Source organism: Cheilinus undulatus, linkage group 21 (assembly GCF_018320785.1).
Source record: "Cheilinus undulatus linkage group 21, ASM1832078v1, whole genome shotgun sequence".
In the NCBI taxonomy this organism is placed as follows: domain Eukaryota; kingdom Metazoa; phylum Chordata; class Actinopteri; order Labriformes; family Labridae; genus Cheilinus; species Cheilinus undulatus.
This window is the reverse complement of record NC_054885.1, coordinates 29,698,744-29,842,922: the sequence shown is the minus strand read 5'-3', so window position 1 is coordinate 29,842,922 and position 144,179 is coordinate 29,698,744. Positions and strand designations below refer to the sequence as shown.

At 39.6% G+C, this 144,179-nt stretch overlaps 2 protein-coding genes across 3 annotated transcripts; one reads left to right on the top strand and one right to left on the bottom strand.

Annotated features, from left to right (window-relative positions):
- Nucleotides 1-56,794: 56,794 nt before the first annotated feature.
- On the top strand, nucleotides 56,795-65,118 carry LOC121503520 (somatostatin receptor type 2-like). The gene is made up of 2 exons (XM_041777978.1): nucleotides 56,795-56,961; nucleotides 61,579-65,118. The coding sequence occupies exon 2, from the start codon at nucleotides 61,618-61,620 to the stop codon at nucleotides 62,728-62,730; it is 1,113 nt and encodes a 370-aa protein (XP_041633912.1). The 5' UTR covers nucleotides 56,795-56,961; nucleotides 61,579-61,617; the 3' UTR covers nucleotides 62,731-65,118.
- A 5,448-nt stretch (nucleotides 65,119-70,566) lies between these two features.
- On the bottom strand, nucleotides 70,567-122,296 carry usp22 (ubiquitin specific peptidase 22). Of its 2 annotated transcripts, XM_041777966.1 has the most exons (14): nucleotides 121,838-122,296; nucleotides 120,933-120,965; nucleotides 95,538-95,670; nucleotides 92,399-92,512; nucleotides 92,196-92,297; nucleotides 89,580-89,746; nucleotides 84,229-84,388; nucleotides 81,914-82,019; nucleotides 80,649-80,807; nucleotides 76,055-76,181; nucleotides 73,947-74,038; nucleotides 73,395-73,457; nucleotides 71,307-71,456; nucleotides 70,567-71,223 (listed from the first exon to the last, which is right to left on the bottom strand). In XM_041777966.1, exons 1-14 carry the CDS (start codon nucleotides 121,955-121,957, stop codon nucleotides 71,181-71,183), a joined length of 1,569 nt encoding a protein of 522 aa, XP_041633900.1. In that variant the 5' UTR covers nucleotides 121,958-122,296; the 3' UTR covers nucleotides 70,567-71,180. The 2 variants fall into 2 exon arrangements, with proteins under 2 accessions (XP_041633900.1, XP_041633901.1); XM_041777967.1 differs by lacking the exon at nucleotides 120,933-120,965.
- Between the last annotated feature and the right edge of the window lie 21,883 nt (nucleotides 122,297-144,179).

Here is a 144,179-nt window from a genome sequence, read left to right as displayed (position 1 = left end):
TCTTCAGATTGGTGTTTTAGGATGCCTGCTCTTGGGCTAAGGGGGCTTGAATGACCATATTGAGATATAATAACCTGACAAGCCAGAGAGAGTGTTTTATATATTCATTGCATGGTATAACACCTATCAGATTACATACACAAAACTTGAATCTTCCAAAACTACCCTGAGACAAAATGGCAATTAATGCAGTGGAAAACACCGTCATCACCAAGCACGACAGAGCAAGTCCAAATTCAAGGCCATATTGGTTGTTTTCTTTGAAATTAAGGGTATAATTATGGAGAAGTGGGTTCCAGAAGGGTCAACGGTGAATCAACACTAAGCTGAGAAAGAGTCAGAAGAAAGGGACCACAATTATGGAAAAATTGTTTAAGTCTTCTTTAAGACAAGGTGCCAGCTCACACTGTGCTCTTGGTAAAGCAGCTTCTGGCCCAAAAACAAATCACAATGCTTGATCACCCTCTCTGTTCACCTGATCTAGCAATGTGTGACTTTTTCCTTTTTCTTAAGATCAACTCTGTGCTCAAAGATTTTGAGTCTGTGACAAAAGTTAAGAAAAGAATGATAGAGGTTCTGAGACAGAAGAAGACCTACTGCACTGCTTTGATAATTGGATGACCTGAATGCAGCGGTGTGTTGAAGCAGAAGGGATGCGATTGAAGGAGAAAGACACTGAAAATTGTATGTAGTCTCATTCTTTTATAGCCATACCTCATATAGCTTCATTGAAGCAAATCAGCAGCAGTCATTTTTTACTGACTTGCAGAACAAGTAAAACACAAATGTAGCTACTGCCTAGTTCTCCTCAAAGGTTGCTGATTATTCCATTAATCTTTCCATTAAGCACATAGGTTTCAGATTAGAGCTATGCAAGATGGATTTGCCTGATGACAGACATGGAACTTGGTTAATCCATCAGATTTGCAAGATTAGGGATGAAAGAGTGGAAGCATCTGCAGCTGCTGTTGGCAGTTTTGTTGCTCTCTGCTGCTACTTTCTGCTGCTACCTGCAGCTGCTGCACCTGCAGTTAATCCCTCCTAACCCACCTGTAATCCTACAGAGATAGAACGAGATGTTTCAAATGAAGGTGGGGACAAACTACAGGCAAGTTAGAGTCAAACCACTCCTAAAGGGAGGAGTGAATCTGTAATCTATGACCCTCTTTTTACAGCATATCAGCAGAAACCTCAAAGATGTTATGTAGTTGCAGTATTGCAGTTTGCCATTCTACAGACACAATTCTTATCACAGTACAAAAATATTTTCAATGACGATATTTAAAAGACTTTTTCAACTATCAAGCAAATATATGAACAGATATTCTGTGTCAAACTGTGCTTTCAGTGATAAGTAGGGGTGTATTAAGCAGGGTAATGTACACGTCTTCATGAAAAGCCAAATCCCTGCATCCCTACTCTGGGTTTATGGTGCTTCTGAGACCTGCCTGTGTACATGATCTCCTGCATACAATCATCTGCTGTCAGTAAAACCTGTAGAAATCTGTTTGATGTAACACCCACGTGTGATGAAGTCATACGCTGTTCCTCCCATTACACAGGACAACTTCACAAAGGGATTTCTAGATAGAGGGGCACTTTACAAAGTTTCCTATTAAATAGAGGACAGGAAAATAATATCAAAAAAGGCAAAACCAAGTTTCATGTCTCAGTTGCAAAAATAGACATTATTCAATCCATAATCTAGGCTTTAATGTGTCTGTGTGTGCTAGTGTGTGTTTCCTGAGACCCAAGGCAGTGGCATTTAAGCAGGATAAATATGCACATCCATGGCGCCTGAGATAATCCCTGTAGGGCCACAGGGTACACAGGGAAATCATAAATAAAGAGCTGAGAACGTTTCATCCTACACAACCAAACACACAGACAGAGGTGGACTGACAGAGGCTCTCGTGTGTTTTTAATCAAAACTATACATTCAGGTGTTCATGTTCGAATTATAACTTTTTCACCGCCATGTTGTTTATGAAACTATGATAAAAAAAATAGCAATGCTAAGAAAATATTTCCCTTTTCATTCATGATGGCACTGCTGAAAGCATCAGTTTCAACCACAAAATGTACACAAAAGGCTTTACAAGAAAAAAATGCAACAAAAAGGAAAAAAGCCTTTAGCAGCTGCAAACACAGTTACTTTTAATCTGTGAAATAATTTATAGAGATGCTCTGATTGAAATTCATGGCCAATTTCGATTCCTTTAAAGTCTGACCTGCTGATTCTGATTTTCTGTCTTGAAGAAATACACATGGCAGCAAAGGTTGTCAAATATTAAATGACTAACTGACCTGGAGTTGTGTTAACCTTGCTCCAGCCGCACGCACACTGAAACGCATACACTTTTCCTTCCTTCCTTCCCTCATACAGGCAGGCTGCTCTGCCTCTACCTCCTTGTAACTCAGTTCATCAGCAGTTTATCACCATTAAACATAACTTATTAACTCACAGCCACAATCTACAATCACTGCATTGCAAAAGCTCAAGCTTTAATTATAGGGATAGTCATTCCAAACAAAGTTATGAATCAAAAGCTACCAGTAAATTTTCAGAGGAAGTCACCTGAGAAAGCCTAAATCACCACAATAGCCTTAAAACATTAAATAATAACACACCATACGTGCAACCCAAGTCTCTTCAGTCGAGTCCATGCATCTCTCACTTGAGATTTTTTTTTCTTGTGCCTTTTGCTGACCTTAAACCAGAGGACTTTCAAAATAAAATAATTTAAAAGACTAACATTTGACACTCTTTCTTATCTAAAGACAATTTTTCATCAAGTGGCTGAGTTTTAAGTCACAGACTTGGATTTTTCAAAGACTAGGGGTCACAAACTACAAGACAGGAATAGTACTCCTTTTGAGATTATTTCCCATGATGCATCTGGTAGAAATTCACAACAGCTACTTTAGGACAGAGAAAAATGGAGCTGAAACACACAGAATATCAAGTGTTTATTTCTTTTAATTTTGATAAAGCTAATGAAAACCCAAAATTCAGTATCTCAAAACCAGAATATTACTTAAAGCCATTTAAGAAAAAATATTTTTTGACAGAAATGTTGGACTACTGCAAAGTATGAACATGTACAGCACTGACTTTGTCGGGGCTCCTTTTGCATGATTTACTGTAGCAATGTGGAGTGGCAAGGAGGCGATCAGTCCGTGGGACTGTTAAGGGGTCATACAAACCCAAGTTGCTCTGATAGCGGCCTTCAGCTCCTCTGTGTTGATGGTTCTGGTGTCTCTCATTCCTCTTCACACTACCCCATAGATTTTCTCTGGGGTTTGGGTGAGGCCAGTTTATTGGCCAATCAAGCTCAGGGATACCATGGTCCTTAAACCAAGTATTGATACTTTAGGCTGTGTAGGCAGGTACAAAGTCAAATCAGCATCTCCTTAAAGCTGGTTAGCATAAGAAAGCATGAAGTGCTCTAAAATATCCTGGCAGATGGCTGTGTTGACCTTGGCCCTGATAAAACACCGTGGACCAAAACCAGCAGATGACAAGGTTCCCCAAATATGACTGTGGAAACTTTACACTGAATCTTAAGCAACTTGGACTCTGCATCCCCTCTCTAAATCCAGACTCTGGGACCTTGAATTCCAAATGAAATGCAAAATTTACTTCCATCTGAAACAAGGACTTTGGAGCACTGAGTGACAGTCCAGTCCTTTTTGTCCTCAGCTCAGGTAAGATGCCTCTGGATCACGAGTGGCTTGATGCAAGGAGTGCAGTAGTTGTAGTCCACGTCCTGGATAGGTCTGTGCATGGTGGCTCTTGAAGAACTGACTCCTGCTGCAGCCCACTCCTTGTGAAGCTCCCCCAAATTCTTGAATGGGCTTCGTTTCACAGTCCTCCCAAGGCCATGGTTATCCCTGTGGCTTGTGCATCATAACAACACTGGATAAATATTTTATTAAACAGACTACATATTTTTCATGAAAATTGGCTGATAGTGATCAGTTGCCAATCAATCAATCAGGACATCTCTCATGATGACATCATTAAACTATATTTTTTACATACAGCTGCACCTCCTGAACAACAGCACAAGTTAACATTTAACACCAGAGGTCAAAAAAGAACTAGCACATTTACAGGCGGGAGGTAATAAAGCACCATGTGTGTCTCTGTCACAGTGAACCGGAGCGAGAAGGGCAGAGCGAGCAGGGACTGTGCACCTGTGTAGCTGTAGATTTATTGTTTGAGTTTCTGTGAGCATGACATGAACTCTCAGCTCGTGTGAGCGGGTCTGAGTCCAGCTCAGAACACGCTAGTATTTGACAGGAAATGCCAGTCACGCTCTCGGCTGAACATGCTGAAAATCAGACAGCTCTGGTCCAACCAATCAAAACTATAATATCCAAAAGATTATTTTCTTTAATCCTCCTTGGTTTCCTAACAGTTTAATGCATGTCTGAAAGGTTGTTCATAATCACTGATATGAATCAATGTGTTTATGGAGGAAACTACAGATTTTTCCTGCACTCCACCTGTTTACCGCACTAGTTCTGACCCTGTTTTTCACACCTGCATCACATGATAAAGTGTCGTAATAAAAAATTCCTAGCCTACAGATTTTTTCCTGAAACAAACGTGACCTTTTTTTTTAAAATGATTCAAGTGCCAGCAGGCAGGTTGTGTAAGAAGATGAAAAAGGCCCGGTGAAGAGAAGAGGCATAGGTTGAAATGTATCCAGGTGCTTCAGACACTCTTGACCTCTGGCAGAACTTCGTATAGCTCCTCACATAAATTAACTTGTTTCATAGCAGTCTTCAAGATTTCAGAGGACCACTTCAGGAACGGTGGCACAAGACCTGTGACGGCTGCTGTTATGAAGGACTGAGAGAAGTGCATGATGGAGAACGGTAAAATATCTTTTCAAACAGAGAATGTCAGTTTAATGTTACTTAGGAGTCATGTTTCCTGAAGCCTTGACTTTTATGTTGTTTTCTACAAACATTTCGTTTTGAGCATTTGTGTATCTGACTTGTTCAAAGTGTAGGAAAAGGAGTCTTGATTTAATTATATTTTGAATTAACATTATTTCTATAAGTCCAAAGGGGCTTTTAGATGAAAAATATGTCATGCAGCTCTTCACCGATAGGGACGCTTGGATTAATTAGATCCCAAAAGGTTTGCCCTTTCCAATCCCATCAAAATCACAAACTGTCTGGAATGTCCTGTGGCTACAACATCACACACTTTTCATTATTCAAAGAGGACCAATTACTCTCACTTTGAGCTCTCCACAAAAATTATTAAACTGTTTTTTTTTTTTTTTTGGAAGAGGTTGCGTTGGTGGCCTTCAACCTAGGACGCGCCCTGTGTACGATGGCTGCAGTCTTCCAGGTGGACGGCGCATCTTCAAGTCTAACGTGTAAAAGTAGGAATGCAAGATTGGGCATTTTTGCATTTTTGCTGGTATCTGATATGCATACATTACTAGACTCATATGAGCCGATCGGTGTACATGAAGTGTGTCTTGTGCAAAGAGAGGCTGAGTTTAGTGGGTAAGTAGACAGTCTGATTGTTTTTTTTTTCCTTTAGGGCTTTTTTTAAATGCACAGTGCTTACAGTGGGCCCCTTGAGTGTGTAGCACCCTATAGGCAACCATATCTGATGGTACAGTTCTACATTTTGCAGGAATGTTCAGTTGATATATCTGCTGAACATACAGGCAGACATTTTCACGAGATTTAACTCTTCAAAATCTGCCAATAATAATGCAATGATGATATATTGTGCATCCCCAAGACTCATTTCTTTCATGTCTGATTGTCGTAGAAGAGCACTAACATCTTTATCCGTTTCATTGCTCCTGTTAAGCAACAGACAGCGCGCTGTCTCACTCCACTCGCACAGTGATGGGTTGAAACACAAATGTACCATGAATCTAATGTATAATCTGCACTTTTAATACCTATTATTTTATATAATAGTAGCTTGTATACTGGGATGACGTATATATGCCAGTCAGGGCCATAGCCAGGGTTTATAAAATAGTAGGGTCCATTTTTTTTTTACTTTACATATTGTGTTGAAAACATTTTGGAGCAAACTGCTTCCCCTATCACAAGCAGGATCTAGGGCAGGATATGACCTTGTGACATTTCTGAATGAGTCTTTTCAATGTAAAATGCATCAAACTACACATACATTAATTTGGTACCAACACTAACTGTCTCATTTTGGAAAACAAGACTGAGGTCCAGACGTCAGTGACCTCTTAGCTGGCTTCTGCCTTGATGCCAATATAAAGTGATGAAACACCAAACATCATGACCGCAAGTGCAGGTAGCTACCACGGTCACACACAAGAGAAAACTGAAAATTCATCCCCATTGATCCCCATGCAAGCTGTTACTTCAGTTTCAATGCTCAGAATGTGCTGGAACATGCAACACAGACTACAGTGACAGGGGCTGGCAACACTTTTTAACTGCTTTTCCCCCTTGTTAGCTCATAACTGTACATTTAAAGAAAACAGCAGTTTCTGTACCGAGGGGTTATACTCCAGATTTTAAGATATATGTGTTTTTTTCTTCAAAATTTCAGAATTTTTAGAGCTTTCAGTGTAGAAATAACAGATATTGTATCATTTATAGCATTTAACAGACTTTGTATTTATTCTTATAAAGGGCATGGGTGCCAGTAGCTCAGTTGGCCCATATGCTAGGGCTTTTGTCCTCATTGCACTAATTGGAAGAGCCACTCCTGCTCTCTGTGTGTCTTTCCCCACTCTCTTTCCCCATATTTCCTGTCTCTTTTCAGCCATCCAATCCAATAAAGGCAAAAAGCCCCCAAAATAATCTTAACCAAAAAAAAAGGGATTGTTATAAAGGGCTTCTACAAAATTCTGCACAGGGCTTCTCTTTATCCGAAGGCAGTCCTGGGTAGAAGTTTTAGATTTAATTGTAAAATAGATTATTTTAAGCAATACCTTCCCGTCTAGCACTGTTCTGGTTGTACTGCTGTTGTTATACAAGTCATAAATATTGAAAGAAACGTAGATAGTGTATAAACTATGCATTCACTGCTCTAATTATTTATTTTATTATTGTTCCAGGGGGATGTCACTCTACAAGCCTCTAGTGGGTATTTAGGCATGTTCTCATGTTGCTGTTCTCCTTATTTGTTTATGTGTAAATAAAATTAATAAAAAGGTCACACATGTGGCTCCTTCAACTGTCCTCTGTAATAAAGACCCAAGTAAAAGCTGAAATCTAATCCTAAAAATGATTTTTTTTAAAAAGAAAATTACCAATTTGCAGCCATCCCTTTATTCTCAGTCAAAACAAGCACTTTCACTCTCTGTCTCTTCTTGACCCATCCCAAAAATCCCATATTTCTTCTGAGGGACAGAGGAAATTAAATACATACTCTTTTTAGGTAAAATAATCTGGTGCCAAAGTGGAACATCTACTCTCTGGGTTGCATATAATACCTTTAACCAAACTGGTCAAAACTTAGGCCAGGTTTGATGTGAGTATCTGACACTGAAACTCTCTGACAGGAAAATGGGGCAGAACATTAAGGGTCCTTTTGGAAAATAAGGCAAAAGGGCTAAAGTCCATAATGTGTGTTTCTTAGATAATAATAATAAAAGACAGAAAATCTAACTTTGGTAGGCCCTCTTCAATCAATTTTGAAATATTCAAGGTATTATCATCACATGTCCTGGTCAAGATTGCATATACTTTTATCTCTGAATAGTGGTGGCTTTTTTAATTGTAGCTGGAAGTTGAGAGGTCCTTGCTGTACAGATGTGCTCTGAATTTTATGTACACTGCTCCTCTTGAGTGAAGCTCTGCAGCCAGATCTGCCTCTTCTTCCTCAGTCTGAATGCTAATACATGAAGTCAGCAAAGTCTCCAACATGCACAAGGACACACCAATACAGATGGCCTTTTGAAAATAATGAGTTCAGGACTTCACTTTTTTCATTTTAAGGGTCTTTTACCAAAGCAGTAAGGTCGTCCCTGAGTAAAGATATTTGTTATCCAGAGGGAAATTCAGTGACGACATTTTTCTGATTTTCCTTATAAGCTTGGCCAGGAGTTTGATTGTTATCATACAAGTAGCACTATGTTTGTGTACGACCAGTAGATGTCACACCTTCTGTCCCTCAGTATTTCCACATATATGCAGCTCAAAGTTGTTTCAGTTCTTAGTTCTTTTAGTTTTTACCTCAACAGTCTTTTCTTTTACTTGGTTCTCTTCGGGTTGTACTCTGGTGAGGAAACTCCACCACTCTGCCTCTATAAACAGCATCCTTCAGTGGGCTTTGCCATCGATCTTCTCCCATGTGGTGGCAGGGCTACTGGTCGGAGAGGACAAGGTTCAAGTAAAAAAAAAAAAAAAAAGTATGTAACATGTTCCAGCCACTAAGCATAACATAAAAAAAACCTTAAAGGAGTGCCTCTTAACAGTGTGAACACAGAGCTGAGAACAACAAATCCAGACTTGACTTTCTTTGGAGAAAGTCTTTATCAATAGGTTTTTGGGAGTCATGAAATCCTGATGACAGAAAAAGTCAGATGGGAGGTAATAAGGGAAGTAGAGCAGTTAGGAACTAATGGGAATGGAGGAAAGTTAGTATATTACAGATTTAGGTGGACTTGTATGCTGCAGCTAGCATTAGAGCATTTCTAAATACGTTGAGTAGGACCCCTACACTTGATGTTTGCCTGGCATGGAGACGACCAGTATCATAAATGACTTAGTCCTGCAGACCAACGACACGTCGATCCAGATAAAGGGAGACAAGAGTCTTAGGGAGACATACAGAGCTAAGAGGAGAGCTGCGCCTCTTTAACAGCTTTTCAACCTCGTTCAACCTAGCTCCTATTTGAGAGCAAGTTTTCTTTTTTGCCAATAGACCTGCCCTTATCCCTGAGTGGAGCTAAATCATTCAGATCTTTAAAAGAAAAGAAATAAAGCACGATCAGGGCTTACCATGGCATACCATGACAAACTGTACTGAACCAAATTGGACTACACGGTTCAAACGGGTCACACATTAGCGCGATCTGAAACTGTTTTCCCAGGCTTTTGACAGAAGCTTTAAACTTTGTCCATTACAGTTTCTCTAGGATCTTTTTAAACGTTTTTTGCCTGAATGTGTCACTACCCTCAGAACATAAAAGGGGTACTTTCTTTCTAACAATGTGAAAGGTTGGCAAAGTCATAAACAGCACAAAACTTTGACATTTTTATAGCACTTTTCCATGCAGAAAATCACTTCCTGTAACGTGATGTCATCTGCAAACAACCATATTAGGTTTGGACAATCCTGAATTTTGATATGCCACCAAAAGCTGATTTGGTTAGTTTAATTATTTTAGACCAGTGGTTATCAAACTGAAAAAAAAATTAATCTAGGCCTTAGTAATAGTTAAGCTTTATTTTGGGGTAAAGTTTAAGTAAATTATATCTAATTACATGTTATTTTATCCTTATAGTTAACCAATATGTAAACTCAAATTTAAAAAAATGAGTAAACTTAACACAGATTTTTGAGTAAAGTGTAACTAAATTACATCAAATTAAATGTTATTCAACAATTATAATTAAACCCAATGTAAATATACTTTGCATAAACTCAATTAAAGCAATTTGGGTAAACTATGTGATCAGATGTGTTTGCTCTAACTTTCTCTGAAAGGGGCGGGCACATGTGTGATAGCACAGGTAACACCATGACTGAGCTGATGCAATTCAGTGGAGTGAAACCACTCTTATATTAAGTTTTGAAGTCGGTGTTCACGTTTGATTGGAAAGGACGAAGTTCCCTTGCACAGCCCAGGTCATCAGGTGCCGGTCAGCAGCAGGTCCTTAAAAGTCAAATGCATTTATTTTATTTTACCTTTTTTTTTCAACCTTTATTTAACCAGGAGAAAAAAAATATTGCAATTAAAATCTCTTTTTCAGGAGTGTCTTGGCCAAGATAGGCAGCAGCACAGTGACAAACAGTTACAGATGTCTATTACCTTATGAGTCTCATGGTGGTGTAATGGTTCGTGCTGTTGCCTTCTACTAAGGCTCGCTTCCTGCTCTGGGCAGATAATTCTTTCTTAATGTGAATTTAGATTAACAAATAAAGTTTATGTGAAAGATCACCTGAAGTTTACATTTAGTAACTAAATTAACACTTAAACTTTATGCTCAAGTTTGCATAACACTAATTCAATGAAATATGACCCAGTTGCTTAATTATTTCGAGTTCTCTCAACAAAGTTGGAAGCATTATTTTAATGTCGTATTTTACCTTGAACTAATTTAATAAAATACATGGAAAATTTACATGTAATTTGATCACTTTAAGTCCAGGATTTTGGTATAATTATTTTTTTCAGTGTATTGGTGGGTCGGGACCCAAAAGTGGGTTGCAAACTGTTTTCAGTGGGTCGCAAATGTTTCGAAAAACACAGTGGCATAAAGTCTATGATGTCCTGCAACCCATTAAAGATATACATTTGTACATAGTTCATATTTACTGTGATAATGGTTAAATTTCAAGGTTTTCAATTCATTCACCTCATTTTCCTGAGGTAACAAAGCTGCTTTTCCCATGATAACCAGGTAATTCCTCAACATCTCTGGAAATTGCCAAAAATGTTTAACAGCAAAATGAAATAAAGTGTGCTTGTTTTGTCCCGTATCTTTGTTCATTTAAATGTTTGGTTCCTTATATGCTCTAAACTTTATAGAATAAATATGATTGGTTTATAATTTACCAACACTTGGGTACTGATACATCACTGAAGAAATTGTAGTGGGTCCTGAAGCTACACCTGTTGAGAACCACTGTTTATGACCAACTAAGCTTTGTCTTTGGTTTAAAAAGTCTGTGGGTTTTTCTGGAGTTGTACTTTACCATTGTGCCATCTAAACAATGTAAACACAGAACTGAGAGTTCCTGAACTCTAGCTACTCTTAAATAAGACTATCAAAGTTTCTCTTCTAATAGTCTGGAGTTGTAGATTGCCAAGCACAGCAAGATTTGACTGGTACTTTATTGATTAAATGCTGTCAATAATGATAAATTCCTTAGGGCAAAGTTTTATTTTATCACACAGAACTGCTGTTAAGAGAGTTGTGTTGTAGGCATTGCCACCATTACGTTGCCAGTTGGTTCCCTTGCAGCTTTTATGACGCATTAAATTCGGCATTTAGCCCATCACCATGTTGGTTTTCTGGAAACAGGAGTGAATATATACAGACAAGAGGATGGAGCAAGAGATGTGTGAGTTATGAATGCACAACAGCCCATGCCTGAGGCTTATTCATTCACTGGCTAGTTGACCAGGTACCCATTGTGTTTTTCAAAGAATGAGATTCAATTAGTGGTGGCAGCTGATTGAGCTGTTTATTTATTAGACTCCCGGTAGGGGACTAGTGTGGATTAGTTGCTTTCTTTCTAACATCTAAATAGGCAGAACTGGCCTTTTTTTATTGTGGTCCAGTGTCCTTTCTGCAGGAATCTGCAGAGTGGTATTGTCTCTTATATAAGACATTTTTTCCTTAAATCACATCTGAAAAAGTCTTACATAAAGGGTCTAGAAGATCAGTGTATGTTTGTCATCCAAGATTGGTAAACCAGTGAACAATTTGCACCCACTTTCTACTGTTAATGCATGGAATATGGAGCAACAGAATCACGAGTGAAACTTTGAAAAAGTTGGATTGCATTGTGGTGATACATACAGAGAAGAGAGTGGGTTGGGACATGCTGCTATGACTATTAGGAGAAGAGAGGTGCATGTTTGTGGATATGGCAGGCTGTAAAATACAATAAACTGAGCTACTAGTTCCTCTTTAAAAACTTAAGTTTCATTACCCCAGAAGAAATGTTGTCATTTAATCTTCTGCATTACTTTAGGGATAGCCAAAACAATGTTTTCTAATTGTTTTTTTACAATAAAAACAGTCTTTATACTTGTTCTTTTTCACGGTTGTCTGCAGACAGGAAGTGTCTTTCTTCCCTAATCAAACATCCAACTTCTCTACTGCTTCCTTATGTTCTGTTGTTAGCTGATGACAAGTTACTAGCAGGTGTTTGCAAATATTTACCTTGATAGGTGTTTATGTTAGTTTGTTGGGGAAATGCCTGCATGTTTGTTCCCCTGAATGTGAAGTCATGCTTGTCTGTTTACACAACTGTCAACAGCTGGGATGTCAAAGACATCAAGGATACTCCAGTAATGTCACAGAAGCACATCACCAGCTAAAATGCACATCCAAATAGAACTGGCATCTTTTACTCTTCAAAATGTTGATTTTTTGACCATGAAAGAGCGCTACAAGGTGCTTCATTTTTGTTGTGGGTAAAATATATCGTAGCTTGTTTGGAGGCCACTGCACTACTTGCTCAATAATACAGCTAAGCTACTGAAAATTTATTTGATTCAGAAAACAGCAATACTACTACCATAGCTACTGGAACATCAAGTTAGATTACTAGACCACCCGTTTCACCATTGGAGCCTAATACTGGGTGTACCTTCAATTGTGGAAACGGAGACTATTGACCAGTTAAACATGGAAAATACGATTTAATTTGAGGATGCCTTGATATTGTTTCACATTTTTGTGTACTATTATGTCCTAATATAAAAACTCACCTATCTTTTCTTTGCTCACGTTGTACTAACTCTCAGATGTATGTCGCTTTAAAAGCTAAATTACATTGTCACATTGTAAGGACATACACTATATGGATAAAAGTATTTGGCCACACCTGTTAACCATTGAATTCAGGTGTTTCAATCAGACCTATTGCCACAGGTGTATAAAATGTAGCACCCAGCCATGCAGTCTCAATTGCAAACATTTGTGATACAAAAATGGTCATTCTGAAGACCTCAGTGACTTCAAGCATGGTACTGTGACAGGATGCCATTTTTGCACTAAGAAATTAATGTCTGTGAAATTTCTTGGGATGAAGTGTAAGAAGCTCCATTTTAAAGTACATGTATTTGAATACAATGTCATTACAGTCTCTGTTGGTGTGATAGTCAGGTGTCCGAATACTTTCGTCTATATAGTGTATATTAATAATCTACTGATCAACTGGGGCTACTGTAATAGTACAGGAGCATAAAGGTTTAACTCCCTGAAACACTGGAGAAAGCTAGTGCATTTATTTAACATTTGCATTCAAAAAGTCCCAAAAAGAAGCCAATTAGCCAGGATGGCAGACAGCAAGCAGCAGCCATCTGTCACTCAAAGCAGCCATAAGCCTTCCTCTGTGTACCTTTAAGGTAAGGTTGGTTGTTAATACAGTATCCCAGGGCATTTAAATGATATCCATGGCTTTGCTTTAATAACATCATGTAAAAGGGTGCTGTGTAATGTTTATGGCTAAACAATGTGTGTCTGTTTCCAGCAGCAGCACCACTGCCTGTGTGTGAAGATGCTCTTAAGGTGATTAAGGACACCTGCAAATGATGTTGCCTGATTTGTTAAAGAGCGCTCACCATGTTTGGTGCAGGATATACGCGGGTATACTCATTTATTTTTTGTCACCACAGAGCAGTGTTACTCAACCCTGCTCAACCGAAGAGCCAAATAGTTGAAATATACATTTGCAAGAGCCACAGTCCAAACCGGATTATTAAATACTAAAGCACGAGTACGTCAGAAGTGTGCATGTGCTCCAACATCTTCCCTCCCACTCATAAACACACCTTTTCGAACACTTCTCCAGCTGCATTCAAGGAAAAATTAAGTTCACGTCACTTAAAGGAATAATCAGTGAATCTCTAACAGCAGGGAATAAAAAGATGATGACCTTGGAGAGTCGCGGGCTAATAAAAGTCACCAAAGACTGGGATAAACCAATTATCTTTTAAAAAAATCTATCAAAAGGAAGATGTCTAGCTTTAGAGTAAAACAGCTTTAGGAGAGGAATCTTGTCCCATTCTTGTCTAACCTTCTATTCTAGCTACCCAACAGTCCTGGGTCTTCTTTGTCAGACTTTTTGTTTGACGATGCACCAAATGTTTAACAATGGCAAAAGTTCTAGGCCATAGGCAGGCTCTATAAACTGTAAAACCATGCAATTTTGATGGATGTGGTTTAGCGTTGTCTTGCTTAAGTATGCATATATAACATGCCTTCTCTGAGAGACACATCTGGATGAGAGCATATGTTGCTCTAAAACCTCTAGGCAATATAATTTTCAGCACTAATAGTGTCTTTCCAGATGTGTAAGCAGCCCATGCCATAGGCACTAATTCAGGGGGCGGCAACCTTTTCTGTTAAAAGAGCCATTTTGCTCATACCCCCTTCCAGAAAATCTTTGAAGGGCTACAAAACAAATTAGAACCTTACAGTGAAGGTGATGCAGTCAGTTAAGTATCTGCCTATCAATATTACTGATTGAGCAAAAGTATGTGGGAATCCATTGGTATATTTTATCACACTGATAACTCTCCACTTTGTCGTGTTATTTTATTCTTACTTGGCATTTTAATCATAATTTTCATTTTGATGCATTTAGGGATTTAGAACTACAATAGAAACAACTGTGCACATATTTCATTATTTTTATCTAAAATTGCTATTATAGGCCAGCAACTTTTCATCATTTTTACCCCTAACAATACTGATATAATCTCTATTTCTTTACTCACACATACGCACTCATTATACTTACTGTGCGACAGAGTTGGTGTAGGATATTGTAGCAGCCTATTGATCACCTGCAGATGAAACCTTCTCTACGTGGACTCCTCTCTGGTTGGGTCACTGAATTCTTCAACAATACAATCTGAAGGACAAACCACAGCAATGACAATAAGCACTCAAAATATCCATGAGAGAGTAGAAAGAGCTGTTTACAGCCTTTCTCCCTCCTCCACTCTCTAGAAGCCATAGATGTCATTCAGCACAGTGGACAGCGCCACTATAACACAAACATCAACAATCTTATCTTTTCAACACAAATGCTCACTCGTACACTGTAACTTACATGCATTACACATTGAAATATTTAAATAACCAGCAAATTGTCCAATCTTGTCAATAATCATGAAGACAGCAGCAGAGAGGAGAATAAAAAAGTGAGCCTTCCTGTTTAGTTGGCTCAAACAGCCCACATTTGATCCCTTCTCCTCCTTTCTCTCTTCACCTGACTGATGCTGAAAAGTGTGGATTTGTCTTAGTTTTTCATGCTGTGGTCAGTGTTATCACCACTATTCTCTCCTGACTCTACTTTAGTCCTCTTAGGTTTTAATGGATGCACCAGTTTCATATGAAACTCATCAAAGTTTATCGTCTTTTTCACACATGTCTGTTGCTCTTGCTGTGCTAAACCAGACTGCATAATTTCAAAAGTCACCTGGGATATACGTACACAAAACTCCTGCTTCATGAGTCACTGTGACATGACCTGTTCTGATCTTTGTTTCTGAGAGAGGAAGGCACCAATATGTGCTGCACTGTAGATGCACGACATGACGCAAATCTATGTGTTATATTAAAAAAGTCATTTTATTTCATTTTTTTGCAACTGTATGTTGAGGAACTTTTGTGAAATTGTTCCACAATTGTCAGACGCAGGTTTTCATGGATCGCTTGTTGGGATGAGAAATCTGTCTCTTTTGAGAAATTCAGATCATTTGGCTCAGTTAGTTGTTTGGCTCCCAAACAGCTCTTCATGAGGTACCAGTTTGACTTTTTAAATGTGGATTAAATAACCACAAAGGATAGAGGAAAAGATGCTGGAACTCAAATGGTGGCAGTAAAGAGCCATGGAACAGCTTTCCACCTAAATGGCAGATCTTAAAATGGTCGCTCATCTGACAAGGACTATTCAGTTAACAGTATATGACTGTTTTAAATGAAAATATGTTTTTGACAAAATTAGGTACTTTTTAATATATCAAAGGGGCTCGGCTGGCCTCTTGTCTCCCTTCATCCGGCTAGATGATGCAGGAAGGTCTGCAGGACTGAGGGATTTGTGATACTGATCACCTCCATGCCAGCTAAATCAGTTAAATGTTTGTAAAGTGTACTCAATGTATGTAGAAATTTTCTAAAAAGGCATAGAGGTCCACTTCCTGGCATCATGTGATTGCAAACAACCTATGGGGGAAGGGGTGGGGGTGGGGGGCATTTAACTAGCTGATAACTCAGGAAAGTCAAGCAATCCCAAATATATACCAGAGACACAGACCTTTTAAAAAAGTACAACCACCTTGAGTGGTACAGATATTGGAAATTTTGGGGTCCAAATCAAAGATGGAGATTTTGAATGTAAACATGCAGGAAATTAAAGAGTAGAAGAAGAAATAGAATTTAGAACTTCAGAGTAGAATGGAATGAGCATTCCATTCTATTTCTTTGATGTTGTCATCAATGGACATAGAATGGAATGAACATTCCATTCTATTTCTTTGATGTTGTCATCAATGGACATAGAATGGAATGAACATTGATGATGTCATCAATGGACATAGTCTATATATAAGACTGATTCCTTGTTATCAGTGTCTTGAGTCACTGGTCCCAGAATTGTTCGACGAGTTCGACAGCACTGTGAGACAACGTAGCGATTTTTGAGACAAACCTCCAATTCAGTGTTTATTGTTCAGAAACATTCTGTACAATTTTGGAAAAATGCCAGCCAACGCAAGAAGGAACAACGGCAAACAGATGGAGGTCGAAAGACTCCGTCAGGAGGTTGTGCAGCTCCGCCAACAGCTACAGCAAGAGAGGACTGAAAAAGTCCAGATGAGCCAGGAGCTAGAGCTGACCAAGCAGCAGCTTGCAAAACAGAAAGCTCTGAAGGAAATGCATATTAACCAGGGAAAGGAGACAAAACGAGAGCTTGAGAGGCTGCAAAAATACAGCAGTGAGGAAACTCTCTCGGCTTTCGGCATTTCTCAGAAAGTCAATGATTCCAAGCGGCAAAAAAAGAAGAAAGAGCTGCACGCGGACTACGAGGAGCTGAAGGTGGTACACTTGGTGAACAGTGAAAAGTTCACCAAGGATCTCCAGGATGAGAAGGAGAAAAGCCAGGCCCTCGAAGAGCAGCTAAACAACATGAAGGCTTCATACCAGGAGCTGCAATCCAGGTATGAAGCTGACATGGCTGCTGCAAAAGAGATGTTGGAAAATCTCAAGATCAACATGGAGGAGCAAAGCCAGGCTCATTCAGAGAGAGAGTCCAGAGACCAGCAGAGGGTAAGGTCTCTGAAAGCTCAAATCAAGGCTCTCAAAGAGAAGACCACGGAGGAGTTTTCTACCCTGCAGCAGGCTGCCACAGAGAAGGAGCAGATTCTGAAGACTGAGCTGGAGAACTTAAAAAGCCAGTTCACTCATCAGAATGCACTTCAGGAGGCTGATAAAACTCTCAGAGAGCAGCTGACAGCCGAGCTACAGGAGGAGAAAAACAGAGTGGAGCGTCTCCTTGAAGAAGTGGAGAAGATGAGAGCTTCCAACGATGAACTCAGCCAGAAAAAGCAAAATAATGTTCTGGATGAGAAGCAGGAGAGCCTCATAAATGATCTCAGATTTGAGATCAAGTTTCTCTACGGGAAGGCGGCAGAGAACCTGGAAGTGATCCAGAATCTGAAGGCAGAAAAGATCAGCCTTCAAGAAACAATGAAGCATGAGATCGACTCCCTGAGGGACATCATGGCTGAGAGGGAGAGAATCCATGCTACAGACGCAGAGGAGCTAAAGTCAAAGATCCCTTTAAGCTCCAGAACCAACACCCATGGAGATGTCAAGATCTAAAAGATGGAGACACTCCGTGGGACTGCAGAAGCCTCAGTGGATGAAGAGAAGAAGAGACGCTCCATCCACTCCTGCCCCTCCCTCTCTGCTCTAAAAAACCCTTTAAACCACTTCATGGCAGACATTTTGATTCACCACAATGAGTTAAAGTGAATGCTGTGATTGGGTTTACTTAAGAAATAAAAATTTAAAAAAAAAAAATTGATGTTTTCCTCGTGCCTCTGTGGATAGAAGGAAAGTTTGGTTTTGGCTTGTTGTAAAGTTTCCAAAATGGAGCTCAAAATATGTGAAATAAAAATATATTTTAATCAAATAGATGCTGGTGATTCAATGAATAAAAGCATGAATTATGAAAACAGGGATTTGATTTCTTTATTAATTTTTAGGCCTGTTGTGCTACACTGGTCTAGCATCAGGACCCACAACCACCTCCTTAATGAGAAATCTAGACCCAAGTTTAGAAAAAAATGTAACCACTCAAATCTGTGCAAGGAAAACACACTAGGACCTTGGATGAAACAATCCAGTATGGATAAAAGCAGTGTTACTTAACACTGCTAAACTCAAGAGCCAACTGTTGAAAAATTCCCTTTGCTAGAGCCACAACCCACACCTGGGGGTGTGAATCAGATAATTACTAAATTAAGAAAAAGATATCAGTCAGAACATGCAGAGAGTTTGGTTCAGCTTTCATTTTCATCATTTTCTTCAACAATAGTCATTTAGGATAAATATTTGGGTTAAAAAGCTGGTTTAAGCCATCACTTTTTTATCCCCACTGTCAACTCAGATACTCATCAACTCCTTCAGATGATGGTTTTGGTTGGTTAAAACAAAATACATTATCCTCTCTCTATTTTATTCTGCTTTTCTGTTCAAATACCAGATAATCTCTATGCAATCATGACTAATTCATTTAATGATTATTTTAACTATGTTAATATCAAAGATAAAGTTAGAAAGTTATAACATTCAGAGATAAGACTATTCAGAGGAGTAAAAAAAAGAAAAACTAGCATTTTATTTCAAAATATAATTCATTACTGAATACCCGTATTAGACAACTGAAAATTTGACGTTCATTTTAATTTAGCAAGAAAATTGTGTTTCAGAAAAGTGTTGGATTCAAAATTTGATCCTTCATACAACCGCTAGTTCAGACCTCAACCTGCACAGACTGAAGCTGCACACAGAGGGAGACAGAAAAGAGACAAAACATCATTTGACCATCTGTCTAAATGTAAATCAGTTTACCAGTTAACTTTAATAATAATGCTGTACTTCCAGCACCCTGTATTAAACACTTCTTTAAAGTGGGGGTATTATGCCTTTTTTCAAGGCTTTACACCATCTCTCTGATACCCACGTAGTAGCTTCACATGGTTTACAGCTCAAAAAACATCTCATGTTTCTCACACTGGCGTCCTGAAAAACCTACGTCTGAAACGCTTCGTTTTCACTGCTGTCTCTTTAACACCCCCCCGCTCCACGGACCTGCTTTCCTCTGATTGGCCGATTTTCCGGAGGCCGGCAGGACTCAATGTTTTGTGCCCGTCCCCTCTAATGTGGCTGATGTTGTTATGCTAGTACTTGTAAACTTTGAATGAACCGGTCCGACTGAGTAAAATATGGCGAATTATGATATACGTCCGTACGTGTTAGACCCAGAGTCTGACGTTGATAGTTTGGAGAGAGAGAGGGAAGAGACGACGTATCTGTTTGGTCAGTGTTTGATTACTGTGTTAAAATGGCTAAAAGGCCTTGTGGGGGCGGTCTGTTCCGCTTTGCCGGCAGCACCGAAAAACCACACACCAGTCAGGAGACCCTTTTCAAGATGACCTCATCAGTTTGCTCCATCGAAATCTCGTCTCGGGAGAATCTCAGAGAGATTTTCAACAAACCGTTTTCATCAGTTTACACGCTAATTCCAAGATTACTGCCACATACGTTTATCTTGCGGTTTGAAAATTTGCATACCTGGAGTATGGACACCCAACATTGTGACTTCATATTTATGTTTTTAAAATCAGAAAAGTATAATACCCCCTCTCTATCTTCTCTAAATGGATTGCATGATGCACGTGCAGAGGGGTGGGCTCTACCTTTCAGTGGTATGGGTGCATGGTGGTAAATGCGAGAAAACGTGTGTTGTATGTGATTCTTATATAACTGACAGTTATAGTATATATCACATGAACATTTTGGAAAGGTTTACAAATATCAAAAATTGTATACGGCCCAGAACCATTTTAACTGTTAACTATTTTTTGACCTACAGTAACCAAGTCATCATAAAAGAGATCTTGTATTAAGCAAAACCATTATCTGTACCTGGGTGTTTTTATCTGCTTTAACATTTGGAATTTTAATAAAAGGCCTAAATAAATTAACTTACTTACCTGAAGGACAAACCACAGCAATCACAACAATCACTCAAAATATCCATGAGAGAGTAGAAAGAGCTGTTTACAGCCTTTCTCCCTCCTCCACTCTCTAGAAGCCACAGATGTCATTCAGCACAGTGGACAGCGCCACTACAACACAAACATCAACAATCTCATCTTTTCAACACAAATGCTCACTCGTACACTGTAACTTACATGCATTACACATTGAAATATTTAAATAACCAGCAAATTGTCCAATCTTGTCAATAATCATGAAGACAGCAGCAGAGAGGAGAATAAAAAAGTGAGCCTTCCTGTTTAGTTGGCTCAAACAGCCCACTTTTGATCCCTTCTCCTCCTTTCTCTCTTCACCTGACTGATGCTGAAAAGTGTGGATTTGTCTTAGTTTTTCATGCTGTGGTCAGTGTTATCACCACTATTCTCTCCTGACTCTACTTTAGTCCTCTTAGGTTTTAATGGATGCACCAGTTTCATATGAAACTCATCAAAGTTTATCGTCTTTTTCACACATGTCTGTTGCTCTTGCTGTGCTAAACCAGACTGCATAATTTCAAAAGTCACTTGGGATATACGTACACAAAACTCCTGCTTCATGAGTCACTGTGACATGACCTGTTCTGATCTTTGTTTCTGAGAGAGGAAGGCACCAATATGTGCTGCACTGTAGATGCACGACATGACGCAAATCTATGTGTTATATTTAAAAGTCATTTTATTTCATTTTTGCAACTGTATGTTGAGGAACTTTTTATGTGAAATTGTTCCACAATTGTCAGACGCAGGTTTTCATGGATCGCTTGTTGGGATGAGAAATCTGTCTCTTTTGAGAAATTCAGATCATTTGGCTCAGTTAGTTGTTTGGCTCCCAAACAGCTCTTCATGAGGTACCAGTTTGACTTTTTAAATGTGGATTAAATAACCACAAAGGATAGAGGAAAAGATGCTGGAACTCAAATGGTGGCAGTAAAGAGCCATGGAACAGCTTTCCACCTAAATGGCATATCTTAAAATGGTCGCTCATCTGACAAGGACTATTCAGTTAACAGTATATGACTGTTTTAAATGAAAATATGTTTTGACAAAATTAGGTACTTTTTAATATATCAAAGGGGCTCGGCTGGCCTCTTGTCTCCCTTCATCCGGCTAGATGATACAGGAAGGTCTGCAGGACTGAGGGATTAGTGATACTGATCACCTCCATGCCAGCTAAATCAGTTAAACGTTTGTAAAGTGTACTCAATGTATGTAGAAATTTTCTAAAAAGGCATAGAGGTCCACTTCCTGGCATCATGTGATTGCAAACAACCTATGGGGGAAGGGGTGGGGGTGGGGGGCATTTAACTAGCTGATAACTCGGGAAAGTCAAGCAATCCCAAATATATACTAGAGACACAGACCTTTTAAAAAAGTACAACCACCTTGAGTGGTACAGATATTGGAAATTTTGGGGTCCAAATCAAAGATGGAGATTTTGAATGTAAACATGCAGGAAATTAAAGAGTAGAAGAAGAAATAGAATTTAGAACTTCAGAGTAGAATGGAATGAGCATTCCATTCTATTTCTTTGATGTTGTCATCAATGGACATAGAATGGAATGAACATTGATGATGTCATCAATGGACATAGTCTATATATAAGACTGATTCCTTGTTATCAGTGTCTTGAGTCACTGGTCCCAGAATTGTTCGACGAGTTCGACAGCACTGTGAGACAACGTAGCGATTTTTGAGACAAACCTCCAATTCAGTGTTTATTGTTCAGAAACATTCTGTACAATTTTGGAAAAATGCCAGCCAACGCAAGAAGGAACAACGGCAAACAGATGGAGGTCGAAAGACTCCGTCAGGAGGTTGTGCAGCTCCGCCAACAGCTACAGCAAGAGAGGACTGAAAAAGTCCAGATGAGCCAGGAGCTAGAGCTGACCAAGCAGCAGCTTGCAAAACAGAAAGCTCTGAAGGAAATGCATATTAACCAGGGAAAGGAGACAAAACGAGAGCTTGAGAGGCTGCAAAAATACAGCAGTGAGGAAACTCTCTCGGCTTTCGGCATTTCTCAGAAAGTCAATGATTCCAAGCGGCAAAAAAAGAAGAAAGAGCTGCACGCGGACTACGAGGAGCTGAAGGTGGCACACTTGGTGAACAGTGAAAAGTTCACCAAGGATCTCAGGATGAGAAGGAGAAAAGCCAGGCCTCAAAGAGCAGCTAAACAACATGAAGGCTTCATACCAGGAGCTGCAATCCAGGTATGAAGCTGACATGATTGCTGCACAAGAGATGTTGGAAAATCTCAAAATCAACATGGAGGAGCAAAGCCAGGCTCATTCAGAGAGAGAGTCCAGAGACCAGCAGAGGTAAGGTCTCTGAAAGCTCAAATCAAGGCTCTCAAAGAGAAGACCACGGAGGAGTTTTCTACCCTGCAGCAGGCTGCCACAGAGAAGGAGCAGATTCTGAAGACTGAGCTGGAGAACTTAAAAAGCCAGTTCACTCATCAGAATGCACTTCAGGAGGCTGATAAAACTCTCAGAGAGCAGCTGACAGCCGAGCTACAGGAGGAGAAATACAGAGTGGAGCGTCTCCTTGAAGAAGTGGAGAAGATGAGAGCTTCCAACGACGAACTCAGCCAGAAAAAGCAAAATAATGTTCTGGATGAGAAGCAGGAAAGCCTCATAAATGATCTCAGATTTGAGATCAAGTTTCTCTACGGAAGGCGCAGAGAACCTGGAAGTGATCCAGAATCTGAAGGCAGAAAAGATCAGCCTTCAAGAAACAATGAAGCATGAGATCGACTCCCTGAGGGACATCATGGCTGAGAGGGAGAGAATCCATGCTTCAGAGGCAGAGGAGCTAAAGTCAAAGATCCCTCCAGCTCCAGAGCCGGCACCCATGGAGATGTCAACATTTAAAAGATGGAGACACTCCGTGGGACTGCAGAAGCCTCAGTGGATGAAGAGAAGAAGAGACGCTCCATCCACTCCTGCCCCTCCCTCTCTGCTCTGAAAACCCCTTTAAACCACTTCATGGCAGACATTTTGATTCCCCACAATGAGTTAAAGTGAATGTTGTGATTGGGTTTACTTAAGAAATAAAAATTAAAAAAAAAAAAAATGGATGTTTTCCTCGTGCCTCTGTGGGTAGAAGGAAAGTTTGGTTTTGGCTTGTTGTAAAGTTTCCAAAATGGAGCTCAAAATATGTGAAATAAAAATATATTTTAATCAAATAGATGCTGGTGATTCAATGAATAAAAGCATAAATTATGAAAACAGGGATTTGATTTCTTTATTAATTTTTAGGCCTGTTGTGCTACACTGGTCTAGCATCAGGACCCACAACCACCTCCTTAACGAGAAATCTAGACCCAAGTTTAGAAAAAAATGTAACCACTCAAATCTGTGCAAGGAAAACACACTAGGACCTTGGATGAAACAATCCAGTATGGTTAAAAGCAGTGTTACTTAACACTGCTAAACTCAAGAGCCAAACTGTTGAAAAATTCCCTTTGCTAGAGCCACAACCCACACCTGGGGTGTGAATCAGATAATTACTAAATTAAGAAAAGATATCAGTCAGAACATGCAGAGAGTTTGGTTCAGCTTTCATTTTCATCATTTTCTTCAACAATAGTCATCTAGGATAAATATTTGGGTTAAAAAGCTGGTTTAAGCCATCACTTTTTTATCCCCACTGTCAACTCAGATACTCATCAACTCCTTCAGATGATGGTTTTGGTTGGTTAAAACAAAATACATTATCCTCTCTCTATTTTATTCTGCTTTTCTGTTCAAATACCAGATAATCTCTATGCAATCATGACTAATTCATTTAATGATTATTTTAACTATGTTAATATCAAAGATAAAGTTAGAAAGTTATAACATTCAGAGATAAGACTATTCAGAGGAGTAAAAAAAAGAAAAACTAGCATTTTATTTCAAAATATAATTCATTACTGAATACCCGTATTAGACAACTGAAAATTTGACGTTCATTTTAATTTAGCAAGAAAATTGTGTTTCAGAAAAGTGTTGGATTCAAAATTTGATCCTTCATACAACCGCTAGTTCAGACCTCAACCTGCACAGACTGAAGCTGCACACAGAGGGAGACAGAAAAGAGACAAAACATCATTTGACCATCTGTCTAAATGTAAATCAGTTTACCAGTTAACTTTAATAATAATGCTGTACTTCCAGCACCCTGTATTAAACACTTCTTTAAAGTGGGGGTATTATGCTTTTTTTCAAGGCTTTACACCTTCTCTCTGATACCACGTAGTAGCTTCACATGGTTTACAGCTCAAAAAACATCTCATGTTTCTCACACTGGCGTCCTGAAAAACCTACGTCTGAAACGCTTCGTTTTCACTGCTGTCTCTTTAACACCCCCCCGCTCCACGGACCTGCTTTCCTCTGATTGGCAGATTTTCCGGAGGCCGGCAGGACTCAATGTTTTGTGCCCGTCCCCTCTAATGTGGCTGATGTTGTTATGCTAGTACTTGTAAACTTTGAATGAACCGGTCCGACTGAGTAAAATATGGCGAATTATGATATACGTCCGTACGTGTTAGACCCAGAGTCTGACGTTGATAGTTTGGAGAGAGAGGGGGATGAGACGAAGTATCTGTTTGGTCAGTGTTTGATTACTGTGTTAAAATGGCTAAAAGGCCTTGTGGGGGCGGTCTGTTCCGCTTTGCCGGCAGCACCGAAAAACCACACACCAGTCAGGAGACCCTTTTCAAGATGACCTCATCAGTTTGCTCCATCGAAATCTCGTCTCGGGAGAATCTCAGAGAGATTTTCAACAAACCGTTTTCATCAGTTTACACGCTAATTCCAAGATTACTGCCACATACGTTTATCTTGCGGTTTGAAAATTTGCATACCTGGAGTATGGACACCCAACATTGTGACTTCATATTTATGTTTTTAAAATCAGAAAAGTATAATACCCCCTCTCTATCTTCTCTAAATGGATTGCATGATGCACGTGCAGAGGGGTGGGCTCTACCTTTCAGTGGTATGGGTGCATGGTGGTAAATGCGAGAAAACGTGTGTTGTATGTGATTCTTATATAACTGACAGTTATAGTATATATCACATGAACATTTTGGAAAGGTTTACAAATATCAAAAATTGTATACGGCCCAGAACCATTTTAACTGTTAACTATTTTTTTCACCTACAGTAACCAAGTCATCATAAAAGAGATCTTGTATTAAGCAAAACCATTATCTGTACCTGGGTGTTTTTATCTGCTTTAACATTTGGAATTTTAATAAAAGGCCTAAATAAATTAACTTACTTACCTGAAGGACAAACCACAGCAATCACAACAATCACTCAAAATATCCATGAGAGAGTAGAAAGAGCTGTTTACAGCCTTTCTCCCTCCTCCACTCTCTAGAAGCCACAGATGTCATTCAGCACAGTGGACAGCGCCACTACAACACAAACATCAACAATCTCATCTTTTCAACACAAATGCTCACTCGTACACTGTAACTTACATGTATTACACATTGAAATATTTAAATAACCAGCAAATTGTCCAATCTTGTCAATAATCATGAAGACAGCAGCAGAGAGGAGAATAAAAAAGTGAGCCTTCCTGTTTAGTTGGCTCAAACAGCCCACTTTTGATCCCTTCTCCTCCTTTCTCTCTTCACCTGACTGATGCTGAAAAGTGTGGATTTGTCTTAGTTTTTCATGCTGTGGTCAGTGTTATCACCACTATTCTCTCCTGACTCTACTTTAGTCCTCTTAGGTTTTAATGGATGCACCAGTTTCATATGAAACTCATCAAAGTTTATCGTCTTTTTCACACATGTCTGTTGCTCTTGCTGTGCTAAACCAGACTGCATAATTTCAAAAGTCACCTGGGATATACGTACACAAAACTCCTGCTTCATGAGTCACTGTGACATGACCTGTTCTGATCTTTGTTTCTGAGAGAGGAAGGCACCAATATGTGCTGCACTGTAGATGCACGACATGACGCAAATCTATGTGTTATATTTAAAAAGTCATTTTATTTCATTTTTTTGCAACTGTATGTTGAGGAACTTTTTATGTGAAATTGTTCCACAATTGTCAGACGCAGGTTTTCATGGATCGCTTGTTGGGATGAGAAATCTGTCTCTTTTGAGAAATTCAGATCATTTGGCTCAGTTAGTTGTTTGGCTCCCAAACAGCTCTTCATGAGGTACCAGTTTGACTTTTTAAATGTGGATTAAATAACCACAAAGGATAGAGGAAAAGATGCTGGAACTCAAATGGTGGCAGTAAAGAGCCATGGAACAGCTTTCCACCTAAATGGCAGATCTTAAAATGGTCGCTCATCTGACAAGGACTATTCAGTTAACAGTATATGACTGTTTTAAATGAAAATATGTTTTTGACAAAATTAGGTACTTTTTAATATATCAAAGGGGCTCGGCTGGCCTCTTGTCTCCCTTCATCCGGCTAGATGATGCAGGAAGGTCTGCAGGACTGAGGGATTTGTGATACTGATCACCTCCATGCCAGCTAAATCAGTTAAACGTTTGTAAAGTGTACTCAATGTATGTAGAAATTTTCTAAAAAGGCATAGAGGTCCACTTCCTGGCATCATGTGATTGCAAACAACCTATGGGGGAAGGGGTGGGGGGGGCCATTTAACTAGCTGATAACTCGGGAAAGTCAAGCAATCCCAAATATATACTAGAGACACAGACCTTTTAAAAAAGTACAACCACCTTGAGTGGTACAGATATTGGAAATTTTGGGGTCCAAATCAAAGATGGAGATTTTGAATGTAAACATGCAGGAAATTAAAGAGTAGAAGAAGAAATAGAATTTAGAACTTCAGAGTAGAATGGAATGAGCATTCCATTCTATTTCTTTGATGTTGTCATCAATGGACATAGAATGGAATGAACATTCCATTCTATTTCTTTGATGTTGTCATCAATGGACATAGAATGGAATGAACATTGATGATGTCATCAATGGACATAGTCTATATATAAGACTGATTCCTTGTTATCAGTGTCTTGAGTCACTGGTCCCAGAATTGTTCGACGAGTACGACAGCACTGTGAGACAACGTAGCGATTTTTGAGACAAACCTCCAATTCAGTGTTTATTGTTCAGAAACATTCTGTACAATTTTGGAAAAATGCCAGCCAACGCAAGAAGGAACAACGGCAAACAGATGGAGGTCGAAAGACTCCGTCAGGAGGTTGTGCAGCTCCGCCAACAGCTACAGCAAGAGAGGACTGAAAAAGTCCAGATGAGCCAGGAGCTAGAGCTGACCAAGCAGCAGCTTACAAAACAGAAAGCTCTGAAGGAAATGCATATTAACCAGGGAAAGGAGACAAAACGAGAGCTTGAGAGGCTGCAAAAATACAGCAGTGAGGAAACTCTCTCGGCTTTCGGCATTTCTCAGAAAGTCAATGATTCCAAGCGGCAAAAAAAGAAGAAAGAGCTGCACGCGGACTACGAGGAGCTGAAGGTGGCACACTTGGTGAACAGTGAAAAGTTCACCAAGGATCTCCAGGATGAGAAGGAGAAAAGCCAGGCCCTCGAAGAGCAGCTAAACAACATGAAGGCTTCATACCAGGAGCTGCAATCCAGGTATGAAGCTGACATGGCTGCTGCAAAAGAGATGTTGGAAAATCTCAAGATCAACATGGAGGAGCAAAGCCAGGCTCATTCAGAGAGAGAGTCCAGAGACCAGCAGAGGGTAAGGTCTCTGAAAGCTCAAATCAAGGCTCTCAAAGAGAAGACCACGGAGGAGTTTTCTACCCTGCAGCAGGCTGCCACAGAGAAGGAGCAGATTCTGAAGACTGAGCTGGAGAACTTAAAAAGCCAGTTCACTCATCAGAATGCACTTCAGGAGGCTGATAAAACTCTCAGAGAGCAGCTGACAGCCGAGCTACAGGAGGAGAAAAACAGAGTGGAGCGTCTCCTTGAAGAAGTGGAGAAGATGAGAGCTTCCAACGATGAACTCAGCCAGAAAAAGCAAAATAATGTTCTGGATGAGAAGCAGGAGAGCCTCATAAATGATCTCAGATTTGAGATCAAGTTTCTCTACGGGAAGGCGGCAGAGAACCTGGAAGTGATCCAGAATCTGAAGGCAGAAAAGATCAGCCTTCAAGAAACAATGAAGCATGAGATCGACTCCCTGAGGGACATCATGGCAGAGAGGGAGAGAATCCATGCTTCAGAGGCAGAGGAGCTGAAGTCAAAGATCCCTCCAGCTCCAGAGCCGGCACCCATGGAGATGTCAACATTTAAAAGATGGAGACACTCCGTGGGACTGCGGAAGCCTCAGTGGATGAAGAGAAGAAGAGACGCTCCATCCACTCCTGCCCCTCTCTCTCTGCTCTGAAAACCCCTTTAAACCACTTCATGGCAGACATTTTGATTCACCACAATGAGTTAAAATGAATGCTGTGATTGGGTTTACTTAGGAAATAAAAATGAAAAAGATGAGCCTCATAACTGATCTCAGATTTGAGATCAAGTTTCTCTACGGGAAGATGGCAGAGAACCGGGGATTGATCCAGAATCTGAAGGCAGAAAAGATCAGCCTTCAGGAAACAACAGAGCATCAGATCGACTCCCTGATGGACATCATGGCAGAGAGGGAGAGAATCCATGCTACAGACGCAGAGGAGCTAAAGTCAAAGATCCCTTTCAGCTCCAGAGCCGGCACCCATGGAAATGTCAAGATCTAAAAGATGGAGACACTCCGTGGGACTGCAGAAGCCTCAGTGGATGAAGAGAAGAAGAGACGCTCCATCCACTCCTGCCCCTCCCTCTCTGCTCTGAAAACCCCTTTAAACCACTTCATGGCAGACATTTTGATTCCCCACAATGAGTTAAAGTGAATGTTGTGATTGGGTTTACTTAAGAAATAAAAATTAAAAAAAAAAAAAATGGATGTTTTCCTCGTGCCTCTGTGGGTAGAAGGAAAGTTTGGTTTTGGCTTGTTGTAAAGTTTCCAAAATGGAGCTCAAAATATGTGAAATAAAAATATATTTTAATCAAATAGATGCTGGTGATTCAATGAATAAAAGCATAAATTATGAAAACAGGGATTTGATTTCTTTATTAATTTTTAGGCCTGTTGTGCTACACTGGTCTAGCATCAGGACCCACAACCACCTCCTTAACGAGAAATCTAGACCCAAGTTTAGAAAAAAATGTAACCACTCAAATCTGTGCAAGGAAAACACACTAGGACCTTGGATGAAACAATCCAGTATGGTTAAAAGCAGTGTTACTTAACACTGCTAAACTCAAGAGCCAAACTGTTGAAAAATTCCCTTTGCTAGAGCCACAACCCACACCTGGGGGTGTGAATCAGATAATTACTAAATTAAGAAAAAGATATCAGTCAGAACATGCAGAGAGTTTGGTTCAGCTTTCATTTTCATCATTTTCTTCAACAATAGTCATCTAGGATAAATAATTGGGTTAAAAGCTGGTTTAAGCCATCACTTTTTATCCCCACTGTCAACTCAGATACTCATCAACTCCTTCAGATGATGGTTTTGGTTGGTTAAAACAAAATACATTATCCTCTCTCTATTTTATTCTGCTTCTGTTCAAATACCAGATAATCTCTATGCAATCATGACTAATTCATTTAATGATTATTTTAACTATGTTAATATCAAAGATAAAGTTAGAAAGTTATAACATTCAGAGATAAGACTATTCAGAGGAGTAAAAAAAAGAAAAACTAGCATTTTATTTCAAAATATAATTCATTACTGAATACCCGTATTAGACAACTGAAAATTTGACGTTCATTTTAATTTAGCAAGAAAATTGTGTTTCAGAAAAGTGTTGGATTCAAAATTTGATCCTTCATACAACCGCTAGTTCAGACCTCAACCTGCACAGACTGAAGCTGCACACAGAGGGAGACAGAAAAGAGACAAAACATCATTTGACCATCTGTCTAAATGTAAATCAGTTTACCAGTTAACTTTAATAATAATGCTGTACTTCCAGCACCCTGTATTAAACACTTCTTTAAAGTGGGGGTATTATGCTTTTTTTCAAGGCTTTACACCTTCTCTCTGATACCACGTAGTAGCTTCACATGGTTTACAGCTCAAAAAACATCTCATGTTTCTCACACTGGCGTCCTGAAAAACCTACGTCTGAAACGCTTCGTTTTCACTGCTGTCTCTTTAACACCCCCCCGCTCCACGGACCTGCTTTCCTCTGATTGGCCGATTTTCCGGAGGCCGGCAGGACTCAATGTTTTGTGCCCGTCCCCTCTAATGTGGCTGATGTTGTTATGCTAGTACTTGTAAACTTTGAATGAACCGGTCCGACTGAGTAAAATATGGCGAATTATGATATACGTCCGTACGTGTTAGACCCAGAGTCTGACGTTGATAGTTTGGAGAGAGAGGGGGATGAGACGAAGTATCTGTTTGGTCAGTGTTTGATTACTGTGTTAAAATGGCTAAAAGGCCTTGTGGGGGCGGTCTGTTCCGCTTTGCCGGCAGCACCGAAAAACCACACACCAGTCAGGAGACCCTTTTCACGATGGCCTCATCAGTTTGCTCCATCGAAATCTCGTCTCAGGAGAATCTCAGAGAGATTTTCAACAAACCGTTTCCATCAGTTTACACGCTAATTCCAAGATTTCTGCCACATACGTTTATCTTGCGGTTTGAAAATTTGCATACCTGGAGTATGGACACCCAACATTGTGAATTCATATTTATGTTTTTAAAATCAGAAAAGTATAATACCCCCTCTCTATCTTCTCTAAATGGATTGCATGATGCACGTGCAGAGGGGTGGACTCTACCTTTCAGTGGTATGGGTGCATGGTGGTAAATGCGAGAAAACGTGTGTTGTATGTGATTCTTATATAACTGACGGTTATAGTATATATCACATGAACATTTTGGAAAGGTTTACAAATATCAAAAATTGTATTGGGCCCAGAACCATTTTAACTGTTAACTACTTTTTGACCTACAGTAACCAAGTCATCATAAAAGAGATCTTGTATTAAGCAAAACCATTATCTGTACCTGGGTGTTTTTATCTGCTTTAACATTTGGAATTTTAATAAAAGGCCTAAATAAATTAACATACTTACCTGAAGGACAAACCACAGCAATCACAACAATCACTCAAAATATCCATGAGAGAGTAGAAAGAGCTGTTTACAGCCTTTCTCCCTCCTCCACTCTCTAGAAGCCACAGATGTCATTCAGCACAGTGGACAGCGCCACTATAACACAAACATCAACAATCTCATCTTTTCAACACAAATGCTCACTCGTACACTGTAACTTACATGCATTACACATTGAAATATTTAAATAACCAGCAAATTGTCCAATCTTGTCAATAATCATGAAGACAGCAGCAGAGAGGAGAATAAAAAAGTGAGCCTTCCTGTTTAGTTGGCTCAAACAGCCCACTTTTGATCCCTTCTCCTCCTTTCTCTCTTCACCTGACTGATGCTGAAAAGTGTGGATTTGTCTTAGTTTTTCATGCTGTGGTCAGTGTTATCACCACTATTCTCTCCTGACTCTACTTTAGTCCTCTTAGGTTTTAATGGATGCACCAGTTTCATATGAAACTCATCAAAGTTTATCGTCTTTTTCACACATGTCTGTTGCTCTTGCTGTGCTAAACCAGACTGCATAATTTCAAAAGTCACTTGGGATATACGTACACAAAACTCCTGCTTCATGAGTCACTGTGACATGACCTGTTCTGATCTTTGTTTCTGAGAGAGGAAGGCACCAATATGTGCTGCACTGTAGATGCACGACATGACGCAAATCTATGTGTTATATTTAAAAAGTCATTTTATTTCATTTTTTTGCAACTGTATGTTGAGGAACTTTTTATGTGAAATTGTTCCACAATTGTCAGACGCAGGTTTTCATGGATCGCTTGTTGGGATGAGAAATCTGTCTCTTTTGAGAAATTCAGATCATTTGGCTCAGTTAGTTGTTTGGCTCCCAAACAGCTCTTCATGAGGTACCAGTTTGACTTTTTAAATGTGGATTAAATAACCACAAAGGATAGAGGAAAAGATGCTGGAACTCAAATGGTGGCAGTAAAGAGCCATGGAACAGCTTTCCACCTAAATGGCAGATCTTAAAATGGTCGCTCATCTGACAAGGACTATTCAGTTAACAGTATATGACTGTTTTAAATGAAAATATGTTTTTGACAAAATTAGGTACTTTTTAATATATCAAAGGGGCTCGGCTGGCCTCTTGTCTCCCTTCATCCGGCTAGATGATACAGGAAGGTCTGCAGGACTGAGGGATTAGTGATACTGATCACCTCCATGCCAGCTAAATCAGTTAAACGTTTGTAAAGTGTACTCAATGTATGTAGAAATTTTCTAAAAAGGCATAGAGGTCCACTTCCTGGCATCATGTGATTGCAAACAACCTATGGGGGAAGGGGTGGGGGTGGGGGGCATTTAACTAGCTGATAACTCGGGAAAGTCAAGCAATCCCAAATATATACTAGAGACACAGACCTTTTAAAAAAGTACAACCACCTTGAGTGGTACAGATATTGGAAATTTTGGGGTCCAAATCAAAGATGGAGATTTTGAATGTAAACATGCAGGAAATTAAAGAGTAGAAGAAGAAATAGAATTTAGAACTTCAGAGTAGAATGGAATGAGCATTCCATTCTATTTCTTTGATGTTGTCATCAATGGACATAGAATGGAATGAACATTCCATTCTATTTCTTTGATGTTGTCATCAATGGACATAGAATGGAATGAACATTGATGATGTCATCAATGGACATAGTCTATATATAAGACTGATTCCTTGTTATCAGTGTCTTGAGTCACTGGTCCCAGAATTGTTCGACGAGTTCGACAGCACTGTGAGACAACGTAGCGATTTTTGAGACAAACCTCCAATTCAGTGTTTATTGTTCAGAAACATTCTGTACAATTTTGGAAAAATGCCAGCCAACGCAAGAAGGAACAACGGCAAACAGATGGAGGTCGAAAGACTCCGTCAGGAGGTTGTGCAGCTCCGCCAACAGCTACAGCAAGAGAGGACTGAAAAAGTCCAGATGAGCCAGGAGCTAGAGCTGACCAAGCAGCAGCTTGCAAAACAGAAAGCTCTGAAGGAAATGCATATTAACCAGGGAAAGGAGACAAAACGAGAGCTTGAGAGGCTGCAAAAATACAGCAGTGAGGAAACTCTCTCGGCTTTTGGCATTTCTCAGAAAGTCAATGATTCCAAGCGGCAAAAAAAGAAGAAAGAGCTGCACGCGGACTACGAGGAGCTGAAGGTGGCACACTTGGTGAACAGTGAAAAGTTCACCAAGGATCTCCAGGATGAGAAGGAGAAAAGCCAGGCCCTCGAAGAGCAGCTAAACAACATGAAGGCTTCATACCAGGAGCTGCAATCCAGGTATGAAGCTGACATGATTGCTGCACAAGAGATGTTGGAAAATCTCAAAATCAACATGGAGGAGCAAAGCCAGGCTCATTCAGAGAGAGAGTCCAGAGACCAGCAGAGGGTAAGGTCTCTGAAAGCTCAAATCAAGGCTCTCAAAGAGAAGACCACGGAGGAGTTTTCTACCCTGCAGCAGGCTGCCACAGAGAAGGAGCAGATTCTGAAGACTGAGCTGGAGAACTTAAAAAGCCAGTTCACTCATCAGAATGCACTTCAGGAGGCTGATAAAACTCTCAGAGAGCAGCTGACAGCCGAGCTACAGGAGGAGAAATACAGAGTGGAGCGTCTCCTTGAAGAAGTGGAGAAGATGAGAGCTTCCAACGACGAACTCAGCCAGAAAAAGCAAAATAATGTTCTGGATGAGAAGCAGGAAAGCCTCATAAATGATCTCAGATTTGAGATCAAGTTTCTCTACGGGAAGGCGGCAGAGAACCTGGAAGTGATCCAGAATCTGAAGGCAGAAAAGATCAGCCTTCAAGAAACAATGAAGCATGAGATCGACTCCCTGAGGGACATCATGGCTGAGAGGGAGAGAATCCATGCTTCAGAGGCAGAGGAGCTAAAGTCAAAGATCCCTCCAGCTCCAGAGCCGGCACCCATGGAGATGTCAACATTTAAAAGATGGAGACACTCCGTGGGACTGCAGAAGCCTCAGTGGATGAAGAGAAGAAGAGACGCTCCATCCACTCCTGCCCCTCCCTCTCTGCTCTGAAAACCCCTTTAAACCACTTCATGGCAGACATTTTGATTCCCCACAATGAGTTAAAGTGAATGTTGTGATTGGGTTTACTTAAGAAATAAAAATTAAAAAAAAAAAAAATGGATGTTTTCCTCGTGCCTCTGTGGGTAGAAGGAAAGTTTGGTTTTGGCTTGTTGTAAAGTTTCCAAAATGGAGCTCAAAATATGTGAAATAAAAATATATTTTAATCAAATAGATGCTGGTGATTCAATGAATAAAAGCATAAATTATGAAAACAGGGATTTGATTTCTTTATTAATTTTTAGGCCTGTTGTGCTACACTGGTCTAGCATCAGGACCCACAACCACCTCCTTAACGAGAAATCTAGACCCAAGTTTAGAAAAAAATGTAACCACTCAAATCTGTGCAAGGAAAACACACTAGGACCTTGGATGAAACAATCCAGTATGGTTAAAAGCAGTGTTACTTAACACTGCTAAACTCAAGAGCCAAACTGTTGAAAAATTCCCTTTGCTAGAGCCACAACCCACACCTGGGGGTGTGAATCAGATAATTACTAAATTAAGAAAAAGATATCAGTCAGAACATGCAGAGAGTTTGGTTCAGCTTTCATTTTCATCATTTTCTTCAACAATAGTCATCTAGGATAAATATTTGGGTTAAAAAGCTGGTTTAAGCCATCACTTTTTTATCCCCACTGTCAACTCAGATACTCATCAACTCCTTCAGATGATGGTTTTGGTTGGTTAAAACAAAATACATTATCCTCTCTCTATTTTATTCTGCTTTTCTGTTCAAATACCAGATAATCTCTATGCAATCATGACTAATTCATTTAATGATTATTTTAACTATGTTAATATCAAAGATAAAGTTAGAAAGTTATAACATTCAGAGATAAGACTATTCAGAGGAGTAAAAAAAAGAAAAACTAGCATTTTATTTCAAAATATAATTCATTACTGAATACCCGTATTAGACAACTGAAAATTTGACGTTCATTTTAATTTAGCAAGAAAATTGTGTTTCAGAAAAGTGTTGGATTCAAAATTTGATCCTTCATACAACCGCTAGTTCAGACCTCAACCTGCACAGACTGAAGCTGCACACAGAGGGAGACAGAAAAGAGACAGAACATCATTTGATCATCTGTCTAAATGTAAATCAGTTTACCAGTTAACTTTAATAATAATGCTGTACTTCCAGCACCCTGTATTAAACACTTCTTTAAAGTGGGGGTATTATGCTTTTTTTCAAGGCTTTACACCATCTCTCTGATACCCACGTAGTAGCTTCACATGGTTTACAGCTCAAAAAACTCCTCATGTTTCTCACACTGGCGTCCTGAAAAACCTACGTCTGAAACGCTTCGTTTTCACTGCTGTCTCTTTAACACCCCCCTGCTCCACGGACCTGCTTTCCTCCGATTGGCCCATTTTCCGGAGGCCGGCAGGACTCAATGTTTTGTGCCCATCCCCTCTAATGTGGCTGATGTTGTTATGCTAGTACTTGTAAACTTTGAATGAACCGGTCCGACTGAGTAAAATATGGCGAATTATGATATACGTCCGTACGTGTTAGACCCAGAGTCTGACGTTGATAATTTGGAGAGAGAGAGGGGGATGAGACGAAGTAACTGACCAGTATCTGGTCAGTGTTTGATTACTGTGTTAAAATGGCTAAAAGGCCTTGTGGGGGCGGTCTGTTCCGCTTTGCCGGCAGCACAGAAAAACCACACACCAGTCAGGAGACCCTTTTCACGATGACCTCATCAGTTTGCTCCATCGAAATCTCGTCTCGGGAGAATCTCAGAGAGATTTTCAACAAACCGTTTCCATCAGTTTACACACTAATTCCAAGATTACTGCCGCATACGTTTATCTTGCGGTTTGAAAATTTGCATACATGGAGTATGGACACCCAACATTGTGACTTCATATTTATGTTTTTAAAATCAGAAAAGTATAATACCCCCTCTCTATCTTTTCTATATGGACTGCATGATGCACGAGCAGAGGGGTGGGCTCTACTTTTCAGTGGTATGGGTGCATGGTGGTAAATGTGAGAAAACGTGTGTTGTATATGATTCTTATATAACTGACAGTTATAGTATATATCACATGAACATTTTGGAAAGGTTTACAAATATCAAAAATTGTATACGGCCCAGAACCATTTTAACTGTTAACTATTTTTTTCACCTACAGTAACCAAGTCATCATAAAAGAGATCTTGTATTAAGCAAAACCATTATCTGTACCTGGGTGTTTTTATTTACTTTAACATTTGGAATTTTAATAAAAGGCCTAAATAAATAAACATACTTACCAAGTACTACAGTTTTCGGCCCTTATGCATTGACTTAATCCCTTAGCTTTTGAAGATGTCCCTTGGATATTAAAAGAATAAAAATTCCCTAGCAAATAAAGAATACAATGTACTCTCTAATTAAACTCTTTCCTTTAGCCCAGTCACAGGCTTACTGTGCAATGTCACATTCTAGATTTTTTTTTTAAGTTAGACTCTTGGAAATGGAAACAAAGGAGTCCTGCAGGTATCAGGAGAAAGATGGTTTAATCAGGGAAGCAATTAGCAGTTTGAGTCAGTCGGAAGAGGATTTCCTGCTGATGTATCGGAAGGATAGACAACATAAATTAGCATCATTTGAGGTGACAAAGTTTACCGGAGTCGACGGTCATAAAAGAATAGGTGTTATATTGTCTGTTTGGGTTTGGAAGGATGGTCAGTGTCAGGTGTAGGGGGCAGCTTTTCATGGTATGATTGGAGGTCTGCACCTCACAAAATGAAATGTTTAGTCTCAGTGGAACTGGAAATCTACAATGACAGGAGAAATAAAAAAAGTGCCACCATAAAAACGAGGAGGCTTTGTTTATACCTGCAATGAGTGTTGTTGCTAAGATTATAACTCCTGAGGGGGGGATGTTGCCAGACACTGCGTGGTGAGTCACAGATGGCCAAACGAGGTGGTCCGTGCCACTGACAGCTCATTCAAGCAGAGCCCACCTGAGAGATTGGTGCCGACCCCTGCCTCCCTCCATGAGCTGTATTATCTATCATCTACAAGCTCTGAAAAGAAGAGTGAAAACCAATTTTGCTTTCGTGGGATTATGGAGCATTGTGCACAATGCAGCCATGAGCTTTATTAATCAGCTGTACTCACTGCAACTAGGAGGGAAGAAAGTATTCTCCTGAGAAAAATAAGGCTCACCTATTGGTTGTGAATAATGGATGCATGAATTTGTATTATTGTTCACAAAGCATGTCTTGTTCACAAGTCATTGGTATATGAGTATTTGCATGAGAAGGTGTCTCAAGAGAAAGTGACAATAGGTAGTTTAAATGCATTTGCAAGTCAAAGAAGTCTCTAGTGCTATCCTGAACATTACCCAGGGGTTACCAGTTTTTAAGAGGATTTTTTTCTTTAAATGGCAAGTAAGGCTGCCCCTTGTCTCCAATGCTGTTTGTGATTTGCATGAACAGGATCTTGAGGCATAGCTGGGGAAGGGAGGGTTTCCAGGTCGGGGACCTCAGAATTAGATCTCTGCTTTTTCAGATGATGTGGTTCTGCTAGCTTCTTCAGCTGAGGACCTCCAGCAGGCACTGGGACGGTTTTCAGCTGAGTGCGAATCGGTTGGAATGAGAGTCAGCACCTCCAAGTCCGAGGTCATGGTTCTTTGCCAGAAAACAGTGGATTGCTCACTCTGGGTGGAGAGTGAGTCCCTGCCTCAGGTGAGGGAGTTCAAGGATCTTGGGGTCTTGTTTATGAGTGAGGGTAAAAGGGAGCGTGAGATTGACAGGCGGATCGGTGCAGCGTCCGCAGTACTGTGGGCATTGTGCCAGGTCGTTGTGGTAAAGAAGGAGCTGAGCCAGAAGGCGAAGTTTTCAATTTACTGGTCAATCTTCCTCCCAGCCCTCACATATGATCATGAACTCTGGGTAATAACCGAAAGAATGAGATCGCAGATACAAGTGGCAGAAATGAAGTTTCCCGCTACCTACTGCAACCTGGCCATGGATAAGAGGAAGAAGACGGATGAAGATTTTTCATCACAACAGGTAAATATAAAAGAGAAAAATGTTAAGAATATAAAAAATTGCATCCTGCACTAAGTGTCCAGGCATAGGTGCAGGCTTATGGGGGCCCAGCTGCCATTTAGGGGCCTGTGAAAGTTAGCAAAGCATGTGTCATTATCAATGGCTTGTGAGTGGTGATGTTCCTCGGCAGAATTAACTTCCCCATTAAATGCAAATTATAATTGCGTTTAGCTGACTAGTTTACAGTCGAGTATACATTAAATAAACCAACTTCTCAATGCAATGATGAAACAAACTTCACACCAAATAAGTGATAGCACTACTGCCACCACAGGCTGTCAATCCTTTTTTTCTTGTTTTGAGTATGACTTGGTATGAAAATAGTATCAGAGTAATGTGACAGCTTTATTAACAAAGGATAAGAGCTGAGCAATATGGCCTAAATTTAATATCACGATACATGTATATATCGCAGTATTTTGAAATCTCCTCTAAATTACTGTGATTCAGCCCTTTGATGCATAAATGGCACAAGCATGATTATTGACATAGACCCCTATATATCTTCCATACAGTCTGTGATTTTGAATGGAAAGTTATAGAATGTTTTCTGTTATGTTGTTGATTATAAATAATGAATATGTTCCTCATTAAGGGTGAAGCAAACCTACACAAAAACTCATCAATCACAAAATGCAGCCGATGGCCAAAACACTGCAGTCTAGTCCACCCAGTCAGGCTCAAAGACAGCTTTGATTACTTTAGTCCCGTTATCTGTGATGATGCACACTGACCGGTTTCTGACAAGTTCCATAAGAGCGTCTTTCAGACCTTTATCAGGGAGCTCTCCTGTGTAATCATTGGGAAAATAGCTTGTTTGGAGGAGCAAACTTTCTAACTCCCAGTTGTCGATGTAATGCACTGTTAGGCTGAGAGAAGGCTGACAGGTTCTGTACCACAGATCCAAAGTGGGTCACATTTGTTAGCTGCTGGGCCAGCTTTCCTCTTACTGACTCTGGCAGGAAGTGTTAGCAAATGTTGCATATTTTACAGAATAATGCATTTTGTTTGACATCTTACTTTTAAAATCCAATCACTGCCATATAACAAGTTGCTTTGTTTCCTCTAAACCAAATCATCTGTCTCTTACTGTCTCACCTTGGCAGTTTATTTTCTACTCCCTCATGCTTTCTTCCCTCTCCTCCTGAAACCAAAACATGCATGTGCAGAGGTTTTTAGGATGTGTGCATGCCCTCTGAGAGGAGAGAATCACATGCTGACAGCTAAAAACCTCTACATAATTTATACTCAGTGGTCGAGATATAGTCATTTTATACATCTCCCATAGCAACAGCCACAATATATACCGAGTATATTCGATATACAATCCCCGGCCACTTTATTAGGTACACCATAGTACCGGGTTGAACCCCCTGTTTCCTTAAGAACTGTCTTCACTCTTGGTGGCATAGTTTCAACAAGGTGTTGGAAGCATTCCTCGGAGATTTCGGTCCATTTTGACATGATAGCATCACACAGTTACTGCAGATTTGTCGGATGTACATTTTTTATGTGAATCTACCGTTTCACCACATCCAAAAGGTGCTCTATTGGATTGAGATCTGGTAACTGGAGGCCACTAAAGTAAAATGAACTCATAGTCATGTTCAAGAAACCAGCCTGAGATGATGTGAGCTTTGTGACATGGTCTATTAACCTGCTGGGAGTAGCCATCAGAAGATCACTGTGAAATTGGGTAAATTTAACTAAATGTTTGATCAATTTTCAACAAATTTATCTCCTTGTCTTGCATTAAATGGCTACTTTTCCCATGATAATGAAGTAATTTTTCAAGATCTCTGGAAAACTGGCAAAAATTGACACATAGTGATGGGGAAAGAAGGTATGAAGTTTGTCAGTTTTCTCCCTTTTCTTTTTATATCAGGTGTTTTGGTCTAATCAGGCTCCAAACTGCAACATACCTTATCATATGTTGTCGAAAATTTTTTAGAAACTTGGGTCACGATCCGTCATAAGACAGACTGGTGGGTCCTGCGGCCGGACCAGTTGAGAACCACTGAACTAAAAGAAACTCCAATGTGTTTCAAAGGCAGGCCTTTTAATGTTTTGCTTTTATCGGCTATAGAGAGGCATCAGTATTCATCACAGTCTGTTTCATTTCCAGCTAAACATTCCTGACACAAGCTTTAAAAGAGATTACAAATCTTCATTTTCATCATTAATTTCACTGGTTACAATTTTCCACAGTGTGAGCTTTGTTTTCTCAGGGCCAAATCTAAAGCACATCCGTAGAAATTTAAAAAGTTAATGCTGCTGGGTGTTATCTTCAACCAGCCATTAATCCTTTAAACTGAATGTGAGCCGGACAGTGTCGCAGCTATGAGTAACAAGTTCACAGCAGCCTCAATGTAGGCTGACAAGAAAAGTAGCTGAAAGACATTTCAAGGCTCTTAAATGTACCAAGTCGCAAAGAAAATGTTGAATATTTGCAGAAAACTGTTGTATGGAGTAACATTCAAAGCTCTGAGCTGTCGCTAACCCTGAAGACAAACTGCAGTGAAGACTTTGAGATGCCAACCCCACATAGATCTAAAGGTTGTGAGAGGGCTGCCAAGAACAGACAGGGACTGATCTTACAGCCTGAAAATAAAGAATTCGCAGGCCTAATTTACATCTTAATTAGTATGTTCCACTGGAAATTAAACATGTGTACGCATAGCCAAAGGAAAAGGAAATTAACATGAGACTCAAAGGAAAATTGAACATGCCGTCTGAAATAGAAATATGAAGTCTACAGGGCTCCAAACAGCACATATAAACATTGATTTCCAGTCTCTTTCGATGTTCTGCTCCCGTATGTTTTCTTACTCATAAAATACATGTCTGGATGCTTTAAGACAGAACGTGACTGCAGAAATTTACTGTCAGAGATTGTTTACAACTAAAAGGAATAAAAGAGAGTTTTAGATTGGAGCGGAGTGCCTTAAAAAGTGTTGTGAAGGGACCTGCAGCAGCACAATCAATCTCACTTAAAAGCTTTGAAATGAGCAGTTCTTTAGCTCTGCTGCAACACAAACAACAAAGAAAGGAAGCACACTGCCTTATTTGCATGCCAGAGAACTGGCTGCAGCACACCTCAGAGAGTTACAACCACATCAGGAACTGACCAACCATCACGATCAAACAGCAAAATTCAGCTCTCATCTCTGTTGGCTGTTATTAGGGAGTTCTACACTAGAGCTAGAAATGTGTCTGAAACGCCAAGTGGATGTTTTGGCATTGTGGTAACATTGTCAGGATATAATATATAGTTCCTCAGCTGTCATTAATTATCTGGAAAGCAATGTAAACCACCCCTCCCTGGTTATGTCTCATTGAATTCATGACACAGAAGGCAATGCTCATTTTGCTAATTAGCTATTGAGCAGCTTTCACAGCACAGAAAACACAAGGGTATCATTTTGCTTTTCCTCCAGCACTTCAACTGCTGCAGTATCATCTCAGATTTACCTTCAAGTTTAATTATAAACTCATCTTTAATTGAACTGTAGATGAAGCAGTGCAATCAGAGACATTAACTAATCAAATCTTCCACTGCTGGGTGGTCCTGTTTCAACATCCTGTTTGCACTGAGTTGAAGTAAAAACTAATGATTGATTGAGGAAAACTAGCAAACTACAAGTAAACAACTACCTAAATGCTCTTACGAGGTATAGCAACCACATTCAGTTGTTAGCCCCGGGGCCACATGCAGCCCAGAACCAAACCCCAAATGGCCCTGCCTGTGGTCATGCCAGAGATGCAGAGGGCAACCTGTTTCGCAAGCTTTCATACATTTCTACAGTATTTTAGATCGTGAATGCAACACTCTGCGTAGCCTAGCAACAGTCTACCTACAATGCACTGCCTTGTTTTGAAGCGTGGCTAACGATGCTAACAGAAGTAGCCCCAAGATACAGAGTATAAAACATGTCCTTTTCAACTTTAGCTACAGCTGTGCAAATTTAGTTTTTATGCACTTTAAGATATGCCTAGGTAAGATGTGACTAAAATTATTATTTACAGAATTCAATTTTTTTTTTATTCTATTTATTTTATTTTTATTCAAGGGAAAAACATTTCTACTTCCTCAGGTTATGTTTAAATACGGCTCTGTTGTTGTGTTTTTATGCACTTTTTCATGTGCTTTTGTCATGTTGCCACATTTAAAAGGGAGACTATGAATAAAAAGTGCATATTTTTCATCAAATTGACCTGTATTGGTTCCAAATTTTACATTACCAGCTGCTTACTGGCCGCCAAACATGTCTGGCCTGGCTACATTTCTTGAATTTAAAATTTTGCCCAGTTGAATTTATAATTGAAAAGCCCTGGGGTCTAGCATTGCCAGTCAAAGTGCACTTGAGGGTCAAGCTATAATCACTGTGACCTTAAAATATATAAGGTTACCTTTGACCTCCAAAATAGAATCACTTCCCACTCAAGCCAAAGCAGAGGTTGAGCTAGACTTCCTTTCTCTCTGTCATTTTGACTTGCAGTAAACATAACTTGACGCTTCATCACAGTTAAAGTGATTCTTGGAGCAGGGACATAAAGAACCGTTCAGTCTCAGTCTGATTATCACCTGCAGATTCACTCATAAAGCTGTCAGAAAGGTGAACAGCCCTGTATCTCACCTGATGTCCATGAGAGTTTTACAGACGTGTTACAAATAGACAGTTACCTTTTAATCAAAAGTCTGTGTCTCTCAAGAAAAAGCCCTGGACACATGACAAACACATCACTTCTACAGGGATGTGCACAAAAACAGCAACAGAGAGCATCTCTCGCTGCAAAAGTCATACAAACATGGATGGTATGTAACAGTCTGTTATAGGGAAAGTCACAACATATACTTTTTATTGTAATGTAACCATCTTGCAAGAAATAGCATCCAAAAAAACAGGAAATAGGGAGCCCAATTTTAAGGCAACATTATGAAGGGTTTAGGTTGGGCACTCACCAAAGGTCTCTGACTACAACTGTGCTGTTGTATTAAAATACTTTGTGCTGATATCCAGGTGCTCTTTCATGCTAGTTAAAGGGATTTTTTTCTGTGTTTTTCAAGTCAATTTGTAAAAAGTACCTCACAATACTCATGGTATTCGCCTCTAGTGATTTCAGCGAGTGTTACTCTGTCAAACAGCACACACTGGAGAAAGCTAGGCTATAGAGCATAGCAAATGGATATGCTATTTCTGTGTAATTTAGCAAGTTTTATGTAAAAATGGGCAAAAAAAACCAATGTAGGCTCAATTGCTGTATCCAAAATTTTTGAAGCATTTAATTTTTAACCCAGAAAGCCGCCTCAGCTAATCTGGTCAGCTGTTTGGGTCTGCATGCTTCAACAGAGACAAACACAAGTTACCCATCCAGTTTTTAGGGGCATCACTCCCCAAAATCATTGGAGGCTAATGCCATTAGTTTTGCATAGTACCAAACACAACTCAACTTCAAACATACTGAAATATCCCTTTGAGATGGGTTTGCAAGGTTCAAAAAAATAACCTAAGATTGACAAGGAAAGAGAGATCTTTTTTAATGAGTTGGATTTTGTTATTTGTATGCAAGCCTCAGATATACACTATATTGCCAAAAGTATTCGCTCACCTGCCTTGACTCGCATATGAACTTCAGTGACATCTCATTCCTAATCCATAGGGTTTAATATGACATCAGTCCATCCTTTGCAGCTATAACAGCTTCAACTCTTCTGGGAAGGCTTTCCACAAGGTTTAAGAGTGTGCTTATGGGAGTTTTTGACCATTCCTCCAGAAGCGCATTTGTGAGGTCACATTAATTCATCCCAAAGGTGTTCTATTGGGTTGAGGTCAGGACTCTGTGCAGGCCAGTCAAGTTCATCCACACCAAACTCTCTCATCCATGTCTATATGGACCTTGCTTTGTGCACTGGTGCACAGTCATGTTGGAACAGGAAGGGGCCATCCCCAAACTGTTCCCACAAACTTGGGAGCATGGAATTGTCCAAAATCTCTTGGTATGCTGAAGCATTCAGAGTTCCTTTCACCTGAACTAAGGGGCCAAAGCCCAGCTCCTGAAAAACAACCCCACACCATAATCTCCTCCACCAAACTTTACACTTGGCAAAATGCAGTTAGACAAGTTTGGATTGCCAGATGGAGAAGCGTGATTCGTCACTCCAGAGAACGTGTCTCCATTGCTCTAGAGTCCAGTGGTGGCATGCTTTACACCATCCGGTGCTTTGCATTGCACTTGGTTATGGAAACCATGGAAACCCATTCCATGAAACTCTCTACACACTGTTCTTAAGCTAATATGAAGGCCACATGAAGTTTAGAGGTTTGTAGTGATTGACTCTGCAGAAAGTTAGCAACCTCAGTGCACTGTGCACCTCAGCATCCGCTGACCCTGCTCCGTCATTTTACATGGCCTACCACTTCCTGGCTGAGTTGCTGTCATTCCCAATCGCTTCCACTTTGTTATAATACCACTGACAGTTGACTGTGGAATACTTAGGGACAAGGAAATTTCACAACTGGACTTGTTGCACAAGTGGCGTCCTATCACAGTACCAAGCTGGAATTCACTGAGAGCGACCCATTCTTTCACAAATGTTTGTAGAAACAGTCTGCATGCCCAGGTGCTTGAATTTATACACCTGTGGCCATGGAAGTGATTGGAACACCTGATTTTAATTATTTTGATGGGTGAGTGAATACTTTTGGCAATATAGTGTAACTTGGGTTAGATGAAGTTCTGCAATGAGTAGAGCTACAAAACATGGGACAATAAACGGTTCAATTTAATGCTAATGGAAGCAAAAGAAATTTTGTTCAACTTATTAAACACAATCAGGTTAACAGTGGGCTTTCAATGACATACATATGCTGAATCACTTTAACAGTCATAAAATGGCACTGGAACCATCTTCCCATGTGCTCAATATAATAAAATAAAACATTAATTAACTAGAGGCAAGGGAAAATCTTTGCATCCTGAGTTTGTATTTGTAGTGGTTTAATAAAAATGTGATGAATAACCACAAGACAGAAAAAGAATGAAGAGCAAAGCTGAATACTCTCTAATCAGAGGTTTACAGGGAATATTTTAAGAGCAGGTCTTAAGATTATGGGGATAAAAATAATGTAACTTTTAAGGCAAATTTCTTTCTACTCCCCTTTTAACAGTGCTATTAGAAAAGCATGAGCAGTAATGGACAGGTCAACATCCACCAGAATCAAAACAACACTGTCTCCTAGGAGCGAGTGTTAGCTTCAGCAGTCTTTATCACAGCAGCCAGACTCATTTTATGTAAATAAACAGCAATGTGTAAAGAGAACACAGAGCAGACTGTGCCAGTGGGCCGAGGCGTTAAGACGGAGACTGCGTCTCTTGATAAGAGTCACAATGACAGAGAGGGAGAACTGTTGGTTCAGTCAGACAACTCACGTTTGTAATGATTTAAAAGGTTTATTGCTAAAGCAGAACGTAGTTTGTGTTTGGCATCAAGGTCCTGACTTCATCACAAAGATTTATTTAGCATGCAGAATTTGAAGAGTGATGAAATTATCCTAAAACCCCAGTCAGAGGCAGCAGGTGGATGCTGTGGTTGAGTGTGAAAGCAAGAGTGCAGTTCTGATGCAGGGAAGATCTGGCAATAGCAGAGCAGAGGGAGAGATCAGAAATCTTGCAGCATAAAACGACCTCTAATTAGGAGGATGTTTGTCAGGTGATTAGATAATGATGCATGTCAAGTGTGAAATCTGTGTAGCTGGAGTTGTCTGAAACTAGCTAACAGGCATCGCTCCACATGTGGTTTTATACTGACGCCACAGAAGTAAAAATAAAGTTTAGTTGTGTAACACCTGGAAACTGTTTCAATTAAGGGGTTTAACTGACAAACTTGTAAAGTTATAGTTCTCTGAATTAGTGTGAAATTCACCTAGCGTTCAGTTTGGAATGAGATCAATCTTTGACACAGTTCTTGTGAAAATCAAGCATTTCTGGTTCTTGTTTCAACACAACAGCAGCAAGATATGAGATCTATGGACCAATATTGGTTCATTTCTTGTTTTAAACCACCAAATTAAGAGGAATACTCATGCACTCTGTCTAAAACTGCACAAATACATTTGCAATGTTTACGCACCAGAACACTGTCAAGGTTTTTTTTTTTCTTTATACAGTGTTCACTCTTCAGCTTGGAGAATAAGGCTGGGCCATATGGACCAAAATTCATCCATCCATCCATCCATCCCCCCATCATGCTATCAGTTCATTCATCCATTCATCCCTCTACCCATCTATCCCCCCCCCATCCATGCATCCATCCTTCCTGTTATCCATCCATTCATGAATCTATCCAACCATCCCACCATCAATCCATCCTGTTATCCATCTATCCCAGCCACCATCCATCCATACCAAAATCCGTCCTTTCCACCACACATCCTGCCATCTATCTTTCCTTCCATCATTTACACCACTTATCCTGTTTGGGTCATCGGTTGCTGGAGCCAATCCCCACTGTCACTGAGCAAGAGTTTGCCATTGAGCACAAGCCTGGCATATAGAGACCAACAAGCAGGTTTCAGGTCTCTAGGAACCAAAAACTAGATATTAGAGTCAAGCTCAATGGCATCGCTTTTGACACATGCTTATACATCCAGAGAGCTAGCCACAACCCACCCCTTACTCTGGTTTACTATGTTTTGTTTTGTTTTGTTTTGTTTTGTTTTGTTTTGTCTAACAGATTATTCTTCCATGCCCCTGGTAATATGCAGAACATCCAGAGCACTACCTAGATTGTATCAATCCTCCTTTGCCCAATGGCGCCCTCAGGCAGCTTATGCCCCACATCTACGCCTTACTGTAGTCTAAATTTTTGGCTCAAACATGCCTGAAAGTGATCCACAGTTCTGTATATCAACATGGTGCACTTCTGCTATAACTGATATATTTAAAGACAGATTTATAAAGATGCATTTTGATATCTGATAACCAAAGAATATGAAACAGCCCTGTATAAAAAGTCTAATTAATGTATTATTCACTGCAATCTGATGCCAATTTCACAGACCCAGTGTGCAAAGGCATCAAGGCTATGCAGCTAATTGAAATTTAGATTAAATTGCGTCAATGTGTCATTCATTCAGACTTGTAGCTGCGTAGATCATGATATCACTACATTTCTACAGAGCTTATGTGAGCACACATAATAATGTGATTTAATGGATGGAAAAACACTTTGAATTTAATGCGTAACAACCTCTCAAACTGTGAAGTATCACTATGTCAGTAGGTCAGTGACGTTACACCCAAATAAAAAAAAAAGATGAGCTGTTGGGCGAGACAATGACGCAGCTGATTAGCATTTTGATTAACAAAGAGGGAGGGTGTCATTACTTTGAATTGAACAGAAAGATTATACAAAGTGATTCACCCATCAGAAATATAGCGTGAAGTAGATGGAAAAGGCACAGACTATCAAGCTCTTGAATCAATAGCATCCTAAAGAATGGACAACCTCTACATCAGTGGCAGAGCACAACAGATATCAAATGTACGGAGCCGACATATCAAACACTCAGGATGATGTAAAAAGACATTTGGCTTTGATATATCAAAGTCTCATTCATCTCACATTGAATTTGTAATGTGGAACAAATTACCTGGAGGCCACAGAAGAGCAGGATACCTTTGCTCTGGTATAATATATTGCAGCAATACCTTTTAGCACACCTGGTTAATGTGTTTCTGTCACAGTGGAATCATTACAAAAAATGCTAAAAGCATCAGCAATACTCATCTGAATATTTCGCCCCTGCCTCCAGCTACTAATTGTTTGTCAATTTACCCCGGCAGGATGTATAATCAATGCTTTCAATTCCAGGCCCGGACCGGTGAGGTGCTCGCTCCTGCCTCAGTAATTAGAAAGTAAATAAAGACCTGAGCTCAAGTGCTGCTGCTGCATTCTATCACCACCATCAGATGAATTAACACAAAACTAATCAACCCAGGGAGCCATCAAGACTTCACTCCAGACATCATTCAATGCCAATTTGTATTGGCATGCTTGTTTGGCACTGGCAGGAAACTAATATTAAATGCTAGCATCCGAAGTGTCCTCTGGTTTGTGTTATAAAAAGCTCAGCATCCCATGAAGTTAAAAAGGAACACATTTCTAGTTAAAATGTCAACGTCCAAATGCCACAGCAACATTTTAGATTAGTTTAGATTAGCCATTTTGTATTTCACACAGAATCACCTTAATGGTTCATTGATTCTACCCTCTAGTGAGATAACTTCTGATATATGGCTGCTTCCCCTCTAAATGTGTTTAATCTTCCTCGTGACCTTTTCACATGATCTCGACACCGTCCACAGAGACACTATCCCTGATTGACAACCTTTCACACAACTGGCAGTCAGGGCATTTCAACTTTTAGACTTTTGACCTATTTTAGAGAGAGAGAGAGAGTAAGATTGGCATGACACAGGTCGGACCCACCGTCTGCCTGAAGCAGGGGTTCTCAACCTTTTCAGCCCATGACCCCCGAAATAAAGGGGGCAGAGACCCCTAAAAGGGATTTTAACACTGCTTTTCCAAAAATCTTAGTCCTATTTCTGATACATTATTTTACTTTGGACACAGAAACAAAATTGAAAGGACTGCTCAGAGCACTTTGACACCGTAGGTCACACCTACCCATTCACACACATTCATTCCCTGATGGCAGAATTTGCTGAAATTGCTAAATTTGACTATCAGTATTCACTAATCCCATTCATACATTTCCATAGTCATTTACACACCACTGACAAACCAGTGGGAGCAAATTGGAGTTAAGTATCTTGCACAAAGACACATCGACATGTGGCTGCAGGAGCTGGGGATCAAACCCACAACCTTCTGGATGTGAGATGACTCTACCTACTAAGTCACAGTTGCCCTAAGTCGCGCAGTGGATGGTCCACTATATCCTAAAAGACTAAAGGAAATATGAAGGAAGCAATGAAGCTCCTTTCCTTGTCTTAATAAGAACAGCTGTATTCATGGCCAACACGCCAATATTTCCAGGTCATTCTACACAGTAAGGAAACATCTGTACCAGAGAGGTCTACTTGAATGAAGCCCAGAGCTCTTTAAGAACATGTATTACTGTACACAAGTACCTCAGTTATCTTTTGCCACTACTGAAATAACTAGAAATATCTTTACTATAGAATAAAGGTTTGCTTTGATGCATCTAACCTTTTCACACAGCCCCTATAACAAATGCAGTGTACGTGCCCTTTTTTACTCTGCTTATCTACATATCAATCATGCAGGAGAGATAATGACTTATCCAGCATATTCTATCACCTGATCAATTTAAAAAGGATCTACAGGTCAGACATTTATAGAAGCTGCTTGTTAAAATACTCCACACACTTCAAATGAAGCCTGACCTTCTGTCTGGATTTACATAAAGGCATTTCTCATCACTCCTCACCATTCCTCATCTTTGCTAACAGAAGCAACAGAGGCTCCTCAGAGGGATTGAAAACTTTGCTGCTAAACTTGGAAACATCAGCACTCCTGCTGAGGCGATGACTTGCGTGAGGGACCTTTTGTCTATTGCCAAGAAGTCTGCAGTGACAGCAAAGTAGCTGACTGCACAGCTAGATCTTATCTTAATTTTTTTGACGTTTAGACATCAGATATCATGTAAGACAACTTTGACGAACTGACACACTGCAGATCAATAAAAAAACATACACAACAAGCATGCCTGCTCTGCTTGATTTAACAATATTAACTAATTTTAAAAACATGCAGCCTCTACATTAAGAAGCTGGTAAAAAAAAAGTCAAACCTGAAACTGGGGTTTTATTTTAGAGTCAAATTCTGCCTTTTTCTTTTGAGTCCAAAGAGAGGTTGGTTGCAGCCACTTTCATGTCTGTGCTGGAGGATGTTTTATACATGCACACCATGTCTTTGGGTGCACATGTGCTAGGCACTGTGTCTCATGGAGCTCTGAGGTTCATCACTACCTTTAAATCCCTCAACCATCACTCTTTGTTGTATGAACAAGTGGGATGGTCTTCTTTGTCTGTATGTAGACTAAAACACTGGCATGTGCTCCTCTACAAGGCTCCTCTCAGGCTACTTCCTTCATATCTACTGACCTAAATCAGTCAGAAGAGCACAGGATCTTATAACCTTTGATCTCAGGATCTTTTCTTGCTTTCTGTCCCAAAGGTCAGAACCGAGCTTGGAAAAGGTGTTTAAGTGTGCTGCTCCCTTTACTTGAAATACAGAAAGACTTGAAACATAATAATCTGCTCTCTTTGGGCACGTTTAGAGGCAGACACATCTGGCTGCAGATGCTTTCTCTGATTAATTTACAGATGTGGTTGATTTTGGCAAACATCAGCTATTAGAGTTATCCTGTGTCAATGCATTTGGTTTATCTTGAAATACTGTTTCTGTGTATGGCTGCACATTGCCTGAAACTCTGTTTACTAGGGCTGCACAGATGCATCAGTTTAACACTGGTTTCAGCAAATATCTGCCCTTCTGACAAACATCGGCAATAATGAGGGCATGAACAGATGTCAGTAGCAGAGGTAAATAAATCAAATGCTGGCACACCTAATGGCTGATTCAGAGAAAGGTTCATTATTGGACAGAAGATGTGACCAGTGAGAGTATTTGACCTGTTTTGTTGTGGAAAAAAATGAGAGAAAAAAATTGGCATTGTGTCACGGTACACCAACAGAAATATCATTATCGTCCACCTGCTGAACGGATATTCTAAACATCGACCCTGAATATTACAACAATGCCATCTCTGCTGTTAACCGTTGCTACATGTCTTGGTCAGGACCCCCTTGAAAAGGAGATTTTTAATCTCAACAAAGTTTTTTCCTGGTTTAATAAAATAAAAATAAAATGACAAATGTGTATCACACAGTGGCTACATGGTTGCCATTTTGCTCCATAAGCATAGGGTGGTATCTCAATTTGAATACCATTAAACCTCCCAAAATGTATATTACCACTTTGGCTGAAAAATGCACGAGTATAATCTGATTGTGATTTTATCTCCCAATATTGCAATTGCAATTTAATATGCACTTATTTTTAGATTCCTCATCTTGTATTTTTTTAACAAATAAAATCAATAAATCCTGATATATATTATAACCTAAATAATATTAGATATAATTAGGGCAGAACAATTTTAACAAGTGTCTGATTGTGATTATTTTAGCTCATATTGCCAATTTGATATCAATTGCTACATTGAAGAGGATAATCATTTTTGTCTTTAGCTTATATTAGGAAAACAATCATAACACAAGAAATGCATTTTTTTTTTTATGTTTGCATAATCTGCATAAAATCTCTGCTGCTGCTGCTGCTGCAAAAAAAAAAAAACATGTTGAACTGGTATAATAATACATTTCAGGTCAAAGAAACATTGCAACTTCAGTGATTTGTAAACTACAGCAGGCCATACTGCTATTTAATCTAATATATTAAATGCCCAGCTATAATTACCACCGTATGACCCTGCACATGGGTGCACACTTCTACACTCATTTCATTCAATCCTTTTAGCAAATGCCTCTAATGAGGAGTCTAAAAATAATAAGAATATTTAGCATTTATACAGGTTCACTGGAAATTATAATAGTTGGGGTGTTTTTTTGGAAACTTAGAAAGTTATGAACGATAAAATGAAGCTTTGTTTCATTTTTCTTCTATGTGTGCACTGATGCACATGCACTCTCCTTTGCTCTCTCTTGCTCAGATGTTTTTAAGAATTATACTGAAATATCAGTTAAGGAATAGGGAGGATATATCCTGAATCAGTTAAAAATCAATACAGATAAAAGAGGATTTAAATCAGTGCAGCACAATTTGTGTTGTGATAATCCAAACAGTAGGGGGTGCTGCCTGGATTTAACTATGCTTTTTCAATGTCATAAACTCTCTTCAGCTAACCTGAGAGCGGCAGCTAAAGACATCAGTCATAGCAGGAGTGAATGAAAACTTTGTGGTAGTAGACAAACTGTCTTCTTTCAGTCACAGATCCAAACTCTCAGAGATGCACAGAGCATTTTAACAGATGGCTGGACCACTGATGCTCAGGATTTGTCTCATAGCTAGTGAGTGGCTCGCTTGAAACATGCTTCAGAAAACGATGCTGATGTTGTGGAGCCCTCTATTACAGAATGGGAGATTAAAGGGCAAGTCTGCTGTTTTCATTGATACTGCACAGAAACTGTTGCTACACATTAAGTACTCTGACCACACGCTTTAATTGGCCACCCAAGACGGTCCTCGCGTCAGTCGTTTCTGGGACGAGTGAGGCAGGTTGCCGCTTTCTGCCCCATGAGCTCAGCAGCCATCGCTGTGCTTTCATCCAAAAGGCAACTACTGGCGCTGCTCCCGCTCAAGCTAATCAGCTATGTAGCAACACATTATGTAGTGAAGCTGTCCACTCCAGTGGTGGAAAGAAAACTCCGCTGTGCCTACTAGGGCTGAACGATTTGTGAAAATAACCTAATTGCAATTGTTTTCTGCAATATTGCCATTGCAATTTAATATGCAATTATTAAGGTTCCTCATTTTATGTTTTGTTCAACAAACATAAGCAAGAAATCATTATGACGAGCAAAATATTATATAAGTTAAACTACAGATTAACAATTTAGAAAAAAATATCTTATTGTGATTTTGGTTTGTATAGCCAATTTGATATCAATTGCTATATTGAAGGGAAGATTATTTCTCATATCGTTCTCATTTTGATGAAGAAAAATAAACACATGAGCAAGAAAAGCAGGATTTTTGTCAAAAAATAAAAAAAATAAAGACACTTGAATGTTTGAATAATATGTAAAGCATAAATAAAGAAACAGGTTGTGTTAAACTGGTTATTTTGACACTTTTCAGGTTAAAGAAATATTGCACTGTCTGCGATTTGAAAACTGAAGCATGCCAAATTGCGATTTAATCTAATTTGCGGTTAAATGCCCAGCCCTAGTACCCACTGCCTCCTTCTTTAGCAAAAACATGTCCCTCTATAGCAGCCACTCCTGTTCTAAGTGAAAGAGTTTTTAATAGAGGACATTATGAAGGCTCATCATGATATTCATTGAGAAAAACATGTACATTTTAATCCAGGAACGTAAGCTTTACTGTTGCTGCTTAATGGGAATTCAAAAAAATAATTATCTTTCTATATTTTGCTTTATTTTTGGGAGGTAATTTTCAACAATTGCTTTTTCATACGTCATACTTCCAAAAAGATATTCGCCGTTTAACTTTTTTCAAGGTAATGAATATGAAAAATGACCAGTTTTTTTGGTTTGTGAGTCAGAAAGTAACTTTGAAACTACTTTGTTATAAAAAAAAAATAATAGAAAAATATTGAAGGTGAAATAAAGAAAATTAATCTACACTTTGATTTTTTCTTTTTCAGGATTTGAATTAAATTGTGGCTGGAGTGTATCTTTACATCCCTACTATCAGGAAACAGAAAGCTAAAGCAACAGTGGCTACAAGCCAAAATGCCATAAAGTCATAAAGTTGTTCCCTGAACTACAATTGTTTCTGGGGCTTTCTGTTTCCTTCAAGGCTTTATTCATCCTGCATGCACATTGGCAGTCGGTGAACTGTTGCATCGGTTTTACCAATGTTAAATCAATGCATTTGTGCATTTCTAACAGTGCCATCATGTAACACACAAGTATAAGCAAGTCTAAATAATGAGTCCTTTTTGACCATGTTCAACAATAAGGGCTACATCACTGACAGAATTCTGACATCACTTTAATAGCATCTTTAACCTGGGATATGGTCTTACTGCCCAACCGCCATACGACAGACAACACTTCACATTAAAACTGATCTCTTTACTTTGTAGATGAGCTCATCACATCTATTGACCAAGCTATTTCCACAAAGCTAATGCAGGCTAACAAATAACACCAATTTGCTTAAAATCTAAATTAACCATGAAAATCTATCGAGCATCTTGGACTGTAGCTAAATATTTCAAACAACAATGAAGCCCCTCCAGCTGGCACATCTTTTACTTGCACTGACACAGAAAACATGTCTTACAAAGCTATGAAAAAAGTAAAATCTGTTTCTTGAATGGACTGTATTTTTTGCATCAAGTTTTATATAGCAAACCAAAAGTAACACTGCGGGCATCCAAAGGCAGCCCTATCCATCCCACACATCCATCTGAGAGAGGCTTTGCAGAAACTTCAGCAACAGCCTGCACAAGTGTCATCATACTGACTGATCCCTTGAACATTGTCTTAGCGCAACTAGTGAGGAGCAAGAAAAAATATTAATACAGCTTGCAGTTTAATTCCTGTGTTTTTAACCTTTGCAGATGCCACCAGATATAAATGACAGATGCAGCAAATGGTTTAGGAATAGCCTACAGTAATAAAACTCATTAAACTTTAAAACTGAAAGGTCTGGATACACTAACCCGCTGAGTAACTCTGTCAAAAAAGGAACCTGCACAAATACACAGAAAACACTGCATACAACTTAACACTAATGCAACTTTTTAACAGAATATAATTCCTCTATGAAGTTAGGCGCGTTGTCCCATATGTCCTATGTGTAAAGCTCTGAACACTAAAAGCAATGTGACAAGATAATGACACCAACAGGCAGTTCCAACCATTAAAGTGATCTTATCATAGATCTTACCTGTTAAATAGAATAGCTAGATAATGTTACACCAGGAAACAACAATAGGTCTCTATCATAGGACTTCCTGTTAAAAAAAAACATATATATATATATATATAAGCGGGGCAAGGAAAATGTGATAGGGAGATATTGGGGGGATATATTTACAGCAAGTGATATAGCCTATGATAAATAGGACTTGGCACCTGCCCACAGTGAAGCCAAAACTACCTGAAACTGGTTTGCTGACCATGGTTTTACTGAGATTGATTGGCCAGTAAACTGTCTGACCTGAACCCCATAGAGAATCTCTGGAGAATTGCCAGGAGGAAGATGTCAGACACAAAACTCAACAACTCAGACGAGCTGAAGTCTGCTATTAAAGCACCCTGGGCTTCATAACACCCATGCAGTGCCATAGACTGATTGGCTCCATGCCACATTGCATAGATGTAGTAATTTGTGCAAAGAGAGCTCCAACTAATCACTGAGTGTATAAACGAGCAAACATTTCCATGTAAACATTTCTTTACTATAATTCCTGTTTCAAGTTGGTGCTAACATCCGTTACAGGAAGACAACTAAAGACACACCTGGCAGGAAGTCTCCAAAATAACATGGTCACTTGTTACACCGGAACACCGGCACAAAGCTGTCAACAATAAGTTTTCGTAGTTTAAAACATTAACGTGCAATAAATTATTGGACTCACCCTCATTTTTTTCGGCACGTGTCGATAATACAAGCCAAAAATCATGTATACGTTTATCTTGTCAGGCTCAGAAAGTACTCTCAAAGATAGCGTCAAAGGTCAAGGGTCATCAGCAGACGTGACGTTAGGAAAAAAGAGATACCAGCAGATTCGGCTTTAAAACAAATATTCAGTGGACAGATACGGATAAAACTCAAATTTTGCCCATTTTAACTGTTTTTTTTAATCAGATTTTGTGTTTCATCAAAAAATAACAATGTAGGGGATTATTTGGGGCAATGGGCTCCGTTTTAATCGAGGCAGTAGTTAGCTTATTTTGCAATGCCATAAGGTTAACGATCACAGCATAAGACAATGAAAAAGAACCAATGTTTTTCTAATTGGGACTTTAAAGGGGATAAGAAGTTGAATTTATTTTTAAATTTGGCTTATTTTGTGAGTTCCTATCTCATTATAGCGTTTTGATAATAATTTAGCTCGTGCCATTTGTGAGAATCCCCATGTGAGAATGAATTTTATAACTGTAGGAAAAGTTATACTGAATCCAATCACTGACCTGCCCAGTGGGTTTACCGTGTTTCCATACTCTCATCTGGCTCCCACTTTAAATTGACTTCTCTAAATGCTTGAGCCCTCTCATTTCCACTTCACCAATATATGCAACTTGCGCAGTACAGCATTACCTCCGTGCGTCAGTGACTTTAGTCGTGATTAAATCGATGCCGAGCTCCATCTGTATGCAGGGTTGGATATCTGCATCAGAGGACAGAGAGACAGGGACAGCCTCTGTCGTTCAGAGGTGAGTCTCCTCGATCCTGTTCATGCGCGCCCTTTAACATCTCTGCTTTCCTCTGCTGGGTCAGTCGCTGCGCGCATCGCACCAGGGGCGCAGCGTGCAGAGCCGGAGAGTTTGATTAAATCGCTAGATCTTTTCGGTCCTTTTCTTCTTCCTTTATTTGCAGACTGCATGATGGGTTTTCTAGACAGAGGATTCAGATTGCGCAGAGGGTTTCCACTCCGATGCTTGTGAGAAAACTTGAGGAATATCCGAAGATGAAGAGGATAAATCTGCTATGGGCAAATGCTTTCATCAGGTAAGGAATGCTTTGATTTTCGAGTAGTTTGATTAAACGAAGCTGCAGGTATCGGATGATTTACTGTAGAGGAATGGTGCACATCTTCAAAGATACTGTGATTTCTCCATTCAGACGAAGTTAAACAAGATTTACCTAAATGAACATGTGCGAGAATCGCAGCTTTCAAATGAACGGTGATGTCCCAGCATGCAATTTTGTTTTCTTTGGGAAAAATACCACATCTAGGATGTGCATTTTTTGCAGTTATACAATTCCTTGCCTGAGTTTTCTCTTTTATTCTCCTTTTGACATCAATGACCTTATTCTTGTTTTCCTTCTCTTGACTTAGATTGACATGATTTACTATCAGCATGAGCTCTTTTATTCACTTAAAAACCATCATTTCATCATCTTGGAGCAAAAATCAGGAAAAAAAAATGATGGTCTTGAGCATTAAAGACAAAAATATACCTGAAAAAAACTTGCATTTAATTGAAACATTATTTCTTCCTTTGCTCTTATATTACACCAGATTTTGACACTTGCCCTCATATGGGTTGTTGTCATAAAGGAACAATACCTGTTGCACAGTATGCCACCTAACACCAGAATTTCAAAGTACACAAAGAATATCTCCTAATATTACCTAAAAGTGATGCAGCAGAGCCTGTGGATGCTTTATGAGAGCTTCGTGTGGCTTCTGTTGGAATAATTAAACATTGTGCTTACTTATTTATGCAGCTTTCTCCCAACAGGTTGCCAACTATTACATTATAAAGTGTTCTGTCCATTGGTCTGACTCATTGGATGCTTATTAATGAGCAGAAAGGCTATGTTTTCATTGATTTGTCACCTTTTCTCCCACTAAAAGAAAAAAAATGACTCGAGGCAGTGTCCACCCCAACCTGCTGCCATGGTGAGAAAAATACAGTGGCATCATAAAACCTCATATATTATTGGCCCCATACAGAGTTGTCAGACCATGTTTGCCCATGTATTGGCAGTGACAGGCACTCCAATCGGACTGTCTGTGGCACAGCTATTGGCAGTACAATGATTCCCTCTCATTCAATTACTTAGGCTGGGACTAATTTACATCCATGCCCTCCCACCTAATAAATTGAAAAAAATCTGTCAGCAGAGAATGCAGAGAGGCTGATCATTTAGCAACATGTGAAGGGCAAGCTTTGCCCCTCGGGAGAGCTTATGACTGGAGGATGTGCGGAGTGATTTCCCTTGGTAGCTGAGCCGGACCAAATAAACACACAAGGAAAAAAACCCGGCCTCAAGTAGAGAGCACTGCCTGGGGTGCTCTTCTGTACACACGCCATCAATCAATCCTGGTCTCAAGACGGAGGATTCAGATAGAAATCTATAAAATCCCCTCAGGAAGGACTTAGCCTCAGGGGTGACTAGAAAAAGAATGTTTTCTTTTTTCCAAAAAGACTCTAAAAAGCAGTTCTTACTATCTTTTATCCGAAGTGTGAAAAGATCAGCTTTTGTAGCGACCGATAACATGGGTTTAAGACTTGGTAGGGATTGTTGGGTTGTGTCTCATCAGTCATAGCAGAGTAGTGCCACTCATCACATTCAGATCAATGGCTTCAACAGACGAACATCCCTCAGCTAAAGGTCTTTATAGAGGAAGGAAGAGCAATCAAGATCAATAAGTGATGAAGATGATGATAATAGATCACCTTAATCCTCTTCTGGAAGCATAGAATCAATATGAAAATCCATATTAAGTGACTTTTTTTCTTTGTAACTGTCGGGGTTGTAGAAATAATTGATAGATTAGACTTTACAATAAGGTACATAAAATAGTTTCTAGGCAAAAAATGAGTAACTAACTGCTTGTTTACAAGTGAGTTACTCATGATTAAATTCTAAGTAGCTAATGAATATTATTCCCTGCACTCATTCCTTCCTACTGCTGTACCAAAATTGTGTTTTCTTATCCAACAGTCATTACCTGTCTATTCAATCATGAGTGACTTACCATCATGCAACTAAAGGTTAACTAGCAGTTAACTCCTGATTCATTCCCTTTAACTACGTGTCACTTAAGCCAAGCTTTCACTGTGTGATTTTAAGCTGACTCTGTACCAGTCATTGTGGATTGTCAGCTTACTCTGTGCAGATAAATCATTTACAATGCATGACCATCATGCACAATTTATGTCCTCACACTGTACAAGTGAAGTCATCGCTAACCGTGACGAATGCCAAAGAAGTTTCCTTTTCCAAGTCTTACTCACAGAAGCTGAAGTCATATCTCTTCATATCCACAAACAGTGACAAAACCGCTCTTATCATCTTCCTCACACATACACATAAACAGCATCGTCAGCAAACACAACTAGCAGCTTAATAATAACAAATACTAGGATGGAGGCTCACAGATAGACCTATTTCCTGCTTGTTTATTTTCTTTATTATAGGGAAGGAACATCAAACAGGCATGCCAGCTGTTCTCATGATGATTTAAGATAATGTCTGACAGTTTACAACAGAAAAATGCTCCTAAGTTGAGGATTCTGCTCTCGGCTCAGCCCTCACTGCAGGAGTCTGTGCAGTTGTACGACGAAATGATCAGATATGGCATAAATCCATCCAACCAATCAGGAGCAGCCGTTCAGGCTGTGGTGGGCTGTCATGCACACTGCACAACAGACTAGGGGTAGGCAATTACTGGCCTGGCTGATTAATGATGCAGATGGTTGGCATTTAGCCGAGTATAGCTGAGTCATTTTATCTGACCGATAATAGGCTAAAATTTATTCAAAGGTGCACATTTGGCTCCACTCCAAGATTTCACCCCCTTCTGGTTTTGTTTTCTCTCTGCAGTTTCATTTAATGTCCCGCACACAACACTATCTGACTGGCTTGATGTCACCGCCAATCAACATTGAGACATGGGTGGCACTTACTCAGGGAGTGTGCAGCATCACTTCCTGTTTCCTACTGCTACTGTGATGCTCTTATGTTGACAGAGCTAGTGCTAAATAGTTTCTTTTTTCTTAAATTTTGAAAATGCAGATTAAATTTTGCAACGTTAAGTACATTTTGTATGTCAAAACAAATTAATTTTGGTACCAAATTTCAGTTATTGCTTGCAGGCATTACTTGCACAATCATACTAGGATGACAGAGTGTTTTGCAACTCAAAATTCTATCTGAAACAGCCAATCCCACAGTGTATGCCTACATTATTCATTTGTTACTTAGTAAATATGAAAATTTTCATTCATAGCTTGGTACCTATGTCACGTTTAATAGCTTTTGTCTCTTTCACCTAGTAACTTTGATAATTTTGTGTAGAATAACAAGAAATTAGTTGCTCATTTGTTACTGTATAATTGCCAGTTACAGTCAGGGTTAACTAGCAGTAAATTACTCATTTGATTTCCTGGTTTTACCTGCATTAGTTGCTAATTTGTCACCTTGTGGCTATGCCAATTTGGTGTAGTTTACTTCCTCTTCTTTGCCCATCTTAATTAACAGTTTGTTTGTTATACCTACTAACTATGCCAGTTTTAGTGTAGGTTACATGAGTTAAAATGGAAGTAGTTTAATTAACAGTCATTTACTCTCCCGTTCCTGTCTTAACTAGTAGTAAATTATACCTACTAACTTTGCCAGTTCAAGTGAAGGTTAATCATTTATTACTAAGTAAATATTCCTTTTCTAGTGTGGGTTAACAATCAATTAAAATTGATTTGATTACCTTGAAACCATCATCTTGGATTCACACAAAGTTTCAGCATATGTTGTCATACTTTGGCCATAAAAATATTATTTTAGTAGATTAATTGTCATTTTATATCAATATTTTTATATATTTGTATTTTTTCAGTAATTTATTTTCACATTTTGCTTTTGCAAAACATTCAGGATTTTTGAGTTTTTTTAAAAAATTATAATTATAAATTATAAATTAAATTAAATAAAATTATATTGTATAGAATCAGCCCTAGTTAACAGGCAATAAAATACTCATTCATTACCTAGTAAATGACCTTTTTTAGTGTATTTAAACAAGCTACTAGTTACTGATTGTCTTCTTACAAGCCAAGCCGTGTAAATTTTCTTTCCCATCACTAGTTTGTCTGCACCAGGCTACGCCACACCATGCCCAGAATGGTCCTGCTCTGGAGCAGGGCCCAAGTGCACCCATTCCGCCTCCAAGTGCACCGCAGTGACAACATAACGTTTTGCTTGTTGGCCAGGACACCTTGCAAACATGTTTAAGTAGCAATCACTGCACCAGACTTTGACCTCAGGACAACAGCATGGACAGGCATGATGTGAGTGGACAGCTAAACCAAACAGTGCTTCCTCTTTTTCTTCTTCTGGCAGAACAAAACAATGCTTAGTGAAGTGTAGCTATAACTTCATTCACTCTAAACACTGCGTCATCAGCTCTAGACATGCCCTCAGATTGGTATCTAGGTTGTGGTGGAAAAGCAAATCCTCTGCCGAGCTGGGCTGCCATTCTTGGTCAGACCAAGTAGAGCCAAGCCACTCAATGAAATGGAAAAGCAGTTACTTATTTATTTGTTCTAAAGTGTTGTCTTTTGATAATAAAAGTGTTTTTCAAGTGTTTGACAGTTATTAATTTGTCTCTTTGTACAGGTGAGATGTCATAATCCATAACAGACAGACAGAGGCACCATGGACACCTGGATCTTCCCATCATCCCCTCCGAACCTGTCGGAGCACCTCATGTATGACAGCTTCATGCAGGGCAACGAGTCCGACCTTAATGGGAACTTCACAGACCACACCTTCAACAGAACCAGTACAGTGGTCATCACCTGCATGTACTTCCTGGTGTGCGCTGTAGGGCTCTGTGGAAATGCCCTGGTCATATACGTCATCCTGCGCTACGCCAAGATGAAGACAGTCACCAACATCTACATACTCAATCTGGCCGTGGCAGACGTGCTCTTCATGCTGGGCCTGCCGTTCATCGCCATCCAATTGGCGCTGGTCCACTGGCCGTTCGGCCCGGTGCTCTGCAGGGTGGTGATGACCGTCGACTCCCTGAACCAGTTCACATCCATCTTCTGTCTGATGGTGATGAGCATTGACCGCTATCTGGCGGTTGTGCATCCCATTAAGTCCACCAAATGGCGCAAGCCTCGCATGGCAAAGACGATTAACTTAGCAGTGTGGGGCGTTTCACTGATGGTCAATCTTCCCATTGTGATCTACAGCGGCCTCATCACGAAGCACGATGGCTGCTTCTGCACCATCGTGTGGCCTGAGCCTCAAGAGGCTTACTACACAGCATTCATGTTCTACACCTTCATCCTGGGCTTCTTCCTCCCTCTCATGGTCATCTGCCTCTGCTACCTGTTCATCATCATCAAGGTGAAGTCCTCAGGCATCCGTGTGGGCTCTTCAAAGAGGAAGCGCTCTGAGAGGAAGGTGACCCGCATGGTGTCCATCGTGGTGGCGGTGTTCGTCTTCTGCTGGCTGCCTTTCTACGTCTTCAACGTGACCTCGGTGACGGGAACCATCAGCACCACGCCTATCCTGAGGAGCACCTTTGCATTCGTGGTGGTCCTAGGGTATGCCAACAGCTGCGCCAACCCCATCCTGTACGCCTTCCTGTCAGAAAACTTCAAGAAGAGTTTCCAGAATGTGCTCTGTCTTAAGAAGGTGGGAGGCCTGGATGAGGTGGAGCGCAGTGATAGCCGGCAGGATAAATCGCGCATGATAAATGACCCTACGGAAACCCAGAGTACTCTGCTAAATGGAGACCTGCAGACCAGCATTTAAGAGGGACATGATAGACTGAAATGACACTAATAACTGTGACTCTAAGGTCACATTACATAAGGAGAGGAGAAATGAGGAATCATGCTCCTTATTGAATGTAACGAACAATAAATGAAACAAAAAGTCAGAGTGGATGGCTCTGTGACATATTGTTGGCTCCGTGGCTGTAAACAGAACCATAAAAAACATAACCAGTAGTTCAAAACTGTGTGCTCTGCAGCGTAAACGCAGAAGAAATCTGTTCCCTCTGTTTGTTCTCTGTGTATTGACTCGGAGCTGACACTAACGCCCACTAGCAAATGGTCCCCTTGGTGACATGATTTTCCCTGTGGTGCCAGGATTATATACATACTTTACAGCAGAGGGATGGTGCCAAGTTTCTACAGGCTTTTATTGTGAAAAATAACAACTAAAAAATGTGATCAGATGTTGCAGAATATCTTTGCTCTTGTCATTCCTCTGGTTCTTTTCTGTGCTCTTGTATGCAGGATTTTTCCTCTGGGGAGGTTTGTCTCTGAAAAAGTGACAGAATCCTTTCCAACATTTCTTTTAGAGACTCCAACTTGTGAAATTTTAATGCCTTTTTTTTTTTTTTTTTTTTACACAAAGCATTACATGTAAGTCCCATTAATTCTTGCGTCCTGTAGTACAACAGTCATTATCGTTTTTCATGCATCAAGTGTAAATAGCAGAGAGTTCAATATAGCTACATGCATAATTTACATAATAGTCACAGCATTGGCTTGGTCAATAAGCCAGGTTGGCTCTTAACCAAAGTGCTGCTATAATGTATAGATGCATATGTACAGTAATGTCACAGATGCCTGGATACCATTATGTATGTTTAACAGTGTTGCTGTAATTCTTCGTTTCAGTATCAAAAAGCCACCAGACTGCACGGTTGTAAATTATTCAGCAAGACTGATGAGTAGTGGCTCTGCTTCTGTTCTTTATGGCATCTTAGAGCATTAAAAGCAGCACAGATAACATTTGGTGAATGATTATTTTAGCACCATTGCTATCTCACAGGTCCCTGCAACCTGCTGATTGACCTATTTGGATAGAATTATAAGAGGCAGATGGGCCACATCCAGAAAATTGTCTTTTATAAATAGACTTATGCACCTGCTCGTTTGATTGTGAGTGATTATTTTCACAGCTGTCTTTTAAGCTGTATCTTTCTTCTGTAAGGCGCTTAGCTTTGTCCACCCTGCCCTGCACTGCGAGCTCACTTTGTATGCTGGCGCTGACCTGTCCTCCTCTTATGATCCGCGGCATGTAGGAGGCCACATCTCAAGTGTCAGTGACGTGAATTTGTGAAGGGCTAGAACACTTGTCCTCAAGAGGCTTGGGTGTTCCTTTATCATCATCACCATCAACGCTATGGTGTCCAACCTGTGGCTCCCTTATCTGTTTGTGGTCAGATTACTATCTTTATTAAGCTGGTGCAGGCTGCCTCTCATGCAGCACGGCCTGTGACAGATGATGATTTATGTGCAATGAATCCACAGTGTTGTATCGATTTAAATGTCCTGTTTGACACTTTCTAGAAAAACATGTCAATATTGATATTTAAATATATAAATGTACTGTATATAAAACTCTCAACGCATACAAAGTAGTCTAACACCTTCTGTGCGTTTAACTTCCTCTGGTGCGTCAGCCTTGATGCGCTGAAGCACTCACACTCTGTAAACCCCCAGCCATTACTAATCAAATTCCATCTCCCTTCTCCGTCACTGCAGTATTGTGGAATGTGTTACGTGGTCTTATTACCAGCGAAAGACACGACACACCTTTTTGTGTCTTATATCTCCATAGCAACAGTGGCCAAGGCTTTTGGTCCCATGGTTACATTCATTAGCATAATAATCATAAACAGAGGGATGACTCCAGACATGAATAATCAATGCAGGCATTACTCAGATGACTGAGAAGAAACTCATAAAGGATGCACTGACATTTCCCAGCAGCCTCATAAAACCTGGTTTACATGTGAAGTTTGTGTTAAAAATGTGAAGTAATAAATGTAGAATAAAACAACTATGATAAATCAGGCTGTATACAGGATCATCCTACTGTTGTAGAGTGGTTATTTAGCTTTACAGCACTGCTATGAATTTCAATTTCCAGCTTTTATTTTCTTAAAGGTGAATTCCTTGAGGCTGTGCTGCAGATTTTCTAGCTGTCCTTTGTGTGTTCATGTTTGTTGTGGTTTTATTAGCATTGTTTCAGTCTTAAATACACCTTATCAGCTTTTAAAGACATGAGCCCAGCTGTTAAAGTTTGCAGAAAGTTTGCTTTTTGTGTTCTGCTCTGTTCAGATGTACAAAACTATAATGGAAATGGAGCAAACATACGTTGTGAATAGTTGTGTTGAACTGAATAAAGTTATAAGTGGCATTAAGTCTCTTTTTGCAATATCATTATGTCCTACTCTTAAAAAGGCAGTTACGAAAGGGCAGAGGTTCCCATCATGGGGGTTGTGAACCCCTTAGGGGTCACAAGACACTGAGAGGGGATCACCAGATGCCTGCGGGAAAAAAAAGAATATTTTTAAATGATTTCAAATGTATTTGACCCACTTTTATTACAAAAAAATACATGCATATAATTAACTAAATGTAGAATAAAAATATGGTGAATTGGTGAGATTTACATTTAACCCTTAGGGTTTCTCGATTATGCTGGTGTGATTACTTTTGTCACATGACAGCATGAAAACAAAGCCACGTTTTGCATTGCAATCACTTCATGTAGAAAGCATAATCTTTAAACTTTCTTTCCTTTTTTTTATGTCAACAGGCACAGTAAAAAAGGAAATATGATCATTTTGATTTGAAAATTAATGTTACAAGTAGGGGACAGTGGACCATGCTGTATAGGACTGTAATTTCTTATTAAAAATGACAATATATTGTTAAATAACAATATTTAAAAACCCATTTTTGTAGGGTCTATATCTTAAAACAGTAAATTAATCTTTAAAAAATATAGTTTTCATTTTATAAAGCTGAGGTAGTGCTGAAAAAGATTATACCAAACATGAGCATGGTATACATTTTCTGAGTGGTCTATTTTGTCAAATAAAATTAACAAATGGCAAAATAGCCAATGGACCTCTAAGGGTTAAAAATCCTTCAAATGTAAGACAGTGCACAACTATTCTTAAATGTGCACGTCTGTGTTCAACCACCCTCAGATACAGTGGGGGTCAATGGTCTCCGGCACCTTTATTTTTGGGGTCCCAGGCTGAAAAGTTTGAGAACTGCTGCACAGTGAAGGCAAAAAGCAAAGCACACAAAAAAAGACTGACAAAACTGAGGAGGCAGCACTGGACAGCCCATGTTATTTTAGAGTAGTTAAATTTCTAGACAAGGCAAAGGCCACAACGGACTCGTTTCCACTCTTGGTCTTCTTCAGTGTTCTTTTCTGGGAACACTGAACCTGCACTGCTAAGTACTCTTAGTTCCTCCACTCTTTGTTCACAACACTGAAGAAGACCACAAGTCAAATCGCGTTTGTTGTGGCCATTGCCTTGCCTGGAAATAAAATGACTTAAAAAGGACATTTTTTGAGTGCTGACTCCTCAGTTTTCTAACCCCTGCACTGGGGTCCAGGACCAAGCTAAGTTTACAAGATAAACTAAAATCCTGATAAAGGTCTTATAAATACTTTGTGCAAGGTCTTCTGGTGAGAAGAAACATGTGCAGACCTATCTTCTTAGTGTTTAATCAATGAAACAATGTATTTTTTGGCAGCAGTGCATGGAGCCAGGGTTTTTAGATACAAGTAGAAGGTTGTGAACCTCTGCACCAAGATACCACTTATTTGTTTGAAGACTCAAATGACTTAATAAAACAGTGACTGCTGATGGTTGATAAACATTTGTGAGACCTCTTAATCCTCAGTGAGATCATCTTTTTCCTTAAAATCCTGATCATTCCAACCAGATACATGCTGCACATACATCATTCACCAGGTTACAGAAATTATACCCTTTAAAGACTTTTTACTGCACGACTCTAATGGAAAAAGCCAGTAATACAAATGTGACTTTTTATGGATATTCTTACCAATTATGAAAAAGATAAAGACAGAAAACATTCATAGTTTTACCATAATGTCAAAAGGGATATTAACTCAGTAGAGGTAGCATGTTATTGAATCTTTAGTGGCTTATTGTAAAGCAAATTTGCTCTAAAATTTTAATATCAAACATGATACATCAGGTTTTATTTCATTTTATTTGTCATTTTATTATATCATAACTATTGCACATTAAAGTTTACTTACTGAGGAAATAAAAAGCATTATTTGATTTATTTAGAGTGGAAACTGTAAAATCTAAGGCTGTAAATGTGCTTTACACGTGCAATATGTTGTTATGCAATCATATATGATTCATGCATGTTTGCATGCACACTTGCCCATAATTTTATGAGAGGTACATAGATGTTATAAAGAAAAGATCAACCTACAAATACTATACCTGATTACTTTGAATACTGGGTGCATTTTTATTTAGCAAACATGTCTTGATCCTTCTATCCATTACATATATACCATGTACAGTTTCCTGTTTGGGGTTGCAGAGGGTTGGAGTCAATCCCAGCCACCACTGGGTGAGAGGCCAGGTACATCCTGCACTGGTCACCAGCCAATCACAGAGCTGATATGAAGAGACGAACAACCAGGATAACTCATAACAACGGGCAATTTAGAGTCACTAGTTAACCTGCAGAGTATGTCTTTGAAATGTGGGATGAAGCCTGAGTACCTGGAGAGACCCCATGCATGCAGAGGGAGAACAGGCAAACTCCACATAGAAAGGCCCTGACCAACTGGATCCCAACCTAAAAGTCTGGAAATACAGAAGTAAACAACAACAAAACACTCAACCAGCAACCAGCTGTTGTTGGGAGGTGGGGTACACCTGGAACTGGAGGTCATTCAATCATAGCACTACATAGAGACACACTACCAGGCATGTTAATACTCACAACCGTGGGCAATTTAAAACGTTTTATAACTCCAGATGCAAAGAGCCAGAATTTTCTGACAGTTATTGGATGGTTACGCCTTACAGGAGGGATTTTTAACATCATTTCCTAAGGGCCCACCACCAGGAAAAATGTGATACATTGCTATCAAAATGAACAATTAACACAAATCTGATTATGAACAACCTCAGAGCACACAGAAACTTGGGCTACCTCTGAGATAATTGCTGCCCCCAGGGATGCCTGAACCCCACATTGGGAACTAGGGTTTATGATTGCACTGCTCATGTTACACTAAAAGTTGTTCCTTCACAATAACGAGGCATTATAAAGTGGATATGGCACAAATCTGTAACTTAACTCCATGTCCCTGTGACATTGAGTGATTTCATGCAATCTTGGCTTATTTATACTCTTATCTCTAGATAACAATGCTGGTTTTCCCTTGATGACCAATTACCTTCACCTTTTTTAGAGATCTTGAGAAATGAAGTCATTATTGAAGGAAACCCGGCATTTTTATACCTAGATAGCTCCATAAATGAGTCGAGACCTTGAGAAAACTGAAATTACTTGCTCTCACAGGATATTGAAGCAAATGTGTTAGTCTGTCTGAAGTCTTCCACATTGCACCAAAGTTTTGCTGGTAAAATCTGCACATTAAATGCCTTAGCTGTCTTTAATTTGAATATCTCTTATTAGAGTTGCAACAATTTTTGTTTATTAGTTTGCAGAGGTGGGAAAAGTACACGACTATTGTACTCAAGTAAAAGTACCATAACTTTGGTAAAAATTTACTGAAGTAAAAGCGCTGATCTATAAAGTAAAGCACATTACATTTAAAGTTTACTTTGTAAAGAGCAGCTACTGAAGAGTTGCACATCAAAATATGATTTTATTTTATGCCAATAATATGAGAATAGATCTCCAACCAGGTGCTATGGTAAAGTCACAGTGTACAACGGCTGCTCTGTGATGTGGATATTCTCAGTGTTTGCTTCTGTCTAGTCAATGGCGGAGGAAACAAGAGCACTGAAATAAAGTAAAAGTACAGTTATTCTGGTTAAAACTTATTTTAGAAGAAGTAAAAGTACTGATTTGTACTCAAAAAGGTACAAGTATTTGGAAAAAAAGCTTAAGTGTGCAAACCAGCATTGCATCATTTCCTAAGGTGTGATGTAATTCTTTATTCAGACCTCATCTATTCTACTGATTGACCACAAGGTGGTGCCAACATCAAATGTATAACTAGAGCCTCGTCAAGGCCTTAAAATGCTGTAATAGTGTTTAAAAGGAAACATGCAGGCACAATTTTTTGGTTTTATTTGCTCCTGTTAATAAATGAAAACTCTTTGAAAAGCAAAAACCCTGCTTCCTCAGCAGTGAGATCTTGAGAGTTCATTTTTTGATACTCATCTCTGGGAAATCCCCTCTCCAAATGAAGACATGTGAATGGTATAATTAGAAATAAAGACGGCACGTACACATTCCAGTTTTGTTCTGAGTTTAATCACTGAAACGGATAATGAAGCTCTCCTCTTCCTTTTCGTTTCAGCTGCGTCCCTGAATGTCCTTGGTTGGCCTTAACTGCTCCATGATACATCGAAACCAAAGTGCGAACATTTTCAAAAGTCATTGATTTTACTGGTCGAGAAACCCGCCGTCGCCCTCCAGCTGAGGTTATGCAGCAGACCAAAGGATATGCATGTTTGTTTTCAATTACAGAGCAGCTTTACAACCAGGGGGGTTGTGGGTATTTTTTTTTTTAAATGTGGCATTACTTTGTGAAAGGTTCGAGCCCTCATCTTATACATGAGTCCATAATTTTTTTATTCTGTCATTTTCTTATACATACACAATCAGTGATATTCAAACAAAACAGACCACAACATCCTGATGTGTATGTGCATTATCTAAAGTCAGACTTGACAGCATACTGATTGAATAGAGCGCTGGGTTTACTGCACTGCAGAGGCGAGACACACCGAGAACCACGCCAGTCTGCACCAGCCACACGGTTGCCATGGAGAAGATTAACACTGATGGATTCAGAGCCAGGTTGTGGTCGCACAGTGCCCATACACGTGCAATGTCTCGTAGCCTCTTTATGCGTTTCTTTTTTCCCGTCCCAGAGCAAAAATCCTGATGGGCGACAGGCCTTGAGGCATAAACGAGGGCAAATTTTTCACATTTGATAAGATCATGAGAGCCCAGTCGCATGCAGTGATGTTCAATGGGCTTTTTTTTCTGCATCCAAGGTGTTCAATGAGGAGAGACCACAGCATTCTCACGTATAATAAGACCTCATGTGGAGTTCATGTCTTCTCTTCAGAATGCCGCACAAAACCCAAAGCTCACATTCAACATACAATTCATAAACAGCAAAAGGTGAGCCAATTTAATCACCACCATCATTATACCAACAATTCCACAAGAATGAAAGTATAATACGTCCAAAAACATTTCCAGTACCAGGACAGCGAGGGACATATGACTGTACTGAAAACTAAAAAACAAAAAAAGGACACTGAAAAGAACAGTATACAAAATTCAATGAGTTTCTAAAAAAAATAGATATTCCCTGCCCTCAACCAGACTTAAAATAAAAACAATCAACACAGTAAATAATGGAACATGAGCACACTCAGGTCCAAATCTGCTTAGTTTCCATGGCAGCACTTCCCCAGCAACTGGCAAAGGCAGCGTCTCTAAGCTCTCCCATGTTTTCTTTGCTCTTAAAAAATAGATGTATACTAGATTCATACAGTATTTTATAACTAAAGTCACAAATGATAAGAATCATAATCATACCTTTAAAAATGTTCTTGCAAAGTTCATATAATACGTTGATCTTTATTTTTTTTCTTTTGCATTCAGTCCCATATGCATATGACAACAAACTGTCCTCCATGATGACTAAGTTAAATGCTTGGTCAGTTGAAACGAGAGCACCATGGGAGAGAAATGGAGAAAGAGTGTGTGTGTGTGGGGGGGGGGGTCAGAATACTGTAAGAAAAAGATCCAGATGTGCCCAATCAACGACGGCCAGTCAGGCTCACACTCTGCCCCTGCAGCAGGATGGGAAAGGGAGAGAAAGAGAGAGAGAGAGAGAAAGTGAAGGGTGTGGTGGGGCGTCTTCACCTCTTCCCGAGCCTGGAACCGACAACTACCTCCTCCTCCTCCTCCTTCTTCTCTCCTCTTCATTCAGTTTTGTCAAGTAGATGCCAAGAAGTAGCTCAGTGCTTGATTTTTTTCTTTTGAAAGGTTGCATGATTTCACACGTCTTTTTTTCTTTTATTCAGTTTTGTCCTCCACAGCTGGAGGAGCAGACTGGTAGTCAAAGAGTATCAGGTAGGTTTGTGTGTTTTTTTTGTGTCTCATCCTGTCCCCAGTCACTGGACTCTGTCATTAGAAGCAGTGGTTCTTCGTGGTCAGTGGTCTCGAAGACTACTCGTACTCGAGGAACTGTTTATGGTAGAATAAGAGATACCTGAGGAGGGGGAGAAAAGAAACATCAGATTGGATACAGTATTCTATTCCTAAGTGATGCTGCTGTCCCATTTCTGCTCTTACCCTTCACTATCAAGTACATCCTTAATGCTGGCCTTGGTGATTATGGCATCATCACATTTGAACCACTGGTCTTTGTGCTGGCGGATGAAGCTGGTGTAGTGGCCGCTCTCTAACGTGCCTTGGTGGTTGACCACCGCAAACAAGGAATACCTGAAAATTAAGAAAAAGACATGCATTTATTTAAAGTATGTAGTACAATTATAATGTCAAAGTGAAAAAAGATTTTTACAAAGTAATGTTACTTAAATCAATTTTATATGCAAGATAAAATGAGTGACTGCATAAATATTCACGCCCTTTAAGTCAGTATTTAGTAGATGCACCTTTGGTTGCAATCACAGCACTGAGTCTGTGTGGATAAGTCTCAATCAGGCTTCCCCATCTGGACAATACACTTTTACTCCATTCTTCTTTGCAGAACTGCTTAAGCTCTGTCAGACTGTACGAGGATCAGGAGTGATCTCATTTGTTTCTGTTCAGGCTGCGGCCATTTCTGTTGCTTGTGCACCTTTTCCTATCACATTTCTTCCTTCAAGTCAACTACCAATGCTTTGATACAGCACTCTGAGATCAGCCAGCTCTTTTAGCTCTGACCTTATGGCTTACCCTGTTTGTGGAATACACCAGTGAGTGTCTGCTGGACAACTGTCAAGTCAGCAGTCTTGTCCATGATTGTAGTTGAATGAAATGAACCAGGCTGAGAGAATGAAAGGTCAGGGAACCTTGAAGTGGGTTTGAGTTAACCCCTTAAAAATCCACTGGTGGGCTGGCAGATTCACTTTCAACTATTCAGTTAGTTACAGAATTACTTTTCATAAGTATAGCACATGTTATACACAATCAGGAAGATCTGATTCTCAGGATTCTGACCATATAAACAATTCCAGTCTAAAACCACCACAGCAGCCACAATTAATACATTTGCCAGGCTACAAAGAAACAAACAATAATGAAAGTGACACAGCTTATGACTAGTAACTATCATATACCCTCTTGATCATAACACTCCATAAAAAACAGTCCTGCTGCATCAGAGAGAGTCCCCTCAGTCTAAATCCAGACACACTCTAAGTCCAAAAACAGAACTGTATCTGTAAAGATCCATGGACTGGTTTTGTAAAATGTCAAATTTGCTCTAGCTGTTCCCAACAGCCCACTTTCCTTTTTGCTGTAATAATGTATTTTTTGTATGGGCAGTAATTACAAATGCTATGTAGAAAGATGTTTGCCAACCTTGAGACTTTTTTGGAGTTTTCAACTTGAAAATAACTGGTCTTTTCCTCAGAAAACAGGAGTAAAATCTTGTTTTCTGCGCTGTTGTTATCAGCTTTGAACCTGAACTAGCTAAGACTTCATGCTTTGGTCCACTTGACTTTACCAGCTAAAGTCATCTTGACAGGAAAAAAAATGTTTTTTGTTGTGTTACTCAATACCAGTAGCAGCTACAGTGAGTCTTGTAGAGTTGGGAATGAACTTCAGAGTTTTTGCTTTCTAAAGACATATAGTTTGTGCTTGTATTCCCAATGGTTCAAACACAGCATTCAGTTTAATTGGGGATTCTTGGATATGCATTTTTGAATCATTTTATTTGATATTCTAAGGATTTAATGTGCAAATTAGAGCAGTTTTCAGCACTATAATTCATACATTTTTCACTAATTTGAAATAACTGACAAATATTAAACTTTTTTCCTTTGTCTACAAGCACCTGTATTGTCTTTACTCTCAAAAAAGCATAACATAAGGTGAAAACATCCTTCTTATACATGGTTGCTTTCTTTTGTTTGAACCTATTCAAGGAGCATGTTTCATTCAGAGTTTTAGCTCCACTACAGGCAACCTGTCAATGGTATTAAGACAGTAAATTCTCCGTAAATGTCCTGGAAAATGAAAGCTATTGTAGCTGTCATGGATGAAGAAAACTAAGCAGCTTTTAATAGGCTTCAAATTGATTTCATTTAGGGAAGTCACACCCGGATGCTTCAGGTCATTAGAGTGTGCTGCTGTGCTGGAGTACACATTTCTACACTGACGTCAGAGCTGCTACGAGGTTAATAAGTCAGTTGAACATGTATATAAGGTACTCACTTATTGTCGTTGTTTAAAACATCAACCGTCTGTTGGTACTGCCCGTTCATTCTGCTCTCTTTACTGTGGGAGAAAGAGGAACAGCATGATGTTAGCATTTATAATGCTGCATGCAAAAAATGCTACATTGACACACAAATCCAGTAGGTGGCAGTACTATACTATCTATGAAAGCTGATGTTTTCCCTGCCTGTTCCTCTGATGATCACTCTGCCTGTGAGCAGAGCTGAATGGATGCTAGAGTCAGGGGTGGGGCCTGCTGCTGCATGCTCCTCTGACACTAGTAAATATTTATAGGGCATGTTCAGTAATGCTGTTCCGGCTTGGATACAGATGTGTTGGAACTGTGTTATGACGTGTTTAGGAGGCTTTCATACAGAATGTGTATGTGCAAACATTAACATGTAACCATCCAGTTAAAGAAGTGCTAACAAAATATGTAGCAGCCCACTTAAATAAGCATCTGAGGGTTTCCTCTTTATAAAATCTGTGAACATAACAGGGTATGATTCACTGTAAGTATAGAAAAGTGGCTGCACAGTGAAGGCCTACCTGGATGCCATGAAGGGCGTCATGTCCAACTCTAGAGGGAAGGAAACGTATGTAGTGATCTTCCTCCGCAGTTTAGCAGAGTGCTCAAACCGCTGGGGATGGCCGGAGAGGGAGAAAAAGAGAGAGGAAAGGAGGGAGTGGGGGGAGGGGAGAGACGACACATATTTAGAAATAACAGGCGTCATCAGAACAACATAGAAAATACAAACAGTGAAAAGTGAAAATGCATGTTTCCCACCCTGGGTGTCACACATTTCCACATTCATGACATGATAACAGGCTTGGATTGATCTTCTTCTAGCCTGTTCCTATGAATATCATAAATACATTACAGGCTCTGTTATGATTTCTAAAACATGGACAGTAGGAGACAGTAAAAGTCATTAAAACCAGAGGTGTCCTGGGACAGTGTGTAAAAGGGGCCACAGGATGGGAGGTAATACACTAACAACTGAATTGAATTATGAAAACACCTACGCACAGGCTGAGTAGCAGACAGCTAAGTCACTGCTGAAGTGAAGTTTACCTGCAGGAGATGTGAGGCAGCTAGTACACAGGGCCAAGAAACATAAATGTATCTATATTATGAAATATGTATGGATGCTGTTTTAAAAATACCACACAATCAAGGTTATAAGTTACACTGCTTTTTAAGTCACAGCTTGTTTTTGGGATCTCTCACAAGGGAAAAATGATTAAACTAGGGCATTAACGTATTCATTGTGATTAATTAAGGTCAGTAATAAGATAACTATTCGTTTTTGTTTAATCACGATTAATTGCACGTTTTACTGTTCCTCTGAGCATGCTTTGGTTAAGCCACTGCAGTGTCAGAGGTAGAAAATAAGTCCCCCACTGTCATTTTCTTTTTCAAGAAAAATGTCTCTGTTTCCAAACAGTCAACTGCCCTTGAGTTTCAGAAAAGTAAGGGAAAAATCCAAAATGAAAAAACAGTTTTAGCATTATTATGCATTTGCATAACTGGAATTTCAAAATGTAACAAAAAGAGATAAATCACTATTAACTACAGATTTTCTTAAATTTACATGATAGATATCAGTCCTGCCATGATTACTTCCACAAATCAACAAATTGCTTTGTCATACTGCAACCTACTGTTAACAGCCAGGACAACCTCAAATATCTAAGTACAGTACGAGCAATTTTTAAATTTACTTACATACCTGAACGATTTACCAACACCCAGTGGTGGCTTCACAGCCACAGTTGCGCATGTGTCAGGTGTTATTATTATTTTTATTATTCTCGTTGTGATTTAGAAAAACATACAAAAATAGGGAAAGTAGGATTTTTTTGTGAACTATTCTAGAAAAAAAATGACACCAGTGTTGGCATGATGTGCAGAGCGTAACATCTATGCTGCACAAAAAAAAAAAAAAAAAAAAAAGAAAAAAAAAAAAAAAAAATATATATATATATATATTTAATTGGTATTTGGTCACACATTTCAGGTGAAACCAATATTACGCGCTTTTTGATTTGAAAACTACAGTAGGCCATACTGCAATTTAATCTAAATTTTGATTAATTTCCCAGCCTTACTTATCAGTATTCCCTCGTTTCCTTAAATTCAAGAGTATGATCTCATTAGGGAGAACACCTGTTTAAAAAGAGTTTAAACCCACCCATCCTAACATGTTGTCAGCAGTGAAATGGCTGCTTGCAATACATATTTAATGGGGGCAAACATTAAATAGCATCTGATCACATGTAATGTGCGATGCTGGTGGCTACACTTGCAGTAATGACAGCCAGTCTCAGCTGGTGTATTGGTCGCACTGGCATATGGGACACAGCCAGCTTTTTAGATGAACAAAGAGGTATTTAAAGTGTCTTATATATGGACTTTATGTTAAAATCACAATTCCATTGGGCAAAAAAGTGCATTCATGAATAATAGTTTGAATGATGTCATCAATTAGCACTGTTCACATGACACAACAGTATCTGCTGTTTTTGGAGTGATGAGTAAAATTAGATGTGTGAGTGACAGAAGCACCATGTACCCTTAAATAATCAAACTGTCAGACGGTGGCAGATAATGTAACGAGGGATAATTGGCAGCACGCTGTCAGTGGCTGACTCACTTTGAGATGGAAACATGCTACGATGGGGAGCTTCTTCATTGTCAGCTGTTTGGTGGACTCCTGGTAACTATGGCAACCGCCGCACTTGATTTTGGCACTGCTTCCTAGATGCTCGGGCCGCGTAAACCTGCAGAGCGAAAGAGGGAGGATGAAGAGAGGGTGTGTAACAGCAGAGAACATGTGGGCAAACAAGATGCAGAAGGTGTAAAAATAAAGGGCACTGTTGCAGTTATAATACCATGACATCATGGTGCAACAGATTACACCCTTTTCACCCTGCAACATCTAATTCCTTTCCTCCATCATCTAAATATATAAGATATATGTGCTTCGAGTGTGCCTGCAGAGTTTTGGTGCAGCCACTCTGTGTGTCAGCCCACCCAACCCAGAGCCCTGCTGGTATTGCCAACGCCTCTATCACCACAGCAACAGCTCCAACCAGTTCTGTACCTTTAAGAGACTTGCTGCAGCAACTAGGGGTGTGTGAGGAGCTGCAGTACAAAAAAAAGCAAAGAAAAGAAAAGTCAGAAGGAGAGGAGGCGAGAGAAGGAGAGGGGGAGGATGAGACGAATGTGAGAGGTAGAGAGAGAGGGCACGGGGGAAAGGGAATTAGGTGGAGAAGGGGATGGGAGGGGAGGGGGAGGGGGATTGATGAAATAAGATAAGGAGAGGAGGAAGAGAAATTGCAGGAATGAAGCGTCGGTAGAGGAGATATAAGAGGTCACACTTGCTCTGCCAACCTGGTGATGCTTGAAGATTAAAAACAAGGATAACAGGGATGTTGTGCCTTAGCTGACATCACATGTGACTCAACCAACAAGTGGAAGGACCGATGAGATTTATTTCTCAACAAGTGGAGAGAATGATACCGCAGAATTTGGACAGGCAGAGGAGGGGATAAAGGAAAAGCTGTTAAGGTTGTTAAAATAATGGATAGTTTAATCATTTTTGGTCATTGGTTTAAAAACAGCCTCCATTATCTTAACAATAGTGTCCAATAGGACCAAAGGTTATAATTAATAACAGATCTTCAGCCGTATTTTTAATGAAATTGCAGCAAGAAAAAGAGAGAGGTGTCTAAATCAGAAATACATAAGCAACGTGACAGCACCAGCATGTTTATGCAATGTTGACCATGCACAGGAGTTTACCTGCAATTTCTAGTCAATAACAACAAGGAATTGCCAAATATTGGTTACCTCATGCCTTCATTTCTGTTGCTGTGGCATCAAAACAGGTATCAGTATTGTTGAACTTTAACTAGTATCTTATCTGAATTTAAAATTCTGGTATAGTAACAACCTCAAAAGAGCTGCAGTGTTTTTTTATCATTTCAATTCTATAAGAAAGATAAATTTTTTATCACAGCTTTAGAACAACTAGTGTTCTTGTGCATCATGGGGGAGAAGAAGAGCCCATATATCAAAGAGGTTCAACTCTGGGGAACCGCCTCTGATTTGTACTTTATATAAAGCCAGCATCAAGGGAACTCCCAGAAAACGTCACATCCATTCCAAAGGAAAAACAAACCACTAACCATAATGCTGAAGAACCTCTGTGTGCCCTTTGCACTACAAATAAACTTAGGACTCTAAATCTTAAGTTTTAAATTCTACAAAACCAAAGCATGGAGCCGAACACAGAGAAGAACATTGTAGCTGCAAACCATCCTGCTTGGCTGTCTGTGGGATCCAAAAAGACAGGGCTATGTTCACCTTATCCATACAGAATTAGATGGTTTAAAGAGTACCTTGAATAATGGATAATATAACATTATGCTAAGTCAAATTTATTATATTTATTTTTGCAATTGTCTCTTTTCAGGGCGTTATAGCTGGTAACAAAAGATCTCTGGGAATGAAACTTTGGGCCATCAAGTGGAACCATTCATCCAGTTTTGTATCTCACATGTAGCTCTCAATTAAAAGGTTGGGGCCCAAAGTGGGGTGAGGAGATGTTTTCAGTGAGTCACAAAATGTGCAGCTGAAAAAAAAAAGTGGCAAAAAGGGAGGACATCCACATATTTTCTTTTACTCCATTTACCAGTGATAGCAAATTGTGGTGAGTAAATTTTGGTAGCTCTCTCAAGATCCTGAATTATTGATCTCCATTTCTCAGGACAACAATCCAGATTTCCCTTGATAAAATGTTAATTTCTCAAGATTGCTAGAAAAACAACGAAAAATCGAAAATGTTCTTATAGGAAACAGAACAAAACAAAAGCTCCTTTTTTTAAATATTTAGTTGTTTAAAAAACATTACTGTTCATAAGTATATCACGTTATACATAACCAGAAAGCTCTGATGCTCAGGATCTGGACCATGTAAAACATTCTAGGATAAAACTACCACAGCTGTCACAATTGATCCATTTTTCAGGCTTCAAACGAACAAACAATTAACCTGACACGCCAGATGGATTTGTTTCACACATCCATCTGAAAAACCTTCAATACAAAGCATTTGGGAAAGGGCAGAGGCTTTGAAAAAAACTCGGAGTGGGATTGGACGAACGTTCTGTCACATCTCTATGGGCCAATCAGAACAACAAAACGTGACGTTGCCGCTACCGAGGTGCGCATGCACAGCTACCGAGGAACAAACTCCATATAGAACTGCATAACCTGAACCATTGTGACTATAGACATGTCAGTACATGACTTTTGTCGTTTTTGAAAAGAAAACAACTCGATGCTGTTCTTTTAATGAAGAAATGTTGTCAAGTTCTGATAAAACTGGTGCTTTAGCAGCATCCATGCTAATGTCTTCCACCATAATTGTCCCATGTTGCCGCTTGCTTACGTCAGGACTCCACCGCGCCCAAAAGTACCGCCCCTCATTGCTGATTGGTCCCGTCACTTTCTAACCGAGCCCAAGCGGTTCAGACGGGAGCTTTGCAATCTTTGCAGATTCACCAGTGAGAAACAAGGAAATAGGCGTATCCATCTGCTTTGCACGGTTAACAAACAATAATAAAAGTGACACAGCTCACCATTAGAAGCTTTCCTGATCAAAGTATTCCATTAATCAGTCCTACTGCATCAAAAAGAGTCCCCACAATCTAAATCCGGTCAAATGTCCAGTCCAAAACAGACATACATTCATAAAGATCCAAGGCTGGTTTTGCATAATTTTAAATTTGCTGGTGTTTTTCATATGCACTGCATTTGCTGGGTTAAAATGTCCTTCTTCCAGGCATATATTAGCAATGCTATGTAGAAAAACGACAGCCAACCTTGAGACCTTTTTGGAGTATCCAGCTTGAAAACACCTGGTCTTCTCTTCAGAAAAACAGGAGTTAAAAAACTCATTTTCTGTTATATTGGATCCAGCTTTGAACCTGACTTAGCTAAGACTTCATGCTTTGGTCCAGTTGACTTTCCCTGCTAATACCTTTCAGCGAAAGTCATTTTGAGGCCACTGTTTCACAACACAAATTCAGACAGGAAAAAATATCTTGTTTTTTTTGTTGTAATACCCAATATCATTAGCAGCCACAGTGAGTAGCAGTTTGGAAAAAAAAACATCAGACTGTTACATTTCTAAAGACACCTTGTTTGTACTTGTTCTCCAAATGGTTCAAACACAGCATTTAATTTAATATGGGTATTCCTGAACAGGTGTTTTTGGCTGACTTCATGCAGAATTCCTTTTACAATGTGTCCTTCAAACATTTTTCCCTGTGTCTTTGTACAGCCATATATTTTGTTATCTAAGATCCAAACTGCAACATTTTTCATCAAAGACATTTAGAAAATTTTGGAAATTTGGGTTGTCATCTCTTATGGTGGGATAGGAAGGTGGAGGAATTGAGATCCGCTGGTAGAGACAACACTCCAGTCTTACTCTGTTTAGTTAATTTGTCAGATGATAGAAGTGCTGCACAAATAATCTAATTGCAATAACAATGTCAGGCTGTGCACTTACATGCTGGATAAAAAGCTTGAAAGATTAACAAAACTTCTGTCAGAAAGGCTTTTAAGTTCACAATAGTGCCACTATTGTATGTTGTAGAAGTACCATTATTTTCAAAAAAGGAAAACCTTTCATTTTTGGAAATATTAAGTTATTTTGAAAGCAGTGCTGTAAAAATGTCAGGTTTTGTTATTTTTTTTTAAATGCTATGTAATATTGGTATTTTCTGTACTGAAAAATACACACCTCAAAACTATCATTATTCTCTTATTCAAGCAAGTAGACTCATGATACCATTTATGCATTATGTTGGCATCACAAACCGTAATATTGCCCAATATTACTGCAATTGCAAATTATAACCAAATCGTGCTGCAATAGTAACTACTGCAGCACGATTTGGTTATAATTGCAAATTATAACCAAATCGTGCTGCAGTAGTTACTATGACCCAGCTTGTTAGCATTTGTATTGGAGTGGAAATCCATGTGTTCATAGCATTGCAACACAGAAGCCCTGTCCTCAATTTTGATGCAACATCAACTGTGTATTATATAACAAATCTTTGTCAGTTGAGAGTTCTGGAAATTTTCTGTAGATAGAGGTAAAAATAAAATAAGAAAAACACGAAAAGACGAATGGCCAGCCAGGAAAAAAGAGACAACAACAACCACTGTACCTGCGTAGGCAGTCTGTAAGCGTGGTGGACCCTGACAGATGACTCTCCCCATTCACCGTGCTGCCGTCCCCTCCAGGGCTGAGGGGCCAGAAAGGTGTGGACGAGCCAGGAAGATCCAGACTGATGTCCCAGAATGGATCTATCGTCGTGGAAACCCCACTAAGGAAAACAAAAGAGAGAGAAGGGAGTTAACATTTAATAAATAGTGTATGGTTTGTGTGTCACTACAGGTCATGATGAAAGGGTGATGACATAGGAGGTAATACCTTCAGTCTCTGTAGATTCTGATCATGTTTTTGTTTGGGCCTGCTGCAATACTGTGAGAGCATGTGCATGATATCTACATTGTTCTTCAAGGTCCATTTGCAATTCAATGAAGTGTTACATCAGAGAAAATTGGTTTTATATAAGGGATGGCTATTATTACAGCCTCATGGCTGTGATGGACTGCAGCCTGAGCAAAATGGTGGCTTCAGGTGTAAATTAATGTACTATAGACAAATATTTATGTGAGCAAGGGTTGTGCTTCTGCACATTATCACTGATTAGATTATGTGAAGGTGCTGTAGTTCCAAATGGTGCCAGCAGGAGGCCATTTAGGAAATTGGGCATGCATTTATCAGAAATATAGCACCAATATGGTATTGTGTCCTCAAAAGGCATTGAAGTATGAATTATTTGGCACTACACATAAGTAATCTGCAGTTTGCTGTAGCATTGATAGATGGTGTAGCAGGGTTTTAGTTATGACAGAATGTTACACAAGACAATGCACTTGCTCTACTTCAGGAGGTCCCTTTTTTACTGTAGTGGCACGTAATAGTTCAAGCTCTGGCTTTCTTGCTAGTCTGAGTGAGGTGCTTTGCGTGTCAGTGCAGCGTGCAAGTGTTAATGTGACAGGACAGCTCTAGGGGGCAGAAAGGCAAAGCTAGGGTTGTGCCGCTGTCTAGACAACCCCCCCTTGCAGCAGCTCTGCAGGGACTAGGCCTTTAAATAAGAGCTGTGGAAAGGACATAACCAGTGGTTCACCAACACAGTGGGTGTCCACGGCAATGAGCCCAAGAGCTGCATCAGAAGACAACAAGAGTGGAAATAGATAATGGATGAATGAGTAAATGTGGATGTAGAGGGAGGTGGAGTAGAGGTAGTAATTTGGGTGTTCCTTGGAGAACAATGATGAGCAAACACCTCATGTGGGACTTTATTCCAGCTGATTTTCCATTGCTTCTTTATACTTTCCCTTTAACACAGACACATAAACTCACTGGCAGACTTGACAGGTAACATCTGATTGCAGGCCCCCAGTGAAGATTTGGTCAATGATGCAGTTACAGTGGTTTGGATTGTTGGCCTTCTTCCCGTTGTCATCTCCTGTGGACCAAAAAAGACAGCACAAGGTATAAATACACACAGATAACGGCAACAACCTCTGAAGGGCTCCGTCTGGCCCTCATTCTCACTTTCTCCTCCCCCCTGCAGCGGATCCTCCCCGACACTTCACAACTCTCTGGATCCTCCACTTTGGCTAATCGAAGCGAGCCTTACTGCAGGGTGTGTGGGTGAGTCAGCCTGTCATTGCACTGCAGCAGGGCCTATTGGCATTCTTCACACTGCCTGCCTGCCGTCCCCTTGGTACACACCATTGTCAGTCTCCTTCAGTATGTTTCCAGTGAAGTAAGGCACTGCGCCCTTTGGGTAGATCTAAGCTACAAGTCTATGAACCGGATCAGAGAGAGTAGGTGGCACAGTTCAGGTCACATTGCTCTCAATTTCAACTGACTTTGCTCTTTAAATTCCAATCTACTTCCCACGAAAAGGCTGCAAGAAACCCCTCAAACTAATTACATTTAAAGACCCTTCACGGCAATTTTTCAATCTAAATACAGTATATACTAAGGGTGTTATAAATGTATGCGCCCCCCCCCCCCAAAAAAAAAAAAAAAACTTCTGACTCTCAAGAAAATAAATTTGTCTAAAAAATGATCTCTCTCATTATTCTGGCATTTAGCAAATAGAAATAATTTTAGTAATCCTAATTGACCAAAAACAGGAAAAGTTTAATCTGATTTAATGATAGATGGTGAGAAAAAAAAGTTCATGTGTCTTTTTATATAGTGTATGTAAACTTCTGGTTTCAACTGTATGTGCATCCTTGAAAATTCTGTGTTTAACAGACTCAGTTTTTTAAAAATTAGAGGATCCTCGACATTGGAACAGTCCTCTGATGGCAGTGGATGACATAGTAGCCTTCGAAAACTACTGTTCTAGGATCCTTCCTGTGAAGAACTGAACAGACCTCCCATAACACTTAAAGCTCTGTGACTGCACACTCAAGGATTACAACGTGATGCATTGCTCTTTAATAGGGATGGAGATGGAAACCTGGTTCTGCAAGGACCCAGTGCTACATTTTTTAAAACCGGAAAACCAGTAATGTTTCAGTTTAGTGATACTGCTTTCAAGTCTGTTGGGTTCTGTAACCGTACAGCATCATACAGCATCATACTGTAGATCAAATTAAACTAAGATGCAGTACCTTCAACTGTCAGCTGCTGCAATGGGAGTAGCATGCACTTAAAACACTGGCATTAGCTGCTGCAGAACAGTTGTTTACCTCATCTGTTCTGATGAAAGTGACTTTTAAGCAAGTCTCATTAGTTAATCCTGCCCAGCAATTCCATGTTGGATTCAACAGAGTAAAAATTAATTGCTGGACCTGATGAGCTAATGGACGGTGGTATGGTGATGTGTTAAAGCAGTGGTTCTCTACTGGTCCGGCCTCAGGACCCACAAGTCTGTCTTACAACAGATCGCGATCCAAGTTTTCAAATAATTTTCAACAACGCATGTTTAGTTAATTGAATATGTTGCAGTTTGGAGCATGATTGGACAAAAACGCCTGATATAAAAAAGAAAAGGGACAAAACTGACACATTTTTTTACCCTCTTTCCACATCATTAAGCCTACTTGTGAAATTACTTCATTATCATGGAAAAAGTAGCCATTTATTGCAAGAAGAGGAGATAAATCAGTTGAACTATTGATCAAACATTTAAATTTACCCAATTCCACAGTAAAACAGGGTAAAATAAAAGGTATAGATGCATGTCCAATAAGGACTTCAGGACTTTTGCCACCATTTTTTTTTTCTTCAGACACCTAGTCACGACCCACTTTTGAGTCCCAACCCACCAGTTGAGAACCACTGTTTTAAAAGACGGCTCAGTAAAATGGCTATATTGCCAATAGAGTTTCATGATGTGTTCAAATGTGACATCAAGAATGATAAAGTTGAGTTTTTGATGAAAAACTTGAGTAAATACAGTTGTGAGGATGAGAACTTTGTTTTCTTCTTCGGTAAAAATTGACATAACTGATGGAATCATGACCTTTCGAACGTTTTAACTCAAGCTCTACTCAGCTTATACCACCCTTGTTAAAAATCTACTGTTCAGTCTTTCTACCAAACAAAAGTAATTATTTATTTATTAACTATTTATTATTATGAATCAGAACCATAAGCTCTGTGAAAAACACACTTCTTGCATAAACAGAGGGAATAATAGTTATATAGCTTACTGATGGTGTCTCCTTTGCAGTGCCTGTGTAGTACATCCAACGCTGCGATGAGAAACTCGTGGGCGTCTTGCTGCTCGTATCCTGCGAGGTGACGTGCATGAGTCCACACCAGGTGCAGCAGCCGGAAGGGAATGTGGGGCGAACGATGGCCCGAGTAGAACTGGGAGCAGGGGAGAAAGAAAAATTGAGGAGGTGGTGCAGATAAATATAAGAGGGTGGTTAGCCTAGTTTTCCAGATGATACTTACTACATTAAATTCTACCCCCTCTTTTCCTATCTTATTGCTACATCGATCACTGTCATCTATAATTCAAAGCAAAGCCACAACAATGATTTTTTTGTGACTCAAGGAGATTTTCTGACACTTTTAACACTTCTTCTACAGGCCTCTTCAGACCTGAATTCCACCACATGTCCCCTAAATGCACCACCTCTACAGACAGCAGATCCATGGGGAGAGGAGGTGTAAAGAGAGACACAGTGGCTGCAAAATGGGGGCATTCTGCAGCAAGAAAACATCAATCAGTGGAGTGTGTTGCAGTCTTTGGGTTGCCATGGGGATTTTGAAGTGATTGACAACCCAGGTCAGGGTCAGGAGATATGGGGAAGAACACGGCAGAGTTGAGCAGAGTGCAAACACTGACATGAAGTTCCAAGTGGAGCTCAATAATGCCAGAGATTGCTCTCTACACAAATAGAGGAGAGTAGGGTAAGATGAGCCAATGGGAAAGTTGAACCACCCTGTATATAGGCAACTGTACTTAGGTTTTGTCATGTGACCATGACTTCAGGAAGTAACCATTATTTCTATCTTGCTGTGTTGGGGAGAAGCACATGGATGAAGTAGAAGTTCTTCTTGTTTTACACAAAAAAACTGATTTCTGCCTGTCAAGTACATTTTTCACATGCCAGGAATAATGACACTTATATCAAAGCAAAATTATCTAGGTCAAAAAAGAATATATTATACGTGTTGGTGATTTACCGGATTGTACCGGATCGAATCGGACGGATCTGTCTGTATTTTAATGAATCATCAGTAAATCGAATTGTAGTCTGTGAATCAAGATTCAAATCAGATCGTCTTGAGGAGGAGAGAGACTTTGGGGCAAAGCGCGCCAAGGCTAAGCTGAGCCAACACCGTATGGCATTTAAGATTGAGTAATTCTCTCAAGTGTGAAATGTACAAAACAGATTTCAAATTATTCACCTTGTAACATCACTAATTTAAATACAATCAAATGTTTTATTGCTACATTTGCAGCTATTTCTGTACTTGTGAGCAAATAAGGCTTTATTTTTTTGCTTTTAATATATTAAAATGACATGATTATCTGGACTTGTCTGGCGAATGTGGGATTATATGGATTGAGTTCTTTCGCCTATGAATAAGTAAATGCACTTTTAAATTTTCTTAGTTTTTATCTATATAAATCAAAGACAAATTTCTATCTCTGCATGCAAAATTAGGCAAAGTATTTTCTGTTCTTTCCTTCATCATCATTTGATTAAATTGAAAAGATCTCACATTAAGACAAATTGAACTTCCACTTGGTTTGTCACAGACTTTTTTGCTTATGACTTGCTGACCACAAAGCAGAAGTCTAACCTCTGCCCTTCTGTTTCCAAGACGGTCTGGCTGCAGCCTGTTCATCTTAGACAACATACATCTCAGAAGACACTAAAACTTTCAAAAATAAATTTAGATCAAACTTCTGTTTAGGATTAGTACCAAAAGTTAAAAGTCAAAAACCTGACCAACACAGCATTGAATAAAGCCAAGTAAACTGCCTGCTTACAGGGAAAAAAGCTTGACCTCTATGAAAACATTCCAGCGCTGCCAACATCGCTTCGTTAGCAGTGTACACTATGTAGATAACAAAGCTATTTAGCAAATATAGCTAAAGCTAAGCTCACAAAGCAACTATGAAAGATACCCATGTAATCTGCATAGCTAAGCTAACTTTAGCAAAGTTTGCTAAAGCTTACCTATCTCGAGCTTAGCTCACAAAGCTTATATAGCTATGTTAGCTTTAGCCATGTTTGCTAAGGCTCACACTGCTAAAGCTGACTTAGTAATATATAGTAGAGTTACATAGCTAACTTCAAGCTAAGCTCACAAAACAGCCATGTATGTTATGTAGGTACATCTTCTGTGTAGCTATGTAAGCTTTTGCTATTTTTGCTACAGCTAACTTAGATATATTGGCTCATGAAGTAACTGATAATGTAGCTAGCCTAGGTATATTTGCTTGAGTTAAAGCAAAGGAAGCAAGAGTGAGCCAAAGTTTGTGTAACTACTTCTAAAATGAGTCTGTACATAATTCAATCCTGGATTAGACTGCTTATGTTTCCCAGGTCGTAATGTTAGCAGTGTGGTTATTTCATGACTTTAACTGTAAGACTTTGTAAATAAAGATGGATTTTAAAAAATCTAAAACTTGAAATACATTGTATTAGCAAATTAAGCACTTCCTTTCCCTCCAAAGTTGAATCAGACAAGTCAGACCTGTTAGTTGGCACCAACCTCAAACGTTTTGAGAACCTGCCAGGGTCATGCCCCGCCCCCCCAACCTTGATGACTAGGACATTGAATAACCATTGAATTATTCAGTGGTGTTGAAACTAACTGGTGTTTAGTTTTCTGAAAAATGTGGAACAGTGAAACTATTTGTTCATGCATTCATGTTTAAGTTTAAACTTAAAACTTAGATGTTCAGTTTACCCAGTTTTAGCACTTTTTTAAGAGGTCATATTTTCAGTAGGGGTGTGAATCTCTCCTTCTCAAGACAATTCAATTCAAATCTCGATTCACAGACTACGATTTGATTCACTGACGATTCATTAAAATACAGAATGATTTTGTCCGATTCGATCCAATTTGATCCAGTACAATCTGATTATAGAATCCAAATAAATTTTTGCTTTAAAAAAACTTCGCAAAAAAGAGGGAAAACAAGATAATTTCACAATAATTTAAGTTTATTTGATCTTGTTTATAAAACAGACTAAATTTCAGGCCTCCTGTGCTAACATTCTGAAATTATGTTTAAGTTTTCATCAACCCAGATGTCTTACTTTGACATTAAATTGGGAGATAAATATCAAATTCAGTTTTTACTGGTACATCTTTGCCCTTCTGTACTTGTAACTTCCTTAGCATTATTAATCCCAATAACAGTAAAAACTAAATATCAAATTTTCCCAAGAAGCACAAACAAAAGCTCTGTGTGTCTGCTTGTACAGGAGAACAAGGGGTTAAAATAATATTGAAAACAGTCAAATTAAAACAGCTTTCTATACATTTTGTTCCTTTCATAATTCCTCTTAATGTGAGTATTCAGTCTACATGTCGCAGAAACATCATTATTTCCTTTCTCTGTGTATCTAATCATTCTTGATTGTTTGCCTACTTGAATTATTTCACTGGAGAACAGCTGATCTCTTGCTCAGTGAAGTCCTCTCTGTTTAATATCATATCAGTGGGCTCAGATGTATTGATTATGTCACCAAATTAATCACTTCCAACAACACGTTATGGTTGTAAACTCTGTGAATAAAGGGGCTGTTGTCATAACTGTAGACATCTCCAAGTTTTAACGCAGAAAAGTGTTTATGTTCTGGTGCGTTTGTGCTACATTTATCATTAGCATCTTAGCTAAGCTTGAGCACCGTTGTCTCAACAGGTGAGATTTATGAGCTGCCGTAGTTCTTAATCGTTTTTCTGCAAAGTGTACAGATGGGCAGACATTTCGAAAGTTATCCTTCCTTCATAAGGAAGTCCACATGACTTTTTCCTGAGGTGCAGAACTGTAACTGAAAGACATTTAGGTGACGACCAGTGAAACACATCCAGCTACCTAGCAAGCACCTACATTGAACGGAACTCTCGTTTAAAGGTAAAAGGTCACCGCGGGTCACCCGAGTTACAGCCGCTGAGCCAAAGAATGGTGGAACGGGCTACGAAAACAAGCAGCAGAGCCTCAATGAACCGATCTCTAACGTTAAAACCGGTCCAAAGACCGGTTCATGCCGCATTTTTACCAATCCAGGGCTCCGCAGATCGATGCACTCGGACCGCTGACGTCAAGATCGGTTAACCGATCCATATCAGATTGTCTTTACCACACTAATTTTCAGACAGATTTGTTATGGATTTATGCTCATCATTTCATTTTATTGCAGAGATCTTGAATTAAACATTCATGTTTTCATTCTGCCTCTGTCTCATTTTTCCTGACCTTGAGGACCGAATAAGTAACAACTCGCTATCTTAGCCCACACTACCCTATGTTGTGCACACCTTGTTTTTCACCTGTCCCAGCTCTGTTGGGGATGTGATTGAGCTGTGAGAGGGGAAGACATGCCATGCTGACGTCTCCCGAATCTTACAAACTCTGCTCCTTTTAGGCAGTTTGAAGGTGGTTGACAAACCAAAGGCACTACAGGAAGATGAGGAAACAGGAGAGAGAGAGGAGGGGAGAGAGCGTCTGATCAAAGCAGGCCGCACCTCTCTCCTTCACATCTAAGAGGCTGTGTGTGAGTCAGTAGACAGTTTTGACAACAGTATGGAGGTGAAGATAGGGGATACAAATAAGCAATGAAATTAGGAAGTTGGGGACAAGGTGTGAAGGGAATTTTACTGCGATGAACGTAATATTTCTTGTATGCAGGACCCTGAATTTTCTCCCAAACACAGCTGAGTGTTCAATCATCATTTGCCTCCCAGGGTGACAGAGGTGAGCGATTACCTCCTTTGTGTGTTATGTAGCTGAAAGGTTCAGCAAACCGCGGCGGGGGCTTAGCTCCATGTGCGGGTTTGTGTTATTGAGGGGGATGGGGAGGTACGGTGGGCAATGACTCAACTCATTATAGCACCACTTGCCATCTGTGGGCCCATATATACTAGGAAGTGAGAGGGTGTAAGAAATAAGCGCGGCAGTGTGGGAGCAGACATTACATAACATTCAGGGGCTGATGAGTTTGTCCGATGTAAAATGCTAACTTTGTTTCAGAGAACTGGGATGTAAATGACTATAAATGGCTCTGCGGTGCAATTTGCACACAGCAATCAGGTTCAATAAAGGCATAATTGCTGCATTTTGCTCATTCATTCGTATATGACTGTGTATTCCTTACAAGCTCCATTTTCCTCCTCTCTGCCTCCCTCTCTGGACTCAAATAAATAGCACAACAGTGACTCAGCCTTCTGCAGTGGGTTACAGTGCGAGAGAACATCCTGTATTATATTCTCTGACATTTCAGCTCATCTCTAATCACTTTTTTTTTGTTCCTTGCGGGAATGAACAAAAGTAGTCTAAGTTAAAGGTGGCGAACTGTGTGCATCATACCTCCTGAAAGAGCTGCGACATCTCACACACCAGACAGGAGTTTGATTGCATCTCGCACTTGTGTCTGTCGGAGAGAAAGAAGTCTCGCAGCAGCGGTGTGTGTGTGAGGGCCTGAACGATACAGTTCATGAAACAAGTGTTGCCCAGGTTTATTAACCCTCGTAAACCTGCAGAATGAGGAGAAACAAAGAGAAGTGTGAGAACAAAACGACTATGGAATAAATATATGACATGAGTCATCCTACTGGTAATGGAAGGAAGCTGAATCAACCCTGAGGACAATGAGTATTGATATTTTCATAAATAATTAAGAACATTTCTTCAGACAAAAATGGCAAATGTGAAGTAGAAATTCACGACATACATAAGAATATGACAGAACATTATGATTAGAGAATACAGGGACCCATCAAACCCATTATTTCTAAAGTTACGCCTGTTGAAATTTCATGATTAAGCATACTACAGTACTTTGCAAATTATGTACAAAACTCATGAGAAAAAAAATAGAGAACAAGAACAGAACAATCTTGGATAAACCAAAGAATCCAAGTCAAACATTATGTTTAAAAGAAATATCAAAGATAGTTTGCTGAGAAAGTACAATGAAAAGAACAAAAATTGTTCTGCTTAGTGTAGTGGTGACATAAATAGGATTTTGTGATCCAGTGCAACATGAATTGTAACTTTTGAAATGACTGCAGGATATGAATCACTTTGCTGATAACTGTCTTGGTAAAAAGGGCATGTTATATAAGATTAATCTTGTTTCTTCTTCTTTTCATTCAAAGTTAAAGATTTTATGCTAGACTGAGTAGTTGTTTTTTTTATAGAATTAACTTAAAAATAGCTGTAAACAAACAACCTTCATCTACAGCTGGCGTTACATATCTTCCACAACATTCAGTCATTAAAGTGCTAAATGGGCAGACAAAACTATGATTAAATTTGGTCTATGGAATTTCATCTACCAAAAAGGACTTTGAACACCCAAAACAACTACTTAAATCCTCTTTATCCTCAGCCATAAGTACCATACCTGTCAAAACAACATGCTATGGCAGCGTATCTTACAGAGGACTTTACACCTACTGGGAACTAGCCAAAGATGGGAAAAGTACAGTTACTGCACGATAGTATTGGCATATCAGTATCTGCAGATATTAGCTTAAAAAGTTAATTATCAGTATCAGCAGATTGAAATTTTCTTGCAAAGTTTACAACCAATAATTTGGCTATGGAAATTTGCTTATATCAGCTGTAAATATTGGACATAGGAACGAGTAAGTTAGTGCAGTTTTAGGCTAGACCAACAGACCTACATTAGCTGAAGTCTCTTCTTTATTTGTGACAATTTCTTACATGTAAAAGTGCGTCTTAAGGTCTGAAATTTGCTAATTTGTTCATCGTCTAACTTAAAATAGTGTGTTTTAAGGACTGAAGATTAACGTCTGAACTACATTTACCCATATCAGTTAGAATTAATATGTAAATATGTGCATATCTGATATTGGTGAAAAATACGATATTGGGCATCCCTAATTTTTGATGATGCATCGCTCAGCCCTACTTTCTGCCCCTCCCACCAAAAACAAAAAAACAAAAAAAAACAAAAAAAAACCTGAATAAACCTTAATTGAAGTGAAGATCAGGGGGAACTAGAACAGGGACTATGGTTTGTTTGAAGAGCAAGAGAGCAAAAGATGATAATGAAGTGGCAGCTGCTGCTCAACAAAAAAGGTAGCATGGCCTCAGTCATGCAAAACAACTTTGGCTTAAGTAGTCATGAAAAAATTCTAAAACACTTTCTGACTTCGTAATATGGCTGACCTTCAAGACAATGCGATAAATTTATTTGACCATAAATTGCCGCACAGATGCGTTTTTTTGTAAAGTAAATGAGTGATCATTTTTAATTATTGTAATCTCAATTTCGATCAAAATTATGATGATAATAAGCTAGCAGGCTTTAGTTAGCTTACACAAGTCCCTTGTGCTTTCAGCTTTGGATTTTTTTTTTGTTTGTGTCACTGGAAAATTAACAATGTGCTGTTTGGTCAGGTCTGCCAGAGAATCAGTGTGTATCCTGGAGCAGACCCCAAAGCTGTGAATGGACTCATTTAGAGTGAGAAAATAGAGTTACAGTCCTCTGGTGATGGCCAGTACAACAGGTGAGACACAGCCAGGTCTTGGGTTTAATCCAAATAAGCGGGGCTTGGTTCTGGAAGAGAGAGTGCTCAGCGAGAGCTTTAACACTTCAGACTGGTCCTGGTGTGCACACAAACACACACACAGTGTACTGTCCAATCAGGGCTAGCAGCCAGGCTCTTTAGAGATATCTGGGGTGAGGGAAGGCAGGCGACATTGGGCAGAGAAAAAGATAAAACCAGCGTGAACAAAATGAGAGACACAATAGAGAGAGCAGGAAGGAACCAAAGCAGCAGATCAGTGTGGAAGCAGAATGAGAGAAAACAAGTATTGGGGAGGCGTGATACAAATGCAGACACACTGTGGTGTATGCAAGAGTGACCTCAAGAGCACAAGAAGAGCCATGCAGAGCTTTGCAGCACACACACTGAGGCTGAAAAGCTGTGCAGACTGAACGGTGCAGCCCACCTATGGTACAGTTCGTAGTGATTTTCCGCCGCTTTGGATTGTGTCGTAATAATTCTAGTTCCCTCTTGGTTGGCTCCCACGTCGTGTATTTCTCCCCTATGCCTGCGGATGCAAACAAACACAAATGTGACAGCGCAGAGATGTCAGTTGGCCTCATTTCAAATGCTCAGCAAGTTCTCTGACAGAAAACAAAACGGCTATACCTTGCAATTTCCAGGCTTTCCTCTGTTCCTCTTTGGCAATCTGCTCCATGTCTTTGTCGTAAATGTAGTCTTGACACACAAAACAATATATTCCACCGTATAATAAGTCTATCGCTGGGAGCAGGAAAGAGAGAAGGAAGAGAGGTAGAGAGAAAGAGATTGAATCATAATTACAAATAGATTTTTCCACCACAGACACAACACACATTGGGTTTTATTTTACTCTCCAACCTAGCTGGCCCAGTAAGCCTCAAGACAAGTGCCCCCCTACCCCCCCACCCTGCATTATCCACTCACTACTCGCAATATGTTTCCGTCTCATCGCTTACTCTCAAAAATACCAGGAGATGTGAGGGGAGCAATGATGGAATAGGTGTATTTGTCTCCCGACCCCCACCTGGGCTTTTCAGCTAACACACCATCCTCTCCCATTCTCAAACTCCACGGCAACAATACCTCAGCTCTGTTGCCGTGACAACCTATTTTTAGCTTAAACAGACATATTTCTGGTTTTGGCGCTACCCACACAGAATGTAAGCTGAACCATGATGTAGAAAAGCTGACTGGTATATGTTGCACTGTTGTTATGGTGGAGTTTTTCTTTGTGATTGGATGTAGAAGTAGGGATAAATGATTCAAATATAACTGAAAAGCATGCTTATCATTTCTCTGGTAATCATACGCTCAGTGAAAAGGAGATCCTATGTGGATGACAGCAACAGGATAAAATGAGACAAATAAGAGCAAAGCAAGTAGAAGAGAGAGGAATAGGATTAAGACTGATTACTGCAGAAGAAGGTAGTATCTGAAGAATTCTAGTCACTCAACTGAAGGGATGGGGACTGCTAATTTTGGTATTTTAACTTGTATCAATACCATTTCCAGTTCCTTTTCATGCATTTTTTTTCATCTGTTTGTTAGGAATTTAATTTCTATAAAGAAACTTCCATTTGACAATAGTTTATACACCAGTGATATAATCCAAAAAGCATGACTGAACCTGAGACATGATGTTAAATTGTAGAATCCACAAGACTTAATACTAGCCTTGTTCCAATTCCGATACCAGTATTGCCAAAAGACTGATACTGCTGAAATAGCGGGTATTGGTTTTGGAGAGTACAAACCGGAATCAATTCTTCTTTGGAGCGAACTACCATTTCTAGAGCAGCAAAGAAGAACTAAATGCTAAATGTTGGCTATTTGGCAGTGTTTTACACCTGAAAGTTGGAAAAAAAAACGGCTACATGTACAGTATAAAAGGCTATAATAATGAGGGGCAGCACCACTGTTGCCACCTTCAACATGAGCAAACCTGATAAAGAATTCTGAAGATGCATCACGCAAAGGACAAGACAGTGTGGTGTTCCTGTAGCCGAGCATGCAGAACTAAGTCGGAGTATTGCGGCCCTTGATCCTCCTGGTCTGAGTATATGGACAAATTTAGTTCCTACAGCCTTGAATTTCCCAAGTTTTATCTTATATAGCGCCTCACACCCATGCATTAAGTGCCAACTAAAAAAAGGATAGCCTTTCAAAGTATTTATTTTCCCTTTATTGCATTTATCTGCCTCTTGTAAATGATTACACCTCTCTTTTCCTAAGTTTTCCCATGGAAACTTCACCCTGTAAACACTCTTTTCTCCTCCAACAGCTGTGCATTTAAGCATGACATGCAGCCTAAGGAGGAGACAGCAGTGTAAGTTTCCCCATGAAAATTTTGGGAGCAGGTGATAGTATCAGACAGCTTGATTTAGGCTTTTGTGACAGTTGTTAGCAATGTTCTAAAACCATTTAGCTGCATTGCAAAGCTTTGGTCTGACCTGGATTTAAGTTGTGTGCCTTGTATTCCAACAAATGGCGACATTTCAGTCCAATGTTCTGGTGTATTAATAAACCCTGGCCATTGAGACACAGGCCTACACGTGAAATGGTGACTGTTATTCCAATATTTAGCCGTATAGCTTACAAAAATAAACAATCATGTGTCACAGAGAGGCTGTGATTTATCATTCTATTCGTTGAGCCATACTCTGAGTTCACTGTAGGGCAAAAATAATGTACCAGTTTTTCACATTACAGTCAGTCCAGAGAGTTTACATCAGTATCAGATCAGTACTTGGTATCGGTAGATACCCAACACTCTGGTATCGGAAAGGAAAAAATTATATTGGACTATCTCTACTTTACAGCAGTATTGATAAGCTCATATATTATTCATTTTTGGTTTATAAATGCCAAACCAGGTTGTTAATACAATCAAGTTTTGGTCGTTATCACTTTTCCTGTTAAAGATGAGACCAAAGAAAAGAGACAAGACAGGTAGAAAGAGGAAAAGGCACCATATGTGTATTTCTGAGAAACAAAGAGTCAATGGGAGTGAGATTGTTAGAAAATGGCAGTTGAAGAAGATGGAACAGGAGTCCAGAGAAGCATGCTTTCTGTCCAGCAGGCAGGGGAGTTTGAATAATTTGATTAGAGGTAGAGAGGAACAGAGAGCTAGTGTCAGAGAGGCTCCTGTGGAAAGCTCAAAGCTAATTAACACTGTAGCCGTCCACTTGGGGTATGTGTGTGTGTAACCAAACTGTTGAAATCCATTAAATTAGCTGAAGTCATTCACAAAAATACCACCTACCCCCCTTCCTGTCTTCCTTATTCCTATATTTAGAAGTCCATGTCAGGGTAATATCAAAATCATGCTCATTAGTGTCATTGTCTTATTTAGCATAATTAGCATGTAAGGTTAAGGCAAGGCTTTCTAGTAGCTGTGGATTAGAAATGTCTAGCCCTCCCCTGCTGCTATGAAGGGGAGGGTTCTAACGTAAACCCATGACATTTGACTGGATAAGGCGCTCCCACCAGAATGGTAATGTGCTGCGGTTAGAGAGAGGTTTAGCTCCCTGTCTGCTCAGAGGAGGAAGTTGCCCGAAGTAATGCTGTAATCCTTCACTGATAATAGCTGATGCTGCAGCGGGCCACTGGGGTGAATGTGAATGTGGGGGCTGACGTGATGGGACTGAGCCTTGGACATTATTTGGCATCTTTTTGCAGCATTTCAGCTCTATTGTAAGAGTAGTTCAGTTTCAAAAGCACCAAATTCTTGATTTCTTATGCAGTTATGTATGCGTGTGTGGCTTACCTAGGTTGTGTCTTTTATTTTTCGCGTGCTCGTGGATGTGTTTCTTCGTAAAGCAGCCGAAAAAGACGCAGTAGAGACAGGAGTGGAGTCGGTTCAGGTGGGCTCCACACATGTGACAGATGCACGACTTGGCCTGCAGAGAATGATGGGAATAGGGGGGCAAGGGATGGAAAGGAAAAAAAGAGAGGACAGTCAGTGTGGTGAGAAAATCCTCCACAGCGGGACCGAGCCCTGAGCTGTAATATAGAGCGGCGTAGTCCGACAGAGTGGAACTCCCTGGCAGCTGAATTAGATTACTATCTTCCAGTCAGTCGCACAAACACTTGGGAGGACGCGGCGCTTGAAGAGACCTGATATGAGGACAGACTAAAGATTGCTGGGCCTGTTGATAAACCAAGCTCAGTTGAATGACAACATATTTCCACACTGAGTCTCTCAGTCTCTAACACATGCAGGGCATGATGGGATTTAATGCTTGGCAGGCACACTAGAGATAGGACTCAGAATTTGTCGCAGCACACACCAACATCGGCTGGAGTTTGTGTGTTTGTTTGACAACAGCACCCAGAGGTAAAAACACTGAACATTAGAATCCTGATATCTTAGAAAACCTGTGAAAAAAGGCAATACGTTGGCTGCAGATTATCTGCATACATAATCAATAAGGGGCATTATGGTAGACAAGGTAGAGGAGCAGGAATGTGCATGTTGGTCCATTAAACAACCCAAAGTTATCATCTTTGTTAGTTGGTACCAGCCTTAAAAGTTGGTTAAACCTATCTCTCATATTTTTATATGTTGGCCATCACTGTGGATCAGATCAACACAACTCACCACCTGCTGAGGCTGCAGCCATAGGTTCGCTGCAGCTTTGGTTATTGGCTTGACTGACCTGAAGCAAACTAGGAATGCCCAGAGCCGACTAATTTCATAGTCAGTTAACCCAGAACTGAAATGGGAAAAAGGTGAATAGTCTAAAGCAGCCTTTCCCAAAGTTCAGTACGCTGCAGCCCAATTCAAGACCAGAAAATCTTCGGGGCCCACCAAAAAACCTTGTACAACCATAACATGAGACTGAAATATTAACCTTTTATTTGTCAAATTTATGTTTCATTAACAGGGAATTTTAATGCAAATGCTTTGCTTTCAGATACACTGACATTCCTTGAAAAAGGTTTGTGGGGTCACAATGTAGAATTAATGAGCCACTGTCATGTTTTTTGTTTGATCAGGCATCTGCAAAGCCACTTAAATTTTCTTTTGTATTATTTATCTCTGTAAATGTACTTTCTGGCCCAGCCATCTCGTTAGTGGCTTGAATGTCTCCAAAGACACTGATAAATTCTTAAAACCAGGAAAGCAAGTGTCACAGTAGACTGGAGTAAGGGGGGTAACCAGTTAATCCAACACCAGTTAAACTGTGACACCGGTTACATACATCAGGCAAAATGAATGATTAAAAGGTGGCATGAGTTAAAACTTGTAGCTGTGGTTTGTTACTTCTGAGACTAATGGTAAAAAAATATGCCATGAAGTATTTTATGAGTATGTAAAATGTGGGTTTTTTTTTCTCTGTTTTGTTGTCATTGAGCAGAATATTGTCCCCAAATGCTTTGGTGATGTGCGAGTATAACCTGATTTTATCCCCATTTTTCTCCTCTACATCACAATAGTGCTAAACCAGACTATACCTACCAGAGGCTATTGGTGTTCTAGCAGTAAGTTGTTGTTGTTTAGATCAGAGTAGAGCATTGTGGCAGCAAGATAGTCATTAAAAACAACTACACTGGCTGTGTTACAGAGAACATCTGACCAGGATTGTAGGCTTGAACTGATAAAAAATGTTAAGAATTAGTTTAACCAACTATTCATTCTGGAGCCAAAGTCAAAGGGATCTATATTTAACTGTCTGGCCAGCTAATCACACACATCCTTAGCCAAAACTGAGCAAAGTTAATTCAAAAGAGTCAGCAGGTAACCAAAGAAAAAATTGTTTGTTAGTGTGGCTAACATTAGTGGTGCTAGACCTTCCAGCTTTAAATTCTCCTTTCAGGATTCGATGAAAGGACTTGGTGTTCCCTAGTGCAGTGGTTCTCAAACTGGGGTCTGGGGACTCCTGGGGGTCCACGAGCCACAGCTTGGGGTCCGTGAAATAATTCAAAATTAATTATTAAAGCAATGCCATTAAATTTGCTTTTTAATGCCATGTCATTAAAAAGCAAATAAATACATATAGGGACCACAGTGCCATAAAAACAACCATACTAAACCAGTGACTCCCACATTGGTGCAGGACCAGCTAGCAACGATGGATAAATATTTAAAGCGTGTCCACTTTATCAAGTGATGCTACACCCAAACCAGTTAAACTGAGAAAATATGATGATAGCTATCTGGAGTTTGGTTTTATTGAGAACAGCGATGGAAGACCTGCCAAGTTAAAGCGTCATCTGATAGCAAAGCATGCAGAGTTCAAGGACAAAACAAATTATTTTTTCTGACAAAAGAGTGAGGAATACATCTGTCAGAAAATGGTGAACATAACCACAACCTCAGAAAAAGCAGAGGGCTTCTCTATGGCTGCTCAAAGGATCGCAAAAAGTAGGAAGCCACACTCACTTGAACAAGAGCTTGTATTTAGGTTGAAGAGTTTAAAATACAGCATCTAAGAGTACAAATGGCAGTGAACATATGTTTATTCAGCATGAGGGATATGTGGGGGTCCTTGGAAAATGTTCTGCCCTGTAAAGGGTCCCTAGCCCTGAAAAGTTTGAGAACCCCTGCCCTAGTATTTGCACCACTACTGATTCCATGGAGAGTTCTTGAAGATGGCTGCTATAAAGGATATCTGGTAAGGGGCATAATTTTCAAATACCCCTGTGTCATTTATTAACCAAAGTATAGATTTCATACAGGGTGCAGATGGTCTGGTGGTTAAGTTGCACCCAATGTTTGCAGCGACCCAGGTTCAGGTCCAGCCTGTGGCTCTTTGACCACATGTCATTCCCAACTCTCTCACCCCTGCTCTGGCTCTATCCACTGTCCTATCTCTCTCTAAGGCCGGCCACACACTACAGGATTTTAAGCCTGATTTGGGGCAAGATTTGCCTCCCCCAACGATCGTGGGGGCGTATCTGAGTTTGTCTGAGTAGTCCGCATGAGTGTGGTGTCAACACGGTTGTTTTACTGCTCCAAATTGCGTTGTAGCCTCCAAAATCCCGAATCGTAAATATCAAACACGTTTGAAATTTACAATTTTAGGTCGCAGTGACAGAGTACCGACAACAACCAATGAGAGTGAGCAGACCGGGTAGCATCACATCCAGATCATGCATACTTTCACCACTCACAACCATAAACACAACTTTAACTTAGGCTAACTCCAGCCAGGATTCAGAGGATTAAAGATGAAAAATCTCTGGAAATTGTCCTGAAGTCTGTGGTCTCCCACAGTTTAAAAATCGTTCCAGAATAAATAAATTGTCTAGTGTGTGGCCGGCCTGATAAAGGAAAAAAATTAATAAAAAACAGATTTAACATGAATTTCATTAAGATGTACATTTTTTCAATCCTATTTACCAACACCTGGTTGTTATGTTTTACTACTACCATGGGGGTGGCTGAAGCACATCTAAATCCTGTTTGCTTGTCACTGTTCATGGGGACATATTTTACCCTTTTAAAACAAGTTTATAATGGTCTCAGAGGTCCCCAAAACATGCCTGTGAAGTTAGTTTCTGAAAAAAAACTCTAGTATTGGATTTTTGCATGTCTAAACCCCCCTCCCCCCATTTCAGCCCTTCTCAGAATGAGTTGTTTCTGTGTCTGCAGCTTTAAATCTTAATGAGCTGTCTGACTCCACTTCTGACCACACCCCTCTCAGGAAATGGATGTAGCACTCCTGATGTTACAATGTTACAGACACATTTATCCAAAGTTAAGGACCTGACTGGGATTTGAACCATCAACCATCAATCTAGAGGGGGCCTATTAACCGGAGATGCAGCCAGTCTACACAACAGCCCCAACTAGTGGTGGGTTGCTACAATACGTTTAAATCAGAACATGATCTGCATTTAGTGTCTGCATATAAATATTTATTTTTCATATATCTGAAATTCTAGTGCAAAGCAAAGGTGATGAGGTAATGGTTTAGTGCGTACATCCCTTATGTAAACCAGCAGGCTAAAATTAGCCACACTCAACAAACTAATCTGACATCATTTCCCTGGAGACACTGTGATCCTATTTAACCACGCTAATGAACTGTGCTAAATTATGACCATTTTTTGAGATTTTTCTTAAGTGTGAAGTTAAAATTAAGCTTAATTGACTTTGAAATTAGTCGAGGAGGAACATCCCTACAAAAGTGATGAACAAAGACAGGCAGACAAGGGCAGATATGGTGAACACTGTCACCACTTCTGTGTAGACATGTGAGACAGATGTTCCCAGTGCTTGCAGACACACAGGTACATGAGTCTAAGATTTAATGAGCATAAGGAAGGTGTCAAGGGACAATATGGCTCAGTATGACCCCAAGCTTTAATTGTCGTGGACCTTCCTGAAGTGACACTGTCTGAACACTTTTTAAGTTTTCCACTGGTGATTATAAGGATGTAGATGTGACCGCCAGCACAGACAAATAAATGTGTAAGAAGGTGAATGAGGAATACATCCAAATCTATTCCCCTGCTTACTCTCTTAAAGATTGCATACTTAAGTGCCATGAATTGGTTGATGTAAAAAGAACATAAGCGCATCAGTAAATGCAAAATCTTTTAGCGATGACGACACCGAATGCTTTCACTGAGAGTACAGCAGAGAGAAGCCTGCGAGGCTGCGTCTGAAAGAAGATTTGAAATTGAATGAGAGCGGAAAGACAGAGCGATCTAATCAAAGCCTTTCAGGGCGCAGACCTGCCGCAATGAGTCGCCCACTCATACAGAGAAGACTGAGGGAAAAGGTGAACAGACACAAAATGATCAGCTGGAGAGATTTATCAGTTTTCAGTTTGTGGTGCAGTGTGAAACTCCTGAGACAGCCTGACATACACCTACACACCTTAGCAAAGGCTTTGGGCATGAACTCAACAACCTTGAACTGTATTGTCTGCCTTTAGCTATCTTTTGACTAGAGACACAATAGTATAACCTGACACCGTCTGAACAATATTTAAGCCTATTGTTGCAGAGAAATTAAATAGCTTATGCCAGTACATTTCACTTCCTTTTCTCAGTCTGTGCCAGGACTGTCCTGATTTTAAAGTTTCACAGGGTTCTAGATAAGGCTAAATGACAACAATACCTGTTCTGATACTATGACATTAAAAACAGAATCCTATGCACCTAATATTGATCAGCTTCTTGTTTAGAATTAACACAAATGCCGGCAAACTGTAGCACACCATCTGGATTTCATACTCTATACATTACTACTACAGATGCACTGATTGGAAAAATTAGAGCCAGTGTTTATGTTTAAGATAAGACATGGATTCCTTTTTTGTTTACTTCTTTTGCTGTAAAGGCCCTTGCACACAAAACAATTTTTTTTGTTGTGCAAATCATTTGCACGAAATATTTACGCTTCCACACCAGCAACATAACTTTGGCAAGCAAAACTGCGGCTGACATTTTTTCGATTTTCCAACCATTAGAGGCGTCCTTAATGTGTAAAGGCCTCAAGACAGATGGAATGCCACATTTGATCTCACATTTTAGTTTGTCCAACTGGTGACTCCTTCTGCCCTTCTGTTTCTGCCAAATTATATGCCGATGGTCGATGTTTGTCAACAGGTCTGACATCCGCCAATACTGATGGTTGCATCTGTAACAGTATATCACAATCTGAAGCAATAAATGGGAGAGGGAGGCTCTGTTGCTCTTCCACATCAGGTAATGATGTGTATCACAACAATCACTACAAAAGCAGGACAGCATTGGCAGCAGACAGCATAAAATGATTAGAATGAAGAAATAAGAAGATTCACTTTTGTTTACTTGTTGCATCATCATCACCGGTCACCATCACCATCATCACCGGTTTAAACACAAACAGCATGCATGTTACTTCTGATCAGTAAAAACAAAAGCCTGTAGTTGTTATTTTTCTCAAGCCTTTTACTGTGAACACCCACATCAGGAAACATGGTGTTGGTGGCTCTTTGACACATCCCTAAGCAGGAGAGAAATTCAAACTTAAAAGGATATTTCAGTATTTTAAAAGTTGAAGTGTATTGTTAAGGTACATAGAAGTATGAGTTTCATTAGTCTCCAGTGATTTCAGTGAGCACTGACCCTTGAAGAAGGACTCGCTTGTTGTACTGGCTGATTGGTCCTGTCACTTTCTAATTGGGCCCAAACGGTTCAGACGGGAGCTTGGCAAGATAGATTCGCCAGTGAGCAACACGGAAACGCTATGCAAGGTTAGATGGGTACAGTTTCTCCACGTAATTGAGCGAGATTTTTGGTAAAAATGGGCCACAAAACAATGTTGGCTCAAATGTACGAAATATAAAAATTTTTGAAGCATTTTATACCCAGAAAGTTTTTGTTTTTTCTCACTATTTTGCAAGGCTTTCTGGGTAAAACAAAATAGCTTTTTGAGCCAGCACTGTTTTCATCACTAGAGGCTAATGCCGATTCTACTGCTACCTCAAATGGTCCAACTTCAAAAATACTTAAATATTAATTAAGGCATTAACTCTTAATTTGCAATACCACAATATAAAACTGTTACTGCTAAGAGCATAAACATTTGTCTGTTTGTAAACGGCTCAGTGCACATGTGTAAGTAGAAGACTAATGCTGGGCTTACACCATAAGATTTTCACAGTCACAGACTAAAAACTGAAAGTCTTTAGTAAATTTTAGGAGTCTTACTGGAGTCACGGCGTGCTCCCGTCATCTCTATCGTTAAGTTTAAGGTGGTAATCAGCGCTGTTTTATATCAGTCTTTACCTAGTCTTGGACTTGCGATCATATCAAACACATTTGATATGATCGTATATTGCAATGATGTAACACTATCAACAACCAATAGATGAGCTCTGACAAAACCGGAAACAGGAAACCTGCCAGTCAAAACAACCACAAAAGTGGCAGAGCGGCATGGACGAACAAGAAACACCGGCAGTGAAACGTCAAAGGTCCCGACCAATAGGGACCATCCAGAAAGAGGAGCGGCTGGTGAAGCTGTGGGCAGATCAGCCCAGCCCTTTTCGATGTGAACTGTCCAACATATCACGACAGAGTGGCGAAAAAATCGCATGCTGGGAAAAAATTGCTAAAAGGATGTAGCAGTAGTCTTGTAAATGGTGACCCTGCAAGATTCACAGTCTTTGTAAAATCTCAGTCTGAGACTAGGCTGTGACTAAAAACTCTAAAAACGTGTCTTTAGATGTGAGCAGGTGTGAGCTGATAGTTTTCCAAGAGTCTTTTCCAAATCTTTTCAAAGTCTTTTGATGTATGGGTAGCTTAAGGGAGACTAAAGCAGGGGTTGAACTCAGTCGATGGAGCAGTTTAGTTGTGCTGATGATACTAGAACCAGAGCAGTATTAGAGCAGAAAACAATTAAGAAGTTACAATAAAAACACCGTATAAGTGCAGTTTTAGACTTCTGAGAACAAATAAAAGAAATTCTTCAAATCCTCAAGACTCACTGGAATGGCTGAAGTGAAAAACCAAGGTCAAAACGCTTCAGCAGGAAAGGTTAACAGTTTAAACATGAGACATCACAACTCAATGTCTGAATTTATTGGAGGAATGTACCAGTGGACCTCTCACTTTTACCTTCCTGTGTTCTCCCGCTCCTTGCATGCGCTAGCAACTATAATCATGACATCATCGCCAAGAAGTTCTGCAGTTTTCAAACAAATGTACTGTCTGATTTTTTTCTCAACTGTCAATTTCTTACTACAAAATTGGACAGGTTAAACAACATTTCTAACTCATCAAAATCTTTTTCATGCTACAGGTATTATACACAAAACCACATATGCTAGTAAAGCTTTGTTATGATGTTTTGCTATAGGAATTAGGACAAATACGCATAAACAATGACTAATGTTTTTTGTAGGTACTGTTTTGCAGAAATAAACCCATATATGCATATTTTAAGTCTTAAAAGCTTCATAAGAAACTGTCTTTTCTTTCTTTTTGTGTAACTAGTTACTAAAGATAAACAGACAATACAGCTGATGAGTAATCAGAGGAAGACATGCAATACATGCCTAAAGTTGGGAGTCAAACCCACTGATGTAAATTTGAGTTCTAAAGCTACGAGGTGCAATTTAAGCACTGAGTCAAACTAGCACCTCAATGAAAGCTTAATTAGAGCCACGGTGGTTTGAAGATGGTGAATCAACTGTTCTTTGTTGGATTGCCTTGTATTTAGATTTTTAAAAAATATCTCCATGCCTGTGGGATGACACAGAAGTGTTGGAAGAAACTGATCTGATTCTCTGCTAAAATTGAAAAGCTCATATGGGGTGGAGTGGGTGGAAACGATGGAAAACTTTGCATATTAGGCAAGTGGGTGTTAGATTAAAGTAACAGTTGGATGCAGACTTCTTTTTGTCCAGAAAGGTTGAAAGAGAATATAGTAGAAATTCAACATTCATTTGATTCTGTCATAGTATGCTAGGAGGGATACTGGTGTTATATTCAACACCAGACAAATGCTACAATGCACAGCTGCAGAGATGGGCTGCAAAACTCACAGCCCGGTGCGTGTTTTGGCTGAGCACTAGTAGGCGTGAGCTAAATTGTGATGACATTGCAGTAGAGGGGATATTCAGGGTGGCAGACCCCTAAGCTCTGTTTTTATTCATATTGGTCTGTAAGCCAGCCAGCTCAATGTGAGTGTGAGAAAGAAAGGGTGGCATCAAATCATTGGTGGGGTGGGAAGTGTGTTTGTGTGTGGGTGGGGAGGCTTTTGGAGAGTGATAGGAGGAAACTAAGTGGTGAAGGTCACTAAAATCAAGATCAAGACAATTATCTTTAAAGGCAGAGCTTCATTCATTGGCATACTGAAAGAAAAGGACACAGAGAGGTTAAAAGGGAAAGAGCTTGAGGAAGGGCTTGTGCTTACAGAGAAGTGCTGACTGATATATCAAGTCTGAATATCAAACAGGATTTTGGCTTCCCACGATCATTAACATACAATGATTTAAAAAATGCTGTGCTGCATGACATTAAGCACTCACTTTGTCATGTGGAGTAAATGAAACAAACCCACCCTTTATGCCCGTCCCACCTAAACAGCTCCTCACTTCAACTTAAGTGAGGAGCAGGGAGAGCCACAGTATAAACTCTGGTTAGCTTGAAAAGGGAAAAAGCTAAAGAAGATGACAGAACGATTAAAGATTAGAACTGGTTAACAAAAAAATAGTAAAATGACCTCAGTTATATGGAACCACTCTGGTTTTGAGGAGTCAAATCAGAAACAATGCAAAGTAGTATGCAGAATTTGTCACATGATCAGTGTTTCCCACAGAATGACATGATACTTGGGTGGCAGTAGGGATGGGCAGTGATAACCATGACTTGTTTTTTTTTTCATAATAAAGCAGCCCTATTACTGAGTCTTAATTAAACAACTATGCAAGATGTAAAATCCACACGTTTAGGTGTAGGTGCACCTTTTAGCAGTGATGTTGTTAGTACCCACTCCTCCACTGCACCAGTTCTCCAAGTAAAAAACAAGAAGCCCTGCCAATGCCACGCCTTGCCCTCTTGTTCACTGTCCTCCCCTGCCTTTACACCCCTTCAGCAGGCAGAAAATCTATCCCTGCCCCCCTCCCCTCTCTCCTTGGCTTCTCTGTGCTCTCAGCCTCTCACTGTGGTTCACAGCCTGTCTATTCCTCAGTGTCAGCAGTCCTGCATCTCTCTGCACCCCGGGTCTTTTAATGTTCTATTAGATCAGCTATTGATCAGGCGCTGGCTCAGATGACTTGAACAAGTGTCAAACAGGTAGTATGCTCAAGTTCGTCCATCTCCCATCTGGGATGTGATGTTTGAGGCGCTTTAGGCGGGGCTCAGAGTTGAGGAGAATGACCCCTGCTAATGTACAAAGCTGTTGATTGATGGACGAACAGATGCTGACAGGCATTAGCTGGATGAATAGATCTCCAATATAACTTTACACAGAGATAAGGTCGCATTACATGCTTTGTGGGCCTATTGAGCCTGTGATTATCCTTCAGCTAACACTGATCTACAGCATGAATCCTCCTATGTTATTACATATTCCTTCACTGCTCTTCCATCTTCTTATTCATTCGTTAAACCTGACTGTTATTCCTCCTTCAGCATTTAGGTGAAAGCATTGACATGTTCAAACAGAACCAGTAATGTGATGAGCTGTAACTGAGTAGGAGAGAGAAAGACGAAGACGATTATGATGTGGACAAAGGTCTGGCTCTACTGAGCACACTCCTGCTGCTGCAAAGAACAGACGGGGAGGGGAGAGTCAATACAGAGCGAAGAGCACAGCTATATGAGAGCAGTGACTCACCACCACACTCAGAAGCCTGCGCATGCTTCTCTACACACACATGCTCATGCATAAAGAGAATTAACAATGGCTGACATGTGTGCTGCACAGTAAAAAGACACATAAAAAGAGAGGCAGAATCTCAATAAGCTGAATTAAACACAAAGGCAGGGGGCTTTCTGTCCCCTTTTTGACTCTGAAGAAGGGAGAGGAAACTAACAGTGATGCTCCAGAACCATGCTGCTGACTGACCCCGTGGGGCTGGAGCCTGTCAGTGCCGCCTTGGTAGGATGATGTTGTTACCCAGCCTCCCCCCACAATCTCCACATGAGAATTCCTGCCCTGCAAAACGCAGTCACAGTAAAGCAGCCCATGAGACTCGCATACACACACAATATGAATCCTACTCTATTCTCTTTTCACTTCCGTCCTCCATCAGCTCATTGTAATCTCACTTGACAATGACATGCTGTGTGGACTTTGCGTGAGAAGAATGTATTCCCACCTCGTCTGAATGAATCTGAAATGTGGGAGGGATGAGGCGGTGTGTACTTCGGCCTCATACTGTCACACACTGCTTTAAAGACATTATAGCAAAAAGCCTCAACCCAAAGCCTGTGGAGTTCAGCTATTTGCCATCTGTGCTAAAGAAATAAAACCAAATAAAATGTGGAAAAATCCACACACTAGATGCTTTCATTTTGTGATCGAAAAATAATGCTTCATGGGGGTTTGTGCAAGCTGGGTTAGTAGGTGTGATAAAGCTGGGTGTGCGGCACATGGGATGGATTAACAGAGGCGTGAATGTGTGAATCTGATTAAGATCACCCTCTTAGGCACTTGTGGTTTCTTGACTTTTGGAGATCAAAGGGTTTAGGGCCAAAAAGGAGAGGCAAGAGCGAGGGTTTCCCCTCAGCAAAGTACAGTGAAGAATGCAATTTAGCAAAGGACTAACATAAAGGTTTCAAAGACTCATTTCAGGGTCTTGAAATGAGGATCCACCAGTGGTCATCTGCTGTGTTCAAACATAAAGATCCAGGGCCACAGTAGCATCATACTCAAACCACTGATATGACACAAATCAGAACAATAGGTTCACACCACAATTTCATCACTGTTAATCTATGTAAAAATAAAATGATTGGTTATGTCAAATCTCTGACAAATATATGAACATATCTTTATAAATGTAAGTATTGCTTTTTAATTTAGGATTGTCTAATTACAAATAAAACAATGCATATGCCGCTCTTAGAAAAGTGACACTGATTATTTCTCACAAAATCACCTTTTGGAAACTTTTGTTTTAAAATAAAAGATGGCTTTTAAGACTAATCAAAACATTTATAGCATCAACAGGGAAAATGTTTTTTACATACAGTTTCATCCTGCATTTCTGGCACCGACGCACAAAACGTTTTCACAAGACACTCAATATTCTCAACTTTTTTTTTTTTTTTTTTTTGCCTAATGTAAGTTTTCATGCATTCCTGACATTTTGGGTCATTGACAATAAAAAACTCCATTAAAACTCTAATGTTTTAATAGTAAGCCTGAATCCTAAAAAAAAAAAAACACCAATGATTTAAGTATAGCTCTGACACTTGTTTAGATAAGCTGGGTTTCAAATCCCCTTCACAGAGTATGTTAATGTTTTAATGCCACAAACTTCTCAGCATGGTTTTAATATTTGAATTGTTCATTAGTTTCTTGCAAAATTAACTCTACAGCTCTGCAGTTAATCCTGATTTTTTTGCATCCTGATACAAGCATTTGTAATAAAAACATAGCAAAAAGGTGAATTTTGTGCAATAAAACTGTTTTTCTAATGTGGCCAAGCAATGCTTCCTTAGCCAGCATGTGTGCATTTTACCTGTTGGATGGAGACCAGTGTTTAATGGTATGGTTGTTACACCATGAAAATGCAGCCAGAGGCAGCTTAAGTTGGGTATTAACTACATTTGAATTAGGTAGTGCCAAGACAAAGGAGGAAAAAAAGTTTTCTGGATTTGTTTTGGCTGTTCTGCAAACACAGGTAATGTATAAACATGGAAGAACAGCAGACAGACACAGAAAGTATGGCTTTTAAGTAAGCACTCTATCTTTTCTATACAACTGTATGTATCATTAGAACAAGATCGAGAAATGAAATCTCATCACAATTTTTTCTCATATCAGGCAGACTTTACTTATACACTGTTTTAATTTTCAACCAAATAGACTGTTACATGTGCATTGCATGGGATATATTTTTCATCCATCTGGGCAACAACCTACAGAAGGAGCCTTTAAGAAAAATTACACTGGCTGGGCAAACATTCTGCCTATGACATCAATTACGGGCCAATCATCCATCCATTTTCTACACCACTTATCCCATTGGGGCTCCCAACTGCTCATCGTATGCTAATGTCACCACTGTCTCTGCAACTGTGTGTGAGTTCACAGGTCGCCTGGACGGGTCAAAGAGTGTCAATCACTGCTACAACAGATTTACTCTGTATTATTGTAGCGGTATTTGACTCGTAAAAGAAGAAACCCACAAACAAGAAACAGTTTTGGATTATGGATAACAATTACGGATGAATCAAGAGGACAATATGGACTGGCTCCCCTTCAGTGTATAGATTAGATCCCCAGAGGGATCTAATCTATACATTGGATAGGTTAGATCCCCAGAGGGAGGAAAAATAGGGACTGTGGTAAATGATGATGCAAAGATAAGGAGCAAATGCTCTCTTATCAGTAGGCATCAGGATTTATGTTGTTAATGTCAGTTCAGGGTTTCAGACTAGACTGCTGTGTAGAAAAAATCTGAAATGCTAGTCTTGCCAAGTGATGGTCATGGGGTGTCTAGGACATGTCGTTTATATGTTACACTAAAAGACTGTTACACGCTTATAATTGGGCCCAATGTTTGATGATGAGCTGTAAAGTTGCAGTCAGGCCAAAATCTGGCTGAATTCGTGTAGTCTGAGATGTCCTTTAGCCAACTAAAGTCAGATAAACTCATTCTGTTAACCAACATCCCACTGCAACAGCACAAAAAGTGTCACACCATAAGAGTGCAAAGTTTGTTTGTAGAGAGTGGCTAACATTAGCAGAGCTAGCACCTTCGAGCAGAGCTAGCTGGCAGCCTTCGATCCTTTTAGCAGTTTAACGTCCACATTTCTTTACTTCATGCTGTCACTCAATGCAAGGTTATATAACCTGACACAGCCTCTGGACAACTTTATCCACATTTTCTAGATCATACAGTGCTGTTCCCGCTAGCGGCTGTAAGTGCTGGAGTAGTTGGCTGATGTAAAGAGCATTGTGGCATCAGTGTTAGTCAGTTAATAGCTTGCATCCCTAGTCTGTGCTGCAAGGTATCATCACCATCCTATACAGAGAAGAATTACTGGAATATACAGCTGTCATGCTAGCATAATTTTAAATGAAGGTATGATGCTGTAAGGTCCAAACACCACTGATGTCTGTTTTGATACCATGGCAACACTCTAAACCTAAGCATCCAATACTGGGAAATTTATTTTTGTCAGATAACAAAATTGCAAACACCTAAACATTGCATAACTTGTGTAAATATATGTGCAATGCATCACTACCAGTAATATAAATTGCAAGTTCACTTGCATGGATTTTTGATGGATGCATCCCTACCCTAAGCCCCTGCATTATGACAGAGATGGAGATGGGAGATTCTTTCATCTAAAATACATTTGGTTTAAAAAAAATATCCAAAAGTATAAAAAATCTTGACAAACTAGCAGAGCACACAGTTGGAAAAAGGCAGTGGTGTTGAACGATCACAGAAACCCTCACACACAAGTACAACAAGCCAACATTTACCCACTTCACCAGTGTGGAGACTGACCGGGGCTGGAATGTGAAAATATTGACAAACATGTACGGCAAGAGAGAAGATTCAGACAGCAGCGTGTTTGTGTTTGTCTGCACAGATGGCTAACAGTCTCGCTCCAGCTTAACAAAAGGCTGCTTGATCATTTGTCAAACCTTGCAGCTACCAGATGCCCACAACCACCCACATGAATATAACCAAGAGGAGCCGCTGATGTCAGTGACACACATGGCACAGACCTTTTGAATTGTCCCCTTTTTGCTCAAATATCCTCAGATCCCATGTTGATATACAATTAAGATCCACAGAGCCTTGAACATTACCTCAGGGAAGATGTATGAGAGCTAGCCACAGATTAGAGCCACAGAGGGGCTATTAGTGAACTACAGTCTTTAAAGGTGAGTATATTTAGAGCAAACCTAGGTAATAAATTATCTTCCACATGTCTAAAGCCACATTTTTCACCTCATTCACAGGGACAGAGAGCCACTTCAAGATAAAATGCTGTGTCCCCAGAAAAGCAGTCACTTGGGCCCAAGGTTTTAACAATGGGGAATAATTGAGTGTCCACACTAGGGGAGATTGATCTCCTCTTTGGTTTGGGGCTTGGCTGGCCCCTGGAGAGTGATTGACAGCTCATTAGCCAGATGGTGGTACTAAGGGTGGGCTGGAGAGCGGCCTCATTGGCTGGCTCTGGCCAGGACCAGCATGCCTTGTAGCAGTTATTTCTTTCCATGAGCCTGTTGAGGCAATCAGATGAGAGAAGAGCTGGATGTAGAGAGCACGATGATGAGATCAATCAAAACGCGAGTCATTCTCAGTTACAAACACACATACGTTTTCAAAAATAAGCCCAAAACTACAAAAGCTGATAGTCAAACAAGGTTCTCCAGCACATTTATTATAAAGAGAAATTGTTTTCAATTGCCATAATGGTGAAATTACCCATGCGGCTTCCATGACCACCCAGCAGATGAATTCAGAGTGATTCAGCAGCCTAATGGAGCCTCAATGCAACCTACTTTACTGCCAGGTTTTACTTAAGTAAGTGATGCACTGAATGATCAGCCTCAATCAATGTCAGACAATTTTTATCAAGAGTACCGTATTTTCCGGACTATAAGTCGCATTTTTTTTCATAGTTTGGCTGGTCCTGCAACTTTTAGTCAGGTGCGACTTATATATCAAAATATATAACATTTAACATGTTTTTTAATGTTAATTCATACTGATTGACATGCACAAGGAGTAAACATTACCGTCTACAGCCACAAGAGGGCGCTCTATGCTTGTGACAACTATATGCTATATGCTCCTGTACCACTGAAGAAATTAACGAAAACAGTAATCGAGCAGCAGAAAGAAAGTTTGGAGTGAGTGAGAAACTTGTGAGGGACTGGCGAAAAGCAGGGGTTAATCTTACTGCAATGAAGAAAACAAAGAAGGCTAATAGCGGGCTGTAAGGAAGATGGCCAGAGCTGGAGGAACAAGTCCACAGATGGGTGCTTGAACAACATGCTGCCGGGAGAGGCTTGTCAACGGTGCAGTTACGTCTCCACGCCCTGGTAGTTGCCAAGGAGAGGAACATAAATGACTGCAGGCGGGCCTTCTTGGTGTTACCGCTTCACGCAACGCAACCGCCTCTCTATCAGAGCATGGACAACGGTGTGTCAGTTTCTGAATAAATGCGAATTATAGTCCAGTGCGACTTATATGATTTTTTCCTCTTCATGATGCACTTTTTAACTGATGCGACTTATACTCCGGAGCGACTTATAGTCTGGAAAATACAGTATGTTATGGATTGAAACCAATGCTTTTTTTCACCAGTCATTCAAACTGTTTACCTGTGAATAACACTCTGTTGTGTGTGGATTGAAAAAGCTTTGTGTGCATGATGTAATGTAATCATTTGTGATATTCCTGAGTGAATAATTTCACACCCCTTTAAGCACAAATTGTTGTTGCCTATAGTCGGCTAGTCTGAAGCTAAGAAATCAAACTGTTAAAATTTAGTAGGAGCAGTTTAGAAAATACATGAAGCTGATTTACAGAATATGGCTATCATTAGCAGTGCTAGCCCCGCCAACCATCAATCCCCTTTGCAGATTGTTGTTCACCTTCCATTTCCCATATATTGCAACTACAACCTTATCCCTATTTTCCAGATCAAAACAGTGCTAAACTGCACTGTTCCTACATGATACTTATTGTGCTATTGGCTCACCAATTTTTTACATTTGTGCACCAAAGCAGTAGACTTTAACCATAGCTATGGTGATTACTAGTGCTGGGCAGTTAAATTACAGTGTGTATTTTGATGCAACTGCATATCAAACTGGTCACAACTCTTTCACAGTAATAAATCTCTTCTTGGTATTAGCTGACTTTGCACAGCAGATAGACTGGTTAGACACCATGTCTGTCATCAGGCAGATCAATCTTGAAAAGCTCCAATCCAAATCCTTTGTGCCAAATCAACAACGGTTCTGATCAATCAGCGTCATTTGAGGAGAGTGAAGCAGTAGTTACTGGCTGAGTTTTGTTGTACTGTGAGCCGATAGCAATGGCTGCTACCAGTGCAATGGTTAGCTTGGGTGTAGCATTAGTAAAGCAGTAGTGTTATGAAGACTGGGCCACATTTCCTTGTGAAATAAAGTACAACGACCAGGACTACAAGCTTTTTTATGGTGAAAATTATGTTTTTGCTCTTCTGCAAGGGGGGCAGATAGCCGTTAGCATTAATGCCAGGAGCCATTACTGTCCATGTAGCTGAAGAAAATGGGCAGTTAAATCAGATCTTGAGCACATTTCTTTATTAAAACAAAGGCAAAGAGCCACACAGAAAGCAGAGAGGATACTTTAGCAGATCTCCTGATAGGCTTTGGCAGAAGTCCAAGCCACTGATAAGCTCCACTGTTCAAACACTGAGACAGCACTTGCTTGTACAGCCAAGGTTAGCACTGAAGCTGCGCATTTCGACTACCACATTTTGTCCTGTTGCCCTATTGGCCTGTCATGAATGGGACAGACAGACTGTTCATCTAGTCACCTCCTGAGAATTCCTGCCTTTCGCAAACACTTTGCATGGGAGGTTTTCTCAGATGAATGTCTCATATATATATATATATATATATATACACACATACACACACACACATATATATATACAGTGCTTAACAAATTTATTAGACCACCACCCAACGTAAGGTTTATGCCACAGCTGCCCTAAATTAACAGCACTGGTAATTACCAAAATCATTTTTTTTGTTTCTGCAATGGTTAATAGACCAACATGTAGAAGCTCTTTAACTGAAATGATATTTTTAATGCTAAAATATAATTATTATTGTTATCCGTGAATTTTCAAATTTACTGATTTACAATAAAACTGAAAAAATAGTAAAGCACATTATTATTTCTTGATTAATATGTCAAATCATAGTTATTTACTTGCATTCCTGAACAGAAAAAAATGAGTTTTGGTGGTTGAATGTTATGCTTGATTAATTTCTGACTTCTCAGAGAAGCCCAGTGAGCCAGCTCAAATTTGGGTATAAAAAGTTGAATTCAGTTTGAAATTCCTCATTCCTGTTCAAAATGGTAAAACGTGGAGAGCTCACTGAAAATGAGAGAGTCCGCATCAAAGCACTTCATGATGCTGGATGGTCTTTCAAACAAAAATGACAGGTGGTCTAATAAATTTGTTAAGCACTGTATGTATTTATGCAATGGAAACAGTTGTTCTGGTGTGTCAGGTTAGGTATCAGCCCTTCGGCATTTGAAATAGCAGCATTAAAGTAATAATACTCAGTAGATGAAAATCTGCTACTGACATTGGTTAATGCCCACATTATTTGCTAACAGCTGATGTTTGTCAGAAGAGCCGACATCGATGTTGAATTGCTATGTCTGTGCATCCCTACTGAATAAGGATGACTTTTGTGCTGCTTTAATAAGGTTACACTGCCACGTGTAGCAAATCCCAGGACACTACAAAACTAAATAGACTGGCTTACAGTTAAACCAGCTATTAAATCAAAAGACAGAATATGATTGCATTGGCAGCAAATCAGCTTATTAAGCTGATCTGTTTTTTAATAAGCAACAAAAAAAGGATCAAGGCATCCCTACTTTAAATGTGCATCTTCTGGCCAATTTTTCCCTAGTCTAAGAGTGATCAGGCTCTAACTCAATGTTGTATTTTCTATCCTTTAGCCCATCTGATCTGAAAACAAAAGATGGATGTGCTATAGCAGAGCACATCCAGCTCCAGTCAGTACAGTGGCAAAGACTTCAAGCATATTTGGCATCTTCTCTTTGTGTGAAAAAAAAAACAGTTGAATACAGATGGAAAGCTGGGTTCTTTGGGGTAAAACAAATGCAAGGAAATGGCATGCAAAAAGGGACACCACAAGGTGACACACCAGGTCTGCGATTGCTCTTGGAAGGAGGTTACGGCCCTTGTGCTATTTGTCTAGTCTGAGTCATTCAGCCAATGCCAGAGCGAGTGACAGAGCAAAAGCCACATTAGACAGGACTTGGGAGGGAGTGATGGAGAGTGCACAGACATGGAAGAAATGGGTCTGGATGGAGGCCAGTAAGAATAGTCTGACATCACCGAACCCACTAAGTGTTGTCTAAGAGGAAAGGGATGAGGGGAATAGGACAGGATGGGAACAGGGGTGAAATGAAGGATTTTAAGCTTTTCTGTGATATTTCTGAAGAGAAAATGATATCTTGGATCAGATCAACAATGCAATAATAACAGAAATCAAGCAATAAACAATAGAAGCATCTTTGCAGAAATTTAACAGAATAATCCAGAGGCAATGAGAATCATAGGCTGAACTAGATTTGCAACAGCACGGAAAAAGGAGGAAGAAAAAGCGTGGGAGTAAGCGAAGAAGAGGAACAAGCAAAGGCTATGAAGAGGCTGGAGGAACAGATCCTGATGCTACAAACGTATGCTGATGAGTCAGGGAGCATGCTTCTGATGTGATGGGAGGTTGATCTGACAGAGAGATCTGCTCACAGCACAGGAATCACTGCGCTCTCTGGGATTGGCTGTACCTCAGTGCATTTTGTGTGCTTTGTGTGTGTGGGTTGGTGTGTGCGAAGTAAAAGAACGGGGGGGAGGAGAGAGTGACAGAATGAAGTAAATGTGTCATGGTTGAAAATGCATCCATTTTCCCACCTTTGAAATTCCTAGCAACATCTAGCGAGCGATTGCTCTCATCGTAACTCATCACATGAAGAGAGGGACTTTGCACTGGTGGGAAAGGGGTGTGTGCGTGTATGGGGATAGGGGACGTGCTCTCTGATCATATATGATTTATCAAAACCACAAGATAAAAAAGTTCACTTCAGTCAGCTCTCTAATCACGACCCTCACCCCTTTAATCAAAGTGACAGCAAATTCTTCAAAGCAGTTTATGGCAGTAAAATTCTTCCAGCCCCACCCGTCCTGCTTTCATCTCGTCCAATTTTCACTCAACCTAAGATAATAGCTTCGTTCTCGGCACGGTAGATCCCTACATGGGAGCCCTGTTTTACACAGAACCTCGTTTTCCAGATAGTAAAATAGGAGTCTATCCAGCTGGATGAACAGCACACATAAAATAAATAACCATGACCTTCATGAATATTCACACCATCCCTCCACAACCAAAGCCATTCACAAACTATAAATTATGAAAATGACTGGAGTTGGGCCTAAACAGAAGAATGAATTCAACTGTTAAAAGCATAAGCAGGTTTCTATCCACAAGACATCCTCTCAGCAAGGCGGCTTCAATGGCACTTTGCAATCTGCTCGAACATGAATCTCAATTAAGAAAAGAAAAGATAAGAAATCTGTTCAGACAAAGGCTCACGTACTAAGCAATCACTCACTAAACATACACTCTCAGCAATAATACATGAAAAGACAGGGATCAAAGTCATGACCAGGGAAAATTGAAGGGGCACTTCATAGAAAAACAGTTCCTCCTCTCCTTTGCAATCTTGAAGGCAATTTTTCTTACATGACACAACGTGACAGCGGGTGTAGCCCCTTGGGCTAGCGAAACGGCGTGGACAATCTACCTTTCTACTAACTGACATCCTCTGATATTACATAGCAAATAAAGAGGCAAAGATACACAAAAGAAAATCATGTACGAGATAAATTTGTGCGTTTAGCGTCAGAAAACATCAATGACTCAACTCTACTGCATTCTTGTTTGTTCTTTTCATCTTTTGTATGCTGCTCAATTTGCATTTAATCATCTTCTCCATGGAGCTTTTGTTAAATTATGAAATTATTTGGGTATCATTAGCGTTTGTGCGCACAGGACGATTAGGACAAAATCATATCAGACTGGAGGGCTGAGGGAGTCCACAACAATATCAAATTTGTCACCAAGTTCAATCCATAATTCATGCCTGGCACTCCCTGAGTACACACTCATACACTGCGTCAATGTAAACCCACAAATTCACGCCAAATTAATGGGGCAATACACCAGGGACTTACATGCCAAATAAATTACCATCCAAATGTTTCCTATTCAAAGCCACACATGCCGTAATGTCATCCCTGCACAACAACCCTATGTCTGACTTTCATTCTGCCATTTGTTTCTTACGTAGGGTTTGGATTGTGCATGCAGAGCAGGTGACAGATTTTCCACCAGTGCCCCTGCACATTGCCTGGAAATTGATTTTAGCCTGAGGTAGAGAGGATGGCAGCTTGCAGGGATGCTGCCGAGGACTGACTATGAAAAAAAAAGAGAGGGAGGTGAAAAACATCAGCTTACAATAAAAAAATACCAGCTAATGAAACCAAATTGAATACAATGTCAAAATTTGTCTTTTCTTTCAACACAGAAGAAGCATCTTTTGCTACATTGTTTTCTGTGTATTTGACACTATTTTATCAAGCAGTGTAGGGATAAGCTCTTGTTTTATCATGCATGGTAACATTCAGCGCACCCCCTCAATGTCACTGCCATCTATTCAAATACTGATTTCGACACAGCAAGGACAGATGCGGTATTTCTGCATGCATTTTTTATCTCACAATATAACAAATGCCTGCATGTGATATCGTCCTGCTCATAATTCAGTGCTGAACAAAACCCGAGACCGTCGAGTCTCAGGAGACTGCACTGCCTGTGTACCAGAGGAGCAGCACTACACCTGCTCTGCATGTCAGATTAGTCAGGTGGGTGAGAGCCTCAGTGAAGAGAGCATCACAACGCTCTTATATAGCCGCATCCTGGAGTGCAGTTAAAAAGCAGCAGGGGGAGAACACTTCATTCAGGAGCCTCTGCTGTCGCCTCTCTCTCCCCATCAGTCACCTGTTCCACTAAATGCCCGGGTCCAGATTGGCAGAGCAGAGCAAATAGGTACACAGTATAACAGATGTTAGACAACTGTTGAGCAATAAAATTAGACACGACTGAATACAGGGAAGCAACAGCCTGACCACTTTGTAAGCACATTTTTTTAAATAAAAGAAATATATGAGAAAACTGCCCTGTCATATAAAGACAGAAAAGCAATTTTGCTGGACATGTAAGACGCACAGTGGGGGAAATATCAGGTATTTCAGATATCTGACAGTCAACCAATAACATCTGATCTGTTCTTATCTCGTACCTGAAAACAAAACTTAGGTGCCATCTGAGATCTTTTTAACCAAAGATCTATCTATTCCTTGACCATGTTGATTGTGTCAAGGTAAAATGCTCTGTGAAGAACATTTCTCTTTATATATTTAATTAATTATTAAATTATAACCACCACTCTAAATAACAAAACTACAAAGTTTAGTCACAATCGGAGCTTAAACTGACAAAGTGCTATTGGACACTCCACTCAACTATCTATGAGTGATGTAAACAGCTCCATCCCTCTGCGAACACTTATGTTACAATGCCAGAATTTTGATTTTAATTGTGATACTTGGAAAAAATAAAAACAACATTGATGTCTGTTTCCATACTATGGCAATAAAAATGACCTCCATGACACCCAAAAATAGCTAAATTAGTTATTTTTGATTTCTAAACTGCAAATTTTAAAGAGTTCCTGAAAACATAAAAATTAGACATAACGGTAATTCTAAAGTTGCACCGACTGGGAAAATTGAGGACAATACCAATGTTTAAAATTATAATTTACCCATTACCAATGCTAATATCTTTTAAAATACTTCACTAAGTGTAACATTTCTAGTATTTCAATATTTTCTTTCACATTTGACCATTAAACATTAGTTTGTCCAACCGGTCCCTTTTTCTACCCATTTAAAGTCTCTTATTAGATTCAGCAGTAATGCTAAGCAATTGATTGAAATTTTGATTAAATTGCAATATGACCTACTGCATGTGCAATAGATCTTTGACCTGAAATACTACTTTAATATTTATTTTTGCAGCACAGATGTCATGCTCTACATATTAAAGAAACATTTAAATGTCGTTTTTTCAGAATAGGTAGCAAAAAATTCTACTTTCCTTGATTTTGTACATAATTTTCTTATTCAAAGTGAAAATGACAAAAATAATCATTCCCTACAATACAACATCTCATATTGCATTTTTAATATGAGTCAAAACAATCTCACTTACGAATCTTTTAAAAATTGTTCAGCCTTATTCAGCAGCTAAATAAATCCCTTGCCAGCATAAAATTGATTGGACACAACAGATCGCCATTGATAACTGATTTCAGCTCATAAAACATAATTTCGCATGTGGCAGATGTTTGTTAACAGGACCAAAATTTGTTGATAATGATGTTTAACTGATGCATCTGTGCATCCCTAGTTAACGCTAAGACAAAATGCATGCTCACAATAAAAGATATTCTTTGCATTATCATAATTATTCAACTATCAGTCTGCATTATTCTTGTTTAGGACAATTATGGGTGCCATTGTTGTTTAAGGGTGTAAAGCGGTCAAAGTCCACAGGTCCGGAGGTAGGAACCAGGTGACATTGCCTTCTCTCCCCTCTGCTCTCTGTCAGATGCGACAGACACCGACGTTAGCATGTGAATTTTAATAAGATGCTACAGGGTCTTCATAAAACATATTTGCTGACCAGTTCATAAAACAGCCAGTTAGAAAGCAACAGCCATTAAACAAAATTCTGCTCTTTCCTCCCATGTGTGTGTAGGTGTCTGAGTGTTTCTAAGTTTTTTAGAGCGTAATTATGCTGTGAACTGATGAGCAGATAACATCTTATTTCTCTGTATCATTGTTTTGTTTGTTAAAAGCAAGGCACCTTCTCTCTACTTGATTTCAGTATGTTTTGTGGCATAACCCTGATACATTTCAGAACTATAAAATGTAAAAATAAGAGATATTTTATCATCTGAAGCACATGGTATTGAAAAAATATCAACCTTTTTGACAACCTTAACTGAGAGTGGTGAAATAATCCCACAACAAAATGAATCAATAATCCTATTCATGGCAAACACGTTAAATAATAGATTTTTTATCGATTTTAAGAATTCATCGATGCAGCCCTAGATTTTATGCTACTATTTTTTCCCGTCTTGTTAAAGTATTCCTCAAGTGCCAACAGGATTTCAAGAATACATACTAATCATGTTAAAACACGGCATTGCTACAATTTGCCTGTTCTGCATCCATTTCACTCACTGCTAACACTGCACTGTTCTTTGTTTGTTATTGACACATGATAATTTACATGAAACCTAGATGGCTGATTAAAGAGGAAGTGCTGAGAAATTATGGAGCCTGTTTTGGTGCAGTGACTTGTATTCACCTAGACTGCATTCTAGGCAGTGCAACAGGCCAAGAAAAATCTAAATGCATACAAAAAAAAATGTTCTTGCTTGTCTTCTCTCTGTCATTGCAGACAAAAGGAAACTAATAAGGTGATGATATTTCCAACATGTCATGATTACTTTTGGCACTGGTATTAAAAAGCACTTTTCAATATTGGAAACATAACAAGGTCTTCTGTCAGTTATGTAAGATTGCTTTCACGATTACAAGGCCACTGGTGAATTGCAATGCAGCATGATAGGGAAAAAAAGTCTATGCTTATTTGTTGGGAAAAAATGTGCTTACAGAAGACATCTACAGACAGCATATAGAGCTGAAAAATACAATTCAACCAGTCAGATGTTGCTATATGAGCTTTAAAATGGACAGAACCTAGCTCATGAAAGGACAAATTAGATATTTAAAAAGGAAGAAGTGGGCTTTCAATGCTATATAACCTTGACAATTCAACTGAGAGGAATGTTCATGCAGAGAGCATGAGAGAAAACAGGAATGAAAAATGTACCCGTATGCCTCATTAATTTTGACTGTGTTTCTCTCAACATCACAGAGACATAATGAGTTTTTGTCAGAGGTACATCTAAGCTGAAAAATTTATGCTCACTGTTGATGCACTGGTTGCAGCAAACATCATCTTTAAAAAAAATGGTGCGAGGTTGTAATGCCAAATTTTTCAACATCTAAACATGCCTGAGGGTGCAGAATGTTGTGAACTGATTAAAAGTGAGTAGTAGAAAGCACCCCTGACACACTGTGATGTTGTTGATCTTATTCCTGTAAGGTAAAGAATCAGAATCAAGTCAAATCCATTTACTTTCATTTTGAGTGTATTTGAAGTACAGAAGATATAGATATCAAACAATCTGGACGAGGTAAAACCTCATCACATCACTACAACATAGTGTAAACAAAGGGATCATCGACCATGTTGCACAAGTAATTGGTTCTGGCATGTCTGTAATGTACCTGAGCAATGCTTTTGGCTGTTCTGCTCACGGTCTCCCCCTCTAGCTTGTATTCTAACTGGCTGAAATGCTGAAGATACAAGGATGGGGCTGAATTCTTCCGCTACGTAGGTTCACATCTAATATTCAGTCCATTAAAGGAAAAGGCACTGAGGCACACAGGCAGGTGAGCAAGAGAAGAGAAAGCAAGCCAGCTCTGTATTCACCTGAACTACCTACAGTATGTCAGTGTAGATGGGGAGGGGATATAAGCATCAACTCACCAACTCTGTCCATCCTGCATCACTCTGAAGCACCTATTTCATCACAAGGACATAAAGATATATGACATATAAGAAAATGCATGTATTTCTTGATGCAACAGTCAAGCAGCCTACATATTTTTTTTGCAAATCCTCAGGGAAGTTGATGCATCTTTTTGTGAAAATGAACATTAGGGTAAACGATCAAATTAAAAACATGTTAATGTTGACAGAAAATGAAGAGAGTGGGTGGGAAACTGCAACACAGTCCAGTAATGACATCACATTGTGAAGAGCTATTCGGAGCCGTGTAGGCCGGGCAGGTGTGGGATGAGCCCAAACCAAACAAGCAATGAAGTACTCAGCTGGCGTCCCAGCATCCAAACTCGTGAGAGACTAACAAGTGCAAAAAATAACACTGACCTAGGTAGAGAACCGCTAATCTGTGGACCGTGTATGTGCGTGTGAAGAGGCACAATGGGTCCATTTGGTGTGGTAATGTTAGCCCATCGCCTTCACAACTCTCCCCGAGCCCAAGTTTAGCATCTAGCTAACTGCTCAGCATCTACCAAACAGAACCGCTCAGCTAACTTTCAAACAAATATTCTGAATTATCGCTGCCTAAGCAAAAAATAAGGAAGTAAATGTCGAAGACAAGACTGCAAAGTAGCAACCAGTCTCCGCAGTTCAACAAGCAGCAGTCTTGCTAGCTAACTTACCGGTGATAACCGAGCTAGCTAGCCCTGTACAAGCAACATAACTGCTGCATTAGAAACGTTTTAAACACCGTACGCTTGCAAAAGCCTTTAAGTGTTTGTGCTTAATGTGTGACATCATTCACTTCACAGTTCTGTGTCTCTCTGTACCAAATTACAGTTATTCCACTTTTGTTTCTGAAGCTAACGTTGCAGTTCCTGTGTTTTTACCTTGCGTCTCCTCGTCTCAGCAGTACCACTCCAAACAAAGCATTGGTATATGACTCGTAGGTTTTGTTTCCAATTATCCACCTTATAACCGTTCACATGGGAACACCCGGCCGGACTCATGACAGACAAAACATTCAGTTTGGGTTTAAGGGTGACAATAAAAAGTCTCCTGGTTGATTCACTTTGCTAGCTAGCTAGCACGAACTAACTGTCCAGAAATGGTTTCCGTTTGGAAATGGGACAACCGATGTAGTATCCAAAATGCTCCTCGGGCATCTGATAAACACGGTCTTTCATGAACTAGATACAAATCTGTTCCTGAAGTCATCTACCAGAAGTATCACTTCAGTAAGATTTCTGCTCCGCTAGCTGTTTTGACAGTTGGCGTTTCCATTAACGTTAGCTCCACTTCCACTCTCACGATTAGTTAGCTTTCTTTCTCTAGTTAGCCTGCTAACACTCAACTACAGCTTCACAATGCCCGCCCAGCGTACATCGTGATTTGCCAACACAAAGACGATACGTCACTACGTTAGTTTAACAACATGTTGGGTGCGCTTGGTTTGGAACCCGATGTGTCCCGTATAGTTGGATTGTGGATTAAAATCATGGGATGCATCCATGACGTTGCTTTGATAATAACACCTCCCATTCAGAGTGGTCTGAAATCGTTTAAATTCAACAATACCATTCTGTGTTGTATACAGGAACGCTTCATGTCAGTGAACGTCATTTTCGTCAGGAATGCAATTGTGACTTCTACATGTCAATCAATGCTGATTGCCGTTTGGCCTCCTCTCTCACATGAATTAAAGTATTTTCATTGCAATTCAGCTTGTTTCCAGACTTTAAAGATTATGATGGCGATTTTGTAAAATGTCAGAAATCATTAAAAAAAAAGTTTTAATGTCAACACAAGATCAATTCTTTGGACTCAATTAAAGGTTCACATAGTAGAAGTTCATTGCTTAACTTCAATTAAAGCCTACCACCTAGTGGTTACATTGTGTATGTTGTGTATGTAATTTGCAAGATTCAACTTCAGTTTAACCCATAAAAACCTGGCCCATTTCTCATCATAGGAAAATTATAATGGGGCACATATACTACTCTTTTCTGATATTTTTCTTTAAAAAAAAAATACCCTTAACGTCAAAGATCTGAAATGTTGCATATATATGTCACATTGGGCGTTTTTCAGTAAATGTATTCTGCATTGGAAAATGTATAAGCTTCAGAGTCTTGATTGCTCAGTGGCACATATTTATCGTTCTATTTGTGAGCATACTGTAAGTCAAAGACATTATGATTTAATAATAAGTCATTTTTCAATTTTGTATCCCAACACAAATATTTGCAACTGAATACCATAATATAGGAAAGTTAATGGTATACATCAAGCATGTGAACAAAATTTAAAAAACAAAAAACAAACATAAAATCAGAAAAGTTGCAGAGGCCTAACAAAATAACCAGTACATTAGTATAGAAAAATCTACATATAACAATACAGGAGATTTGATATGTGACTACTTAAGATTGACTAAGAATAAAGTGACTATTGTAGTTAAAGTGCATAAGACGTTGAAGTCCACAAGGCAGATGGTATGGTGTCATAATGCTAAAGTGCTGAAGTACTGATGTACTGTAGATCATTTTAAATGTGCTTATGGAAATTGCACATTTGCCCTTGGCTTGTTTGTTTAAAGTGCTGGTATAATTGCACATGGCCCTATTGCTCAGAATTTGCATATACAGACTTGTGTTGTTGGTCTTCTCAAAAAGCAGCTGTAGTTGTGGCAAACTGAGCAACAGATGTGTGGACTCGATAAAATGTAGAGACAAAATTATACCATCTGCACCATGTTTCCAGTATTGATAGCGGCATGTGTGGCAATTTACCTTTGGCTAAATGATAACAATTGAAACTTTTTTTTAAGTGAAGTTACACATTGCATTTCTCACAGGAGCTGGTGTTTACTCTAAGTCATTATTTTTAATGGGAGCCCCATTTGTGAATGGTTTGTGGACATTAGGTGGTGAACAGCCCACATCAAGCATGCATTAACACCTGGCATTATGGTTTGATAGACTATATGACCTCATTTGGCACCTGTATGTATGTATTAAGGTGATCTATGCCCTCTACTTATATGGTGTGCACTCTAACAGGGAAATTGTTGGAAAATCTTGAAAACTGCTTCAGCAATTGCATTAAGTTTTTCAACTCAAATTTACAAGTTGCATGATTTAACTTGGCATACACCCTTACAGTATGCAGCGTGGTGAGTTCAACAAATCCTTTGTCTGATTTGCTCCAGTGTCTGACTTTGAATTGAGGTGTATTTATACAGTAGGATTAGATCAGGATAACATATTGTATTTGTTGTAATACTACTTGACATTGGCTGTACTTTGCTTTTTGTGTAATCAGGGTCTTCATCAGAACAGTCTTGACATTCTTTATAATCACTGTCAACTCCCTGGATGATTGCCTGTGCACCCTGAGCACCATATTGATTCATTTTAATACTTAATATTAATAATTTGATTAGGATGGCATCACTTTTTGTACATATTTCTTTCAATATGTTTTGAATGGTGCCACATGAAATATGTTAATCTAATTTAACCAATTTGTCTAAATTAAATAAGCAGCTCTTTGAATTTTTTTTTTCGTATTGTGACACATATGTCAGATAAGGTATTAGGGAACTATTTCTATATTAAAGATCTGGTGTGATATATAAGTCATCGCAATATTTGTTTCATTTGTTTGGTATCAATTAGTTTAAATAATGTGGTCAGAACATGTTGAATGTAATGTTATCCAAATATAACAGCTGTTAAATGGCTTGCATCTTAACTTCACCAACAACAAACAAGCTTCTAAAAATGACCTAATTCTATCACATGTGTTATCTGGCACATACACATGTGGAAATGTCGCTATAAAACACAAAGTCGCATGGCCAGTCACATCACCACATCAGGCTATTCAGTGCATGTCACTCAGTGACTTCATGAGTAAAAATCAAGAAAAGGGCTGTACAAGGTATTTTCCAGGACATTTAAAGGACTTGTGGCACCTGTACTACAGTATGCCCTTGTGGGTTAAAACTGACTACATTGTATACAGAGGATGGATAAAACATGGATAGCTACAGAACATGTCAAATCATGAAGATGTTAGGCCCTGACATACCAAATGGGATCCCATCTTTGATTTACATGAAAGCAAGATCTTTTGTGTTAAGAATCCCCTTAAACATTACCAATTGTTAATCTTTATGATGATATAGAGTAATTGATGCATTTTCCATTTAATATTAATTCAGATTGCTATTTGAAGAGCTTGGAAAACGTTCTGATGCCATTTAGAAGCATGTTCTTTCACATCATTTAATTACTGTTATCAGTACATCTGCAGTACTTTATAAGCCTGTCTTCATGACATCTCCTGACATACATTTTATATATTTATATTTTCAAATTTTATATAATCCTATATGGGTGCAAAAATAAATAAATAAAACACCTGTGATGCAATTGTTCTACTATTATTCCTATTATGATTATATGTGATGAGGACCACCCATATTAACGGCCACCCAGGTATTGTTCTCTGTCGTTGCAGTTTTAAATTCATCAACTTACACTGTGACTAAATTAATACCTTTCTTCCATGAAGAAGACAACACTAAGATAAGAAAAACCGATATGTGATGATAAAAACTCTGACAAAAAGTAAGGTTATTTTTCATCAAGGATATAAAAACAAGATTAAAATGTTAGTGCTGGTCTGTTGAACATTCAAAATCCATGTATGTCAGTGTTTTATCAGTGTATTTATAATAGATTTAACTAGCAGTTGTGCATAAATATGATTGTTTTGAACTTATGTTAAATAAAAATCTGTCTGAGTTTTCAAGTTTGAAGAAAATAAAATGCATTGACTAAAAGAATAGTCTAAAATATTTCTTAATTTTAGTCTAGAAAGGTTACTTAAGGTTGAAAAAGTACTAAAATGTGACCCAAACAAAAAAGCGCTGTAATCTTAAGACTAAAAGTAAGAGTAAATTGAAAACAGCTGTCAAAATTAACACAATATTGCTGTTGTTTTAAGTCATATGCAATCACCATCTGCATGCAAGAGAGATCCACTCATAAATTCATAGGTGACGGCTAAGATTAAAAATAATGCCATCATTTCAACATTTTTCTGCAGCTCCTTGTAACCTTCAACTTCCCTCCAACCATGAATGCTGTGATGTGCTACCTCATCAACAATAAGCCTCCATGCAAGTAGCTCACCTGTAAAATAAGGATATTGAGTATAACATTTCAATAGTGATGATATCTGAGCATTTTTGTACAACATCCAGTGGATGAAAACTATCAAAAAGAGCAGAAACACAAACAATGAAACATGAAGAATGAGGCAGTGCAGGATGGATATCTTTACCAAGTGCATTGCCAAACTGTGGGAAACACGTACATGCTTATATGTACAAACATGTCAGTGCCATAAACAGATAAGTGAGTGGATATTGAGAAGACATTACAATAAACACAAGTTCAAGGATCTGACCCATGCATTATGTAAATGTCATACAGCATTAAGCAGTCTGATCACAGAAGGAATGAAAGGGTCTGAGTTTCTGTTCATTCTTGTAGGAGGGACAAGATAGCACTTTCCTGAGAGCATTAAAGAAAAGTCGGACGACAAGATAGAGTCCAACTGACTTATAATCCCTTTGGCTTTTTGGACAAGGTTCATCCACAGAGAGCTCAAGTCAATGAGATGGATACAGCAGACTCCTACAATGTAGTTCAGCCTGTTCCTGTCCTTCATAGAAAACCCACTGAAGCAGCAGATAGAAGACTATTAAAGAGTTCAGGGGAAGCATGATAAAAGCTGCAGAAATGGTTGCAGAGACACTGAAAGACTAGCACCTCTGCAATGACAGTAGCATGAATGCTTTGACAATGTTTTTAAAATGCAACTGACAAAAGTGGGTATTATTTGATTAACAGTTGGGTAAATATATCTATACATTGTTATTTTGTATAAGCCAGGTTGAAATGCAGTCATGTTCACAGCAGTTGAGCTCGATGTTGCATGTGTATTACTGCTGAAAAGCATTACTTCTATATTGTTACTTAGAGCAGCTTACAGAAATGGTAGGGCCCTGTGAATAGGAGATGTGATTTATCAATGTAAACCAACATATACTGGATCAGAAGGGCTGCTGCTTGCCTCACTGCTACTCATGATCTTCTTTAATGCTGACAAGTATGCAAACATGTTTTTGCTGTTGGGTACAAATGTTTCCCAAAAAGTTTCCTCTCCCTTCTTTTCTGGTATCCTGGCTTTTGTGCAGATCATGGTTTTGCTGTGAAGTCTAACATGGTCCTATGCCCACATAGCAAAAAAAAAAAAAAAAAAAAAAGGCTGAATCTATAATATAAAACAGGTTATGTTTACAGAAGCAACAATGAATAAAATGTGTAAATACATACTTTTACTTACATTATTGGCATGAACAGCCTGGTGCTGTGGACCTACCTGACTACAGCTACTTCAACAGCCAAGTTATCCAACTTTTGTCTCATCTGTTCACAGAATATTTTCCCAAAAGCCTTGGAGATCATCAAAGATGTTCTTTGAGAAAAGTGAGATGAATTTGTGTTTGTTTTGGCCAGCAGTGGTTTTAGCCTTCTGGGTTTTTTTGTGACCTCCTGGATGAGTTGTTGATGCACCTTTGGAGTCATTTTTGCAGGCCGGCCAATCCTGGGAAGGTTTCCACACTGCCCCAGGTTTTCCCCATTTGTTGGTAATGGCTCTCACCTTGGTTTGCTGGAGTTCCAGACCAAAGAAATGGCATGGTAACCCTTTCCAGAATAATGGGTGTCAAAGTCTTTGTTTCTTTTATGTTCTCATGCCGTGCTGCTTTTTGAGATTTTTCAGCCTACCTCACTTTGTCAGGTTCTAAATTATCTAAGTGATTTCTTGATTGAACAGGTCTGGCAGTAATCAGGCCTGGGTGTGGATAGTTAAATTGAACTCACCTCTCCAAACAGTGTAGTTGATCACAGTTAATTCATGATTTAACAAGGGGGGATCAATAATTATTAGCATTTTTGCTACATAGGGGCAGGTAGGTTTGGGTGGCTTATCCATTGCTGTTGCAGATGGCTGTTCAACATGAGTCTAGTTCTGTTTGATTTTCCTCCCCGGTAAAAGAAAGGTTTTTTCCTTGCCACTGTAACCTTGATTTATGTTGTCTAGTTCTGCTCCTCATATAGATTGTTGCTGGATCTTTGTAAATAATATATGTAAATAAACCTATGATCAAGCAGGTGGTCTGATTTTATTCCATATTTTCTCTCCTCTCTTTTCTAAATAACACACTGACTTGCATGTATCTGGGGCATGCAATAGCGTAACACAAGAGTTAGTTCCCTTGATTGTCCACTTGGGGGCAGTATAAGCCCAAGCCACGGTGTGGTAAAAATGTGCTTCTCTAAGGAGGAGGTTTTGCTTTCACTCATTTACTGCATCATACCTGTCATAATCCTTACCTTTGAGTCTCTTAATTTATGATTCATTTAATTAAATTTATTCAAAATATAATTATATTATCTGAAAGACTGCTTTACTATTACTATATGCAAATAAATGAATACAGGACTGGCAGCTTCTTGTATGGAAGTTGGATGTTTAGGGGATTTTTAAACAACATTTTGTACAAATGAGAGCAAAGTAGAGTCATATAAAATCATCAGGCCTTTCTACAAGTTGTACACCAAAGGTTAGAAATAAAACAAGACTATCTAAAAACCACCAATGAGGACAATGGGCGTATTCCACTGTTTCTTAGTTTAAGCTTCAGTCCGCTGTTGGTTAGGCTATGACTTTCTCCCCAATGATTCTGTTTATCATGGACTGACTGAAGAAAACAAACATGTTTTTGCCTCGAGTCTGGGAGAGAATTTTACAAAATCTTAACATACTGGAGAACAGCCCACAAACAGGACCTTCCCAGGAAGGAAACAGCAAATGTCATTTCTGAGGGAACTGTGGTAGGATTGCTTTCTGCTGAAAAGCCGAGGCTGATGAGCTGTATTGTTGGAAGGACAGTCAGGCGCTGCAATGTTCAGAAAGCTGAACACTGATTTCTAATTTGTAGACGGGAGCCAAGCAGGATAACTGAAGGCTAATGTGCTTTACCGGGTTACCTTTTATGAATGGAAAGCATGGAGGGAAGGTCAAAAGTGTTCAAATCTTTGTTTGAATGAGGATATGCGTATGTGGCTGAATTGTTTAGCCTATGAAAAAAAGACATCATTTTAAATAGGGAAATATCCAGCACTCATTGAGCCTGATATAGTAGAATTCTGGCCCCCAAGACTAAAAGAAAGAAAAATGCTTAAGTGATCCAAACCTGCATTATTTCTAATGTTCAGTAGGGTGCAGCTCCACTGTTTGCAACAAGGGAACTGTGATAATACAACCCTTATTCTCCCCTGATAAACAACCTCAGCAGAAACTTTACAGAGAAGTTTATGGCCTCATTGACCAATGAGGTTATTTGGTTAATGGCTACTTACCCTCTGCCATTCTGCATCTCGTAGGATCATTCTGTTGAAAATACTGGAGGAGGCCTGATGACATCAGCCACTCGGTTATTAAGGGGGCTCTTGAGGCAAATCTGTGGTGGCTGCCATGTTGAAAATCCTGTCACAAACTAAATTCAGATCAGCCTAGTTATACAAGCAAAGAAGTGGAGCGGAAGTTGGTCTTTAGCCTGAGAAAAAAAATAGAAAAAGAAGGAAAGACAAGATCATTTATAATAGGTTAAGTGCCTTTAATTTACAGTAATTTCCAGACTATAAGCGCTACTTTTTTCCCATGCTTTGAACCCTGCGGCCTATACAACGATGCGGCTAATCTATGGATTTTTACATAGATTAGTTGCAGCTAACGGCCACAAGGGGACCTTCTAAATCTATGGATCTTACAGGTTACGGTCCCCCACCTTTAAACTCTATGGGCTCTATGGCCGGTCCACGTCCCCCACCTTTAAGAGGCGGGCTCCAGCAGGAAATGCTGGAGGCCGGAAAAGAGTGAGACAGGCAGTTCGCGCGAACAACGAAAGCAAAAGTGGAACCAAATGCAGTACAAGAGACAGAACGAGAGCAAGACAGACATTACGAGAGCGAGACAGTTTGCACAAAGGAAGTTTTCATGCACAAACCCGCATTATGGAAAACAAACGAAGAAATGCATATGATGCAGCTTTTAAGTTAAAGGCAGTCGATCTGGCTGTCAAAGAAGGAAACAGAGCTGCTGCACGTACCCTTGGCATCAGTGAATCAATGGTGAGACGTTGGAGACGCCAGCGTGAAGAACTGGCTCAATGCAAAAAGACGAATAAAGCTTTCAGAGGTAATAAAAGCAGATGGCCTGAACTTGAAGACTTTCTTGAAGATTGGCTGAACACACAGGGAGCAGGGGGCTGAGGTGTTTCCACTGTGCCACTGTTCCACCTGCGGCTTATAGTCCAGTGCGGCTTGTATATGTACACATTTAGTTTTCACCCTAAATTTAGCTGGTGCGGCTTATATTCAGGTGCGCTTTATAGTCCGGAAATTACGGTAGTCTGTAGAAGAGACAAAGGATCAGGCCTGGTAAGTACCAGGTACACCAGTCTTTGCCCTCCTGTACTTGCAACTTTAGTGGCCTCTTTAATCCTGATAACATTCAAAACAAAAATATCATATTTGCCCATCTAGCACAAATTCAACTGAACTTAAGAAAAATACCTTTGGATAGTCTGAAAAGTGGAACTCAGTTCCTACCCATATAAGCACCTGCACAAGCCTCGATATTTTTAAACAAAACTGAAATGGGATTAATTCTCTTATCTGCTGACTGGTGAATTCAACTGGCCACTGGAGTTGATTCTCTGGTGGAGGGCAGCAGAGACACTATGAGCGCCACTTCAATACAAACATCCTGCATCTTTGTGTGGAGTTGATTTACAGCATAACCACTGTGAAACAATCAGAATATAGCATCACAATGTGTGCCTAGAGCTATTGTCTAGCGCTGCATTGCTCCTCTCTGTCTCCTGCATTGCACCTCTCGATTAGTCGCTCCAGCTATTTCGGGCTCCCTTGCACACACACACACGGAACCAACTGATGAGCAGGAATCTTGGCCAGACGAGAGCATATCAACCAACCAAGTGACCTACCAACTGTAAGGTATCAGCCCTAAAGTAAACAGTGAAATGAAGCAAGGAGTAAGGAAAAACCAACAAATTTCCTCACACAGAGTACGTGCCAGCCTCATACTCCTCTAAATACTCCTCTCAGCCACTCTGACTGCAGATCAACCCAGGTGTGCTGCAGGTAGAGGGAGGAGGGAGACTAGAGAACTGGGGAGAGAGAAGAGAAGCTGTAAACCAGGTCACACGTTACAAGCTTTAGTCAGGTTAAACTGGTGTATTACTTTAACTGTTCAGGATAACCTGCAAAGAGGAACGAAGACCGCCAGTGCCAGCCCTGCTAACATTAGCCACACTCATGATCCTGTGTCAAATAAAATGTGCTCAATTTTGGCTGTTTTCTGCATGTTTTCTTAACTTTAGTCAGTTGAAGATTATATACTCTTTTAAGACAAGTTTATATTTATCTCAGAGGTCACCAAAACATACCTCTGAGGTTTGTTGCTGAAAAACACTCCAGTATTGGATATTTGTCTGTCTAAAAACCCCTCTGTTTCAGCCATGCTCAGAACGAGCTGTTCCTGTGTCTGTGGTTTTAAATGTTACTGAGCTGTCTGACTCCGTCCCTCTCAGGAAATAGATGTGGCTTAATGGATGGGAGGGGGGGCATTTTTCTGATTCTTGGGCGGATTATGGACAGGCCAGGCGCACAATCTTTTGCTAGAAAAGCCTGAAAAAGTAACCTTGCAAGGCAGATGGATATGGCCGTTTCCGTGTTTCTCATTTGGGAATCCATCTTGTAAAGCTCCCATCTGAACCATGTGGGCCCGGTTAGAAAGTGACAGGACCAGTCAGCGACGAGGGGCAGTACTCTCAAGCGCCAGAACGTTCATCCAATCATACTCCGAGTTTTTTTCAAAGCCTCTGCCTTTTCTCAAACGTTTACTGTTGAAGCTTTCCCAGATGGATCTGTGAAACAAATCCATCTGGTGTGTCAGGTTACTGAAAAAGTGTATTTTGCATAATATGTGACCTATAAAAGCAATTTGATCAGGTTTTCATTTGATCAGATGTGACACTGGTCATCCTGGAACATTCCCATACTTCAGTGGTCACCTATGGGAAGTTCTTATTTGAAGCATAATGCAACAGAGATAGACAGTATTATTGTTAAATTTACAAATATTCCTCTATAATCCATTTAATAATGAACTAAAAATGTTCACGCTTGAAGAACTTCTCTGAAACAAATTTAAGAGAGCACAGAATTCAGAAAGAATCGTTAATTAGAAAATTGAACAGCTGTATGCCCCAGTTTCATTTAATGGTTGTCAGGGTAAAAGTGATTTCTTAATGCCTCTCGTCAGACATTTCATCCAATACAAAAAATAAACCGCGAGGCACCACTTAACTCTATCTCTGTACTCATAGAGTGAAATTCCAACTGCAATTTAGCCCGTCAGAGAGCCGACTGTGCTCTAATGCAATTACAACTGCAGAGAAGCCGGCTTCAAACCAGGACATCAGTGAGCCTCCATGGAACTGAACCTCGGCTTTCTAGGAAGTCTGATTGCCATTTAAAACATTGATTAGAATTAGTAATGATAAAAATGGAATAATGCCAGAGCTGGATCTGAGTAGGCAATTATTCAATTTTGTACTGAATAGTTCAATTCACTTATTCGCTAGAAAAGGAGGCGGTGTTTGTGGTGCTTCTGCCTTGTTTTCTGTACTAATTTGGCAGCAGAGGAACTTAAACCCTACTGCCCTGATTTTATAAAAAAGGGCAAAAGAGAATTTGTACTAGACTTTAAGGATACCCTAATGCTGAGGTTGGGCTACACCAAGACACCTATGACTGCTTTGAAGGAGTTTCAAGAGATGGGAGAGACTCTAAACTGTTGCCCAGGTTCTTCACGAGTCAAAGCTTTAGGGGAGAGAGGCATAGAGAAAGCCACTGGTGGAGAAAACTCAGGTTAAATCTTCACTATAGTTTGCCAAAAGTCATGTGGAAGATCCATGGTCAAGTGGAAGAAAGGTCTTATGAGACCAAAATGGTACTTTTTGACAAATTTGGTGGACACCAAACACTGCACATCACCACAAACACACCATCCCTACTGTGAAGCACAATGGTGGCAGCATCATGCTGCAGGGATGCTTCTCAGAAGCCGGCCCTGGAAGACTTGTAAAGGTAGAGGGTAAGATGAATGCAGAAAAATTCAGGAAATTCTCGAGGAAAACGCCATTCAGTGTGCACAGCAAGACAATGACAAGAGGCATACAGCAAAAGCTACACAGAAATGGTTTAAAGACAACAAGGTGAATGTTCTGGAGTGGCTGAGTCAAAGCCCAGGCCTCAATCCAAGAGGAAATTTGTGGCTGGACTTGACAAGAGCTGTTCAAGCCCGATTCTCATGCAACCTGACAGGGCCTGAGCAGTTTTGCACAGGCGAAATGTTGGCAAGAAATAGCAGACACTCTTCAGCAATGCTAACTTTTGTTAGCATTAGCATCAAGCTTGCGTATCATTGCCCATAACTTTAGGCCTCTTGTTGCTGCTTGCTTACTCCGCCCGAAAGTACTGCCCCTCCTCGCTGATTGGTCCTTTCACTTTCGAACTGGGCCCAATCGGTTCAGACGGGAGCTTCGCAAGATGGATTTGCCAGTAAGAAACACGGAAACGGGCGTATCCATCTGCTTTGTAAGGTTAAATAAGTGGAGGTTTTTAGGATGATATTTGCCTGTTGAAGGCTAGTAAATTATGGTAGCATATGATATGCTAATGGGCTAACTTAGAGCTAATAGAGTGAATGTGATGCTTATTGCTGTTGTTTATGTATCAAACATTGGCTTAAATTGTGCATCTGACTGTATATAAGGACTGGCTACCACTTTTCATTATTGTTGAAACAACTGACATACAGCTCAATCATGGATTGTCTTTTGCAGCCATTTCTAAGGTCTGGTCATGTAATCTCAGTAAAGCCAGCTGTAATACCAGGGTGATAACAGATCTGATTTACTGTTGGCTTGGTTTCTACTGCAGTCCATTGGACTTGGATTATGTTTGAACAGAAACATGTCCTCAACCCCCCTTTAAAGTCATATCACAGTATTTCTGGGATTTTGATGAATTCAATGTCCTGTTCTTTGGAATTGCTCTGCTTATGAATGATGTTATAAAAATAAACTGGCCTTGCCTTTCTTATTTGGCCACCAAGACTCAACTTTTGGCTTTGGCGGAGCAATGTAATCCCCAAGAGCCCCTCTGATTTCTTGGGAATTTAGATTAAAAGCCAAATCTTTGCTTTCATATAAAAACATGTCATACTACATCTTAACTTGCCAAAAAATGGAGAAGCAGGAGGAGAATGTATCTCACTGCCTTAAATTGGTCACGTAAGGTTATGCTGCACATATAGGCCACCACTCCAGCACTGTGGACCTTAAATGTGATCCATAATCCACAAAATTTGGATTCCTTGACTGAATGGCCCCATTTGTGCAAAACTAGGAAGCATTGTTTCAGTCTAAAGACGACTTTCGTGGAATGAATAATGATAAACAGCTGATGGTCTCATGAAGAATCTCTCTTTCCAAGAAACTAGTCTGGACTTCCCACGTGACTGGATTTTAGCTGAATTAAACTTGTTTTGCAAAGACTCTGGACGTCAAGGTTCTTTGGTGGAGATTTGTGGAGCCCACATTATGTAATGCATGGTCTTGTTTTGTTGGCAAATGAAGACCAAGTGACCAACTGCTTGAAATTAAAGAAAAAAGCATGCCAAGATTAGACCACATGTCTGCAGACAGGACATCTGCGATACTGCCTGCTCTGCAGAAGGGATTTGCCCTTTTCACATCAGTACAGCGTTTTTATGAAGTGCTCTGCAGGGCTTCAAATGGAAGTGGCCTACAGTCACACAGGCCTTGGTGAAGTCCCTTGTGAGTCATTAAAAACTATCTTAACTCCAAACAGCCTATTATGTAGCTGCTTTCTTCTCTGGAAGTCATACTTTGGAATTTCTGTGGAACCAGATTTCTATCAAAACATTGTACATGTTTCTCACAGGATTCAATTCAACATGCTTTTCACGATAACTGCTCTTCACTTTTAAATAACATGCTTTTCATGGGGTGCATGCTGAGGAAATTGATATTCTTGAAGATACTTTTTAGCTGAAATTTGTAAGAAGGGCAGCAGGGCCTGTTGGAGGCGTGGGAACAACCCAGATAATGACCCAACAGCTTTTTGCTTAATTCAAAACAGGAAATCCAGCACAAACAAGAAATGTGCTAATCCCACATGGCACACAATAAAATTCAACAAATCACTCACAAGCAAAAGGACAGTTAATTTGCACCACAGGCTGAATTATTTCTCCATTTGGCAAAGTTTAAGTTCACAGACAATTCTATGAAGAAAAAATTGTGTCAAATAGTTATCTGGCAGACTCGAAAAGTTGTGTTCAGAACACATTGAATGTACAGGGAAGCTTTGAAATTTGTCAACATCTAATCTAGCTTTATGTGTCGAATGTAAGCCTGCACTGGTTTACCTATTCTGATGAAAAGGAGTTTATAAAGTCACAAAAATAATCACAAATGTAGCAGGTTAATAGTTTTTTAGCAAAGTAGACAGACAGACCAGATGCCATGTCTGTTACCAGGCAGATTAATCTCAGCTGGTATGCTTTCTCCAAGGCAGAGAATGACTGGACTAATAAGCAGTAGATTCAAACAATAATGGAAAATGACGCAATTAGAATGGATGCAACTTCAGCGTGATAAATACAATACTTGACCCCTTCCTGATTTCCATTTAGATTTACATATTTTTACAAAGATAAGTACAAAATTGAGTTTTTAAATGATAATTGCATTTATTGAGGGGCAAAAAGCCATCCAAACCTACCTGGCCCCATGTTAAAAAAAAAAAAAATGAAGTTGTGAAATCATGTATCAACTGTCATCAACCACATTTTTTGGAAAGTTCAGCTCAATTTCACTAGCCACACGCAGGTGTGATTATGTCCTGCTAAACCAAGAAATCACTTAAATAGAAGCTTCCTGACAAAGCAATGTAAGCTAAAAGATCTCAAAAAGCTTCACATGCTGCAATCTAAAGAAATTGAAGAACAGGGACCCCAAAAATCACAGTGAGAGCCATTATCCACAAATGGAAAAAAAAAAAATTGGAACAGCGATGAACCTTCTCAGAAGTAGCCAGCCTATCAAAATGACTCCAAGAGTGCATCAATGACTCATCCAGGTGGTCAGAAAAGAACCAGATCAACACCTAAAGACCTCCACGCCTCACTTGACTCATTTAAGGTCAGTGTCCATGATTCAACAATAAGAAAGACACTGGGGGAAATGGCCCTCATGACCAAAACAGCTACTGATCAGGAGGACCACAAAGGCTTGTCTCACATTTACCAAAACTTTTGGGGAAAAATTCTGTGGACTGGCGAGACAGAAGTTGTGCTTCTTGGAAGTTGTGTGGCCTGTTACAATTGGTGTAAAATTAATGCAGCATTTCATTTCATGATACCAACAGTCTAACATGGTGGTGGTAGTGTGATGGTCTGGGGCTGCTTTGCTGCTTCAGGACCTGGACCACTTGCTGTGATTGATGGAACCATTTACTTTGTTCTCTACCAGAAAGTCCTGGAGAATGTCCAGCCATCGGTTCATCAGATGTGAAGGTTTTGGAGTGGCCTAGTCAAATTCCCGACTGAAGACTGATTGAGATGCTATGGCATGACCTTAAACAGTCTGTTCATGCCTGAAAACCCAATTGGGGCCAAAATTTCTCCAAAGTGATGTGAAAGACCTGTTATCACAAATGCTTCCTTGCAGTGTTGCTGCCAAGTGCAGCACAACCAGTTAGTTGGTAAGGGGTCAACTACTTTTCACATAGGGCCAAGTAAATTTGGATAGCTTTTTTCCCTTAATAAATGAAATAATCATTTAAAAACTGTGTTTTTTGTCTTAACTTGGGTTATTATTTTCTAATATAAAATGGTTTAATTATCTAAAATATTTAAGTGTGACAAATATGCAAAAGAAACAGAAACAGAAAGGGGGCAAATACTTTATCACAGCACATAGTGGTAGTTTTAACAGAACTGGACACATCTCATTATAATAGAAAAGCAAAGAACTGAACTGAAAACTGGTGAAAAGGATGCTTTTGCTCTCACCATGACTGGCTTCATGAGAGTTTGATTTCCCAACTGGCTGGATCAACAACAGCTGCCTCTTGAGCTCGAGTTATGTAATTCTCTCACACATGTTACTTCATATGTTTTATTGCTCTGGTTATCCCGTAAAGAATGTGACCAACTGAATGTTCATCCAGTTACCCTGAAAAGATTCTACTCCATCCCAAACACTTTCTGTAAGTGACACAAAATCATGACCAACCATAACCATAAAATCTTAACCAAGGGAGCTTCATCTGTGACGTCAGATTGCCTGAGTGGTGAATGAAATGACTGTGTCATTTAGAAAAGAAAAGGTCTTTCCCATGTTTGGATGTGGTTTTGACACATTCAGTGGACGCAGTCAAAGAGCAGAGAGTTTGGCTCAAAACTTAATTTTAGAACTGAAATCATGCCAGATGCTTAATAACAGTCTTCTGTTGTATCAGAAATATAATCATTACCTTACATATTGCTTAATTTGAAAACACACTTGAATGACTGTTATTAAAAACCCTTCAGTGTTAACAGGCCTGCCCACGGAATTGTCAGGGCCCCCAGAGACTGGGCCCAACCCAGTTGTGATTTACTAATGATGTCAGTGCATGTGTGTTGGATCAGTAGCATAGGTGCTAGCGTCCTGGCCAACAGTTACTTCACTTTGGATCAGGAGAAGTGTGTCAAACTATTATAGGGTTGTGTTCAAAACATTTATTTATACCACTTTTAACCCCTTTAATTACTGTCTCTGCCTATTTTGCCACATCTGTTTCCACATTAAACCCATTTTTGCCACTTTTTTGTTGCCAGTTTAGCTCATTTTAAACCCTTTTCACTGTACCCATTTTTACTCCTTTTTGCCCCTGTTGACACATTTTTCCACTTTTTAACCAGTTTTCAAGGTTTCCCCACCCATTTCTGCCTCATATAACCAGTTTTTGCCTATATAAACCTTTTTTCACCTCTAAGCTATTTGTGCCACCTTTATACAGTTTTTGCACATTTCAAATCCTTTTCACTGAACTTGACCACAATTTTCTTTTCCTTTATGCCACTTTTAACACCTTTTAACTGCTTTTCATGATTGCCACCCATTTCTGCCACATGTAACCAAATTTTGCCCCTTAAATCTATTTTTTGCCACTTTAACCAGTTGTTTTTCCACCTTCAACCCATCTGTGCCTTTTAATCAATTTTAGTCACTTTTTAACCTCTTTTCACCTCTTTTTACCACTCATTTTGCCACCCATAGCAATTTTTGCCACTTTAAGCCAATTTTTTGCCACGTTTAACCAATTGTTTGCAACTTTTAGCCAACTTTTTGCACATTTTAAACCCTTCTCACCGTACCTTTAACCCATTTGTGCCACTTTTAACCCATTTTGGTCACTTTTTAACTTCTTTCCACCTTTATTACCATCCATTTTTCCACCCATTACTATTTTTTGCCACTCTTAATCTATTTCTGCCATGTTTAACCCATTATTGTCACTATTCAACCGTTTTTCCTCCTTTAACTAATCGGTCCCACTTTTTTAAAAAATTGCAATTTTTTAACCAACTTTCACTTTTTTTACCAACCATTTTTGCCACCTATAGCCAATTTTTTTGCCACTGCTAACCCATTATTGACTATCTTAGCCAGTTTTTTCACCCTGTTCACTGTCTTTTTGGCCACTCGTTGTTACTACTTTTTGCTCCTTTTAACAAATTTTTCCACTTTTTCAACCCTTTCACGGTTTCCGCACCTATTACTGCCTCATATTACCAATTTTTGTCAGTATAAACCTATTTTTTTTGTCACTTTTGTCCACAGCCCCCAACCCATTTGTGCGACTTTTAACCAATTTTGTCACTTTTTAACTGCTTTTCACCTTTTTTTACCCACCATTTTTGCCACCCATAGCCAATTTTTGCCACTTTTAATCCATTTTTGCCACTGATAATCCATTTTTGCCGCTCTTTCAACACCTTTCACCACTTATTCCTTCCAATTTTAGTTCACAATTATGTCATTAGTTTCCCCTTATTTCATTTCCTTTTGATTTAATCCTGACATTTGTTCAGATCATGGCTTACTTATGAAGTCTGACATAACTTTTCGTTAGTTCAGTATGCCCATCCACAGTGTTGACATTACAAATAAAAAGGTAGACGTGTTTCAAGAAAATGGGTTTATGTTTTGAACATGCTATATTGTACTACATCATAGCTAGATAAAAGCCTTTTTTGTTGTTTTGATAGGAGTGGTGATTATTCAGGCTAAATGTAAGATGGTTATCAGAGATTAACTTTACACTGGACCATGATTTTGCTGACCTCCATGGGCCCCTATTTGACTGGACCCTAGAAAGCTCTATGACCAAAACATATCAATGATTCCAATCAACATGACAGCAAGTTAACAAACTCCTCCCAGGGCTAAAGACTCAAAGTAACTCAAACTGTAGAAGTAGCACACAGGCTGCACAATGATGCAGAGTATCCCACCTAAGCAGAAAATTTAACAAGCTCACTGTCACCACACACGTCATTTCAATCACATGACACAGCTATTAGTTCTAACATCATCCCAATTACAGTGACAATGAGCACCTTTTTCCAGGGAAATCTGCTCAATGGTTTGTGTGGGATGAGATTACTAGGTCAAAAAATGGCCCACTTTTCAGAACCCATACAAAAGTAAGGTCATAATGTTTCCCTCCGACCCAAATGGTAAAAGACTCCCACTGCATAATGATCTATCTGGGTCTCTCAACTCAAATCTGGGTCACATATATGAACTCTGCAAGTTTCAGCACACACATAACCAACACTGGAAATTAGTGTTCAGTTAGATCACCGGCGCTATCACTCAGCTGGAGGTGTGACCAAAGGAAACGTTCAATAAGCCTCACGTCTGAATGTGAGGCCAAGTTAACTCATAATTAGGTCTTCAGCGTCCGTGTCACGGGGGGGGGGGGATCTGTGTGCCGTGGTGGCTAATGAGACTCTGTCCTCACAGTGTTTACCAGATGTGGGCAATGTGTTTGTGGGATGGCAGAGAGGATTAGCCTGTTAGTCTGTGCTTTGATGAGAGGACGTATAGCGGAGGGAAGAAATAGGTCAGGGAGGTTTAGAAGATCAAGAAGAAAAATCATGTGCCTTAAAATAAAGGATGGTGACATTTCAATAACTACAGCTCACTGCAGTGCATTTCATGTGGTTTTGCACCTTTCTAAGACAAGATGCCTTTTGTTATGATAGCTTCAGCTCTCCATCTTTGGACATGGAGTTAGACGTTTCTGATTTCTTATATAATTGAAGCCGAATTTTCAACTTGTGCTCTGCCTCTGGGGTCAGTCAGCAGTAAAGCATAACCTTATTACATGGTGGTAGCATATATTCTTCATCTTCCTTACAAACAGATATAGATCTGGTCCAAGTTATGAACCAATTTATTACTGCTTAATTACATCAAGTTTAATCTGTGTTTACATGGTCACACTTGCAAATGGACTAAAATGACTGTTAATGATTTTGTGATCTATACGCAAACTATGATATGTTACAACATTATCCTTTCAGATATCATTTATAAAGGAAAAAAACAAAAACAAAAGAAACTAAGTAATTGCCCTTTAAATCTAATACCTGGTTGTTCCACCCATGGTGGCAACAACTGCAAGCAAATGTTTGCAATAACTGACTCTTCTAAAAGACTCTTCCACATCTCCGTGGAGGAATTTTGGCCCACTCTTCTTTGCAGAATTTGTTTTACTTCAGCTAAACTGGAAGGGTTTCTAGCATGAAGGGCCTGTACAAGGTCATGCCACAGCATCTTAATCAGATTTAAGTCTAGACTTTGACTAGGCCACTCCAAAACCTTCAGTCTTTTTCTTTTACCTCCTGAGACCTGAGCTTTGGTTTGGAACATTTGTACATTTGTACCTGATTAGGAATTAGTTTTGACCAAAAAGGGTGTCCATAAATCTCACAATGTTTCTGTTTCTGCAGAAAATATAGCAATGGACCAGATTAGAGCATCTGTTTTCAGCCAGTCAGATTTTGGGGGTCTTCAGTCAGTCAGAAATGGCATCACTCATTGAGAGGGGGATGGAGAAGTCATTTTAATGATGGACCTCAAGGATTTGGCCAAGCATGAACAACGTTTACACTGAAAGTTCTGAACTTATTGGAATTCTTTCTTTCCAAAGTCCATAAAAATTCACCAAGTGACTCAAATTTATGAGAAGATTCTTGCATATTTTTAAGTATCCCAAAAAAGATACCCCAGAATTTCTTCAAATATTCCCAAAAAAGTTTCAGTGAAACTCTGTCATAAAGCTTTAACATTCCAGTGAAAAAAATCCCCCTCAAATTCCATGAAAATTCCTGAAAAATTCAGGCAAATTCCCTAAAATGTCAAAGCAAATATCCCCTCAAGTATCCAAACATTTATGAAAGCATTAATTGAAAATTCTCACAAAGAAGCCAATGAAGCTCCAAACACAAACTAGTTCCTAAAATTTCCATGAAATTACTTTAAATTCAATTCAGTTCCATTCAATTCAATTCCATTCAATTCAATTCAGTTCAATTCAATTCAATTCAATTCAATTCAATTCAATTCAATTCAATTCAACTCCCAATGATGCCCATGGAAATTTCTGAAAATGTCACAGCAATTCCCCAAATTTTTTAAGCAAATTTCTTAAACTCCAATGGACATTCTAAAAAGTCTAAATGTAAAAATTACTTTAGGAAAATAATGTCCTCATATGTGTATGCAGGGTCTTTGGAGGTAAAGCCATTCAGAGACAGACTTGCATAATCCAAATGGACTTGAGGCCACGAACTGATGGCTGGACATTCTCCTTCAGGATTTTCTGGCAGAGAGCAGAATTCATTGTTCCATCATTTACAGAAGGCTATCCAGACAGCAACGCAGCCCCACTCCATTACACCACCACCACCATGTTTGACTGTTGGTATGATGCTCTTTTAATGAAATGCTGTATTAGTTTAACACCAGATGAACGGACACACCTCAGTCAAAAAAATATTTCCCGAAAGATTCTTGGGGATCATCAAGAAGTTTTTTTGACAAATGTGAGACGAGCCTTTGTGCTCTTTTTTATTCAGCAGTGGTTTTGTCCTTTATACTCTCCCATGGATGCCATCAATGCTCAGTAATTCTGGTCATTCGGCCACTCCTAGGAAGGTTCACCACTGTTCCAAGTTTTCCCCATTTGTGGATAATGGCTCTCACCATTATTCACTGTAGTCCAAAGCCTTGGAAATGGCTTTGTTACCCTTCCCAAAAATTCAGAGACTTTGTTTCCCATTTTTTCTTTAATATCTTTAGATCAGTGTGTTGCTTTTTGAGATCTTTTGTCAAACAGATTCTATTTAAGGGATTTCTTGGATCAACAGGTCTTGAAGTAATCAGGCCTTGGTGTGGCTAGTGCAGGGGTTATGAACACCGTCTTGTGCCTTGGCCTTTGAGTAGGCAGGTAGCTGGTTAGTATAGTTCATGCATTAAAAATGCTGTGATAAAAAATGTGTGAAATGTCTTTGGGGGATTTGAACGGTGAATTTTGAGCCACAGAAAAAGTGAGCTCCATAGGTTGGAATATCTTGCGGTTAATTAATGCGTTTAAAAAGTGTACAGGTATAGAAACATGTTTAAAATTGATAAACTGCAAAGATAATGCTCTTTCATTCTGAATTCCCTTTGATGTCTCTAAGAAAAGAAAAAAAAACTCCTAATAAGAACTTAACAAGACTGAGTTCATTGGCAAGTGGACTGATGGAAAATTAATAAACACTATAGGCGTGACAAATGTGTTCTCTGGCCAACCTGTTAGTGGTAACAATTGAAGATGAAGCTTTTAGAAACTGCATATTTTCCAGGATAATGAGGCATGTGACCGACGTTGGTGGATGATTTAAGCTTGGTATCACAGCAATATAGGTCAATAAAGGGAGGTAGTGTGTGGGGGGAGCTTCATTTCCCTCGTCACTTGCGTGGAAGTTCAAAGTTTTTCCCTTTTATTGTGTAACCTTACTCTAATTTCAACACTAAGCAGTTGTGTATGCAGAAAAGGAAGAGGTGGAATGGAAATACATGACCCAAATACCCCACTGATCTATACAATAGATACAGTATTAGTCACTGAGGTCCATTAAACCACATTTGTACCCATCTTGCACTCTAATGTTGACACAGGTTGCCATGTTTCACTCTATATGCACACGCCGTGTTGGGTCACACTTGTAGACATAGTAGGATGAATTTAGGTATAGGTGTCGGTTGCTAGGAAGTGGCATGTGAAGCATTTATCCACAGCCATCGGAGGTCAGGTTGGTTTGTTCTGTGTAATGATAAATTATCTGTGGCCTATTTCACAGAAAATATAGGCTATGGGGGAGTCACTCAGAAGAGAGTATATTAAAGTTCATAAATACTGAGACAAATAAAACCTACAAGACAAGGCCTCTAAAAGAACCTTCATATTTTTGTTTATTTCATTTTCTTATGAATATCCAAATAGAGAATTTTGTTCAAAAAGAAGGTCAAGCATGGTTGGTGAGAAGAGCCATAATTATATCATTTGATGAAATAACACTATCATGACATGTTTTGTTCTGATCTCAAGAAAACACATTAGTGGGTGGAGGCGGCTGGGTTGGGTGTTGAGTCAAAGTCCTAGTATGGAACAAAAGTATGCTGGAGAGATGTCAGTTAACCTCCTTAGTACTACCCAGGTGCACTTGAGTGACCCACTGAATACCCAACAGTCTGGGTGCTTCCCCACATGCAGAACCCTATGAAATCTCTCCATTAGTGCATGCCCATGTTGTGTTTGTGCATGTCTTCCTGAAGTTTTGGTCTATGCAGACCTGCCCACAGAA

What these genes read in the sequence shown, in the direction of transcription:
- LOC121503520 (XM_041777978.1), top strand. Translation starts at nt 61,618, where the DNA reads ATGGACACCTGGATCTTCCCATCATCCCCTCCGAACCTGTCGGAGCAC.
- usp22 (XM_041777966.1), bottom strand. Translation starts at nt 121,957, where the DNA reads ATGAGTCCGGCCGGGTGTTCCCATGTGAACGGTTATAAGGTGGATAAT. An exon ending in GAAAGCCTGGAAATTGCAAG is followed by an intron (nt 92,298 to 92,398) that starts GTATAGCCGTTT and finishes TTGCATCCGCAG; the next exon opens with GCATAGGGGAGAAATACACG. An exon ending in GATGTACTTGATAGTGAAGG is followed by an intron (nt 71,224 to 71,306) that starts GTAAGAGCAGAA and finishes CCCCCTCCTCAG; the next exon opens with GTATCTCTTATTCTACCATA.